The 144,179-nt window shown below is 49.6% G+C and overlaps 1 protein-coding gene across 3 annotated transcripts; it reads right to left on the bottom strand.

Moving 5' to 3' along the window:
• Positions 1–54,746: 54,746 nt before the first annotated feature.
• lrrc3ca (leucine rich repeat containing 3Ca) lies at positions 54,747–119,823 on the bottom strand. 3 transcript variants are annotated; one of them, XM_072487393.1, is made up of 4 exons: positions 119,246–119,823; positions 72,234–72,365; positions 70,734–70,776; positions 54,747–58,596 (listed from the first exon to the last, which is right to left on the bottom strand). In XM_072487393.1, the coding sequence occupies exon 4, from the start codon at positions 58,506–58,508 to the stop codon at positions 57,732–57,734; it is 777 nt and encodes a 258-aa protein (XP_072343494.1). In that variant the 5' UTR covers positions 58,509–58,596; positions 70,734–70,776; positions 72,234–72,365; positions 119,246–119,823; the 3' UTR covers positions 54,747–57,731. The 3 variants fall into 3 exon arrangements, with proteins under 3 accessions (XP_072343494.1, XP_072343496.1, XP_072343497.1); XM_072487395.1 differs by lacking the exon at positions 70,734–70,776; XM_072487396.1 differs by lacking the exons at positions 70,734–70,776; positions 72,234–72,365.
• Positions 119,824–144,179: the final 24,356 nt, after the last annotated feature.

Here is a 144,179-nt window from a genome sequence, read left to right as displayed (position 1 = left end):
GTCCGTGCAGACTCGATGGGCCGAATGGCCTCCTTCTGCACTGTAGAGATTCTACGATTCTATCAAGGTTTGCTATTTCTTGAATGGGTTGTGTTTCATAAATATTTTCTTGTCTTCTATTTCCATCATAGGTGTTAGGTTTGCAGAAACACCTGGAATGCCCAGCCTGGAGGCATTCCACACCCCCTGCTGGAAGGCCCACGTGTCTGTATTGGATTTTCACGCCACAACACAAGCATCCCAAAATGGCTACCAGCCTGGAGTTCTGCGCCCTTTTGCTCGATCTGGCAGGCTTTTGTGTGGGTGGAGCCGCTGCCATGGGCCTACGCAGCAAATGGAGGCATGTCAAGCCTCGGAGTTGTGCGAAATTATACCCTGGTTTCTTTCCCTGAGTCTGGCCTGCCTGCCAGTCTCAAAGTCTGCGGTGAACTCCTCCACACCCTATCTTAGGAGAACATCAACTGGTACGGGACCTACTGTTTATTTTTTAAATTTATTTGTTTATTGTCACATGTGCCAAGGTACAGTGAAAAATATCTTTCTGCGAGCAGCTCAACAGATCATTAAATGCATGGAAAGAAAAGGGAATAAAAGAAAATACACAATAGGGCAACACAAGGTATACAATGTAATTAGATAACACAGACATCGGGTGAAGCATACAGGGGTGATGTGTTGATCAGGTCTGTCCATAAGAGGGCTGTTTAGGAGTCTGGTAACAGTGGGGAAGAAGCTGTTTTTGAGTCTGTTTGTGCGTGTTCTCAGACTTCTGTATCTCCTGCCCGATGGAAGAAGTTGGAAGAGTGAGTAAGCTGGGTGGGAGGGGTCTTTGATTATGCTGCCCGCTTTCCCCAGGCAGCGGGAGGTGTAGATGGAGTCAATGGATGGGAGGCAGGTTCATGTGATGGACTGGGCTGTGTTCACGACTCTCTGAACTTTCTTGCGGTCTTGGGCCGAGCAGTTGCCATACCAGGCTGTGAGGCAGCCCGATAGGGTGCTTTCTATGGTGCATCTGTAAAAGTTGGTAAGAGTACTGCATCAAGAACTGACTTGGTGCTCATGCTCTTTAGAGTGAAGACCTGATACTGTTCAGTACTGGAGAAAATGGTGTTTCCGTAACTCACACTGGCCTCTCTGTGATACCTCAAGGCAGCCAAATGGCTGGGGACTGCTCACCAGGTATGGTCATCATTACCTCTCTCCAGTGTGCCTCCGCCTTCTGTTGATTCTTTAATTAGCTACTATCAAGGTTTTCTTCACTCTGTAGTTCCTTCAATCGCACTAACATATTTTCACATCAATGCCTCCACTCCTGCAACCACATTCTGAGATGCTCCTTCTGTCTGTCGACTCTAAACATGGCCGAGTGGACAGATTTTTCTGGTATCTGCCCAATGGCTACAGTGCAGGCATGTTGCTCCTAGACACGTGTTTCAATGCTTGTTACACATTAATAACAAATCATTTTAGGGATGTGGCGTCACTGGTTAGGCCAGCATTTGTTGCTCATCCCTAATCACGCTTGAGGAGGTGGGGGTGAGCTGCCTTCATGAACCGTTGGAGTTCCTAAGGTTCCGTGCATCCAGAGTGCTGCTAGGGAGGGAAGTTGACCCAGCAACAGTGAAGCAACGTCGATATATTTCCAAGTAAGGATAGTGAGTAACCTGGCAAACATCCAGGTAGTGGTGTTCCCATGTATTTGCTGACCTTGTCATGGAATGTTTGTGTAAGGGATGCTAATCAAACGGGCTACTTTATCCTGGAAGCTGTCAAGTTTCTTGAGTGATACAGGAGGTACACTCATCCAGGCAAGTGCAGAGTATTCCGTCACGCTCCTGACTTGTGCCTTGTAGATGGTGGACAGGCTTTGGGGAGTCAGGAGGTGAGTTACTCGCCGCAGGATTCCTAGCCTCTGACCAATCATGCAGCCACAGTGCTAATATGGCTAGTCCAGTTCAGCTTCTTGCCAAAGGTAACCCCCAGATGTAGATCATGAGGTATCTAGCAATGGGAAAGCCATTGAATGTCAAGATGAATGAAAAATGAAAATGACTTATTGTCACAAGTAGGCTTCAAATGAAGTTACTGTGAAAAGCCCCTAGTCGCCACATTCCGGCACCTGTTCCGGGAGGCTGGTATGGGAATTGAACCATGCTGCTGGCCTGCCTTGGTCTGCTTTCAAAGCCAGCGATTTAGCCCTGTGCTAAACCAGTCCCTAGATGTGGAGATGTCAGTATTGGACTGGGGTGGGCACACTAAGGAGTCTTACAACACCAGGTTAAAGTCCAACAGGGTTGTTTGGAATCACTAGCTTTCGGAGCGTAGCTCCTTCATCGGGTGAGACTCACTGAATGTCAAGGAACGATGGTTAGAGCCTCTCTTTTTGGAAATAGTCATTGCCTGGCACTTGTGTGGTGTGAATGTTACTTGCCACTTGTCGGCCCAAGCCTGGATATTGTCCAGGCTTGCTGCATTTGGACATAGAGTGTTTCAATGTCTAAGGAGATACAAATGGTGCTGAACATTGTGCAGTCATCCGCAAACATCCCCACTTCTGACCTTATGATGGAGGGAAGGTCATTGATGAAGCAGCTGAAGATGGCAGGACCGAGCACACATGACTGACAAATGTCAGTCCATCTGTTAACCCTTTATACTCCGGATGCGTCTGGTGAAAACTATGTGAACGTGCTCCATTGTATCAATGCCACAGATATTTGCGATGAGACAGTGTGGTAGTCACCACTAAGTAGTATTACATGTTTACGGTAAGGCCCGTATAGTAGAGGTACATGGGTAAATCCCTGCCTGCTGGCTCCGCCCAGTAGGCGGTGTATAAATGTGTGTGCTCGCCGGTGCTGCAGCCATTCTGGTTCCAGCTACAGGAGGCACAACATCTTTGCTCAGTAAAGCCTCGATTGTTCCACTACTCTCGTCTTTGTGGTAATTGACAGTGCATCACCCAGACAGGGTTGTAAGTTGAATACTTGCAAATCGACCATTAAGAAATTGAACAGAAAGTAAACTGCCATTGTTGAAAGATAGCAGCTCTGTCAACACCTACAAGGAGAAGAGAGAATTGGGCGAGAGATTTGATGGCGCCATGATGGATTCCCAGGTGAATAAAGAGCACTTAACTTCCAGGTATGTGATCATTGTGAGCTGAAAGTGTGCCTCCCACTGTATTGGATTGGGCTGCTCCACGGGGAAAGCCAAAATTATTTAACTGGCTAGATGAAATAGTTGTTATTGGGTCCCTTTCTGAGGTTACGTTGCCTCAGTGACTGGTTCACGATGGAATAATATGACCTGCAATTAGTGGCACGAATGGGCAAAGGATCTAGAGGGTTAGCTGAATGGCCCGTCCACTACTTGGAGGTCAGTTGCCCATTTCTGCTTTGAGGCCCCGAGCTAACTTCCGGGTGTATCATTTTCTGGATCCATTTCCAGGCGCATAGACGTTTATTCTTGCTGCTGACAGGAAGATTTTGCTGACACTGCGTGGGTTTCGACTGCCTTCACAGGAGTTCAACTCCAATCATGGGTAGGGCTGCCATTGGGATGGACGATGGACGATGAGGAGGAGTAGCACGGAAGTGATGATCGACAAAGGGCCTTTGGGCAGGGAAGCCTCTTGCTGGTGCATCTTACCTAGCATGAGAAGTTAGGAAGAACGGATTAATCACTTTATGTAAACTGATTAGGGTAAATTTGACGTGATAAACTACAGCGGGGAACCAGAGCGAAACTGAATCTTAATCAAAGAATATTATATTTAAGATTAGCTATATGCCTCAGTGCACCTTTCTGAAACAACAAATCTGCAAATTCTGGGTTAATATATTCATTTTGGCAGATTAGATAGATGTTTCTATTTGCACACACGAATATTGGATAAACAGCACACAAATGGAAATTAAAATATATTGATCTGCTATCTCACGAAATGCTTTCATTCATTATTGCGCTCAACATAATAGAACGCAATGACAAATTCAATGAGTTGCTCATGCACACGGACAAAAGCAAATATATCTGGTGTGGAATTGCTTCACACAGCACTGCCTGTACAGGCACTGCGGAGATCTTGTGCAGCTTCACTTGTGTGGCCTTCACTGCGAACCACATCCTGCACAGTTCCCGCGGCACTGCTGGAGGAGAAAGCCATCTATTGTGCTTCATCGGAAAGATGGCACTTCTGAACTGGAGTTTCAGCTTTGATTTTTGGAGTGGAACTTGAATCTTGGGCATAATTTAACACCCCCCGACTCCCGAGTGGGTTTGAAGCTGGTGGGTGTTATTTGATCAGCGGGGTGGGTGCGGGTGCACCGTCACCCTCTGACTCCCCTACCCCAGCCTCGCGCACACCCCCAGTCAAGCTCTGAGCAGAAATAACAGAGAGCGGCCTTCCCACATAGAGGCCAATATTTTATCAGTGGCCAGGGGGATAATGAGGTTCCCAACAGCCTACCAGGTTGGGGATCCTTCGTCTGATCAAGGGACCCAACATCGGGCAGGGGAATCCCACTGCAAGCCTTGCTTCCGCCTTTATTTCTGACTCCCTCCCTGTAGTCCCCCCCACCCTCACCAACGATCCCTTCCTCATGATCCCCATCCCACCCATGCTCATCTCTATCCAGAGATCCGTGGCCTAACCCTCCTCTGGGTCCAAGTATAGTACCGGAAGTAGGCACCATTCCCAGTGATAATACTAATGGGCTGGTTTAGCTTAGTGGGCTAGACAGCTGGTTTGTGATGCAGAAAAGGTCAGCAGCGCGGGTTCAACTCCTGTACCAGCTGAGAATTCTGAATTCTCCCTCCGTGTACTCGAACAGGCGCCGGAATGTGGCGACTAGGGGCTTTTCACATTAGCTTCATTGCAGTGTTAATGTAAGCCTATTTGTGACAATAAAGGTTATTTATTATTATCTATTAATAATAATCATTATTAGTATCACAGGTAGGCTTACATCACACTGCAATGGAATTACTGTGAAACTCCTGCTAATGGAGAGCTGACAGCCTCTCATTGACCTCCGACAGCCCTCGGGGGAGGGATTTACGCTCTACCGGTGCATTAATGAGTGGGAGGCCCAATGCCTGCCCGGCACCTGGTACCTGCGTCGGGGTCCCACAGATAGAAGTGATGTGGGGTTTCCACCAATTTGCCAACCAGTGGACGAGACCCCAAACCATGCACTCTTCAAACCTGCCATGTGTATCTGGGAGCTGACCATGCTACCACCTGAGCACCTGGCAGATAGAGAACCTAGTGGAGTGGTGCAGCGACAACAATCTCTCCCTCAATGCCAGCAAAACTGTAGAGCTGGTCATTGACTTCAGGAAGGAAAGTACTGTTCACACCCCTGTCAGCATCAACGGGGCCGAGGTGGAGATGGTTAGCAGCTTCAAATTCCTAGGGGTGCACATCACCAAAATTCTGTCCTGGTCCACCCACGCTGGCACTACCATCAAGAAAGCACAACAGCGCCTATACTTCTGACACTATCAAATCCATCAATGCAAAACTTACATTCGGTTTACATACATTTCTCTTGCATTGGTGTAACAACCAGTTTCCTCTTTCTACAACTGGTACAGCTGTCAGTAATTGTAAGGATGTTTCAAACCCACCCACACGTGCATTGGTACTTTCATGCTTCCAGCTTACAGTGCCCCGTGACAACAACGGGGGCGATTCTCCGAGCCCCGCGCCGGAGAATCACCGCAACCGCGCCACGACGCCCCGATGCCGGCGCGCGATTCTCTGAGGTGCAGGGCCGCCGATTCCCCGGCCCGGATGGGCCGAGCGGGCGCGCCGATACGACAGAGTCCCGCCAGTGCCGTTCATCCCGGGTCGCTGCCGGCGGGAACTCTGCGGGAACGGTCGGGGGTCGGCCTGCGGGGAGGGGGAGGGGGGGCTCCTTCACCGGGGTGGGGGGGGGGGTCCTCCGATGGGGTCTGGCCCACGATCGTGGCCCACCGATTGGCAAGCCGACCTCTCCCCCCCCCCCCCCCCCCCCCCCCCAGGCCTACTTTCTGGCGCAGCCGGCCCCTGAGCACCGACGCCATGTTGAGTCGGGGCCCGCATGCTAAATATGTCCCCCACGCGCATGCGCAGGTTGGCCCATTTGGCGCCGCAAAAGGAGGCTGGAGTGGCGTGAACCGCGCCAGCGCCGTGCTGGACCCCTGTGGGGGACAGAATCGGTCCTACCCGGGCCCATTTTCGCGCCACCGTGAAACGCGACGGCGTTCACGACGACGCGAACACTTGGGCTCCATATTGGAGAATCGCCCCCAACATTCCTCTATCTCCCAAGACCATTTTGTGTGACCTATCACTTTAACTGTTTGCAGGCAGAGTGAAGCCTTGAGGTAGCTGTTAAACATCCTCATTTTGCTGCTGCCCCTTCCTTCCTTTGCTCTTCTGTCTGTTTGTGATTAATTTGATTCAAGTCTGAGTGCATTTGATTCTTCCAAATTCTGTATTTTGTTTTGTCTTTCGTGGGATTTGGGCATTTGTGGCTAGGCCAGCACTTCTTGACCATCCCTAATTGGCTTTGAGAGGCCAGTAGTGAGCCTCTATCTTGAGCTGCCGCAGTCTACCTCGTCTGCGCACCCCAACAGTGTCTGATGGAAAGGGAATTGTAGGACTTTGATCCAGTAACAATGAAGGAATGGTGATACAGCACAAATCAGGATGATGTGTGGCTTGGAGGGGACTTGGCAGGTGGTGATATTCCCATTCATCTGCTGCCCTCCTAGATGGTAGAGGTGGCGGGTTTGGAAGGTACTGTTTAAAGAGTCTTGGCGAGTTCCTGCATTGCATCTTGATGCACACCTCCGCCACCGCATGTCGGTGGTGGAGGGAGTGAATGTTTGAGGTGGCCATTGGGTGCTGATCAAGTGGATTGCTTTGTCCTGGATGGTGTTGCTCCTTGAGTGTTGTTGGAGCAGCATTCATTCGGGCAGGTGGAGGGTATTCCACCACATTCCTGACTTGTTCCTTGCAGATGGTTGACAAGCTTTGGTGAGTCAAGAGGTGTGTTACTTGCCACAGAATTCACAACCTCTGACTTCTCGTGTAGCCACAGCGCTACAAGTTCAGTTACTAATCAGTGGTAACCCCCAGGATTTTGATAGTGGGGCATTCAGCGATAGTTAAGCCATTGACTGTCCAGGGGCAATTGGTAAATTATCTCTTGTTGGAGATGGTCATTGACTGGCAATCATGTGGCTCTTGTCACTTATTTGCCACTTATCAGCCCAAGTCTGAATCTTGTTGCTGCATATGGACTGCTTCAGTATCTGAGGATTTGCATATGCTATTAAACATTGTGTAATCATTAGCGAACATCTCCACTCTTACCTCATGTCATTGACGAAGTAGCTGAAGATAGTCAGGCCCAGGACACTACCCAGAAGAACTACTGTAGCAATGTCCTGGGACTAAGTTGACTGGCCTCCAACAAACACAACCCTTTTCCTTTATTCTAGGTATGAATCCAACCTGGAGACTTCCTCCAGATTCCCATTGACTTCAATTTTGCCAGGGCTCCTTGATGCCACTCTCAGTCAAATGCTGTGGTGGTGACTTTCTCATCCTCTTATTACTGCAACATGTGTCGTGTGCAGCTGACTGAAGCGTGGGCTCAGAAAGAGTCAAAGATAAAAGAGTCCGTAGTTATTTTCCCAATAACCCTGAGGGAGCAAAGGGAAATCACGTGTAAAATGATTGGTCACGTCTGGGATCACTCGCCTTTCTTGCTGGCAGCTTTAGGGCTCAATGTGGGACTCACAGCACAGGGCGTCGATTCGTCTGTGCCTACCAGGTGGTGAACTTGGCAGAATTCCCAAAGTAGCTCAGTACCCACTGCCCCCAAGTCTCTGCCAAAAGTGAATAGAGGGAAACTGCCTTATTCACCCTTCTCCTCTTGACCCCTGAGGTAGTCACCACTAGCAGTATTATATGTATTACGGTAAGACACGTATAATAGAGGTACATGGGTAAATCACTGCCTGCTGGCTCCGCCCAGTAGGCGGCGTATAACTGTGCGTGTTCGCCGGTGCTGCAGCCATTCTGGTGGCAGCTACAGGAGGCACAACATCTTTGCTCAATAAAGCCTCGATTATTCCACTACTCTCGTCTTTGTGGTAATTGAAAGTGCATCAACCCCATTGGAATTGAGGATGTGGTCAATGTGATGCACAAACCTAATGACAAAGGGTTTGCCCCAGTTCAGAGGCAGCTCCAGCCAGAGACTGGTCAACTTGAGATGTGCCCTCTCCTGCCTGCAGGACTTTGGGAGTTAGCCCAACAGTTATCACCATGACACATTGAACCATTTCTGTGTCAAATCCCTGGTCTGCTTCTTGCTTCATGAAGAATTGTTACTGGGAGTCCCCTTGGCCTGAGCTTGACTGACCTGGGCTAACATCCTGCCCACCAAGAGGCATTACTAGGAGACTGAGGCTACAGTCCAAAGAAAAATGCAGCAGAACAGCCGACAGGGAGCCATTGAAAGTAGTTCTTCTGCAACAGGGCCACAGGAGGATGAGCCAAGTTCCCTTTACTCATGCGGTCCAACGTGATGGAGCAATTGTGACTGAGCTTCAGCTTTTTTTACATTAGGCATATAACCGCCCATTGCTTCTGTCATTAAAGTATATCCTCAGTGACCCGCGTAAAAGGTTCCTCGTCTTTTGCACCAGTAAACTCTGTAAAGAAACCAATTACATTTTATTGCTTAATTGTAAGCAGTTTAATTTTCACTTCACGAGCAAATCCTGCAAACTGTCCTTTCAGCCTTGCAATGAAGCTGTTGAATATTTGGCAGCTAAAATAAGGACAGATTGTCACATCACAACAGGGAAAAATACCTTAAGTAAGTCATTTAAAGCAGCAATGCTCCCTTAGTAATCTAATAGCCGTGAATTCCCCAAATATGGACAAGGTAGATGCTGAAAGGTTGCTTTTTTCTGGTTGGACCATCAAGAGCTAGTCTCAAGATAATGGGTCAATCATTTTGGACTGAATTTGGGAGACGTTTTTATCATTGTGAAACTATGGAATTCTTTCCCCCATTGGGCCATGAATTCTCTGTCGTTGAGTACATACAAGATTGAGACTGATCGATTTTTGACCAAAGGAATCAAGGGGTACAGGAATAGGGCAGGAAATTAAGGTTACCAACCCTCCGGGATTGGCCTGGCATCTCCAGGAATTGAAGATCGATCTCCAGGCCATTGCTATGGGCAACCCTGGAGAATGAAATCATTAGGACATTAAAAAAAGATTGTTTTTCTTGGTCATGTGACGAGAACTTCAGGAATACATTTAATCACAGTTGGCAACCCTCCAGGAAAGTAGAGTTGATGTAGAAAATCGGCCATGATCGTATTGAAGAGCAGAATGAAATCTGCAATCCTGGTCTTGGTTTTAAAGCATTGTATCAGACCAGAAGCTGAACTGGATTGGCCACATAAATGCTCTGGCTACAAGAGCAACACAGAGGTTGCAATTTCTGCAGCGAGTAACTCACCTCCTGTCTTCCCAAAACCTTTCCACGAGCCACAATGCACAAGTCAGGAATGTGATTGAATGACCTTCGCTTGCCTGGATGAGCGCGGCTCCAACAACAGTTAAGAAGCTCGATATCACCCAGGACAAAGCAGCCTGCTTAATTGGCATCCAATCCACCACCTTCAACATCCACTTCCACCACCACCAAAGCACAGTGGCAGCCGTGTGTACCATCTTCCCCTCTAGTGGGCAGAGGTCCACCCATCTGGGGCTCGTTATTAGACTATATAAAAGTCGTCCCGGCAACCAGCATTCTGGTTGGTAGTCCCGATGGAGATTTATTGTGTGTGTGCGCAAGCTGTAGCGGCCGTTTCCTTTGACATAAACAAACTACCATTTACTTACCTACTTGGGCCTCGTGGGTCTTCGTACTGGCAGCAATTGCGATTCTGGACGTCTCTGTCACATCGGGATAAACCGTGCAGACACGTGTTCAGTAATGTTTATGTTCCTGGTCCACGTAGACGGCCACTCCAAGTGGCTGGGCGTGCACCGGATGCCCACCACCGCCTCGAGAAGTACTGTGGAAAAATTACAGGGGCACAACCCACCGTGGACCAGCATCCGGACCGACTGGATGATGGCAATTTGGCCTCGGACATGGATACAGGAGCACCGGCACTTACGGACGATGCCACAGCTGGGGCAGAGGCCAGTAGTGTCCCCTGTCTTTTGTTGCAAAAAAGATGGTCAACGAGTTAATATGTAACCCCTGATTCGGCTCTGCCACTGATAGAGGTGCAATCATGAGCAAAGCGGAGAAGAGGTCCCCTCAGCAGGCCAATGGAGGGGAACTTGCAGACTTGGTGGTGGTGGTGGTAGTGGTGGTGGGGGGGGGGGGGGGGGGGGTGGGGGGGGGGCGCTAGGGGCCCACCTTCATTATATATAAAATGCGGCCCGGACAGGGACCGGCATTCTGGTAGTCCCGACGGGGACCTATTGTGTGTGTATCCTGCCGTAGCGGCCGTTTCCTTTGACCTAAATAAACTACCCTTAAATACCTACTTGGGCCTCCTGCATCTTGGCTCGGCCATTTCAGCTGGTGATTAGAAGTCAACCACCTTGCTGTGGGTCTGGAGTCACATGAAGGCCAGGCCCCATTTTGTTTTTGCGAAGATATTCTTTATTCATAAAATACTTAAAGGAAACATCACAAAGCATTTCAAACTGGCCATCGCAGAAAGTGCGACAATGTTAAAATTATCTACGTAATATTGTGTTGCGCTCTGAGGGGCTTCAATACAATAGCGGAGGACATGAAATATAAGCTGGTCGCATTTTTCAGAAAGGAGCAAAATCTGACAGATGAAGACTGTTCGTCTGAGACAGAAAACACACAGCTGGTCGTTCAAGCGAATATATTTGTTTGACAGTCTTGCTGTACGCCACCGCCGCTTAATTTTCATTTCTGCAGAAGGGTCCACTCTCAGATCAACCACTGCTTTCTCAGGAGGTGCTGAGCACCCAGCTGTGTGATTCCAGGTCTTCGCTCTTGTTCGCCAGTCACAGCATTTTCCCTTTTATTTTATTTCTGTTCTTTTGGGCCTTCGGCTTAAGTTATGATGTAGGAGAGTGGAAGGAATTTGACTCTGGAGGTAGCTGTGCTCTGCCTGAGCACTTGGTGACTAATATGGAGGCAGTGTACCTTATCAACTGAACCAAAAATGCATCAGAAATACCCACAGGCAATGCATCAAATTTATTCACTCATAAAGTTGCAAAGCATCAGCTTGCCTTTCATCCAGGAATAATGTTGTGGATTTGAGTCGAGAACCGGGACTGGCATTTCAGTGCAGTATAAAGGGAGTGCTGTGTTATTGGAGGTGTATGCTTGTTCCTGACGGCAAGCAACAAACCATATAGAAACTTGCGGGAAGGTTCGTCCTTGTGACCTGACCAACATTCATCCCTCAACCAACGCCGTCAAAAGTCAGATTATCTGGGCGTTTCGCTGACCTGGTTGCATGTGGAATGTCTGCTGCAGCAATTGATAGCACTATGTAATTCGTGTGACGCACCTCGGGGCTGGGATTCTCCCGCCGTCGGTAATCTCTCTTTCCGCCTGCAGCGTACCCCCGCCCGTGGGTTTCCCGGCGGCGTGAGGTGGCTTCAATGGGAAATCCCATTGACAAGCGGCGGGAGTAGAGAATGCCGCCTCCAGTGAACGGCACGCCGCCAAGAAACACGCAGCGGGGAGACTGGAGAATCCAGCCTATGTCTTTCAGAGAGTTGCTATTTAAATGCAAGTTCTTTTCTTTGCCTGACAGGAAGTCTTCCCATGGTGCTACATTGCTTGCAAACAACTTGTCACTAATGACGGTGTTGGTTGAAGGATGAATGTTGGTCAGAGCACAAGGACGAACCTTCCCGTAAGTTTTTGTTTACACAGAGGGTAGTGGGTGCCTGGAACTCGCTACCGGGGGAGGTGGTGGAAGCAGTGACGTTTAAGGGGCATCATGACAAATATATGAATAGGATTGGAATAGAGGGATACGGACCCAGGAAGTGCAGAAGATTTTAGTTTAGACGGACAGCATGGTTGGCACAGGCTTGGAGGGCCGAAGGGCCTGTTCCTGTGCTGTACTTTTCTTTTGTTCTTTGTTCCAAATGAATGTAACCTCCCTAAACACACTCCACTCCAGAACGGAAAGAAAACAGAAACAAAAGTTTTTAAAAAAGAAACTAAGGAAAAAAAGAAAGAAAAAATAATAACTACACTCCAGTTAACACAATATATTTCATTTAAATGAATAACTATTTTTTTTCCTGCACATATTCTCAAGGTCATGGAAATTGCTTCACCACGAAACATTCAGGTGGTGTGGCGGTTTGAGTGGATGGTGCATTGTGAATCAACCTTCGCTTGATGCCCTAATGCCTATGATTACCGTTTCCGCAATTGTTCAGTTCGAAAGGTCGCTTGTGAATCAGTAGTTAAGCTTCTGCTTATCATTTGTAGTTCCTATAATGTTTAGAAGAGAATCATTGAAAAACGGAGCCAGCTAAAAGCCAACCAATTCACCCTGGAGAATGGGGCTGAGCACCGACCTGTGGTCATAGACGGTAACTCTCAGAAATCAAAAGGTTCCAGGTCAAAGGTGAGGGGTCCATTCATGTGGGTTTGTGCAGTAAAAGCTGGCAATATTACACTGACTTTGTTGTGGAATTATGCTGTGTGGAAAGTCATTCCCGTGGAACCCAGGGCCTGAAATTGGATGACTTATTTGTGGGGTTGAGAAGCAAAAACTTTGGAAGTGATAGTGGGATCCTGAATCCTGCAGGGAAAATCCTGCCCATAATAATTCTCTGCCTAAAAAAAAAAAATCTCTGGTTACTTTACCTTAAATCTGTGTGCGTTGGTTACTGACCCTTCAGCATTTAAGTGGGGTGCTCTTTCCGAGGGCCGGGGCACTCTCGATGGGCTGAATGGCCTCCTTCTGCACTGTAACTTCTATGTTTAAAAAATTTCCTCCTTGTTTACTCTACCATCATTGTGAACACCTCTATCAAATGTCCGCTTAAGCTTCTCTGCTCCAAGGAGAGAAGCCCACACCTCTCTAGTAATGAAATTCCTTGACGTTTGATTGGGAAATTTAAAAAAAGACTTGTATTGTATAGGACTTTTCATAACCAACAGACGTGCCAAATCGCTTTTCTGTCAAAGGAGTCCTTTTAAAACGTTGGGCGTGATTTAACCACCGCCTTGCTCTGGGGGGGGGGGGGGGGGGGGGCGCGGTAAGGGGCTTTTCATCTGTGAGACCTTCAAGCCATCTTTATGGATAGCCATAACAGGGACAACTACAGCTGCTGCCTTTCTGTCCTACCAAACACTTCCAGGACAGAGCCCTGCCCTTGGTTCTATGCTGAAAGTCACTTTAACTCCCTTTGACTGTGAGCAGCCTCTAGCTTCACAGCTGAAGGCTTTTGCAAATGAGGAATTGGTCTTATTAATTCTGAGAGCACTTCACACCCCTCATCTCTCAAGAGGCTTCTCGAGGGGCACGCATGCCATGTCTGAGAGGATGATTAGCGCATAGCATTTCAATGCAACTTTGATGCCTGAACTGTGTGCCTGAACTCCAGGAGCGTCAGCACTATAAAAACAGCTGTCAACAAGCAAACACTAAAGAGTAGGCCTTCAGCACCGGGGATCTTCTCTCAACCAAGGAGTAAATGTGTGGATCAGGGGAGGGCACCTGAGTACGGTCTCCCTAATGTTCCCAGCAGAGGTCTGGGGTCTGGGTCTAGGGGCTCCTGATGTGACTGGGAGTGTGTGTGCCAAGCAAGGTTAGCCAGCAAAACGGACTCACTGAATGGCACTCTGAGAGAAGGCAGGAGGCATAAGGGTGGGAAAGGCTTGGGGGATTTGAAGGTCCCGGGATGGAAGCCCTAACTGATTGTCGGTCTCCCTCCTTCTCCAATTCCTTGCAGACACCAAAATGGATGGTGGTGTCGGTCCCGCAAGGCTACCATCGCATTGCTGGCGGGAGCCCAACAAAGGCACAGAGCAGCACCTGTGCCGCATCCTAGTGGACTTGGCACCTGTGGAGGAGGAGGACACCTGCTCCCGGTGGCCATGAAGGTAACTGCAGTCCTCAACCTCTATGCAACCGGCTCATTGCAGGGCTTAAGAGGGGCCTGTGCAGCAAGCTACAGCACACAGGTGAATCCGGGATACCCTGTATGCCCAGGTATCCAAATACATCACCTTCAATCTGGACCAGGCCTACTACGATGCCCAGGCAGCAGTTTTCTCCATCGCTGGGATGCCCCAGGTCCAGGGGGCAATAGATGGCACATATGTCACCTTGCGCGCACTGGGTCATCTGGGAGTGCCCTTCGTTAACAAGAAGGTGTTCCATTCCCTGAATGTTCAGATTCTATGCGTATTTTACACGTGTGTGCCTGCTACCCAGGGAGTGTGCATGACAGCTACATCCTGGGGCGCTCAGCTGCTAATGCCGGTGCGGAAGCCTGAGACCGAGGCAGAGACCTGATATAACAAGGCCCATGCTGTCACCTGTGCTGTCATCGAGCAGTGTATCAAAATGCGGCTCTGATGCATGGCCGTTGTGGTGGTGCACTGCAGTACTCCCCGCAAAGGATCTCCCACTTTGTGATGGTCTGCTGTGTCCTCCACAATTTGGCACAGCAGCAGGACGACATGCTGGAGGAGGAAGAGGAAGAGGGACATGCGGCCTTGTCTGAGGACGAGCTGGAGGCAGGCCAGGAGTGGCTGGAGGTCGAACCCTGGGAGAAGCTGTAGGAGCCGGAGGAAGGAGGACAGGTAATGCAAAGAGTCGGACACACCCGGGGGACCAGAGAGCTCTTCATCCTCATCAGATTCTCATAGCATGAGGCTGTGTCCATCAGCTCACCCCCCCCACACACAATTTCCCGCCCCCCCCAATCCCTCCTCCCCCTCCATCCCAGCCACATCGCCTTCTTCCCCATTTCCCTCCTTCCAACTCCTCCCCCGCCCCCCCATTTCCCTTCTTCACCCCCACCTCCTCAAGGACAACTAGGGATGGGCAGTAAATGTTGGACTTACTGGTGCCACGCATATCAATGAATGAGTACAAAAAGAAATAAGCTTTCTGAGCAGTCAAGAAGAAATACACGCAGATCAATAGTAAATGGAAAGAGTTTTTTCAGAAAAGCATTGAACGTTCAGTCGACAACACAGGAAGGAAAAGCAGATATTGAGGGACTCAATGGAATTGGAGCTGACAGGCAGGTGTTGAGGCTTATATTAGGTGGGATTGAATGGCGGAGCAGATTTGGGGGGTTGCATGGCTTAATTCTGTTCCTGTGGTCCTATATTCGATTGAAGAGGGTCTTTTTTCTGTGGTCTGTCTTTGAGTGTTTTCTCAGCATCAGCCTGGATTAATGAGACACGAACTGCAACTAAAATTATTTAAGTTAATATTTAGGTATCAACGCACCCATCTAAAGGCCATTCAATTCGGTGCAGGCATTTTACTCCAAGAAATTTCAACGGGTTTAACAGGAATAAGGAATAATAACAGAGGCAGATATTTCATTCACCCAAGCGTGCCTGCAATCTTCACGAGTGGCAATTTGTCTGAAGGTCCACCGAGCATATCACTTTCAGAAAATTGGCTATCATCTGCAAAGATGCTGGGGCTCATTTCGGGTGATGAATTCTGAGGGTTTTCTACGCTTGATGGCCACATCGGACTGCTGATAATGAAGGACCTGTACTAAAGTGGAATTACAGCGAAGAAATGAATGCCTAATTCTCCATGACTGCTTGATATGTTTTTCTGCATTCAATTCTGTGTGATAATTAGATGCCATTATTCCGCTAAATTTGAAGTTGTATTTGAAGGCACAATACTGACTAACCCTGCCAACCTCTCTTAAATCTTTTCTCAGCCTTCTCCGCCCCAGTGGAAATGATTCCATTACCTCAAAGCTTTCTGTACAACCAACTCGGTCCTGGCATCATTTTGATGGCTTCCGCCTCCTTTTAAAATGGGGAGCCCAAATTGTGCACGGCGCTTTACCTGCAGCCTGACCAATGATAAGTAGTTGAGGCCTCAAAATAAGAAAATTATGGATGAGGAATCTTTAGCTAGATCAGCACCATCCATGAAGTACATGTGTCGGCATCTTTTCTTCCTGTAGATCAGGCATTTTCAAAGTGGTCGGCCGCCGTGGGTCGTGAAGGTCGGCCGCCGTGGGTCGCGAAGGTCGGCCAGCGTGGGTCGCGAAGGTCGGCCGCCGTGGGTCGTGAAGGTCGGCCGCCGTGGGTCATGAAGGTCGGCCGCCTTGGGTCGCGAAGGTCGGCCAGCGTGGGTCGCGAAGGTTGGCCGCCTTGGGTCGCGAAGGTCGGCCAGCGTGGGTCGTGAAGGTCGGCCGCCTTGGGTCGCGAAGGTCGGCCAGCGTGGGTCGCGAAGGTCGGCCAGCGTGGGTCGTGAAGGTCGGCCGCCGTGGGTCGCGAAGGTCGGCCAGCGTGTGTCGCGAAGGTCGGCCAGCGTGGGTCGCAACGGTCGGCCAGCGTGGGTCGTGAAGGTCGGCCGCCGTGGGTCGCGAAGGTCGGCCAGCGTGGGTCGTGAAGGTCGGCTGCCGTGGGTCGTGAAGGTCGGCCAGCGTGGATCGTGAAGGTCGGCCAGCGTGGGTCGTGAAGGTCGGCCAGCATGGATCGTGAAGGTCGGCCAGCGTGGGTCGTGAAGGTCGGCCAGCGTGGATCGTGAAGGTCGGCCAGCGTGGGTCGTGAAGGTCGGCCGCCGTGGGTCGTGAAGGTCGGCCAGCGTGGGTCGTGAAGGTCGGCCGCCGTGGGTCGTGAAGGTCGGCCAGCGTGGATCGTGAAGGTCGGCCGCCGTGGGTCGTGAAGGTCGGCCAGCGTGGGTCGTGAAGGTCGGCCAGCGTGGGTCGTGAAGGTCGGCCAGCGTGGGTCGTGAAGGTCGGCCGCCGTGGGTCGTGAAGGTCGGCCGCCGTGGGTCGTGAAGGTCGGCCAGCGTGGGTCGTGAAGGTCGGCCAGCGTGGGTCGTGAAGGTCGGCCGCCGTGAGTCGTGAAGGTCAGCCGCCGTGGGTCGTGAAGGTTGGCCGCCGTGGGTCGTGAAGGTCGGCCGCCATGGGTCGCGAAGGTCGGCCGGTTGGTAAAAATGAGTCCCCGGAAAAAAAAGTTTGAAAAATACTGCTGTGGATAATACTTTACACTTGCCTGCACTAAATATTATCTGTCATTGTTCAGCCCACTCACCGCTTTTATTTAGTTCATTATTGCTCCCTTCTTCTACTTCACTGCTGCCTGAGTTGGGTCAGAAAAGATTGGTCCCAATATTGAGCTATGATGTACTTCTTTCACCTGCTATCTCCTAGCAACACCCCATCACCCACACTCCCCTGCACCAACATTATTCGTCGAACCAACACACATTGTTACCTACCCTTTAATCAACTTCTGATCCATACCAAAATTTTAATCCATCCTATATTGTTCATTATTGTTAATTTGTGCAGATATATATTTGCACCTTTTCTGTTCGCTGATGATTGCATTAATGTTAATGTTAATGCTAATGTTCCGCATTATTCACAACTCCTCAGCGACTGCAGCAGTCGCTGTTGATGGGCAGCAAGGTGTGGACAATATTCAGGCTTGGGCTGATAAGTGACAAGTGACATTCACGCTGCACAAGACCCAGGCAATGACCATCACCAACAAGAGAGGATCTAACCATTTCCACTTGCTATTCAATGTCAATGTGGTGAACCACTGTTATTGTAGTTCCTCTGTAGTTCCACCATTACTTACAGCGCTGTATATATTCTCTGTTACTGTTTGTTCCAGTGTTACTCACTGTGTTATATATTGTTGTTCTTCCGTGGCTCCACCCCACTGGGTGGTGTATATGGTTTACTGATCTGTAGCCCTGTCTCCAGTCTGGGTTCAGCAGCAGACAGGCTACATCTTAGAGTATTAAAACCATTACTTTGTTTTCTACATCTTGCCTCGTGTGTAATTGATGGTGCATCAGTCATTACCATCGATGATTCCCACACTATGAACATCCTGGAGGTTAGCATTGATCAGAAACTGAACGAGACGTATAAATATTGTGGCTACTTGAGTAGCACGAAGACTGGGAATTCTGCCATTAGTAACTCACTTCCTGGCTCTCTAAAGCTTGCCCGTCATCTACAAGGCACAAATCAGGAGTGTGATGGAATTCTTTCTGCTTGCCTGGATGAGAGCAGCTCCACCAACAATCAAGAAGCCCAACGCCATGCACGTCAAAGCAACCCATTTGATTGGTACTCCATCCACCACCTTCAACACTTTCTTCCTCCACCACCAATGCACAGTGAACGCAGTGTGCACCATCTACAAAATGCACCGCAGCAACTCACCGAGCTTCCTTTGACAGCAGCTTCCAAACTCATGACGTCCCTCATCTAGAAGGTCGAGGGCAGCAGATGCATGAGAACATCATCACGTTCCCCTCCGAGACACAAACCATCCTGACTAATTGGAATGTTCCAACAATACGCCTTCACTGTCACTGGGTCAAAATCTTTGCACTCCCTCCCTAAAAGCACTGTGGGTGTACCTACCCCACATGGACTGCAACGGTCCAAGACAGCGGCTCCCCACCATCTTCTCCGGGGCAATTAGGGGCGGGCAATAAGAAATGCTGGACCAGCCAGCGATGCCCACACTCCATGAAATAATAAAATAATAGAAAAACAATGTAAGAAAAGTAAGCATTCTATTATGAACAGTACTTCCGTTACCATGGTAACAATTGGTCTCGTGGAATGCAAACACTCGATTCCCAATCTCTGAGCTCTGAAGTTTGGTGGAATTGACATGAATGACCAGGAGGAATTTGCTCCCAATCATTCACAAAATGGCGACAACTTGCCCATCAAACTGCATCACACTTTGTCTTAGGTTTGAATGATGAGGCAGAGGGGTAGCAGCGAAGGCCAGGAAAACGAGCAAGCCCTGCACTCCGAATTCGCAAACCTCATGGGGGCATCTTGTCACAAGTGCCCAAAGATGTGTGGATCGGAAATCGTCCTGTTCCAGTCACATGAAGGCCCATGGTGGAAGCACGACCTTTTATAGACATCATCCTCGAACTGAGGGAGCACTGCGAACGGCCTGAGCATGTATGCTTGACACCTCCAGGTGCAAAGGAGAGGATGAAGCGCTGATCCTCGAGAATATTGTGCCCCAGAGTGTTTAGTAATGTCACACATCTGGTTTTGAACAGATGGCCTGTTTTACCAGCAAGTTCCTGGAAATTTCCAAAATGTAAATAAGACCAACGTGTGAACAGAACATAACATAGAACATATTCAGCCCATCGAGTCTGCACCGACCCACTTAAGCCCTCACTTCCACCCTATCCCCGTAACCCAATAACCCCTCCTAAACTTTTTGGTCGATCCTGGGAGGATGCCTGTTTGTCTCTGTCATTAATGGTGGGCTATGAAGATTTTGGAAGTTGTTTGAAATTGTGAGATTTCAAAGAGTGGGCCACCTATCTGGGGCTGGTTTAGCACAGGGCTAAATCGCTGGCATTGAAAGCAGACCAAGGCAGGCCAGCAGCACGGTTCAATTCCCGTACCAGCCTCCCCGAACAGGCGCCGGTATGTGGCCACTAGGGGCTTTTCACAGTAACTTCATTTGAAGCCGACTTGTGACAATAAGCGATTTTCATTTCATTTTTATTTCATCTCTTGTTTGCTAAGAAGATCTTTTAAAATACTGGAAAACACTTTCTGTGTTGCGAGGATGGATGTTATTTTTTAAAATATTATTTGGGGAATATTGTGTTATTCTGTAAAGAAGGCCGTGTTCCCGTGTGAGTGAATGTTTTAAATAAGCTGGAGAAAGATTAATAGAGATGTTGTCTTGGAGGTTTGAGAGATAAATGCATACATCTGTGATAAGAAGCCATGGTGAAGTGGATTTATAAGTAAGCAGGTCGGGTTTAGAAATTTGATTTAGGAGATAGATAGGGACTTGCCTTTTCAGCTGATGAATTTCAGAGGAGCAAGGAACTGCGACAATTTACAAAGGTTTCATAAGTAAACAAGGGAAGGTTATTAAATTTTATTTGACCCGAAAGAGCAATAGGAAAACATGAAAGATTTTTATGTTTTGGAAATGTTGAGTTCAAAGAGGCGCTGATGAAAATAGATTTGAAGATGAAAGGATAAAAAGGATATTTAAGGAAAGATGTTGGGCTAAATTGTGTTGGTTGTGCAGGGCGGACATCCTGGGAACAGCTCTATGCTGAGAGAAGGTGTGAAACCTGCAGCAGCCATCTGGGAATCATCGTGGTGGCCTGCTGCATCCTCCACAACATCACGCAGCAGAGGGGCGACGTGCTGGAGGAGGAGGAGGAATGGCAGGCCTCGCCCGATGAGGAGGATGCGGGGAAGGGAGAGGATGGGCAGGACGTGAATCCCAGGCAGGCACGGGAGGCCGCACGACATCTGCACCAGGGCCAACATGCACGGGATGCTCTGATCGCTTCCAGGCTCACTAACTCACGGACGGGACTGGCCAGGGGCATGGACACCGCATCCCGCCCTCACCCCCCCCCCCCCCCCCCCCCAACCCCCTGCAACCCTCTCCATGATACAAACCCGCCCTGGGTGGGGGCCCTGGGGTGGCAGTAACACCGAGTCTGGTCCGTGGGATGGAGGATGATGACAATCCGCTATGCGAAGCTCCGCTTCGTATGACAATGTCTGACTCCTGCCCACGGGGTGCACTTTCCACTGACCACCTGGATGATCCCTACATGCGATCTGGCCATTCCATCACACAGTCGCATCGAATCCCTGGGGTGATGGTGGTGGGGACAGTCGGTGGGGTGGGGGGAGAGGGGGGGGGGTGCCCAGGCCACCCACTACGTCTGGCCATTCCCTCCCTCCCCTCTCTGGCCAACACAGGCAAGTCCACCCCTCACACCAATCTGACAGAGCACCGAATCAAGTTGTAACAGTGTGAACGGGTGTTCAATATGGCAACGTATATGCAAACTGTGCCCGGCACCCCTGCCAGCTTAACTAGTGTCTAACGTTCTGACCTTAGGGGCCCTAACGCTACATCTTGGTGCAACCCCAGACGGTACAGCAGGAGTAGAGGTGGTCTGCTGTGATTCCCACCCTATGTCCTGGGTCCCCTTTGGCGGGTGTCTTCTGGGGCGACCGGGCCAGGATGGGCCCGACTGCTGCTCAGGTGTCCCAGGTAGCGCGGTGCTGCCCAGTTATGCCTGCTGCCCACCAGATGCATCAGGGTCTGGAGGGGGGAGTTCGAGGTGCTGCGGTTCCGGCGCCTCCCGCACGGGCCCCATCACTTACTCCTCCCTCGGGGTGCCCAATGGCTCCTGGGCTACTCCATGAGACAGGGGTGCGAGCGGAGATATCCCCTGAGTCTCCCCCGCCACCTGGTGTTGCCAGTCCAGGAGGCCCGCTCTGGTCCCGCGGCCATGGAGCACAGGGAGTGGACCATCTCCACCTGGGACTGCGCCACATCACACATTGTCTGTGCCACCAACTTCTGGGCATGTGTCACATCAGCCAGTGACTGTGCCATCTTTCTCTGGGTCAGGGCCACGTCTCCCTGTGTCTGCACCACGTTGGCCAGCGCCTAGGCAATGCCTCGCCGACGTTCCCAGCCATGGCCTGCTGCGACTGAACCACGGTAAGAAGCGCCGCTGCAGTTTCCAGGTGGCTCTGGCACATGGTCGCCTGTGAGGTGGTAGCCCTGCCCTGGGCCTCAGCCAGGGCCTGCACAAAATGCCCCAGGCATTGGATATGCTGATCCATAGCCGAAAGCATCACCCCCAATGCCTCCACTGTGGACGCCACCCGTGCGGCGTTGGCCTGGGTGGCACGCATGGTCGGCACCACCTCCTGCTTGCGGTTGGACTCCTCCAACTGCACCTGCAGGTGCTGGATGCTCGCCGACAGCCCTCATGTAGTCCCTGGCTCGGCGACTGCATCTCCACAATCGTTGGGACTGCCTATTCCTGAAGTCCGAAACCCATCCAAATGGCAGCTAGTTCCTGGGGTCGGCCCACCCTCCAATTGCCCGCCCCCTCAGGTATTCCTACCTCCGCCTGCTGTGCCGGATCAGCTGTGTGTTGCGTGCCAGGTAGTGCCCCAGGAGCCTCTTCACTGAAGTGCCTGACCGAGGTGCGTGTCTCTGGGATGGTGGAGGGTGCTGGAGAAGCTGTGACGGGAAGTCAGTGTCATCGCCAGACTCGAGCTCTGGGCTCCGGGGTGTCCCACCCTCGGGTGGAGGGCTGGTGTCCGAGCTGCTCTCAGCGTCGCTGCTCGGCTCATGGGGGAGGGGAGGGGGCTCTGGTTGTGGCACTGGCTGGGACACCAGATGGGCCCAAACCCCTACCTCCAGCAGGTCCTGAAAGATGCAAAAAAAGAATATAATTAGACCATGGGCTGGGGGGGGCGAGTGAGGATGGTGGGGGTGAACGTGTGGGTGGGGGTGAAGAGGTTGTGAGTGTGGGGGTAATGTAGAGTGAAGGTGGGGGTGAAGAGGTTGTGAGTGTGGGGGTAGTGTAGGGTGATGGTGGAGGTGAGTGTGGTGTGGGGGTGAGGGTGGTGTGAGGATGGTGTTGCGGGGTGGGTGGGGGGGAGGGTGGCTGTCACAGGTGTCACGGGGAACCGCACCTCAGCAGGGTCTCACTTCCTCACCCACGGCCAAACTCCACCCCGGCAACCCCTCTTTCCTCCAGGCCGCCCACCACGTCCAGGACCCTCTGCTCTGCCATGGTTCAGGGCCACAAGGCTGGTGATCCCCCTCCAGTCTTCTCCTGCTCCCGGTGGTAATGAACGGCCGTCTCCTGTTGGGCGTTGGGGGGGAGCAAACAGGAAGGGGCAGTGTTAGACAGTCCGACTCATGCAGCCCAGGGGATTGGTAGCTGGTGGCCTCAGTGGGCAGGGCACCCGGCCATGCCATGTGGTGCAGTGTAGGGGTTCGGCCGCCCTCCGGGTTGCAGGGGTAGGGTTACGGGTGTGTGGGACAGGGTTTGGCACCAGGGGCACAACGCTTCCTATTCACCCTGGCCACCCTGAGGACATGGTGCAGTTTCTTCCGACACTGCTGGCCGGTCCAGACGGTGTTACCCACGGCGCTGACCGCGTCTGCCACCTGCGCCCAGGCACATTGAGCAGCGGCAGAGGGCAACCTCCTTCCCGGGCCGGGGTACAGGGTCATCCGCCTCTCCTCCACCCCGTCCAGGAGGGTCTCCAGCACAGCATTGGTGAAGTGTGGAGCTGCTCCCCTTGCTGCCATCTTGTTGGCTGGGATGGTGTGTGTGGGGAGTGCAGTGTGTATAGGCTGGGATGGTGTGCGTGGGGAGTGCAGTGTGTATAGGCTGGGATGGTGTGCGTGGGGAGTGCAGTGTGTATAGGCTGGGATGGTGTGCGTGGGGAGTGCAGTGTGTATAGGCTGGGATGGTGTGCGTGGGGAGTGCAGTGTGTATAGGCTGGGATGGTGTGCGTAGGGAGTGCAGTGTGTATAGGCTGGGATGGTGTGTGTGGGGAGTGCAGTGTGTATAGGCTGGGATGGTGTGCGTGGGGAGTGCAGTGTGTATAGGCTGGGATGGTGTGCGTGGGGAGTGCAGTGTGTATAGGCAGGGATGGTGTGTGTGGGGAGTGCAGTGCGTATAGGCTGGGATGGTGTGCGTGGGGAGTGCAGTGTGTATAGGCTGGGATGGTGTGTGTGGGGAGTGCAGTGTGTATAGGCTGGGATGGTGTGTGTGGGGAGTGCAGTGTGTATAGGCTGGGATGGTGTGCGTGGGGAGTGCAGTGTGTATAGGCTGGGATGGTGTGCGTGGGGAGTGCAGTGTGTATAGGCTGGGATGGTGTGCGTGGGGAGTGCAGTGTGTATAGGCTGGGATGGTGTGTGTGGGGAGTGCAGTGTGTATAGGCTGGGATGGTGTGCGTGGGGAGTGCAGTGTGTATAGGCTGGGATGGTGTGCGTGGGGAGTGCAGTGTGTATAGGCTGGGATGGTGTGCGTGGGGAGTGCAGTGTGTATAGGCTGGGATGGTGTGCGTGGGGAGTGCAGTGTGTATAGGCTGGGATGGTGTGCGTGGGGAGTGCAGTGTGTATAGGCTGGGATGGTGTGCGTGGGGAGTGCAGTGTGTATAGGCTGGGATGGTGTGTGTGGGGAGTGCAGTGTGTATAGGCTGGGATGGTGTGCGTGAGAAGTGCAGTGTGTATAGGCTGGGATGGTGTGTGTGGGGAGTGCAGTGTGTATAGGCTGGGATGGTGTGCGTGGGGAGTGCAGTGTGTATAGGCTGGGATGGTGTGCGTGGGGAGTGCAGTGTGTCTAGGCTGGGATGGTGTGTGTGGGGAGTGCAGTGTGTATAGGCTGGGATGGTGTGCGTGGGGAGTGCAGTGTGTATAGGCTGGGATGGTGTGTGTGGGGAGTGCAGTGTGTATAGGCTGGGATGGTGTGCGTGGGGAGTGCAGTGTGTATAGGCTGGGATGGTGTGCGTGGGGAGTGCAGTGTGTATAGGCTGGGATGGTGTGCGTGGGGAGTGCAGTGTGTATAGGCTGGGATGGTGTGCGTGGGGAGTGCAGTGTGTATATGCTGGGATGGTGTGTGTGGGGAGTGCAGTGTGTATAGGCTGGGATGGTGTGCGTGGGGAGTGCAGTGTGTATAGGCTGGGATGGTGTGCGTGGGGAGTGCAGTGTGTATAGGCTGTGATGGTGTGCGTGGGGAGTGCAGTGTGTATAGGCTGGGATGGTGTGCGTGGGGAGTGCAGTGTGTATAGGCTGGGATGGTGTGCGTGGGGAGTGCAGTGTGTATATGCTTTGATGGTGTGTGTGGGGAGTGCAGTGTGTATAGGCTGGGATGGTGTGTGTGGGGAGTGCAGTGTGTATCGGCTGGGATGGTGTGTGTGGGGAGTGCAGTGTGTATAGGCTGGGATGGTGTGCGTGGGGAGTGCAGTGTGTATAGGCTGGGATGGTGTGCGTGGGGAGTGCAGTGTGTATAGGCTGGGATGGTGTGCGTGGGGAGTGCAGTGTGTATAGGCTGGGATGGTGTGCGTGGGGAGTGCAGTGTGTATAGGCTGGGATGGTGTGTGTGGGGAGTGCAGTGTGTATAGGCTGGGATGGTGTGCGTGGGGAGTGCAGTGTGTATAGGCTGGGATGGTGTGCGTAGGGAGTGCAGTGTGTATAGACTGGGATGGTGTGCGTGGGGAGTGCAGTGTGTATAGGCTGGGATGGTGTGCGTGGGGAGTGCAGTGTGTATAGGCTGGGATGGTGTGCGTGGGGAGTGCAGTGTGTATAGGCTGGGATGGTGTGCGTGGGGAGTGCAGTGTGTCTAGGCTAGGATGGTGTGTGTGGGGAGTGCAGTGTGTATAGGCAGGGATGGTGTGCGTGGGGAGTGCAGTGTGTATAGGCTGGTATGGTGTGCGTGAGAAGTGCAGTGTGTATAGGCTGGGATGGTGTGTGTGGGGAGTGCAGTGTGTATAGGCTGGGATGGTGTGCGTGGGGAGTGCAGTGTGTATAGGCTGGGATGGTGTGCGTGGGGAGTGCAGTGTGTATAGGCTGGGATGGTGTGCGTGGGGAGTGCAGTGTGTATAGGCTGGGATGGTGTGCGTGGGGAGTGCAGTGTGTATAGGCTGGGATGGTGTGCGTGGGGAGTGCAGTGTGTATAGGCTGGGATGGTGTGTGTGGGGAGTGCAGTGTGTATAGGCTGGGATGGTGTGCGTGGGGAGTGCAGTGTGTATAGGCTGGGATGGTGTGCGTAGGGAGTGCAGTGTGTATAGGCTGGGATGGTGTGCGTGGGGAGTGCAGTGTGTATAGGCTGGGATGGTGTGCGTGGGGAGTGCAGTGTGTATAGGCTGGGATGGTGTGCGTGGGGAGTGCAGTGTGTATAGGCTGGGATGGTGTGCGTGGGGAGTGCAGTGTGTCTAGGCTAGGATGGTGTGTGTGGGGAGTGCAGTGTGTATAGGCAGGGATGGTGTGCGTGGGGAGTGCAGTGTGTATAGGCTGGTATGGTGTGCGTGAGAAGTGCAGTGTGTATAGGCTGGGATGGTGTGTGTGGGGAGTGCAGTGTGTATAGGCTGGGATGGTGTGCGTGGGGAGTGCAGTGTGTATAGGCTGGGATGGTGTGCGTGGGGAGTGCAGTGTGTCTAGGCTGGGATGGTGTGTGTGGGGAGTGCAGTGTGTATAGGCTGGGATGGTGTGCGTGGGGAGTGCAGTGTGTATAGGCTGGGATGGTGTGCATGGGGAGTGCAGTGTGTATAGGCTGGGATGGTGTGTGTGGGGAGTGCAGTGTGTATAGGCTGGGATGGTGTGTGTGGGGAGTGCAGTGTGTATAGGCTGGGATGGTGTGCATGGGGAGTGCAGTGTGTATAGGCTGGGATGGTGTGCGTGGGGAGTGCAGTGTGTGTCGGCTGGGATGGTGTGCGTGGGGAGTGCAGTGTGTATAGGCTGGGATGGTGTGCGTGGGGAGTGCAGTGTGTATAGGCTGTGATGGTGTGCGTGGGGAGTGCAGTGTGTATAGGCTGGGATGGTGTGCGTGGGGAGTGCAGTGTGTATAGGCTGGGATGTGTGCGTGGGGAGTGCAGTGTGTATATGCTGGGATGGTGTGTGTGGGGAGTGCAGTGTGTATAGGCTGGGATGGTGTGCGTGGGGAGTGCAGTGTGTATAGGCTGGGATGGTGTGCGTGGGGAGTGCAGTGTGTATAGGCTGTGATGGTGTGCGTGGGTAGTGCAGTGTGTATAGGCTGGGATGGTGTGCGTGGGGAGTGCAGTGTGTATAGGCTGGGATGGTGTGCGTGGGGAGTGCAGTGTGTATATGCTTTGATGGTGTGTGTGGGGAGTGCAGTGTGTATAGGCTGGGATGGTGTGTGTGGGGAGTGCAGTGTGTATCGGCTGGGATGGTGTGTGTGGGGAGTGCAGTGTGTATAGGCTGGGATGGTGTGCGTGGGGAGTGCAGTGTGTATAGGCTGGGATGGTGTGCGTGGGGAGTGCAGTGTGTATAGGCTGGGATGGTGTGCGTGGGGAGTGCAGTGTGTATATGCTGGGATGGTGTGTGTGGGGAGTGCAGTGTGTATAGGCTGGGATGGTGTGTGTGGGGAGTGCAGTGTGTATCGGCTGGGATGGTGTGTGTGGGGAGTGCAGTGTGTATAGGCTGGGATGGTGTGCGTGGGGAGTGCAGTGTGTATAGGCTGGGATGGTGTGCGTGGGGAGTGCAGTGTGTATAGGCTGGGATGGTGTGTGTGGGGAGTGCAGTGTGTATATGCTGGGATGGTGTGCGTGGGGAGTGCAGTGTGTATAGGCTGGGATGGTGTGCGTGGGGAGTGCAGTGTGTATAGGCTGGGATGGTGTGCGTGGGGAGTGCAGTGTGTATAGGCTGGGATGGTGTGCGTGGGGAGTGCAGTGTGTCTAGGCTGGGATGGTGTGTGTGGGGAGTGCAGTGTGTATCGGCTGGGATGGTGTGTGTGGAGAGTGCAGTGTGTATAGGCTGGGATGGTGTGTGTGGGGAGTGCAGTGTGTATCGGCTGGGATGGTGTGTGTGGGGAGTGCAGTGTGTATAGGCTGGGATGGTGTGCGTGGGGAGTGCAGTGTGTATAGGCTGGGATGGTGTGCGTGGGGAGTGCAGTGTGTATAGGCTGGGATGGTGTGTGTGGGGAGTGCAGTGTGTATATGCTGGGATGGTGTGCGTGGGGAGTGCAGTGTGTATAGGCTGGGATGGTGTGCGTGGGGAGTGCAGTGTGTATAGGCTGGGATGGTGTGCGTGGGGAGTGCAGTGTGTATAGGCTGGGATGGTGTGCGTGGGAAGTGCAGTGTGTATAGCCTGGGATGGTGTGCGTGGGGAGTGCAGTGTGTATAGGCTGGGATGGTGTGCGTGGGGAGTGCAGTGTGTATAGGCTGGGATGGTGTGTGTGGGGAGTGCAGTGTGTATAGGCTGGGATGGTGTGTGTGGGGAGTGCAGTGTGTATATGCTGGTATGGTGTGTGTGGGGAGTGCAGTGTGTATAGGCTGGGATGGTGTGCGTGGGGAGTGCAGTGTGTATAGGCTGGGATGGTGTGCGTGGGGAGTGCAGTGTGTATAGGCTGGGATGGTGTGCGCGGGGAGTGCAGTGTGTATAGACTGTGATGGTGTGCGTGGGGAGTGCAGTGTGTATTGGCTGGGATGGTGTGTGTGGGGAGTGCAGTGTGTATTGGCTGGGATGGTGTGTGTGGGGAGTGCAGTGTGTATCGGCTGGGATGGTGTGTGTGGGGAGTGCAGTGTGTATAGGCTGGGATGGTGTGTGTGGGGAGTGCAGTGTGTATATGCTGGGATGGTGTGTTTGGGGAGTGCAGTGTGTATAGGCTGGGATGGTGTGTGTGGGGAGTGCAGTGTGTATATGCTGGGATGGTGTGTGTGGGGAGTGCAGTGTGTATAGGCTGGGATGGTGTGCGTGGGGAGTGCAGTGTGTATAGGCTGGGATGGTGTGCGTGGGGAGTGCAGTGTGTATAGGCTGTGATGGTGTGCGTGGGTAGTGCAGTGTGTATAGGCTGGGATGGTGTGCGTGGGGAGTGCAGTGTGTATAGGCTGGGATGGTGTGCGTGGGGAGTGCAGTGTGTATATGCTTTGATGGTGTGTGTGGGGAGTGCAGTGTGTATAGGCTGGGATGGTGTGTGTGGGGAGTGCAGTGTGTATCGGCTGGGATGGTGTGTGTGGGGAGTGCAGTGTGTATAGGCTGGGATGGTGTGCGTGGGGAGTGCAGTGTGTATAGGCTGGGATGGTGTGCGTGGGGAGTGCAGTGTGTATAGGCTGGGATGGTGTGCGTGGGGAGTGCAGTGTGTATATGCTGGGATGGTGTGTGTGGGGAGTGCAGTGTGTATAGGCTGGGATGGTGTGTGTGGGGAGTGCAGTGTGTATCGGCTGGGATGGTGTGTGTGGGGAGTGCAGTGTGTATAGGCTGGGATGGTGTGCGTGGGGAGTGCAGTGTGTATAGGCTGGGATGGTGTGCGTGGGGAGTGCAGTGTGTATAGGCTGGGATGGTGTGTGTGGGGAGTGCAGTGTGTATATGCTGGGATGGTGTGCGTGGGGAGTGCAGTGTGTATAGGCTGGGATGGTGTGCGTGGGGAGTGCAGTGTGTATAGGCTGGGATGGTGTGCGTGGGGAGTGCAGTGTGTATAGGCTGGGATGGTGTGCGTGGGGAGTGCAGTGTGTCTAGGCTGGGATGGTGTGTGTGGGGAGTGCAGTGTGTATCGGCTGGGATGGTGTGTGTGGAGAGTGCAGTGTGTATAGGCTGGGATGGTGTGTGTGGGGAGTGCAGTGTGTATCGGCTGGGATGGTGTGTGTGGGGAGTGCAGTGTGTATAGGCTGGGATGGTGTGCGTGGGGAGTGCAGTGTGTATAGGCTGGGATGGTGTGCGTGGGGAGTGCAGTGTGTATAGGCTGGGATGGTGTGTGTGGGGAGTGCAGTGTGTATATGCTGGGATGGTGTGCGTGGGGAGTGCAGTGTGTATAGGCTGGGATGGTGTGCGTGGGGAGTGCAGTGTGTATAGGCTGGGATGGTGTGCGTGGGGAGTGCAGTGTGTATAGGCTGGGATGGTGTGCGTGGGAAGTGCAGTGTGTATAGCCTGGGATGGTGTGCGTGGGGAGTGCAGTGTGTATAGGCTGGGATGGTGTGCGTGGGGAGTGCAGTGTGTATAGGCTGGGATGGTGTGCGTGGGGAGTGCAGTGTGTATAGGCTGGGATGGTGTGCGCGGGGAGTGCAGTGTGTATAGACTGTGATGGTGTGCGTGGGGAGTGCAGTGTGTATTGGCTGGGATGGTGTGTGTGGGGAGTGCAGTGTGTATTGGCTGGGATGGTGTGTGTGGGGAGTGCAGTGTGTATCGGCTGGGATGGTGTGTGTGGGGAGTGCAGTGTGTATAGGCTGGGATGGTGTGTGTGGGGAGTGCAGTGTGTATATGCTGGGATGGTGTGTTTGGGGAGTGCAGTGTGTATAGGCTGGGATGGTGTGTGTGGGGAGTGCAGTGTGTATAGGCTGGGATGGTGTGCGTGGGGAGTGCAGTGTGTCTAGGCTAGGATGGTGTGTGTGGGGAGTGCAGTGTGTATAGGCAGGGATGGTGTGTGTGGGGAGTGCAGTGTGTATAGGCTGGGATGGTGTGCGTGGGGAGTGCAGTGTGTATAGGCTGGGTTGGTGTGCGTGGGGAGTGCAGTGTGTATAGGCTGGGATGGTGTGCGTGGGGAGTGCAGTGTGTATAGGCTGGGATGGTGTGTGTGGGGAGTGCAGTGTGTATATGCTGGGATGGTGTGTGTGAGGGGTGCAGTGTGTATAGGCTGGGATGGTGTGCGTGGGGGGTGCAGTGTGTATAGGCTGGGATGGTGTGCGTGGGGAGTGCAGTGTGTCTAGGCTGGGATGGTGTGTGTGGGGAGTGCAGTGTGTATAGGTGGGATGGTGTGCGTGGGGAGTGCAGTGTGTATAGGCTGGGATGGTGTGTGTGGCGAGTGCAGTGTGTATAGGCTGGGATGGTGTGTGTGGCGAGTGCAGTGTGTATCGGCTGGGATGGTGTGCGTGGGGAGAGCAGTGTGTATAGGCTGGGATGGTGTGCGTGGGGGGTGTAGTGTGTATAGGCTGGGATGGTGTGCGTGAGGGGTGCAGTGTGTATATGCTGGGATGGTGTGCGTGGGGAGTGCAGTGTGTATAGGCTGGGATGGTGTGCGTGGGGAGTGCAGTGTGTATAGGCTGGGATGGTGTGCGTGGGGAGTGCAGTGTGTATAGGCTGGGATGGTGTGCGTGGGAAGTGCAGTGTGTATAGCCTGGGATGGTGTGCGTGGGGAGTGCAGTGTGTATAGGCTGGGATGGTGTGCGTGGGGAGTGCAGTGTGTATAGGCTGGGATGGTGTGTGTGGGGAGTGCAGTGTGTATAGGCTGGGATGGTGTGTGTGGGGAGTGCAGTGTGTATATGCTGGTATGGTGTGTGTGGGGAGTGCAGTGTGTATAGGCTGGGATGGTGTGCGTGGGGAGTGCAGTGTGTATAGGCTGAGATGGTGTGCGTGGGGAGTGCAGTGTGTATAGGCTGGGATGGTGTGCGCGGGGAGTGCAGTGTGTATAGACTGTGATGGTGTGCGTGGGGAGTGCAGTGTGTATTGGCTGGGATGGTGTGTGTGGGGAGTGCAGTGTGTATTGGCTGGGATGGTGTGTGTGGGGAGTGCAGTGTGTATCGGCTGGGATGGTGTGTGTGGGGAGTGCAGTGTGTATAGGCTGGGATGGTGTGTGTGGGGAGTGCAGTGTGTATATGCTGGGATGGTGTGTTTGGGGAGTGCAGTGTGTATAGGCTGGGATGGTGTGTGTGGGGAGTGCAGTGTGTATAGGCTGGGATGGTGTGCGTGGGGAGTGCAGTGTGTCTAGGCTAGGATGGTGTGTGTGGGGAGTGCAGTGTGTATAGGCAGGGATGGTGTGTGTGGGGAGTGCAGTGTGTATAGGCTGGGATGGTGTGCGTGGGGAGTGCAGTGTGTATAGGCTGGGATGGTGTGCGTGGGGAGTGCAGTGTGTATAGGCTGGGATGGTGTGCGTGGGGAGTGCAGTGTGTATAGGCTGGGATGGTGTGTGTGGGGAGTGCAGTGTGTATATGCTGGGATGGTGTGTGTGAGGGGTGCAGTGTGTATAGGCTGGGATGGTGTGCGTGGGGGGTGCAGTGTGTATAGGCTGGGATGGTGTGCGTGGGGAGTGCAGTGTGTCTAGGCTGGGATGGTGTGTGTGGGGAGTGCAGTGTGTATAGGCTGGGATGGTGTGCGTGGGGAGTGCAGTGTGTATAGGCTGGGATGGTGTGTGTGGCGAGTGCAGTGTGTATGGGCTGGGATGGTGTGTGTGGCGAGTGCAGTGTGTATCGGCTGGGATGGTGTGCGTGGGGAGAGCAGTGTGTATAGGCTGGGATGGTGTGCGTGGGGGGTGTAGTGTGTATAGGCTGGGATGGTGTGCGTGAGGGGTGCAGTGTGTATATGCTGGGATGGTGTGCGTGGGGAGTGCAGTGTGTATAGGCTGGGATGGTGTGCGTGGGGAGTGCAGTGTGTATAGGCTGGGATGGTGTGCGTGGGGCGTGCAGTGTGTATAGGCTGGGATGGTGTGCGTGGGGAGTGCAGTGTGTATAGGCTGGGATGGTGTGCGTGGGGAGTGCAGTGTGTATAGGCTGGGATGGTGTGCGTGGGGAGTGCAGTGTGTATGGGCTGGGATGGTGTGTGTGGCGAGTGCAGTGTGTATAGGCTGGGATGGTGTGTGTGGCGAGTGCAGTGTGTATAGGCTGGGATGGTGTGTGTGGGGAGTGCAGTGTGTATAGGCTGGGATGGTGTGTGTGGCGAGTGCAGTGTGTATAGGCTGGGATGGTGTGTGTGGCGAGTGCAGTGTGTATAGGCTGGGATGGTGTGTGTGGCGAGTGCAGTGTGTATAGGCTGGGATGGTGTGTGTGGCGAGTGCAGTGTGTATAGGCTGGGATGGTGTGCGTGGGGAGTGCAGTGTGTATAGGCTGGGATGGTGTGCGTGGGGAGTGCAGTGTGTATAGGCTGGGATGGTGTGTGTGGGGAGTGCAGTGTGTATAGGCTGGGATGGTGTGTGTGGCGAGTGCAGTGTGTATAGGCTGGGATGGTGTGCGTGGGGAGAGCAGTGTGTATAGGCTGGGATGGTGTGCGTGGGGGGTGTAGTGTGTATAGGCTGGGATGGTGTGCGTGAGGGGTGCAGTGTGTATATGCTGGGATGGTGTGCGTGGGGAGTGCAGTGTGTATAGGCTGGGATGGTGTGCGTGGGGAGTGCAGTGTGTATAGGCTGGGATGGTGTGCGTGGGGCGTGCAGTGTGTATAGGCTGGGATGGTGTGCGTGGGGAGTGCAGTGTGTATAGGCTGGGATGGTGTGCGTGGGGAGTGCAGTGTGTATAGGCTGGGATGGTGTGCGTGGGGAGTGCAGTGTGTATGGGCTGGGATGGTGTGTGTGGCGAGTGCAGTGTGTATAGGCTGGGATGGTGTGTGTGGGGAGAGCAGTGTGTATATGCTGGGATGGTGTGTGTGAGGGGTGCAGTGTGTATAGGCTGGGATGGTGTGCGTGGGGAGTGCAGTGTGTATAGGCTGGGATGGTGTGCGTGGGGAGAGCAGTGTGTATATGCTGGGATGGTGTGTGTGAGGGGTGCAGTGTGTATAGGCTGGGATGGTGTGTGTGGCGAGTGCAGTGTGTATAGGCTGGGATGGTGTGTGTGGGGAGTGCAGTGTGTATAGGCTGGGATGGTGTGTGTGGCGAGTGCAGTGTGTATAGGCTGGGATGGTGTGTGTGGCGAGTGCAGTGTGTATAGGCTGGGATGGTGTGTGTGGCGAGTGCAGTGTGTATAGGCTGGGATGGTGTGTGTGGCGAGTGCAGTGTGTATAGGCTGGGATGGTGTGCGTGGGGAGTGCAGTGTGTATAGGCTGGGATGGTGTGCGTGGGGAGTGCAGTGTGTATAGGCTGGGATGGTGTGTGTGGGGAGTGCAGTGTGTATAGGCTGGGATGGTGTGTGTGGCGAGTGCAGTGTGTATATGCTGGGATGGTGTGCGTGGGGAGTGCAGTGTGTATAGGCTGGGATGGTGTGCGTGTGGAGTGCAGTGTGTATAGGCTGGGATGGTGTGCGTGGGGAGTGCAGTGTGTATAGGCTGGGATGGTGTGCGTGGGAAGTGCAGTGTGTATAGCCTGGGATGGTGTGCGTGGGGAGTGCAGTGTGTATAGGCTGGGATGGTGTGCGTGGGGAGTGCAGTGTGTATAGGCTGGGATGGTGTGTGTGGGGAGTGCAGTGTGTATAGGCTGGGATGGTGTGTGTGGGGAGTGCAGTGTGTATATGCTGGTATGGTGTGTGTGGGGAGTGCAGTGTGTATAGGCTGGGATGGTGTGCGTGGGGAGTGCAGTGTGTATAGGCTGGGATGGTGTGCGTGGGGAGTGCAGTGTGTATAGGCTGGGATGGTGTGCGCGGGGAGTGCAGTGTGTATAGACTGTGATGGTGTGCGTGGGGAGTGCAGTGTGTATTGGCTGGGATGGTGTGTGTGGGGAGTGCAGTGTGTATTGGCTGGGATGGTGTGTGTGGGGAGTGCAGTGTGTATCGGCTGGGATGGTGTGTGTGGGGAGTGCAGTGTGTATAGGCTGGGATGGTGTGTGTGGGGAGTGCAGTGTGTATATGCTGGGATGGTGTGTTTGGGGAGTGCAGTGTGTATAGGCTGGGATGGTGTGTGTGGGGAGTGCAGTGTGTATAGGCTGGGATGGTGTGCGTGGGGAGTGCAGTGTGTCTAGGCTAGGATGGTGTGTGTGGGGAGTGCAGTGTGTATAGGCAGGGATGGTGTGTGTGGGGAGTGCAGTGTGTATAGGCTGGGATGGTGTGCGTGGGGAGTGCAGTGTGTATAGGCTGGGATTGTGTGCGTGGGGAGTGCAGTGTGTATAGGCTGGGATGGTGTGCGTGGGGAGTGCAGTGTGTATAGGCTGGGATGGTGTGTGTGGGGAGTGCAGTGTGTATATGCTGGGATGGTGTGTGTGAGGGGTGCAGTGTGTATAGGCTGGGATGGTGTGCGTGGGGGGTGCAGTGTGTATAGGCTGGGATGGTGTGCGTGGGGAGTGCAGTGTGTCTAGGCTGGGATGGTGTGTGTGGGGAGTGCAGTGTGTATAGGTGGGATGGTGTGCGTGGGGAGTGCAGTGTGTATAGGCTGGGATGGTGTGTGTGGCGAGTGCAGTGTGTATAGGCTGGGATGGTGTGTGTGGCGAGTGCAGTGTGTATCGGCTGGGATGGTGTGCGTGGGGAGAGCAGTGTGTATAGGCTGGGATGGTGTGCGTGGGGGGTGTAGTGTGTATAGGCTGGGATGGTGTGCGTGAGGGGTGCAGTGTGTATATGCTGGGATGGTGTGCGTGGGGAGTGCAGTGTGTATAGGCTGGGATGGTGTGCGTGGGGAGTGCAGTGTGTATAGGCTGGGATGGTGTGCGTGGGGAGTGCAGTGTGTATAGGCTGGGATGGTGTGCGTGGGAAGTGCAGTGTGTATAGCCTGGGATGGTGTGCGTGGGGAGTGCAGTGTGTATAGGCTGGGATGGTGTGCGTGGGGAGTGCAGTGTGTATAGGCTGGGATGGTGTGTGTGGGGAGTGCAGTGTGTATAGGCTGGGATGGTGTGTGTGGGGAGTGCAGTGTGTATATGCTGGTATGGTGTGTGTGGGGAGTGCAGTGTGTATAGGCTGGGATGGTGTGCGTGGGGAGTGCAGTGTGTATAGGCTGAGATGGTGTGCGTGGGGAGTGCAGTGTGTATAGGCTGGGATGGTGTGCGCGGGGAGTGCAGTGTGTATAGACTGTGATGGTGTGCGTGGGGAGTGCAGTGTGTATTGGCTGGGATGGTGTGTGTGGGGAGTGCAGTGTGTATTGGCTGGGATGGTGTGTGTGGGGAGTGCAGTGTGTATCGGCTGGGATGGTGTGTGTGGGGAGTGCAGTGTGTATAGGCTGGGATGGTGTGTGTGGGGAGTGCAGTGTGTATATGCTGGGATGGTGTGTTTGGGGAGTGCAGTGTGTATAGGCTGGGATGGTGTGTGTGGGGAGTGCAGTGTGTATAGGCTGGGATGGTGTGCGTGGGGAGTGCAGTGTGTCTAGGCTAGGATGGTGTGTGTGGGGAGTGCAGTGTGTATAGGCAGGGATGGTGTGTGTGGGGAGTGCAGTGTGTATAGGCTGGGATGGTGTGCGTGGGGAGTGCAGTGTGTATAGGCTGGGATGGTGTGCGTGGGGAGTGCAGTGTGTATAGGCTGGGATGGTGTGCGTGGGGAGTGCAGTGTGTATAGGCTGGGATGGTGTGTGTGGGGAGTGCAGTGTGTATATGCTGGGATGGTGTGTGTGAGGGGTGCAGTGTGTATAGGCTGGGATGGTGTGCGTGGGGGGTGCAGTGTGTATAGGCTGGGATGGTGTGCGTGGGGAGTGCAGTGTGTCTAGGCTGGGATGGTGTGTGTGGGGAGTGCAGTGTGTATAGGCTGGGATGGTGTGCGTGGGGAGTGCAGTGTGTATAGGCTGGGATGGTGTGTGTGGCGAGTGCAGTGTGTATGGGCTGGGATGGTGTGTGTGGCGAGTGCAGTGTGTATCGGCTGGGATGGTGTGCGTGGGGAGAGCAGTGTGTATAGGCTGGGATGGTGTGCGTGGGGGGTGTAGTGTGTATAGGCTGGGATGGTGTGCGTGAGGGGTGCAGTGTGTATATGCTGGGATGGTGTGCGTGGGGAGTGCAGTGTGTATAGGCTGGGATGGTGTGCGTGGGGAGTGCAGTGTGTATAGGCTGGGATGGTGTGCGTGGGGCGTGCAGTGTGTATAGGCTGGGATGGTGTGCGTGGGGCGTGCAGTGTGTATAGGCTGGGATGGTGTGCGTGGGGAGTGCAGTGTGTATAGGCTGGGATGGTGTGCGTGGGGAGTGCAGTGTGTATGGGCTGGGATGGTGTGTGTGGCGAGTGCAGTGTGTATAGGCTGGGATGGTGTGTGTGGCGAGTGCAGTGTGTATAGGCTGGGATGGTGTGTGTGGGGAGTGCAGTGTGTATAGGCTGGGATGGTGTGTGTGGCGAGTGCAGTGTGTATAGGCTGGGATGGTGTGTGTGGCGAGTGCAGTGTGTATAGGCTGGGATGGTGTGTGTGGCGAGTGCAGTGTGTATAGGCTGGGATGGTGTGTGTGGCGAGTGCAGTGTGTATAGGCTGGGATGGTGTGCGTGGGGAGTGCAGTGTGTATAGGCTGGGATGGTGTGCGTGGGGAGTGCAGTGTTTATAGGCTGGGATGGTGTGTGTGGGGAGTGCAGTGTGTATAGGCTGGGATGGTGTGTGTGGCGAGTGCAGTGTGTATAGGCTGGGATGGTGTGCGTGGGGAGAGCAGTGTGTATAGGCTGGGATGGTGTGCGTGGGGGGTGTAGTGTGTATAGGCTGGGATGGTGTGCGTGAGGGGTGCAGTGTGTATATGCTGGGATGGTGTGCGTGGGGAGTGCAGTGTGTATAGGCTGGGATGGTGTGCGTGGGGAGTGCAGTGTGTATAGGCTGGGATGGTGTGCGTGGGGCGTGCAGTGTGTATAGGCTGGGATGGTGTGCGTGGGGAGTGCAGTGTGTATAGGCTGGGATGGTGTGCGTGGGGAGTGCAGTGTGTATAGGCTGGGATGGTGTGCGTGGGGAGTGCAGTGTGTATGGGCTGGGATGGTGTGTGTGGCGAGTGCAGTGTGTATAGGCTGGGATGGTGTGTGTGGGGAGAGCAGTGTGTATATGCTGGGATGGTGTGTGTGAGGGGTGCAGTGTGTATAGGCTGGGATGGTGTGCGTGGGGAGTGCAGTGTGTATAGGCTGGGATGGTGTGCGTGGGGAGAGCAGTGTGTATATGCTGGGATGGTGTGTGTGAGGGGTGCAGTGTGTATAGGCTGGGATGGTGTGTGTGGCGAGTGCAGTGTGTATAGGCTGGGATGGTGTGTGTGGGGAGTGCAGTGTGTATAGGCTGGGATGGTGTGTGTGGCGAGTGCAGTGTGTATAGGCTGGGATGGTGTGTGTGGCGAGTGCAGTGTGTATAGGCTGGGATGGTGTGTGTGGCGAGTGCAGTGTGTATAGGCTGGGATGGTGTGCGTGGGGAGTGCAGTGTGTATAGGCTGGGATGGTGTGCGTGGGGAGTGCAGTGTGTATAGGCTGGGATGGTGTGTGTGGGGAGTGCAGTGTGTATAGACTGTGATGGTGTGCGTGGGGAGTGCAGTGTGTATAGGCTGGGATGGTGTGTGTGGGGAGTGCAGTGTGTATAGGCTGGGATGGTGTGTGTGGGGAGTGCAGTGTGTATAGGCTGGGATGGTGTGTGTGGCGAGTGCAGTGTGTATAGGCTGGGATGGTGTGTGTGGCGAGTGCAGTGTGTATAGACTGTGATGGTGTGCGTGGGGAGTGCAGTGTGTATGGGCTGGGATGGTGTGTGTGGCGAGTGCAGTGTGTATAGGCTGGGATGGTGTGCGTGGCGAGTGCAGTGTGTATAGGCTGGGATGGTGTGCGTGGGGAGTGCAGTGTGTATAGGCTGGGATGGTGTGTGTGGCGAGTGCAGTGTGTATAGGCTGGGATGGTGTGTGTGGCGAGTGCAGTGTGTCTATGCTGGGATGGTGTGTGTGGGGAGTGCAGTGTGTAGAGGCTGGGATGGCGTGTGTGGGGAGCGCAGTGTGTATAGGCTGGGATGGTGTGTGTGGCGAGTGCAGTGTGTCTATGCTGGGATGGTGTGTGTGGGGAGTGCAGTGTGTAGAGGCTGGGATGGCGTGTGTGGGGAGCGCAGTGTGTATAGGCTGGGATGGTGTGTGTGGGGAGCGCAGTGTGTATAGGCTGGGATGGTGTGTGTGGGGAGTGCAGTGTGTAGAGGCTGGGATGGCGTGTGTGGGGAGCGCAGTGTGTATAGGCTGGGATGGTGTGTGTGGCGAGTGCAGTGTGTATAGGCTGGGATGGTGTGTGTGGCGAGTGCAGTGTGTATAGGCTGGGATGGTGTGTGTGGGGAGTGCAGTGTGTAGAGGCTGGGATGGTGTGTGTGGCGAGTGCAGTGTGTATAGGCTGGGATGGTGTGTGTGGCGAGTGCAGTGTGTATAGGCGGCTGCAGCTTGTCAGCCTCCTGAGTGTCAATCGCAAAACTGGTGTATCTCGCACCATTTCTCATTGGAATCGATTGTGTTCCATGTGCCGCTGGTGCTAATCCCGCCACGGTGCTGAATCTGTCCATGTGCGGCGCCAGTTCTGCTGTCATGAACTTTACGAATTCTGTGCCGGCGTCAACACTTCAGCCTCAGAAACGGAGAATCCAGCTCCACATGTTTAAAGAGAGTACTTTACATATTAGCAAGCACACTATCACAACAACACTGAGGAAATATTAGAAGCTAAGCCACTTTCTGGCCAATTTCCTCCCTCCTTTTGTTCTGTTTTCAACTCGGCGAAAGGTGCCAATTCTACAAGAAATGTTATACCTTCCCTCTCCCGCTATTCCGTGCAAGCTCTGGAAATCCAGGAGGCAGGAAGCCGGAAGCAGCGTTGTGTGGAAGAATTCACAGGCCACACAAAACCTGACAGGCGGCGCGATGTGAATGCTCCTTCGTCGTCCCCCTAGATTTGCAGATCTGACAATCTTATTTAGACCGTGACAAAAATGGCAATTCAGCGGCGACACTTTCAGCTTCTTGGTTCAGTGAAGTCCTTTCATCTTCTGGCTTCGAAGGAAAGGCTGATCAATCTGGCCCAACATAGAGATGGGTTAATGAGAAGGACAAGGCCCCGGAGCAATTGTTGTTCAAGAAACTGGAAAACAATTCTTGGAAAGACAGTGTGTGGTATTAATCAGCGTCATGGTGTGCTTTCTTTTAAGACAGGCTCGCTCAGCTAAATGTATTGCACAAGACAATGTGTGGGCTCAGTAATAAAGTATTGAATTTTAACTTTAATACTTGTGATGCACGATCAATCACTACTGAAGCGAGATTGTAGTCCAATTGAAGGCTTTAATGAACAAATAGTTACCCCAGCAGCTCCGGTACAGAATGACTGCTGCGGGTGAAACACAGACTCTTATGCTCCGCCTGCTGGGCGGATCCAGCAGGCAGGTTCCACCACTCATACTACAGTATAAGGTACATCCCACCGAGGTACCGCGATACCCCTAATAGAGCCTACCACATTCACCCCCTATTTAAAAAAGAGTCCGGCAGGGGTGGTGGCCTTACTTTTACAGTGGTAGAGGTTATAGCGATACCCTTCGGTGCCTTTACATGAAATACACATATTTACAGACAATTATTTACAAGTTCATTTTACAATGAAACTATCAGCCGGTTGGGGGCCCTGGTCGTCCTCTGCGATCGTCGCAGTCCCGGCGGTGATGCTGGCGTCGGCTTGGGCATCCGTGGCTCTGGGAGCGTGTCGCCTTCAGCTTCATCACAACCGGATGGGGCCAGTGGGAGGACAGATCCTCCTGGGAAGGGGGCTGCGGTGGTGTGCGCCGGTGAAAAAAATGGTTGGGGTTGGTGGGGGGGGGGTTGAGGGTGGGGGGCCAGCGGGGGCCAGATCCCGGACGGAGGCCGTGTCTTGTCGGCCGTCGGGATGTGCCACATAGGCGTACTGGGGGTTAGCATGGAGGAGATGTACCCTCTCGACCAGTGGGTCAGACTTGTGGGCCCGTACGTGTTTGCGGAGTAGGATGGGTCCGGGGGCTGCCAGCCATGTGGGAGCGAGGTCCCCGAGGAGGACTTCCTGGGGAAGGCAAGGAGACGTACATGAGGTGTTTCGTTGGTAGTAGTGCACAGTAGTGATCGGATGGAGTGAAGTGCATCGGGGAGGACCTCCTGCCATCTGGACACTGGGAGATTCTTGGACCGTAGGGCCAGTAGGACGGCCTTCCAGACTGTCCCGTTCTCCCTCTCTACCTGCCCATCTCCCCGGGGGTTGTAACTGGTCGTCCTGCTGGAGGCAATGCCCTTGCTGAGCAGGAATTGACACAGCTCGTCACTCATGAAAGAGGACCCCCTATCGCTATGGATGTAGGCGGGGAAACCAAACAGGGTAAAGATGCTGTGGAGGGCTTTAATGATGGTGGCAGCCGTCCTGTCGGGACAGGGGATGGCAAAAAGGAACCGGGAGTACTCATCAATCACATTTAAGAAATACGTGTTGCGGTCGGTGGAGGGAAGGGGCCCTTTGAAATCCACGCTGAGGCGTTCAAAGGGGCGGGAAGCCTTCACCAGGTGCGCTTCTCTGCCTATAGAAGTGCGGTTTGCACTCCACGCAGATGTGGCAGTTACTGGCTACGGCCCTGTCATGTGAGAGTACCTTTAAGACATGGATGTTTAAGCAATGTACCTTTAAGAAAACAGTGATGTCAGAGAGTGGGTGGAGCTGAGGTCAGGTCAGCCATTTTGCAGTTACAGTTACAGTTTCAACATAACACTAACAATGCGCGGTAAAAATTGTCCAGTGATTCCCTTGGGATCTGCCGTCTGGTAGCTAAAAGATGCCGGGCGTATACCTGATTCACAGTGCGGACGTAGTGCTCTTTTAACAAAGTCATTGCGTCCTTGAAACCGTCCATGTCTTCGATAAGCGTGGAGATTTCTGGGCTCACCCTTGTGTGGAGGGTTTGCATTTTCTGTTCCTCCGTGGGGGTAGTCGGGGGCCGTCCTGATGTACCCGTTGAAACATGCCAGCCAATGTTTAAAAGTTGCTGCTGCATTTGCCGCGTGGGGGTTGATTTGTAGACACTTTGGCTTGATGCAGAGAGCAGCCATTCTTCAATTTTGTTCATTAAATTGATGCACGATCAGTCACTACTGAAGCGAGATTGTAGTCCAATTGAAGGCTTTAATGAACAAGTAGTTACCCCAGCAGCTCCGATACAGAATGACTGCTGTGGGTGAAACACAGACTCTTATACTCCGCCTGCTGGGCGGATCCAGCAGGCAGGTTCCACCACTCATACTACAGTATAAGGTACATCCCACCTAGGTACTGCGATACCCCTAATATAGCCTACCACAACTTGTTCTTTGTATAACTGTAACAACCAGCTTTGACTTTTTGATGCTTGCATTTCAGTAAATGGTGTTTGGAAGGCGGATTTAAATTGTTAACAAGTTTTGAATTAAAACAAGAATTAATTCTTGGTAGCTAATTACCTATCTCTGCGATCCCAAAATGCCCGCACTTTATAACTGGCATTCTCTGTCCCCTAGTGCTAAGATTGGGACTCCTGGTGGCGAATGGAGCGTCATGCGAAAAACGTGGGTTGGATTCTCCGGTCGCTGATGCCGAAATTGCGTTCGGCGATCGGCCAGAGAATACCCGTTTCCGACGAAATCAGGGGCGGCGCCGCTTTCGCGAGTAAACCGCACACCGTATCGACGGCTTCAAAACGTTGCCTGAGTCCCACTCCCCGATGCTCCGCCCCCGACCGGCCGAGTTCCCAATGGCACCGGTCGTGTGTGCAGTACCCCTCTGGTTACAGCCTCCCATTTGGAAAAAGGTTTGTTAATTCCTGCTCTTTGTTTCCTGTCTGCCAACCAGTTTTCAATCCATCTCAATACTCTACCCCTAGTCCCATCGCTTTAATTCTACACATTAATCTCTTATGTGGAACTTTGTCAAAAGCCTTCTGAAAGTCCAAATACACCACAAACTATGGCTCCCCCTCATCAACCCTACTAGTTACATCCTTGAAGAATTCCAGTACATTTGTGAGATGAACGGTTATTGTATTACTGTACCCTTATCATCATGTAAGGTGATGTCCCCTTTAAGACCGGGCTTGGAACTCTGGGGGACTCCGCCTCCGCCCACCTGGGAGCCGTATGTAAGGGGCCGCCTTGCAGGCGGCACCCAGTAAGCACCCGTCTCGGCACCAGGCTAGTTCTTAGCTTATTAAAGCCTTCTTTACCGTTTTACTCTCTAGTGTCGTTATTGAGGGTAGAAAAATTTGCCAAGCATGATTTCCCCTTCATAAATCCATGCTGACTCTGTCCGATCCTGCCATTGTTTTCTAGGTGTTCTGCTATAAATTCTTTGATAATAGATTGTAGAAATTTCCCCACTACTGCAGGCTTACTGACTATAATTCTGTTTTCTCTTTACCTCCCTTTTTAAATAGTGGGGCTACATTAGCTACCCTCCAATCTGAAGGAACTATCTGTAGTCTGATCAATTGAATATATTTTACCACATTTTCAAAGTTTCATTGAAATTTATAGAAGGTGACCACCGATGCATCCACTATTTCTGACAATGTCTGACTCCAGTCTTTAAGATAACAAGCCACTGTCCGCCCTAGTGATCCCTGCTTGTGCGATGGGGACCCCCTCTCAGGGGCTCCAAGATGTTGTGGGGATGGGGTGGGGTGGGGGTGGGTGGGTGCTGTGTGGTGGGAGATGGTGAATGGATTTGGCTCAGTCATTGGGGATGATGTCACACTCGGTAGTATCGCACAGTGGCTCTCATGGCTGCCACTTTTCGGTGAGGGTCGATGGGGCGTCATTCTCCGACCCCCCAGCGGGTCGGAGAATGGCCGTTGGCCGCCGTGAATCCCGCCCCCACCGGTTGCCGAAGTCTCGGGTACCGGATTATCGGCGGGGGTGGGAATCGGGCCGCGCCGGTTGGCGGGCCCCCCCCCCCCCCGCTGGATTCTCCGGCCCGGATGGGCCGAAGTCCCGCCGATAAATTGCCTGTCCCGCCGGCGTAAATTAGAGTACCTATTTACCGGCGGGACAAGGTGGCGTGGGCGGGCTCCGGGGTCCTGGGGGGGGCGCGGGGCGATCTGACCCCGGGGGGTGCCCCCACGGTGGCCTGACCCACGATCGGGGCCCACCGATCCGCGGGCGGGCCTGTGCCGTGGGGGCACTCTTTCCCTTCCGCCTCTGCCACGGTCTCCACCATGGCGGAGGCGGAAGAGACTCTCCCCACTGCGCATGCGCGGGAAACTGTCAGCGGCCGCTGACGCTCCCGCGCTTGCGCCGCCCCGGCATGTCATTTCCGCGCCAGCTGGCGGGTCAACAAAGGCCGTTTCCGCCAGCTGGCGGGGCGGAAATCCCTCCGCCGCCAGCCTAGCCCCTCAATGTTGGGGCTCAGCCCCCAAAGATGCGGAGCATTCCGCACCTTTGGGGCGGCGCAATGCCCATCTGATTGGCGCCGTTCTGGGCGCCAGTCGGTGGACATCGCACCGTTTGGGGAGAATTTTGCCCTATATGTGTGGGACATTAATGTGCCCAAGCTGCCCTGAGAGGCCACCTGTGGGATAGAGGTTAGAGGTATAGGGGACTGGGGGAAGAGAAGAGGGAGGAAAGCACGGTAGCATGGTGGTTAGCACAATTGCTTCACAGCTCCAGGTCCCAGGTTCGATTCCCGGCTTGGGTCACTGTCTGTGCGGAGTCTGCACATCCACCCCGTGTGTGCGTGGGTTTCCTCCGGGTGCTCCGGCTTCCTCCCACAGTCCAAAGATGTGCAGGTTAGGTGGATTGGCCATGCTAAATTGCCCTTAGTGTCCAAAATTGCCCTTAGTGTTGGGTGGGGTTACTGGGTTATGGGGATAGGGTGGAGGTGTTGACCTTGGGTAGGGTGCTCTTTCAAAGAGCCGGTGCAGACTCGATGGGCCGAATGGCCTCCTTCTGCACTGTAAATTCTATGATTCTAAGTGTTTATGGGTGCGTGATAACAACATGTGTCCCTTTCCCTCTGACTACCTAAGATCGACTACAACTTAAGTGTTTTCTCTCTTTCATGCTCTATAGCTCCTTTGAAGTATTGCCCCAGACAACACATCAGGAGTGGAGTTGGCCTGCTGTTTGTCCTGCCGTTTGTCCTGTGATGCCCTTGGCAGGCGTCTTCTGGAGGGCCTGGGCCTGGATGGGCCTGGCTGACTTTCGGGTGTCACCCAGTTCTGCCCACTGCCCAGCATTTGCACCAGTGTCAGGTGGGGTGAGATTTAGAAGGAGTGAAGTGTCCCGGCAGGGGAGACGCCGCATGGGCCCCATCCCTTCCCCTCCCTCGGGGTGCTCGCTGGGCCCTGGGCTACTCCATGGGATGGAGGGGAAGTCAGGGTGACCTCCAGACTCCTCACTGTCACCTGGCCCTGCCAGTCCTGGAGATCCTCCCTCTTCCGAACCATGGTGTTGATGCCCTCAGCCATGGAGTTCTGTGACTGGAACATGTCCCTCAGCGAAGGAGCCATGTCCCTCATTGCCTCAGGCATGTCCCTCTGTGACTGTGACATGCTCTGTGACTGGCTATGGTCAGTCAGCGCCTGGCCAATGCTCTCAATGCCATCAGCCATGATCCGTTGTGAATGGTCCAAGTTCTGGAGTGCTGCTGCAATATCCTCCTGAGCCCGGGACATATCCGCCTGTGGCTGAGCCCTCCTGACCTGTGTCTCAGCCATGCACAGCACAGTGTGCTCCAAGCCTCGGATGTTCTGACACATGACCCTGATGTCTTGCCCCAGGCCTTCCACTGGTACCCTTTCCGTGTTGGCCTGGATGCCAGGCATTGTCGACAATATCTCCTGCGCCTGATGGTGTGTGGATGCCTCCAGATGTACTTACAGTCTCTGGAATGTTGCTGACTCCGCTTCCTCTAGGTTCTGAATCTGTATCTGCGCCAGTCATGGAATCAGCTTTTCCAGAAGTGCAACATCTTAGAATAGAATCATAGAACTTACAGTGCAGAATGAGGCCATTTGGCCCACCGAGTCTGAACCAGCCCTTGGAAAGAGCACCCTACTTAAGCCCACGCCTCCACCCTATCCCCGTAACCCAGTAACCCCACCTAACCTATTTGGACACTAAGGGGCGATTTAGTGTGGCCAATCCACCTAAGCTGCACATCTTTGGGCTGTGGGAGGAAACCGGAGCATTCCTCGACCTGTCTTCCGACACTGTCATCTATTGTGGCCAGCTTTATCCTTGGAGACACATAAAGGATATGGTGAGGTGCAGGCACGCCAGTTTGTAGCTGCTGGCATGTGTGGGATATGCTCCTCGCCGAAGAGGGCAGGACATGTGTTGGGAGATCCTGCAGGGTGGGTTCTGAGGGACAGGCAGGCATGTGGGTGTTACTGGCGTTTAGGGGATTGGGTAAGATATGAGGGGTCAAGGTCAGGAGTGATGGCATCAATTGCCAATCAATTAATGTGTACTTTGTGCAAGGAATCTATTGTAATATGCCTTTAAGGGGTATTGGCATGACATCACAAGAATGTAGGCAGCACGGTAGCACAGTGGTCAGCACAGTTGCTTCACAGCGCCAAGTTCCCAGATTTGATTCCCGCTTGGGTCACTGTCTGTGCGGAGTCTGCACGTTCTCCCCGTGTCTACGTGGGTTTCCTCCGGGTGCTCCAGTTTCCTCCAACAACTCCCGAAAGATGTGCTTGTTGGGTGAATTGGACATTCTGAATTCTCCCTCAGTGTACCCAAACAGGCGCCGGAATGTGGCGACTAGAGGCTTTTCACAGTAACGTCTGTCATGTGAGAGCACTTTTAAGAAACGGGTGTTTGTTACTGCAGTGGTGTCAGAGAGTGGGTGGAGCTGGGCTGTCTGTCAGCTTTTTACTTTCGTTTTCGGCTGTTGCTGCAGGGTGTGTTTTAGTTTCGTTTTTAGAGTTGGATAGCTGCAGTCACAGCCAGAAGGTCTATTAGAGTCTCTCTCTGTAATCTAAAGACTGTAAATCGATCCTTTGGTGATTTAAAACTAATAACAGCAGTGACTTTAACCTGATGTGCTTCTGGTCAAAGGTGCTTTAAGTCTTATGGATGTTAAAAGGAAAGCTTAAAGGATTACTTAGTGTTGTATTCTTTGGAGGTTGTATTTGAATTAATGGTTGCCAAGATGTTCACTGTATGTTTTAAAAAGGTGAACTTAAGTTCATAGAATAAACATTGTTTTGCTTTAAAAAATACTTTTCCCTTTCTGCTCTGCCACACCTGTAGAGTGGGCCGTGTGCTCCCCATACCACAATCTATTAAACGTTGTGGGTCAGGTGAACTCCATGATACACTTTGGAGTTCTCTAAACCCTGGCCCATATCGCTTCATTGCAGTGTTAATGTAAACCTACTTGTGACACTAATAAAGATTATTATAGAAGAGAAATGTGTGATGTGATTTAGTCTTGTTTTCATTTTTGCCTTGGGCACAGCACACACACACAGCTCTGATGCCTTTCTTCCCATTCTCTGATGTTGCGGCTCAGGCCAGGATTTTCTGGCCCCCATCGTGGCAGGACCTGCTGCAATGGCGGCAATGGCTCAGTGTATTGTCATTGGATTAATAATCCCGAAACCCAGGGGAATGCTTTGGGGACCCGGGTTCAAATGTCACCACGGCAGATGGTGTAACCTGGGTATGACTGAAAGCATTGTCATCAAATAATATGGATTTTATTATGCTTGAATTAAACATAAACAAACCAATTTGCTCTGAATTCATCTCAATATTTGTGGTTCCAAACTCAAACTTGGGAAACAAGGTAAGTAGCCTGACCATGATTCCCAAAAGGACCATTAAGCCTCCTTGGGAATACTGGAAAGTAGTGTGCAAACAGGAGTTGTTGAGCATTGTTTTTTGTAGGTTCACAGGTCACAGCGAAATTACATCAGCGAGTTCAACATGGTGACCACATAGGCCCCCACGTCCGGCCCCTCCAGCCCCTCCGGGAGGCCCAGAATCCGCAGATTCTTCCACCTCGACCGATTCTCCATCTCCTTGAACCGCTCCTGCCATTTCTTGTGGAGCGCCTCGTGCGCCTCCACCTTTACCGCCAGGCCTAAGATCTCGTCCTCATTGTCAGAGATCTTTTGTCGAGCCTCTCGGATCGCCAGCCCCTGGGCCGTCTGTCTCTCCAGCAGCTTATCAATAGAAGCCTTCATCGGCTCCAGCAGGTCCGTTTTAATCTCTCTGAGGCAGCGCTGGATACCCTCCTGTTGCTCCTCCGCCCACTGCCTCCACGCTGCCTGGTCTCCGGCCGCCGCCATTTTGTCCTTCTTCCCTCCCTTCTTCTGGTCCACCACCACCTTTTTTTGTCGCCCCGCTCCTAGTTAAAGCCATATACTGACAGGGAGCTATTATTAACTCCTTCCCACACCGGGAAAAGTCGAAAAAGTGCCCTTGGGGGCCCTGAAAAGAGCCCAAAAGTCCGTTTTTGCGGGAGCCGCCGAATGTGCGACTTAGCTCCGCATAGCCGCAACCGGAAGTCTCGAGAGGGAATCCTTTTGGCAGTGTTCGCCTCACCAATCTGCCCCCAAAAGTCTGTGGAAACTCCTGAAAAAGGTCTGAGAGTCCGTTCCAGACGGGAGCTGCTGAATGTGCGACCTACTCCTCCATGGCCGCCACCGGAAGCCTCGTCCCCGCTTCTTCAGTGGCCTTGGTAGATCTTTTCACAGTTGTTCCCTCTGCTGCTAGAATTCACCTTTAATGAAGGCCCTCAAGTCAGCTTGCAGGTTTAAGCTTGCCCTTCCCCCGCCTGCATGCTGGAAGAGGCTCTGTTTATCCTGCAGTTACAGCCAAATCTTTTACTGTTTCTGCCGGGTCTGGTAACCAAGAGACATACCATTCCTGGGGGACACTGTCGGGGGAATGTTGCAGCCTTCTTCCCACATAGGGAAATGTCAAACAAATGCCGTGGAGGCCCTGTAAAGAGCCCAAAAGTCCGTTCCAAGCGGGAGCTACCGAACATGCGACCTAGCTCTGCATAGCCGCACCCGGAAGTCGTCCACAACGGAGATACATGATCTATAATGCAGTAGCATAGTGGTTAGCACTGTTGCTTCACAGCGCCACGGTCCCAGGTTTGATTCGCAGCTTGACTAACTGTCCATGCGGAGTCTGCACGCTCTCTCCGTGTCTGCGTGGGTTTTCTCCGGGTGCTCCGGTTTCCTTCCACAAGTCCCGAAAGACGTGCGTGCTGTTAGGTGAATTGGACATTCTGAATTCTATCTCAGTGCACCCGAACAGGCGCCGGAATGTGGAGACTAGGAGCTTTTCACAGTAACTTCATTGCAGTGTTAATAAAGATTATTATTATTATAATAATGGGAATGCTTCAGGATCCATGAAGTAGCAGATGAATCCTGGGAAAATAGTTATGTATTGCACTAAGACTAACTCTACTGCAGGCAATCATTATTGAACTCAATTTATTTACATCTCCCCTAAAGAGGGCGGCTCTACAGTTTATCACAACCTGCGCGGTTTAGCAAATGTTACGATTTTTAGCTTGAAATCAGCTTTGCACTCCATTCAGATCCATTTCTGTTTGTCATTCACGGTCTGTTCTGTGTGAGTGTGTCTGAAACTCCCATGGTTCTTCGGTCCATATCACCTGCTTGATCCCATGCGCCAACTCAGAAGTTAAAGTACAACACGGGCAAGAACTTTACGCTTAAACTTAGTTTGGGCACGTGTCGGACCCGGAAGCATGTGAAGTTGCACGAGAGGCCATCGGGTGGGTGTCCCGACATCATAAAGTCTACAGGCAAGCCAATTGGCAACTCGGCTTTTACACTTAAGCTGCAACCCCGATCCAGGACGGGATGAAAGGTCAGGGCTCAAATAAAATTAACAATTGTGCCTGGGGACTGAGGTTTGAAATGAAAATTGCTTATTGTCACAAGTAGGCTTCAAATGAAGTTACTGTGAAAAGCCCCTAGTCGCCACATTCCGGCGCCTGTTCGGGGAGGCTGGTACGGGAATCGAACCGTGCTGCTGGCCTGCCTTGATCTGCTTTAAAAGCCAGCGATTTAGCCCTGTGCTAAACCAGCCCCAGAATTTGTGAAACAGGTTTGTGTATGACGCTGCCGCCAAGACACTTGTGAGATACCTTTTCCCGTCGATATGTATTTTTCACGGGTCAGCAGCTTCCTGGGACAGCTGCCCCCCTGAGGGAGCACATTCGATGGGCCGGCCCACATCTTCCCTTCTCTCGTCGCCCGCCCTCCCTGGCAGTGCTCGGCCTTTCACTGCCTGCGTTTCACACTGGCTGCCTGTTGATTGGCCAGGCAGCGTGGAATCACGCTCCGAGAAAGATGGCGGGCGGGAGGGTGCTTTGCGCCTGCCACTGGGCCTGCCGAGTGAGTGCGCTATTTGTGCGAAAGGTTCAGGCCCTGCTTTCCCCATTGAGGTCCCGGATTGTAACAGAGTCCCGTTCAGTAGCGTGGTCTTTCTCGGTACAGCAAGTGCTGGGAAACACCCGACTAAATGCGCTCCACACAGGACTCTGTTGCAATTTGGTTAGATGGCTCTCAAAGTGCTTCCTTCTAACTGACACTGACTGCTCTGTTGTAACTTGCTACATTTTCTTTCCCCCCCCCCCCCTACCCAAGTTTATGACATTTATTTTAAAATCTCCTCAGGAATGAGGCCATCTTTTCCAAAACAACATTTTGTTGCCTTAAAGTTTAAACATGTCACTGAGGGAAAGCCATGCCTCCGGCGACCATGTATTTAATCATGTTGGTACGGCAACCGGCTGCAAAATATAATTGATATTTTTTTGTTGATGGTGGCATTTTCAAACACCTCCTCAGATCGATCATTGCCACAAAGTGCTGAGGGTGCAAACACGATCGGTACTTTGAAAATCTCTTGGCTGAGTGATGAGTCATTCAGACGTGTGTTCCACCCAGAATTTAGCAGTGACGGGCCAATCTGATGCCTAACCCAGTCATGCTACTGTGGTGATATGCATCACTGTAAATACACAAGAGGTTAATGTAGGTACACTACACTAAATAAACACTAGAGGGAGCACCAGAGACATCATGACACAGACATTCAACCAATAGGTCAGTAAGATAGGACACGACCAATGGGCAGTCAAGACACACCCAGAGGTGACACTACCACAAGGGGGCTACCCATATAAAAGGACAGGGCACACATGCCCTTATCTCTTTTCCACAGGCGACACTCAAAGAGACAGGGGCAGATCAGGAAGCATCACACCCACCGCATGGATTAGAGCAGACTGGTTAGTTAGACTGAGTTACTATAGTAAGATCAGCAGGAGAGTCAAACTCAAGTAGGTGAATTGTTAACTGTTCAATAAATGTGTTAAACATACCTCTAAGTCTGAACCTTCCTTTGTCAGCGTATACATCAAGGAAGCAGCTTATGCTACATGAAGAAGCAGAACACAACAGCTGCCTTTCCTGGCATCTTTACCGCACACTTTTACCCCCTGCATTGGGATTATGTCCTCCTTCTCCTGACGGCAGTGACGCGGTGAAATCAGTTGGGATATCGTTCCAACAGATGCCGAAAGCCCTCGAGTCGTTCACACAAGGTGGCCATGCGTTCGAACAGGAGATCATATGAAATGGAGCAAAGTGTCTCGGATTGGCATAGCGGATATGCGAACAGGGGAGATGGCTTAATTGAATATTCTTTGCAAAGAAATTCAATAAGCAAAGAAGCTGGCATGTAGCAGCACCGTCTAAATAATTATCAAGAAATTATTTCAGAGGTTAACAGCTTGGCTAAGAAATGGTGTTTAAGTGTAAGATGGGGTGGATTTTTGAAAGGTGAAATGAAATGAAAATCGCTTATTGTCACAAGTAGGCTTCAAATGAAGTTACTGTGAAAAGCCCCTAGTCGCCACATTCCGGCGCCTGTTCGGGGAGGCTGGTACGGGAATTGAACCGCGCTGCTGGATGCCTTGGTCTGCTTTAAAAGCCAGCGATTTAGCCCTGTGCTAAACCAGCCCCTAATCAGGTATCAAGAAGATGGGGAAACAAATGAATCAATAATAGCTTACATGAGGGGTTAGAAACTTCCAGATACAATTTTCAATGAATGTAAAATCTCCAATCTGGATACTCTGTCATGGAGGTTGGAAAGAATGCTCAGAGCTCATATCATATATTCTCAATTCAATATGCTATTTTGGCTGTCCTTGAGAAAAATCAGAGTTTCTAAAAATTTGTTTTGTGATGATTCTCTACCATTGCACGATCCATAAGAAATCTGCCCTACTTTGGAGTTATAGTATAATATGTCTGATATGATGGAGGTTCATAGATCATTGAATTTACAGTGCAGAAAGAGGCCATTCGGCCCATCAAGTCTACACCGGCCCCTGAAAGAGCACCCTACCTACGCCCACACCCCCACCCTATTCCCGTAACCCAGCAAACCCCACCTAACTTTTGGACACTAGGGGCAATTTAGTGTCACCAATCCACCTAACCTGCACATCTTTGGACTGTGGGAGGAAACCGGAGCAGCCGGAGGAAACCCACGCAGACCCGGGGAGAACGTGCAGACTCCGCACAGACAGTGACCCAAGATGGAGAATTGAACCCGGGTCCCTGGTGCTGTGAAGCAACAGTGCTAAGCACTGTGCTAACGTGCGCCCACCTTTATCCCAGTTGCCAATTGATTAAATACTTTGAACCTTTGCTCTCAGAACGTCAATTCCTGATCTATTTGTCCTGGAAGATGCAGTGTTGCATTTTCTGATGGTTTTCTATCCAATTATAGGTGAACAGCATATTGTTAAAACTCAGTGATTTAGCCCAATGCTTTGAACTCAGTCTGATTTCAAAGCATTGCCAAAACCAACATTGTGAATTATTGCAGGATTATAGAATGAAATAATTCCAGAACTTCAAAGTGGAGGAGACAATCATTGTTTTATTCTCTTATAGGTGAATGACCTCACGAAAAATACCAACACTGCAAATTAAACTCCATATCATTTTCATTTAGACCCTGTTATGGACAGAACTCCAAGCCTGCAAGTCAGAAATTGAACTTTACAAAAATCCATTTTTGCTACTGAGAAAGTGGCCAATTTTGGAATATCAATGATGGATGAAGGCCAACAAGGTCTGCCTCCATTGTTCTGGTTGAGACATTCATAACCACAGGCTCGTCAGATAAAAATGCATAATACAAAGAGGCCACGTGAGACCTCTTTTAAACTAGTTACCCTTATCTCTACATTAGCATGTTTGTTCGAATTTACCGCACAACATGTACATGTAGATCAAACAACAAAAAAAATTACAAGTGTAACATGCAGCCAAGACAGACAATACTGCTTTGAAAAGACAATGGTATTTGAATGCAGGAATTAGAGCTCAGAAATCAATTTAAGAAACAGATTTATTTTTCTCAGGCACTTGAAAAGATGCTAGCAATTCCTGTATTACATTGTGCTTTTTTTTTTGGCTGAAGAGAGTAACTTAATGTTGCACAAAAACAGACACCGCCCAAAGCCCCTTTGCTACTGCCCTGTGGCATTCGAATGCAATCTGCAAGCAAATGGCATCGAGGGACTGGTGAACAATACCTTCTGAAGCTGTTGACAGCAGGGCGACCTGACCGATTACTCAGGTTCCATCGAGCAGCGTTGGCTTCCCAGCATACAATGAGATCTGTAGGTTTGCAGCTCATATCTGATCCATTAGCTTTTACCAGTAATTACACAAACATCACTGAATGCGCCCTTGTGGAGTGTGGGCAGCAATAACGACACATCCAGCACAAAATTCCAAATTTCGTTTCAACCTCGTGTCATTCAACTCCAAAAACCCAGCAACATCAGGATCCTCTTGCAGGAAAATTGTCACCTTTTGCTTACTTAATGTTTATCATAAGAGGAGAAATATTTTGTCGAACATTCCTCCTTATGGAGACAGTTGCAAACATAGGTCAACACTAATAAATGAGAAGGTGTGGGATTAGTTTCATCAATACCCATTTGTGGTTGGAGCTGACACTGGGCTGGATTCTTCGCTCCCCCAGTCACGTTCTTCTTGGCGGTGCCCCATTCGCTCACGGCGGGATTCTATATTCCCGCCACGTGTCGATGAGATTTCCCATTGAAGCCCCCCATACGCAGCTGGGGACCCCAGGGGCAGGGGGTGCACTGCCGTTGGGAAAAGTGAATTGCAAGGGCTGGAGAATTCCGGCCTGCATTTGGTATTCTTTAACTTGTGCAAGCCCATAATAATAGTAATCGCTTATTGTGACAAGTCGGCTTCAATGAAGTTACGGTGAAAAGCCCCTGGTCGCCACATTCCGGCGCCTGTTCGGGGAGGCCGGTACGGGAATTGAACCCGCGCTGCTGGCATTGTTCTGCATTACAAGCCAGCTGTTTAGCCCACTGTGCTAAACTGGCCCCTATTCCCCTATGTCTTGGCATTCATCATTACAATTAAGCTGTTTCTGTGTGCATAGCTTCATTTTAAATTGTGTCTGTTATTTGAAATTCGTGAATGAAATAATTACCGTTTCCTTAGTTTCCAATCCTTGGCTGTATCCGTGATTTTTTTTAAAAAATTTGCCATGTTTCCTGGAGCTGCGAGATAAAAGAATAGCCTGGGCTGGGCAGATACCCAACACTGTGAATATCCGATAGCCAAAGATGCACCATCCAGATTCACAACAAACATCGGGTCAATAATTTGGAATGTGGGCGGAATTTAATGAAAAAAAAAGCGGAGCCCCGTTGTGGGCCGGTTTAGTGGGGTGTTTCCCAACCTTTGTAGCACCGGAAAAGACTCTGCTATTGAACAGGCCTCGGTGGGGAAGACACCGCCAAGGCCACACTTACCTTCTGATCTCCCAATGCCCCACACCCCCTGTACCCCACCTGATAAGGGCAGGGCACCCCTGGTTCTGATCCCGAGCATGGGCAAAATACCATTGAGATACCCTCAATTACGACTCAGGACAGAAGGTTGACAATTCAAAGGCTTTAATTCCCAGAGAACCAGACAGCTGCCGAGAAGTGTGCTCACTGCACGCTGCCCACTGAACGTAACCTTATACACAGTTTCCTGGGGGTGGAGGTGGAGTCCCCCAGGGTTCCAAACCCGGTCTTAAAGGGGCCTACGCATTAAAGGTACATGTGTATACAGATATCATTCATCACAACCATGTTGGTCAGAATGTGAGATTTGGGGTCGAAGGCAAGGCAGCCATGCAGCTGCGCAAGCCGCTGATTGTCCACTGTAAAGTTAGGGCCACAGGTCATAGAATTTACAGTGCAGAAGGAGGCCATTCGGCGCATCGAGTCTTCACTGGCCCTTGGAAAGAGCACCTTACCCAAGCCCACATCCCCACCCTATCTCCGTAACCCAGAACTGTGTTCAGCGCCACCACAGTCGGGCTGGAGCCGTGCTGCTGGCCGGGGGGGGGGGGGGGCTTTGGCGAGGGCTGGGGGGACTGGTGGTGGTGGTGGGGGGAGGGGGGGGGGAGTGGCCCGGGGGTGTCCAGGGGGGCACTATCTGGCAGATCGGATCCGTGCACGACCGCTGCCATACTGCACGATGCAACCGCTGTAGGCCATCGCCCTGCGCATGCACAGCCACGGACCCAGCAATTCTCCAGACGTTTATATGGGGAAGGCCGTGCATTTTACGTGGCACGGCTGCTAGCCCCTCACCGGTCGGACGATCAGTGCTGGGGCCTGCGGACATAGCCCTAAAATCGGAGGATCCAGCCCTTAGTCTCAGGAATGGAGAATCCAAGTTTGCACATTCTCCCCGTGTTTGTGTGGGTTTCGCCCCCACAACCCAAAGATGTGCAGGGTAAGGTGGATTGGCCAAGCTAAAAAATTACCCCTTAATTGGAAAATATGAATTGTGTACTCTAAATTTATTTAAAAAGGAAACGGAGAATCTAGCCACAGTACTTTCCAATGTAAACATCCTTGACATTGAAAATTTCCATTTAACCACCAGGGTAGGTAAAACACTTCAATATTATTGATTAGGGAGGGCAGCGCGGTGACACAGTGGGTTAGCACTGCAGCCTCACGGCGCTGAGGTCCCAGGTTCGATCCCGGCTCTGCGTCACTGTCCGTGTGGAATTTGCACATTCTCTGCGTGGGTTGTGCCCCCACAACCCAGGGTAGGTGGATTGAACACGCCAAATTGCCCCTTAATTGGAAAAAAAATGAATTGGGTACTCTAAATTTATGGGGAAAAAAAAGTGGGCAAGGAATTCAATTCTACCTCTTTTATCGTGACCAATGAAATGTTTTTGTCAATTATAAGTGGCCCCTTGTTAAAGGGTCATCATTGATAAAATGTCGGAAAAATTACCTCCAGTCCTGCCGGTGCCCATGGTGACAGAGGCCTGACTTTGCCAGTAGACACCAGGGCGTGGACATTACTGGGGAAGACAGACAGGCAGTCGGGCCCAACGGGCAGCTCACCCCTAACCAGCGCTCGGCTCTCACAGCTCATTAACCGAACGATCCGCAACATTCATTGCAGAGCAATTAGCAGAGCAAATGACACCAATTGCAAACAAACACTGGTCCCATGGCTGCACTTTCCCTGAGCATGTCTAAGATGGATGGCTGGTTCCAAGACTCCTCTCCCCTGAATCCCCCCTACCATCATGACAGAATTTCAGTTTTCACCAGGTTGCTGGTACAGGCTTTACTCACAAACCACACCATTTAGAAAAAAATTTACAACACCCAATTATTTTTGTTTTCCAATTAAGAGGCAATTTAGCGTGGCCAATCCACCTAACCAGCACATCTTTGGGTTGTGGGGGTGAAACCCCACGCAGACATGGGGAGAATGTGCAAACTCCACACGGACAGTGACCAGGGGCCGGGATTCGAACCCTGGTCCACAGCGCCGCAGTCCCAGTGCTAACCACTGCACCACATGCCGCTGTCACAAACCACACCAGGGGCGAAATTCTCCGTAATCGGCGCGATGTCCGCCGACCGGCGCCAAAAACGGCGCAAATCAGTCCGGCATCGCACCGCCCCAAAGGTGCAGAATCCTTCGCATCTTGAGCGGCCGAGCCCTAACCTTGAGGGGCTAGGCCCACGCCGGACTGAATTCTGCCCCGCCAGCTGGCGGGAAAGGCCTTTGGTGCCCCGCCAACTGGCGCGGAAATGACATTGCCGGGCGGCGCATGCGCGGGAGCGTCAGCGGCCGCTCACGGCATCCCCGTGCATGCGCAGTGGAGGGGGTCTCTTCCGCCTCCGCCATGGTGGAGACCGTGGCGAAGGCGGAAGGAAAAGAGTGCGGCCACGGCACAGGCCCGCCCGCGGATCGGTGGGCCCCGATCGCGGGCCAGGCCACTGTGGGGGCACCCCCCGGGGCCAGATCGCCCCGCGCCCCCCCGAGGACCCCGGAGCCCACCCGCGCCGCCTTGTCCCGCCGGTAAGAGAGGTGGTTTAATCCACGCCGGCGGGACAGGCATTCCAGCAGCGGGACTTTGACCCATCCGTGCCGGAGAATCGCCGGGGGGGCCCGCCAACCGGCGCGGCGCGATTCCCGCCCCCGCCGGATATCCGGTGCCAGAGAATTCGGCAACCGGCGGGGGCAGGATTCACGCCAGCCCCCGGCGATTCTCCGACCCGGCGGGGGGGGTCGGAGAATCTCGCCCCGGATCACCACCGTCACATTCGATCTCCTACATTTCTGGCTAGTGGGCCTCAGTATTCAAGCAACTGTGTGTGCTGTAACAGGGGGCATCTTTAGAATCCCATTTGACATGGCACCATTGTGAACACCTCTTAACCATTTTAGACTGCTGTAACGCGAGGCTTCCGGAGAATAAGCCACCAGCAACCTCCAACCTCAAATCAGTGCCTCTGATTCTGCCAGAAAAACACATTCACTCTCTCATTTATTTGGTTTGCGACTGTCAAAGATATTGTGGATTTGTGTGAGCTGAACACAAACCTTCAAAACCTAGGATGCTGCATAACAGGGAGAAAGAAAGAAAGACAGATGACTAAGAGCTAAACCTTGGTCGAGTTCAATAGAAGAATGGTCCTTCAGAACACACTGAATAATAGGCTGATTGTCGTCCTTAGTTCATCCCTTATTCATTCCTTAATTTTCAAGATTATAAGGCAACAGTATTTTTCATATAGTGGGTACACTAGCCTGTGACCTCTTAATCTCAATACAATACCGAGCAGAATATCAGTGTACTCAATGTTCTTTACTTTTGGCAATCCCTTTTTAAGCATGACAGTATGGTGTGTGAAGACGGGGATCGGGGAGATGGGGCAACGATGCGGCGGGTGCAGGGAGCAGAGTTGTGGTCCACTGTGTAACAAATCCGACTGTCCCCAGTTGGATCTTGACAGCATCGCCGATCTTGAACCAATAGATTTATCCATCTTTCTTTATTCACCCCATCCCCAAGAATTCTCCTTCCGATGCGTTGTGTTAGACCACCGTGCTAATGGTGGAAGAGGCCTCGGACTTCCCCTGCTTGCTGGGCAGCGACTTCAAGTACTCAAGGTGTCGACGTGCATCTTCCTGATTCTGCCGCACGTAGTACACCAGGTAGGAGATGACCATGGTGAACCAGCCAAACATGGTGATCAGCATGGCCACGTCGGTTGTCTTTTTGTGAACGTTGCACAAGTTCACGTGGTGCGCGACCTCCAGGAAAGATTTCTTTGCGTGCTCCTCGGGGTAAGCAGTCGCGCAAATGATGTCGTTGGACAACCCAATGTTCACCGACTTAATCATTTCCTGCAGCCTGCAATCGCAGTACCAGGGATTGCCCGAAAGTTTTATACCTGCTTTCAATTTGCTGAACACTTCCTCGTTCACGGTCTTGAGTTTATTGTGGGAGAGGTTCAGAAACTTCAAACTTTCGTTCAGGCCTCGAAATGCTCCAGTGTCCAAGTTCTGAATGGTATTATTGGACAAATCTAGTTCCTCCAACTTATGCAGATCCTTGAAAACATCGCGCGGAATGGAAGTTATTTGATTGGAATCGAGGTACAGCTTCCAAGTATTATTTGGAAGGTTCCTGGGGACTTCTTTTAGGTGCATGTCGCTGCAGCGGACAATTAATTTCTTGTGGACTTCCGCACAGTAACAGCCTTTCGGGCATGTCGTCACCAAGTTAAAGCAGAAGGTCATGAGGACAAAGCTTTGTAAAAGCAGCCACATAGCGACCGAGTGCCGCAGAAGCAGGTTCCTCAGCTCCATTCTGGGGCATCGGCATATTCCTGGAAATCTTCCAATCCACAAACAAAGCCCAGGCACTGAAGGACCTTCCGGCAACGTTCACTTCAATCTGGAAGGAAGGAAACAAGCAAGTTTAGTAACATGCTCCAGGGTCCGGGTAAATACTTGCCTGACTACACTCCTGAGAAGCACCTTGGACATTTCCCTATATTAAGGGTGCTATATAAATGCAATCAATAAATTAAAAAAGACACTTTGTGACTGGTGGCCTTGGATTTTAGCTCTATTAAAGGAACTACTATCTAGGGATTAGTTCAATGTACTTTCCCAATACTCATGTTACATAGAAATAGAATATAAAATCATTTGTTACTTTTTAAACACTGGACATGATATCTATTCCCCAGAGTAACTCCATCCATTTTTAAGAGTATTGCCATTCTGTTTGGTATGGAAGCCAATCCTGAATCACCTGACACTAGGGGCAATATCCTTTCAGTGGTCAAAGAGATAAGTTTAAGGAACAGATGGGTAGGGGTGCAAATGTTCATGGAAGTGACCAACCACCTTAAACATTCACTCCCTGCACTATCGACAGCAGAGTGCACAATCTGTAAGTCACATCACTTCAGCAGCTCACCAAGGCTCCTTTGACAGTAGCTTCAAACTCCCCACCCCCACCCCGCCCATTGACGCACAGTGGCAGCAATGTGTACCATCTGTTAGATGCCCTGCAGTAAATCCCTTCAACAACATCCTCCAAACCCACATCCTCTGCCACCAAGAACAACGAAGGTAGCTGGGGCATGGGAACACCACCACCTGCAAATTCCCCCTCCCAGCCACACAACCTCCTGACTTGAAAATACATTGGCCGTTCCTTCACTGTCGCTGTGTCAAAATCTCGGAACTCCCTTCCTAACAGCATTGTTGATGTACCTACACTACATGGACTGTGGTGATATGCATCACTGGATATACACAATGGGTTAATGTAAATACACTACAACTAAGTAAACGCTAGAGGGAGCACCAGCGACGTCATGACATGCAAACATACAGCTAATGAACACACAGAATAGAACATGACCAATGGGCAGTCAGGACACCCAGAGGTGACAATACCACAAGGGGGCATTACACAACCCATATATAAGGACAGGGCACACATTCTCTGTCTCTTTCCACAGGCGACACTTAGAGAGTAGGACAGGGGCAGATCAGAAGCATCACACCCACCACGTGGCTTAGAGCAGACTGGTTAGTTAGACTGAGTTACTATAGCAAGATCAGCAGGAGAGTCGAACTCATAGAGAACTGTGAACATAAGAACATAAGAACTAGGAGCAGGAGTAGGCCATCTGGCCCCTCGAGCCTGCTCCGCCATTCAATGAGATCATGGCTGATCTTTTGTGGACTCAGCTCCACTTTCCGGCCCGAACACCATAACCCTTAATCCCTTTATTCCTCAAAAAACTACCTATCTTTATCTTAAAAACATTTAATGAAGGAGCCTCTACTGCTTCACTGGGCAAGGAATTCCATAGATTCACAACCCTTTGGGTGAAGAGGTTCCTCCTAAACTCAGTCCTAAAACTGTGCTAATGATTCAATAAATCACATTGAACTTACTTCAAAGTCTGGAGTATCTTTTGGTCAACGCTGCATCGAGTTGCAGCCTGTGTTATCCCAGAGTACATAACACAACAATGGACTGCGGCCAATCAAGAAGGTGGTTCCACTATTACTTTACAAGGACTACTAGAGATGGACAATAAACATTGGCCTTGCCAGCAACACCTACATCCTGTGAAAGAGTAATTTTGTTTTAATATAGGGAGAGTCACACCACTTCTCCATTCGTTGGCAGTGTCAGCCCCTGGACACTCTGCTCTAACACCATCAGGGCATGCTCCGGTCACAGTGTATGGAGGGCCTCCTGCAATGTGAGATTCCATGATTCATCTTTACCGCTAACAATGACATTTATTTCATGTATTATTAGTTGCATTTTCTACTTCCAGCTGTAACCTAGTAATTCAATTTACTCAAGGAGTGCGTTGACGGTTGTAATACTTCGACGAAACAATTCTCACAACCTCCCTGGCAATCACATACTGGGGAAGCAGGATAAAGGTTAGTGCACAGTTGACATGGACAGTCTGAGCCACTGGTGTTGACAAGTGAGGCTGCTACGTGGCTAGGGAGACTCGTACATCAACATTAGCTTTTATTAAAACGTTATCTGGTCTGGGGAGGCAGCTTTGCAAAAGGACAGGGAATTTGAAACTGCCAATTTAACTGCAAATTTAAACAAGCAGGCTGCTGCCAGCAACTCCCAGTGATAGGCCTGTGTGAAGTGGAGCGCTGCTGAATGTCTCAGATTGGTGGTGCATTGCATCTCCAACATTAACGCTGAGAGAGCAACTGCTTCCCCTGAGTCGCCACTAGAACAGCAGAGAAACGCTCCTGTTCAGTCAACCTGTTGAGAAGCGCAGGTTCTCAGAATAAATAAAAGGTTGAATGCTCATGACGGTTCTTCCCTTCCCCAACTGCAATGGTTGGAAGAACCATGGGCCCAGAGGAAGGAGCTTTTTAGAAGGCATACGGCATGCGTGCCTTCATTGGCCGGGGCATTCAGTATAAAAGTTGGCAAGTCATGTTGCAGCTGTATAGAACCTTTGTTAGGCCACACTTGGAGTATAGTGTTCAATTCTGGCCGCCACACTACCAGAAGGATGTGGGGGCTATAGAGAGGGTGCAGAAGAGATTTACCAGGATGTTGCCTGGTATGGAGAGCATTAGCTATGAGGAGCAGTTGAATAAACTTGGTTTGTTCTCACTGAAGCGAAGGAGGTTGAGGGGCGACCCGATAGAGGTCCACAAAATTATGAGGTGCATAGACAGAGTGGATAGTCAGAGGCTTTTTCCCAGGGTAGAGCGGTCAATTACTAGGGGGCATAGTGTAGCACCGTCAATATGACGCGAGGCAGGTTGAGGTAATGTCAATTGAAGGCTTTATTAAGCAGAACTTTATCCCCAGCAGCGTGGTTACAGAATGCAACTGCTGAGGGAAATGGAGGGAAAAACTGGGTTCTTATACCGGCATTTCTGGGTGGAGTCCAGTAGGTGGCAGATCCTATCAGGACCTGGCATCCCTCCACCAATAGCCTGTCGACACGTGGTGTACCGTATTACCCCTAATACATACCACCACACATAGGTTTAAGGTGCGAGGGGCAAGGTTTAGAGGATATATACGAGGCACGTATATATTTTACACTGAGGGTAGTGGGTGCCTGGAACTCGCTGCTGGAGGAGGTGGTGGAAGCAGGGACGATAGTAACATTTAAGGGGCATCTTGACAAATACATGAATAGGATGGGAATAGGGACATACGGACCTGGGATGTGTAGAAGATTTTACTTTAGACGAGCAGCATGGTTGGCACAGGCTTGGAGGGCCGAAGGGCCTGTTCCTGTGCTGTACTTTTCTTTGTTCTTTGTTCTATGCCAGTTCCCACCAGGGTTTCTGCTGCTGATTGGTGGGTAAGGCCCCTAACAGATTTCCCCACTGGAAAACTGTTATATTTTCAATGCCTGAGAGGAGCTGTGCTTTATTTTCAAATCTGGTGAGCTTGTGTAAACAGGAAGCTGAGGGATGGGGGCATCCAGGTGGAGGGTGGCTGCCATGATTTCTCAATCTTCTGCTGTAAATTGGGCAGGCGTTTCGGAGAAGTGGCATGAGTCAATGTTTACACAGTCCCTCTGGAGAGATACCATCGGAAACACCAAGGTCGGCATCAAATGCTTCCAGGTCAACTGGCATTAGCCAGAACCCACCGAAAGCTCCCTGCACTTTGCCACCACAAAATATCTTTTCCTGAATCCCAGAAGGTCCCCACCCCTATTCCATTCCTCAAATCTGCTACCCCTTTTGAGCTAGATTGCCATTTGGGAACCGACAAAGTTATGGACAATTCAGTACATGCAGATTTTTTCAATGAGAATTGAATTGTAATTGCCCCCATAGTTGGAGGTCTTCATCACACCATCCAGGTTGTGGAATTAAGAACAAAAGCACCTAGATGCGAAAACTCAAAGAGTTACATTTTTCAAAACATTTTGTAAATTTGAAATATTCTATGAGGCAATGCTGAGTGGCTCCCAGCTGCCTGCCACTGTAATTTTGCAAACCGATCTTTATGACTGTGATTATTACACTGATAACTCTGTTGCTTTGTGCCTGTGGAGGGAATCAATTAAAATAAGCGCCAATCAAATATTGAAGTGTAATTTCTGAGAAGAATTTAAGCAAACATTTCGCCTGAGTTTGAGGCCTGTAAAATAACAAGTTTTAAGTTGAATTAGAGGCGAAATAAGGAGTCATTATTACATAGAACATAGAACATAGAACAATACAGCGCAGTACAGGCCCTTCGGCCCACGATGTTGCACCGAAACAAAAGCCATCTAACCTACACTATGCCATTATCATCCATATGTTTATCCAATAAACTTTTAAATGCCCTCAATGTTGACGAGTTCACTACTGTAGCAGGTAGGGCATTCCACGGCCTCACTACTCTTTGCGTAAAGAACCTACCTCTGACCTCTGTCCTATATCTATTACCCCTCAGTTTAAAGTTATGTCCCCTCGTGCCAGCCATATCCATCCACGGGAGAAGGCTCTCACTGTCCACCCTATCCAACCCCCTGATTATTAGTTCTGTTCCTGCACCTTGACACTTCCAAGGTCTTAATTCCAGCAGAAACCACAAGGCCATTTGACGGGTCCTGCTGACAGCCCCATGGAACAACAGTAAAGAATGGAAGATCGCACTTGTTTAGCACCTTTCACAGCCGCCATGCATCTCAACGGACTTTACAGTGAACAGGGTATTTTTTGAAGTGTAGTCACTTACAATTTAGTAAAAGTGCCAGCCAAAATGCACACGCCAAACACAAGCAGCACTGTGATAATGGCCAAATAATCTGTGTTTATGATGTTGAGTTGGAGACAAATATCAGAAAGGACACCTGGGATTACTCCCAGACTCTTCTTCAACAAAGTGCCATCGGCTCTTTTATATCCACCCGAATAGGCAGGTGGAGCCTCGGTATTACATCTCGTCCAAAAGGTGGCACCTCCAACAGTATCGCCTTCCCTCAATCTTCACCACAATGGCAGCTTTGCTCAAGCCCTGCCGTGAGATTGAACTTGGAACTGGGGACTCAGATAAAGTGCTTTGAATTGAGCCATGCGTTACACAAGGGTGGATAGTAGGAATGCCTGTCAGGAGCCTGCACGAGCCTTCGCTCCCCAATGCTTGCAGCAATCAGGAAAGCGGTGTTCCCAGTGAGAACAAAGGGAAAGGAAACTTTGGTTAGGACTAAGTCATGGTTTGGTTTCACGGTCCACTTTTGCAATTTAAGGCAGGATAATGGAGGAGAAATCCAGGCCATAATATTTAACCCCATCTTCCCATGAACTTGCAAATACCTGAAACCCTCTTCTCATCCGCTTTCGGTGATTTAGGATTCAATGACCTGAGGCAAGTGTGCTGAAAGTGACCTTTTCCAAAATCTCCAAACTCACGAAGGTTGCCGGGAAAACTGCGGAATTAAAGAGTTCTGGACACAAGCCAGTGTACACCTTGTGGATAAGGTCGCCAGGACTTGAGGATTTCAGGAAGCCCAGAGACACTCTTTTGGCTGCCTCAATTTTAAAACGTGTTTTCCAGGATTTTAACTGAATTTTCCGAAGGATTTCATATCCCGGGTTATGGGTTTCTTTTTGACAATGGGAATAAAGAGCTTGGGCCAGATTCTCCGATTTTGGGGCTATGTCCGGACGATCCGTGGCGTCTTACTTGGGAAAAATCAGATCCTCCGACCGGTGAGGGGCGAGCAGCTGCGCCACGTAAAACGCCCGGCCACCACGAAATAAACGGCCAGAGAATTGCCGGGTCCGTGGCCGAGGACCTGCAGCAGTCACGCTGTACAACATGGAGCCGGCCGTCCGCGGACCCAACCTGCCAGATAGTGCCCCCCGTCCACCCACTGGCCATCCCCCACACCTGTCCCCCCAGCCCTCGCCGCGGCATCCCCCCTCACCGAGGCCCCCCCCCCCCCCCCACCCCGGCCAGCAGCATGGCTCCCGCCCGACTGTTGGCAGCGCTGGACACAGTCCGCAGCCGCCACGCCGGGTTCCCGCATGGCTGCAACCGCGAGTCCCCCGCATCGTCGCGCACCCAGCCCATCCAGGGCAGAGCATCGGGGGCCGGCATTCAGGTGAGGCGCTGCAATGATGCCATTTCAGAGGGGGCGGAGCATGCACAACCAGCGGAAAACAGGCACCGCCCCCGATTCCGATATAAAAATGGATTCTCCGCCCGATCACCGATTCCGAAATCGGCGTCAGGAAACGGTTAATCTCCCCCTTATGTATGAAAATTCAATGTCCCCGCTACCATCCTCCCCACTACCCTCCATTGGTATTTAAATCTTGTCTAACTTCCTCCAAGACAAACTGACATGAAACTTCCCCCATGGTCAGTCCCTGGTCTGTGCTGAAGGTAGCCAGTGTTAAATGTGACAAGCAAGATGGTTGGCGGCCATTGTGTGAGGTACGAATGCTGGCACAGAATCTGGGGCGAAACTCTCCAACCCCCCACCGGGTCGGAGAATCGCCGGGGGCTGGCGGGAATCCTGCCCCCGCCGGTTGCTGAAGTCTCCGGCACCGGAGATTCGGCGGGGGCGGGAATCGCGCCGCGCCGGTTGGCGGGCCCCCCCGCTCGATTCTCCGGCCCGGATGGGCCGAAGTCCCGCCGATAAATTGCCTGTCCCGCCAGCGTAAATTGAACCACCTACCTTATCGGCGGGACAAGGCGGCGTGAGCGGGCTCCGGGGTCCTGGGCGGGTGCCCCCACGGTGGCCTGGCCCGCGATCGGGGCCCACCGATCCGCGGGCGGGCCTGGGCCGTGGGGGCACTCTTTCCCTTCCGCCTCCGCCACATTCTCCACCATGGCGGATGTGGAAGAGACTCCCTCCACTGCGCATGCGTGGGAAACTGTCAGCGGCCGCTAACGCTCCCGCGCATGCGCCGCCCAGGGATGTCATTTCCGCGCCAGCTGGCGGGGCAACAAAGGCCTTTTCTGCCAGCTGGCGGGGCGGAAATTCCTCCGGCGTCGGCCTAGCCCCTCAATGTTGGGGCTCGGCCAACAAAGATGCGGAGCATTCCGCACCTTTGGGGCGGCGCGATGCCCGTCTGTTTGGCGCTGTTTTGGGCGCCAGTCGGCGGACATCGCGCCGTTTCCGGTGAATTTCACCCCTGGTCTTTTCCTCAACACAGATTGACCTCTGAAGCCCGACAATGTTTACACTGACTGGAGCGCCACACTCCGACAAACTAAATCCACTTATTTATATCTCAAATGTGCTAAATTCAATCTATTTATACCACCAAAGAGGAAGTGCGTCAAACAGTGATCCTGACCATGTGATTGTGAAAGTATTTGAGACTCAATTTCTGTTCCCCAATTTCTTACAGAATTAGGAAGGGGTAACAAAGTACAACAAGTAAAATGGTTACCTCTAAATAATATGTTAGAATAATAACAGAAAAGGATAAAAATGAAGCACCTAATTTTGAGTGTACATAGGACCATGTTTGAACATCCTGGGCGGGATTCTCCGAAATGGAGGCAGAGTGTTTGTGCCGTCGTGAACGCCGTCGAGGTTCACGACGGCGCGAAACAGCCCCTATCCCAACCGATTCAGGGCTCGATAATGGGCTAGGAGCGGCGCCACGTCATTTACGCGCGCCAGGCCTTGGCACCGCGTAAAGGCGGTGCCGCATACATGACGCGGCCGGCGCCGCATAACTGGCGAAACCCGCACATGCGCGGGTTGGCCGGCGCCAACCGGCGCATGCATGGTTGCCGTGCTCTCCGAGTCCGCCCCGCAAGAAGATGTCAGACGGATCTTGCAGGGTTGCGGAAGAAAGGAGGCCCTCCTTCAGAGAGGACGGCCCGACGATCGGTGGGCACTGATCGTGGGCCACACCCCATTTGAGGCCCCCCCCCCCCCCCCCCCCCCCAGTGCAGGACACCCCTCCCCAACGTTCCCGGGCTGTTCCCGCTGGCAGCGACCAGGTGTGGACGGCGATCGATGGGATGCACATCGCCGTGCGGCCAGCTGCAGATAACAGGGCCGTGTTCACCAATAGGAAGGGGACCTATTCCATGAACATCCAGGTGGCCTGCGATCAGCGCATGATTATCCTGCACATCTGTGCCTGGTACCCAGGAAATGTACATGACTCATACGTGTTGTCGCGGTCTTACGTCCCCGGCATGTACGAGGGACGCCACCCCCGGCTGAGGGGCTGGTTGCTGGGCGACTGGGGTTACCCGTTGCGGTCGTGGCTAATGACGCCTATACGGAGGCCACAGAATGACACGGAGAACAGCTACAATGATGCCCATGCAGCGACAAGGGGTGTGATAGAGAGGTGCTTTGGCGTGCTCAAAATGCGTTTCAGGTGCCTGGACCTCTGTGGGGGCACCCTCCAGTATCCGTCAGATAGGGTCGGCCGCATCATTGTGGTGTGCTGCGTCCTGCACAACATAGCCCAGCAGAGGGGCGATGTTCCGCAGGCAGAGGAGGGCGGAGTGGAGGAGCAACAGGAAGAGGCGCAGTTCTCCCCAGATGAGGGGGATGGGGGCAATGGTCAGGGCAGACGGGCTAGACATGGGCGGGTGGCTGTCCACCGTTACCGGCTGGGCCAGCGGGCACGGGACAGGCTGATAGCCGCCCGCTTCACTGACTAGGGGGCATGGGAATCGGCGATTATGGCCACATACCGCACACCATGGCAACACCCGAATACCCTCACCTCCCCCACCCATCCACCCACCCAGCACGTTAACCCCACCCACCCCACCCACATGCACAGCCACCCCTCCATTGCAGATCCACCTGCGGCAAAACTCCGAAAAAAGGTATGCGGCGGAATTCTCCGTCAGCGGGATCCCCCTCTCCACCGGCAGCGCACCCTTGCCCATGGGGTGGCCACAATGAGTAATCCCATTGGCCGGCTGCCGGAAAGGAGGATCCTGCTGCCGGCGTTGTGGCAGCGTCCCATGCAGGAAAACGCGGCCATACAATCAAGCCCATGGAATCTGGCCCAGCCTCTTAGCCACTGTTGAGAGCTGACTAGGCTTCTGTAACAACTGCGGGCGGATGGTGAGGGAGCGTTTAAAAGCAGCTTCCACTTGATAGCGGCGAGAAGCTGAGGCGCGGGTCTGATGAATTAGCCGGCGAGATAGCCAGTAATGAGCGCCGTCAAATATGGGACATGATCTCGCCAATACAGGCCTTGATAAACACCCCGCCTATTGCCCCAAAATGATACTTATGTTTCTGTTAAATCGCACCCATAGTCACTGTTATGATGTTAGACTGTTGGCTGCCAGGTATGTTCAAGATCCCACCAATGGTAATGGATCATAACTCAGGGATAAATATTAGGTAGGACACTGGGGGAACTGCAGTGCGGCTCTTTCTTGAAAGGTGCCATGTGATCATTTTATGTTCACCTGCAGACAGGACCTCAATTTGACATCTCATCGAACGAGCCTCCTCAGTGAGGCACTGGAGTATTAGCCTAGATTTTGTCCCCTGGTCTCTGGAGTGGGACTTTGAGTCCGCCCTCCTGACTCAGATGCAAGTGCTATAAACAGAGCTACAAACAGAAATGCTTCAGAGCAACTTTTTGGAATCGATCCGCAATAATGAAAGGAAGTATCTCCGTAATCGTACCACGTGTGATTGCTAAGACGCTTCATGTTTTAATGGTGAAAGAAACATTGGCAGAGTGTCTAAAAACACGGGCAGCGATGTTGGTATGATCCCTCAATGTGTCAGTGAATATATCTTTCAAATTGCTGTTGAACTTCTGATCCAAGCCCTCAAAAGAGTGGAATTTAATTGTTCCGTCTATAACATGGTGGCATCAATTAAGGTTTGATAACCAGGTGCAGGCAATAGCCTCTCATAGGACCTCTGTTCTTTATTCTTCTGAACTCCCTGTCGTTACAAGACATATTCCAAGTAGGTGGTTGCAGTGATTTGAATAACGTTCACATATAAGTAGGTGACCTAATTGTTCCAGTTTACCTATTATCCAAACGTTTGACTTTTAACATCATTAATTTTATTGAGTTGTATCGCTCTGCCCCTCCTGGAGATGTTGGCTCATGCTGCAGTACTCTATAAACGGATCCCAGCAGCCCTGAATCGCTTGTCCATGGGTAAGCCTAGAAGGAAGGGATTAAATTCATCTTGGGCGATGGCGCAGAACGGGTGACACTTGATGAGCCACCCATTATCCACACTTGTTTGATATTCAGTTCCATTTCAGTAAATATTTAGAAGTGCTCTACCTGAAAGCTGGTCGATGCAAATTACATAATGAGTTCAAAAGGGAATTGGATACATACTTGTTGAGAAAAAAAAATTGCAAAGGTGTGGAGTAAAAAGGAAGGTGCGGGACTAACTGGCTAAAATAAAAGCTGGCATAAGAATGATAGGCCAAACTGCTTTTGTGTGTGCTGCAAGGTTCTATGATATCCATCGGTTACAAGGTTTAACGCTTTTACATATAAAACCAGTCACTTAGCATTCAGAACTTGAATATTGCTGAAAAGGGAGACATGTTACTGAAGCTTTTCAATTTTCAGCGATCAGGACAAACACAAGAATACCAAATTTCAAAGAATCACGACAATTTATACTACAGAAAGGATAAATTGTTGTGACCATTTGAAATTTGACACTCTTGCATTTGTCCTAATGAATGCAAGATAAAAAGCTTTGGTAACATGTCTTTCTTTTCAACAATATATATATTCCAATTTTTGCATTTCAAACTTTTTTAAATAAGCAGTTGGTTTTGCATATCCTTTTAAATACTCATTGCTAGTTTGTTTTTCTGTGCAAATTGCTCCCGATAAATTGTTATTAATTGGTTCTCTATTTAAAGCAGACATGCTAAGGCCTCGGCCCGAAGCAGCCTTTTGCAACTTGGGACACAGAGTCAGATTCCACTCACTCTGCTGCCTATTTTGCTTCTATTATTCATCAACACAATCTATACAACAGATGTAAGTGGCTCTTTTATTTTATCAGATTTAAATAATTTATGAATGGACCTGCTAACAAGGCAATGAGAGATGAGGTAACCAATACACTTGTGTTTTGAATTGCATTTTTAATTGTATGAATTGCTTCTGCCACATTAGTCTGGATTTCAATATTATTTAAGAATTTGGAATTGGTGCTTCTTTGATCTGAGCTGATTCAGCGTTCACTGGAATATAGAGCAGATCATTCAGTCCTGCAACGTAGTTCTACGATTCATTTAGTGGAGGCGACTAACACCACTTACCTGTCTCTGTTTCATCCTTTCCTGATACCCTTGGCCAAAGACCTCAATCTTGAAAGTTTAATTGACTTGGTATCCAAAACATTTACGGGAGGGAGTGATGCGGGGGGGGGGGGGGGGGGGGGGCACAGTTGCCAGAAACTGGGGAATTATCAGGGTTTTATTTCAAGCGGGTAGAAACCAGTTCACACTGGGTGTTGAGGGAAGAGAGGAACCTGTGCCTTTACTCTGTAGTCTAGGAAGTAAACGTGGATTAAGGAAAAGACTGGCTCCAGATTCCTTCCTCAATGTGCGGACAGCGACTTTTAACATTAGAAAGTGGTGCCGCAGTGGTTAACACTGCTGCCTCACGGTGCCGAGGACCCGGGTTTGATCCCAGTCCCGGGACACTGTCCGTGTGGAGTTTGCACATTCTCCCCATGTCTGCGTGGGTCTCAGCCCCACAACCCAAAGGTGTGCAGGGTAGGTGGATTGGCCACGCTAAATTGCCCCTCAATTGGAAAAAAAAAGAATTGGGTACTCAAAATTTATTTTTTAAAAACTAGAAAGTGGCCGAAATCTCCGGTTGTTGTGATTCTCTTTTCCCGCCGGCAGAACACTCCCGCGCTGTGGGGCTCCCACCGGCGTGGGGCTGGTTTCACTAGGAAATCCCATTAACAAGCAGCAGGAAGATAGAATCCCACCGCCAGTGAACGGTATGCCACCGAGAAATACGCGGCTGGGGAAGCGGAGAATTCCGGCCAGTGTTTCCCAATTTCACCAGGGAGTGAGTAGAGACCCAATGTTTGCTCCTTTTACCTCCTCGCTGTACCTCAGGAACACGGATTCCTCCAGAAAGCATCTGGAAAACATGAAACAAAATTGGAGTTGAGGGTACAGATCACCCATCCACTAACTGAACAGTGGGGCAGTCTCGAGGCGTGAATGGCCTGCAAGACATTTCCGTTAACGCTGAATTAACCCAGGTCAAATTCTTAAACAATATCGCAGAGTTAGACTGACGTGAGAGAAGCAATTCACACATTTAAAGTAATCCAAAATAGAAGCGTATGGATGACCTCATCTCTCATTGCCTTGTTAGCAGCTCCATGAAGATGCCTTTCCCATTAATTGTTTCTTTCAACATTTTTACAGCTTACACGTAACGGGAACTGAGCAGCCCGCTGTATACACGTCCTTGGTGAGATAATACCCCATTTCCCCTTGCTCAAGCAGGTTTAATGCTGCTTTGCTTATAACACGGCCACCTCCCACCCAACCTATTGCCCACCTTGAAGATAATGAGGTGGAGTTCTTGGTGCACTGAGCCCTTGTGTCACATAGCCATAATCCCTGAGGCTGGCTCAGAAAGTGTTAGGTTGCTGTTTGACCTACGGAAGGCCCTATTTACGCCTCATCTCTTTCTCCTCCCTTCTCCCCCCCCCCCTCCCCCCCCCCCCAAATCGCAATAAATGGCATCTTAAAAAAAGTCAGTGGGCTGAAGAGAAGTAATTACACAATCAGTCTGGTTGGTCACGGTTAATCAGATCCTTAGCGGGGCAGAAAAAAGTCAATTCATTATTTCAATCACGAGTCAAGCACTAACGTTTTAATATTAGTTGATTGCTGTCAAGATTCGAAATGGTCCACAGAATGTGTCTGCCGAAGAAAGTTTGTTGCAATGCCATCAGAAACCAAACATTGGCAACACAATCTTTTGTTCGCTATCTTTTGCAAACGTTTTGGTGATGCAGGGAGGGCGTATGATATCTGAGTTTGTGAGGCCGAATTTTCAAAGGGCTGTGAGCAGGGGGCAAGGCCCCCCCAGTCTGCCACCAGCCAGAATATCCGCTGCACACGCGCTGGGTTGATCAAGCAGCAGGTGGAGCTAATCAGGCATCCCGAGGGGCTCATTAATGCCACTGTACCAATGCTAACTGGAGTTTTCCAGTTGGCATACAGGCCCCCTGCTAAAGGGGGGGGGGGACTATCCAATCGCGAGATAAAATAAGCAGACTGGGGGCCATCACTGTGTCATTAAAGTTAATTCAAGAGTGTCATGAGCATGGTTCCAGTCATGGGCTGTCCTACGGGGGGAGGGGTTGGCGGGGGATTGGGGGGGGGGGGGGGGGGGGGGATTTCATCTTGAGGTGGCCGCTCTTTAAAGTGTCTACACCATCTGACAGTGGGCCTGTAGGTCGTTCAGTGCTAAAGTACCTCCAGGCACAGGGGCCCGCCCCACTTTCCTTATTGGGTCAGGGCTCCCGAAGGCAGGATATTGAAGAAGCAGCTAAGGATGGTTGAGCTGCAAACACTTACCTGAGGAAAACCTGCAGTCGTGTCCTGGGACTGTGATGATTGTCAAGCAAAAGCTTCCTTCCTTTGTCTCCTTATTTCGTTTTGCCATGGATCTGCGCTGTTGTCTTGTAAACTGAAGGCAAACGGCGGATCCTGAGGTTAAAGTAATAATTGGAAATGTGCAATGACATACAGAGCATAAGGCATTGGGCATTACTACAAACTGCAGGCCACTGGAGGATCCTTAATTTATCTTGTACTCGTAAAAATGCAGCACAGTCTGTATGTTTATCAAGTTAGAATAATATGAGACAGCACAAGCTATTCAGAAACTTCACTGAAGCTAACTAACTTCTGATTTGCGTCGTTCGCTACAAACATAAGTTTTCCACAGTATTGTTCCACTGTGTGTATATTTCAGGAAAAACATTGTTAATTCTGTGGGTGGCAATTTAGACGATGACATATTGGCCTCCAGTGAATGCCATTGCCATTGTTCTTATTTTTCATCGATGAGTCAACACCAAGTGAACAAACTGAGGAACAAGAGGGTTTCAAACAACCCACGACAAGTGCTCCAAGACCGGTCCCCCCCCCCCCAGCCCAACAAAACCCAACCAACCAAGATGTGGCTCTGTTTCCTCCCAATTTCTTCCCCCACGCCCGATATTCCATTCCTGGGCCGGGATTCTCCGAAACGGCGGCTAAGCGTTGACGCCGGCGTAAACACCGGAGCATTTCACGCCGGCGTCAACGGGCCCCTTGGCCCAGCGATTCACTGAAGGGGGCCAGCAGGGTGCCGGAGTGCTCCGCACTGCTCCGTCTGCCGATACGGGGCCCTTCACTTCCGGTCGCGGGTCCGCGCGTGCGTGCGGCCGCCATCTGCAGCGGCGGCCCCGCACAACATGGTGGACCCCACACAGCCAGCCGACCCCACAAAATAGGCCCCCCCCCCCCAGATCGCGCGCACCCGCCGATTGGTGGTCCCCAATCGGAACCCTGGCCGTCCTGGAGGACCCCCCCCGGTGACGGATCCCCCCCCCCTGCCCCCCCACCAGTGCGGCCACAGCAGCCGCCACTCAGAGTGCCCGCCGGGTGGAACCATGTTAGAACCATGCCGGCGGGAACTCGGCCAGCTCCCGGCTGAGAATCGCCGCGGGGGCCTCTTTCAATGGCCCCCGACCGGCGCCGTGTCGACCGCGCGCGCGCGACTGCCGGCGATTCTCCGGTCTGTGGAGAATCGCAGGCAGGTGTCGGATCCAATCGTGGGTCTGATGCCCCATTCTCCGCCCCTGCGCCGAGCTCAATTTCGGCGTGGAGGCTCGGAGAATCCCGGCCCCATTTATGGCTGGTAGGTTGGATGGCGGGAATGGAAATTCCTGCAGGAGGCCTAAGACACAATTTTACTGGGGCTGGTTTAGCACACTGGGCTAAATTGCTGGCTTTGAAAGCAGACCAAGGCAGGCCAGCAGCACGGTTCAATTCCCATACCAGCCTTCCCAAACAGGCGCTGGAATGTGGCGACTAGGGGCTTTTCACAGTAACTTAATTTGAAGCCTACTTGTGACAATGAGCAATTTTCATTTCATTCATTTCATTCATTATGCCAGCGTGATTTCCTATAGCGATTGTCGCCGTCCTTCCGCCAATGATGTAACGGGAATCATGACACATAACGTCGGGATCGCCATTGGAATAAAATTGAAATGTAATTGTCGGGCCTGCACACTAACATGAATTACAATAGGTCCCCATCACTCACTGCCCCCAAGTAGTTGCGTGGTTGGGTGTTCCATTAGGGAGAGGGTCCAGTGGTGTTCGGTGGGGCGGTTCTGTTTTTAACATTTTTGTATTAGGGCCGCCTGTTCCACACTCTGCAAAGACAATGGGAAGATTTCACCCAATACCTGCAGGGGGAAAATGGAAGTGGTGGTGATGATGGTGTGTTACAGTTCACTCGGGTAGTCTGGGTTGTTGTGGCAACATGCATGTACATAAGGCAGCACGGTAGCACAGTGGTTAGCACAATTGCTTCACAGCTCCAGGGTCCCAGGTTCGATTCCCGGCTGGGTTCACTGTCTGTGCGGAGTCTGCACGTTCTCCCCTTGTGTGCGTGGGTTTCCTCCGGGTGCTCCGGTTTCCTCCCACAGTCCAAAGATGTGCAGGTTAGGTGGATTGGCCATGCTAAATTGCCCTTAGTGTCGGGTGGGGTTGCTGGGTTATGGGGATAGGGTGGAGGTGTGGGTTTGGGTAGGGTGCTCTTTCCAAGAGCTGGTGCAGACTCGATGGGCCGAATGGCCTCCTTCTGCACTGTAAATTCTATGATCTATGATGATGTATGTCGTGGTCTGGAGCTTTGGGTGTTGTGATATCATGGTTATGTTGTAATTCACAAACTGACCACTAGGAGTCTCACTTGTAAATAAGTGAATGTAAAGTCAGCTGACCAGACACTGGCTGGAGGAAGTAAAAGAGGGAGATTGCATGTGCATTATTTGCCATTGTTCCCCTGTTGCCTTGTTATATAGTTTACCCCCAGTTAATGTTCATAAATCATTTATGACTTTAACTACAAGTGTTCTTGTAATAAATCAGGCCATCCGACAAGAACATTACATTGGGTAGTGAAGGTTGAAGCATCCCAAGATTCTCTCCCACTTTTACCACATGTGTTGGAAGGATTTACAGGCTGTCACTCAACCTGTTTGGCTGCATTGTGAACGCACCTCCCTGGAAAGGATGTAGGCTGGGTCTAGTTGTGATTTTCCAAGCATCAAGACTTTGGGCCAGACTTGATGGAACAGCAGAGTCCTTTAGGTTCACCCGTGCCACATTAAATGCCATGGGCCCTCATGGGCCATCATAGTCTTGCTACTTTCTCTGAGCGATCCATTACTCATTGTGGGGGAACCGAGATCCACCATAATCTAGTTATATCATGTGACTCCACCATGACTCCTCAACAGTTTCACTTAGCTCACGAGCAGCATTCTTTATTCATGGGATGTGGGCATCGCTGGCTGGCCCAGCATTCGTTGCCCATCCCGGAGGGCACCTAAAGTGGGCCTGGAGTCACGTGTAGGCCAGGCCAGGTGAGGACGGCAGATTTCCTTCGCTAAAGGACATTAGTGAACCGGATGGGTTTTTACGACAATTGACAATGGTCACCATTAGACTATAAATTCCAGATTTTTTTATTGACTTCAATTCCACCATCTGCCATGGTGGGATTCGAACCCAGGTCCCCAGAGCATTACCCTGGGTCTCCGGATTACTGGTCCAGCGACAATACCGCTCCGCCACTTCCACCTCCATACACAATTCTGCTGGGGGTGAGGGGTGGGGGGGGGAGGGGGGGGGGGCAAGACTAATCCCTCATCAGAAGGAAAGGATGAAGGATCAACCATGTAGGTCTTGAGCCTCAAAACAGTGACAAGTAATGGCCGGAATTCTCCAGCCTTTGGGATTCTCTTTTCCCACTGGCAGCGCGCCTCCGCCCGTGGGTTCCCCAGCGGTGTGGGGGGGGGGGGGGCTTCAATGCGAAATCAAATTGACAAGCGGCATGAGTAGAGAATTCCGTCGCCAGGGAAGGGCGCGCCGCTGGAAACGCGCAGCTGGGGGACCGGAGAATCCAGTCCACTTCGTCGCGAATACAAACTGAAAATGCTGGAAATATTCAGCAGGTCGGGCACCAGCCTTGGAGAGAAAAATAGAGTTAACAAAAGTTAACGGCAAGTGGAACTATTATTCTTCAGTCAATTTCATTCACATATTTTTAAAATAAATTTACAGTACCCGATTAATTTTTTCCAATTAAGGGGCAATTTAGCGTGGCCAATCCACCTAGCCTGCACATCTTTGGGTTGTGGGGGCGAAACCCACGCAAACACGGGGAGAATGTGCAAACTCCACACAGACAGTGACCCAGAACCGGGATCGAACCTGGGACCTCGGCGCCGTGAGACAGCAGTGCTAACCACTGTGCCACTGTGCTGCCCCTATTTCAGTCACATATACTGCCAGACCTGCTGAATTCTTTCCAGTCCTATTGGTTTTCATTTCAGATTTCCGGCATCTGCAATATTTTGCTTTTTTGCCCCTCTCTCGTTCATATGGGACAGGTCTGCGTGTAAAAAGGCTGCTTGTGCTTGCCTGTACAACAGTTCATTGTTGTACACCGCATGCTTTCAGATGTTTCGGAGAGGCCAGGAAGAAGTTAGTAAACAGCCAGTATTTTTTTTTTCAATTCTTCATTCATTGCAACTTGGGACTGAAGTTGAAAATATTTAGCAAGCAAACACCTCCAAATTAATTTCAACACAGACTGATTACTCTGAAGAATGTAAGAAAACACAGAATCAAAAGGTGCCACTTGATTCATCAACAAGCGCAGATGCAGGCAAATCATTGCTTACTGCAAGGAGGTGGAATAGTCAGGGGAATTAAGGAACAGAACATTCAGCTCCTCAAGTCTGTTCTACTGTTCAATTTGATCTTGGTGGATCGGTGCTTTAGCGCCATTCACACGTTCTTTGCTCCATATCCCATGATGCCCTTGGCTAACAGAACATTATTGACCTCAGTCTTGAACATTTCAATTGACCCAATCTCACAAGTTTTACAAATTGGGAATAAGAAGGGTAGAACTTCTTTCCAAAAATATAAAGGCCCACATTTTCGCTTATGGTCAGGAACATAGGCCGAGATTTTCCGTCCCTGCGCCGGGTCGGAGAATCCACAGGGGGAGGCGCAAATCCCACCCCGCTGCCCCTGCCCTATTCTCCGGCGCCATTTTTCGGGGGCCGGCGGGATTCCTGCCACGCCGGTCGGGGGCCGTTGACAGTGCACCCCCCCCGGCGATTCTCCGAGCCCCGATAGGCCGAGTGGCTGTCCAGTTTTGCCCAGTCCCGCCGCCGTGAATTACTCACCTCACGCACGGCGAGACCTGGCAGGTAAGTATGCGGGGGCGGTCCTCGGGGGTGGTGCGGGGGGATCCGACCCTGGGCGGGGCCCCATGGTGGCCTGGCCTGCGATCGGGGCCTACCGATCCTGCGGCAGGCTGGTTCCGTGAGGGCCTTCTTTCCTCCGCGCCGGGCCCCTTTAGGGCTCCGCCACATTGTCCGAGGGCCGGCGCGGAGAAGAGAACCCGCGCGCATTTGCGGAAATACGCCGGTCGGTCCATGCATGCGTGAGTTTACGCCGGCCATTCCGCGCATGCGCAAACTCGTGCCGGCCCTTCGGCACTGGCTGGAGCAGCGGGGACGACTCCGGCGGCAACCTAGCCCCCTAGAAAGGTGAGAATTCCTCACTTTGGGGGGCCGTTGATGCCGGAGTCGTTGACGCCGGTTTTCCCGCCAGCGTGGGGACATAGCCCCATTTTCAGAGAATCCCGTCCATAGAGTCAGGACAATTCCTAGCTCTGCACACCCAGTCTGGGAAAAATGCCTGATAAATTCTGATTTTCTGGCTGGGGCAGGGGAGTGGGGCGGGGGCAGGCTAAAACGGAAGCCATTGCAGGCAATCCTGGAAAGTGTTTGGAGGCGGCTGGGTGAGAAGGCGGGCTGGGCCGATAGCTGACACCAGGGCTCCAGCACTTTGTCGAAGAAATGAGAAGTTGAATTTTTTCAAATAAGCTCTCCGGCCCTCACACTTCATTGATTCTCAATGCCTTATCCATGACAGCTCCTGGCCCTTGACCCACCCTCCATGGCCTCTCAAACCCTACACGCCTACCTACATTCCTCTACCCATCCACCATGCCCTTTTATAGCTCCTATTACAACTTATTCCCAACCCATGGTCCTACACCCCCCCCCCCCCCACCCTTTACCCTTACCCCTACCACGCCAACTCATCCCAGATCCACCATGAGAAGACTTCAGGACCCATGCTGGGATTCAATAAGGTTCTTAACTGTCCGCTGATTAATTCACTATTACAAAATAAATCATTTGTTGATTCAAAAAAACTTTCACTCCATTTACCTTTCTTTAATCGCTAATGTAAACAAGAATTTGTATTCTTAGTCCCACTTCAAAGAATTTATCACCACTTGAAGCTGTTAATCAAACTGACAAGGACCCCACTGGGCTAGGTTATTAAATCAGTCTTGCAGCACTAATCCTGTTATGATAGCCCTCAGGCTTATGTCCACACAGAGTGAACTAGCAAGTGCTGACTTTTAACATAGCAGACATATTTTTCTAATATTTAAAGGGTCGGACATTTAAATGCCCTGACGGTTCTCTTAACAGTTTTAATGAACTTGACATTTCCAATGAGTTTATGCACATTTTACGCAGAATCATGTCTACTTTTAACAAACCGAAAGGATATCTGAGCTCTTCCAAAGATGTCCTGCGACCATATCCAAAAGGGTACTCAATCTGTTCAAAGAATTCTAACAATCTTAGATCTTCTCCTACCTGGTCTAAAGTGTACAAGTCATTTTTTGTACATCCCACCGGTCAAATTCAGAACTTCGAAAATGGTGGAGGCCGGGTTCTGGGGCAGGACTTCCAGATTTGTAACTGTGCCACCATTTTGGCAAAGACGGAGATGAACTCTCTGTCTGAGTGGAAATTCTGGCCAAAGATTTACTCAAGAAGTTTCCTAGAATGGCCACTGAAACAAAGAGTACAGAAAGGTTTAAGAGGCAAAGCTACATTTTTTTGACGTGTGGAGGAATTGGGGGTTTGTATTGACGAGGTATATGAGTGAGGTTTGATTTCAGTGAAAATCAATGGGTTTGCAGAGCTAAATGGCCCTTTATGCTTTTAGCCCATTCTCTCATAGCGGGAAGGCCCCGCCTTCTCAATCTTGCCCCTTGCCTGAGTTGTGGTGATCCTCAGGTTAAACCCACCACCAGTCAGCTCTCCCCCTCAAAAGGGAAAAGCAGCCTATGGTCATCTGGGACTATGGCAACTTTACCTTTTACATAGAGGGATTCTCCAAGATCAGTTCTACTCTCTGTGCTTTAACTTATTGAAGGACAACTGTACTGTACAAACCATTCCTGATTATCTCGCCCGTGCTCAAATTGCAAAAGATGAATCCACCAAAACATTTTTTGCAAAGGAATTTGTACAGTCCTATTGGCTTGGCACCTTCCTAGTCATGTTTCTGTTGTCCCAGGGACCATTATTTCTGAGCACTGTGGTGATATACATCACTGTAAATACACAAAGGGTTAATGTACATACACTACACCTAGCTAGACACTAGAGGGAACACCAGAGACATGACACACAGACAGTCAATCAATAGGTCAGTAAGATAGGACATGGCCAATGGGCAGTCACGATACACACAGAGGTGACACTACCACAGGAGGGCATTACACCAACCCATATATAAGGACACTGCACAGATGATCCTCCTCTTTCCAGTGGAGACTCTCAGTGAGTACAGACACAGGGTTGATTGGACATCACTCCCACCATGTGGATTGTAGCAGACTGGTTCATCAGTCTGAGTAGCTATAGCAGGATTAATAGTAGCGTCAAATCCAAGTAAGAGAATTGTTAATAGTTTAATAAACGTGTTAAAGCTATCTCCAAGTCTGAACCTTCCTTTTTCAAAGTGCACATCAAGGAAGCAGCTTATGCTACGACAAGAGCATAATAAAACAAGCACAATGTTCTGATGATGTGCAAAAGGCTTTTGCTCTGCTCTCTGGCTTATGCCATTTAAACACACCACTCGAGAGATCTTCCTGCCATCAATAGTGGCCTTAAGGTACCAGTCAAATGTCTACTTTTTAAAATAAATTGATGCATTACTGAATTGATGCAAGCCCCGTCAGATGTGCAGAAGATGGATGCGTTACAGTCAAATCATATTCTCGCAGAATTGCCATCTCCATTACCTAGCATCTGTAAATACAAAATTGTTCCACACAAACAGCCCGTTTGTCAATCTGTAAAAAGCAAAGCACTCATCCAATTGCTACAAGGAAATAAGCTAGCCATGGTCACACCAGACAGTAGTAACTCTCTCCGCCTCCTTTCTAATGTCCTATCGATCATGGGCTGGTGTCTTTGCTGACAGCCGTTTGTCTGCTATTGCTGACTGCCTCCTTCAGACAGTCCTTGAATGCTTTGCTCGACCCACAAATAATAGGTGCTGGCGTTTGGCACAAATTCCCACAAAATAACAGTATTTTACCCACTTCAATCCACATGTTCATACACATGCTTTCATAGAATTTACAGTGCAGAAGGAGGCCATTCGGCCCATCGAGTCTGCACCGGCTCTTGGAAAGAGCACTCTACCCAAGGTCAACACCTCCACCCTATCCCCATAACCCAGTAACCCCACACAACACTAAGTGCAATTTTGGACACTAAGGGCAATCCACCTGCACATCGTTGGACTGTGGGAGGAAACCGGAGCACCCGGAGGAAACCCACGCACACACGGGGAGGATGTGCAGACTCCGCACAGACAGTGACCCAAGCCGGAATCGAACCTGGGACCCTGGAGCTGTGAAGCAATTGTGCTATCCACAATGCTACCGTGCTGCCCCGTGCTTTGCTCAAATTGTTTTCTTGTCCAGTGCATTATGAGAGAAACCACACCTGCTTCTAAAGCAATCACTTCTGCTGACGAACTAAGTGAAGCCTATTGTTGTAAAATTACTCTTGGCCTCAAAAGAAAACATCATGGTCTTGCAACATTAGAGGAACTAAAATCTGCTTTCACACGAGAAAACTGCCAGTGTGAGAAGGCTGTATCTCAGTTTCAGATCGCTTCGATTAGGATAGATTTAATATCAATTGGAATAGGTTAGTTACACGCCCACCAAGACAGGCTTTTCACAATTTTCTTTTCTTCTATTCAGCTGGTAGTTTCAATTTCGTGACAAGCACTGCCCGGGCACATTTCAGTTCATAGACTGAATTCCCACTGTACATACATTTTTGCTTTTGGATCATTTATTTCATAAATGTGGGAGGGTGGGATGCAGGGGGGGGGGGGGATGTTCAGGAAAGGGTGGGGGGGGGGGGGAGGGGGTGTTCAGGAAAGGGTAGGTACAAAAACAGTTAGAGAAATGTCGAAGCTGTAGAACAAAGTAGCTATTTAGAAAAAAATCAAGTTTCAGGATATGAGCGTCGCTGGCTAGGCGAGTATTTATTTCCCACCTACAGGACTACACCCCTTCGCACCCTACACCCTGTAAGGACTCCATCCCTTTCTCTCAGCTCCTTAGCCTCCCTCGCATTTGTTCCGATGATGCCACTTTCCAAAATGGTGCTTCGAAAATGTGTTCCTTCTTTCTCAACTGTGATTTCCCACCTACAGTTGTGGAAAGGGCCCTCAACAGTGTGCGGTCCATCTCCCTCGTCACTACCCTCGCCCCCTCCCCTCCCTCCCAGAACAAGGATAGAGCCCCCCTCGTTCTCACATTTCACCCCACCAGCCTCCGTATGCAAAGCATAATCCTCCGCCATTTTCGCCAACTCCAGATAATTAGTCCACTCCTCCACCATACTTAACACCTCTCCCATCACCCATGCCACCTTCCCATGCAATCGCAGAAGGTGTAACACCTGCCCCTTTACCTCTTCCATGCTAAACATCCCTGGCCCCAAACACTAATTCCAGGTTAAGCAGCGTTTCACTTGCACCTCTTTCAATCTGGTCTATTGCATTCGCTGCTCCCAATGTGGGCTCCTCTATATCGGAGAGACCAAACGCAGACTGGGTGATCGCTTTGCTGAGCACCTTCGGTCTGTGCGCATTCAGGACCCTGACCTTCCCGTTGCTTGCCATTTTAACACAAGACCCTGCTCCCATGCCCACATGTCTGTTCTTGGCCTGCTGCAATGTTCCAGTGAAGCTCAACGCAAACTGGAGGAACAACATCTCATCTTCCGGTTAGGCACGCAACAGCCTTCTGGTCTCAACATTGAATTCAACAACTTCAGATAGAACATAGACATAGAACATACAGTGCAGAAGGAGGCCATTCGGCCCATCGAATCTGCACCGACCCACATTAAGCTCTCACTTCCACCCTATCCCCATACTCCAGTAACCCCTGCTAAACTTTTTGGTCACTAAGGGCAATTTATCATGACCAATCCACCGAATCTGCACATCTTTGGACTGTGGGAGGAAACCGGAGCACCCGGAGGAAACCCACGCAGATACGGGGAGAAAGTGCAGACTCCGCACAGACAGTGACCCAGCAGGGAATTGAACCTGGGACCCTGGCGCTGTAAAGCCACAGTGCTATCCACTTGTGCTACCGTGCTGCCCAGATGATTATTTCTACCCCACCCCGACCCATTTGTTTTCATCCCATTTTGTTTTAATTGTCTTTTACCATTTATTTATTTCTTGTCTTTCTTTATATATATTTAACCCCCCCCCCCCCCCATCTTATCAACCTTTCCTTACCATGTCTCCCCTTTGCTTCCCCCATACCCTCCCCCCACATCTACATCTGTCACAGTTTACCCTCTGATGTTAGTTTCTCTGCTGTTTGACCTTTCACATCTTTTATCCTCTCTGGGGACTGCCATTAGCACTCTTTCCCCCTGGTTTCTGTGGCCATTAGCACCCGGTTTCCCTAGGTTTCTGTGGCTATGACTCATCTTTCATTCTCACTCCACAGTATAAATATTTCCCACTTTCTCTGTCTTATAGCTTTGACAAACGGTCATCTGGACTCAAAACATTCGCTCTTTTCTCTCCCTACAGATGCTGCCAGATCTGCTGAGATTTTCCAGCATTTTCTCTTTGGTTTATTTCCCATCCCTAGTTGCCTTTGAGAAGGTGGTAGTTACCTGCCTTCTTGAAACACTCCAGTCCCTACAATGCAGGTACATCCACAGTGCCTTTCAGGGTGGAGTTGCAGGATTATAACCCAGCAAGAGTGGAGGAAGGCCAATATATTTCCAAGTCAGGATGGTGAGGGACTTGGAGGGTAACTTCAAGGTGGTGGTGTTCCCTGGAATCTGCTGTCCTGGTCCTTCTAGATAGTAGCAGTCATGGGTTAAGAAGATGCTGCCTAAAATGCCTTGGTCAGTTCCTGCAGTGCATCTTGCAGACGGTACACACTGTTGCTACTGTGCGCTGGTGGTGGAAGGAAGGAATGTTTGAGGATGGGTTCCCAAACAATTGGACTGCTTTGTCCAGTATGGTGTCAAACCTCTTTCATATTGTTGGAGCTGCAGTTATCAATGCAAGTAAAGAGTATTCCAAGGCATTTCGTACTCGTGCCTTGTAGATGGTGGACAGGGTTTGGGTCATTAGAGACCAAGGTGGCATCAGGTAAAAACAGACTAAAGTTTACGACACTGTCACTGAACGGGGTTCACCTAGATTAATGGAGCATTTTTTCTGTAGACATATCGGATACCTCCAGGAACTAATACTCCCTGAACATAGATGATGAGGAGATGGCTGATACGATACCATAGAGAGAGAGAGAAACTGCCTTTCAGTTTTAATCTTTCCCACGTTTCATTTGGTTATAGATCTCAGTTCATTCATTTATTTTGAAGCAAGCTTAAAAAAATAATGTTTAGCCTTATTGGACAGTAAAATTATCGGAAAGGCTCAAATCAAAGACTTAAGATTGTTAACTCTACTTGGATATTTCCAAGAGATGTCATCACGTAGAACGTCTTCCTTCATCTGCCCCCACAAACGCCCCTCATTGGTCAATCGGCAGCACGGTAGCACAGTGGTTAACACTGTTGCTTCACAGAGCCAGGGTCCCGGGTTTGATTCCCGGCTAGGGTCACTGCCTGTGTGGAGTCTGCACGTTCTCCCCGTGTCTGCGTGGGTTTCCTCCGGATGCTCCAGTTTCCTCCCACAAAGTCCCGAAAGACGTGCTTGTTAGGTGAATTGGACATTCTGAATTCTCCGTCAGTGTACCCAAACAGGCGCCGGAGTGTGGAGGCAGTGGATTTTCACAGTAACTTCATTGCAGTGTTAATGTAACCCTACTTGTGAAACTAATAAAGATTATTATTATTACCCAGCCCAGCCATATACGTGACATTTAGCCTTTCCACACCAATTGTAAAGTGAATGCAGTCTTTATAATCCAACTGATCGTCAGTTAAATTTCCTTTTCTGTCATTCATATTTTTATAACTGGTAACAATTTTCTTTGAATGCTTTCGTTTACAAGCAGAGTTTTTTTAAATTGCTCCATGATTTTATTTTCTTGGCTTCCTTACTGCAGTGTCTGGGAGATTAATCTTACATTCGGGCAGAATCCAGGGCAATCCTGGTTTACTGGCAACCTTACAAAGACCATCTTGCTGAATACATACAATTGGTTGACTCTACGAAAGAATCTGATGTAATGGGAAATCACATTTACATTAGCAAGTGAAAGTACACATTGCAGAGTGGCAGGCAAGTGGAATTTAGCTTTGAAATGGTGGTATTGAAGGGTGAACAGCTGTTCCAATCTGATACTATAAACACAATGACTCCCCCTGGGCAGAACTGTTAAGAATGTAAATATTAGCTTTGCCTCTCTCGGTGTGACAGGAATCACCTGTAAAAATTTCAAAGAGAGCTTCAGCTAGGTTCCAACAGTTTTAAACAGGAGCCTGCAAGACAAACAGTGGCACAGTGGTTCGCACTGCTGCCTCACAGCGGCAGGGACATAGGTTTGATTCCGGCCTTGGGTGACTGGCTGTGTGGAGTTTGCATGTTCACTCAGTGTCTGCGTGGGTTTCCTCCGGGTGCTCGGGTTTCCTCCCACAGCCCAAAGATGTGCAGGTTAGGTTATGGGGTGCTCTTTCAGAGGGTTGGTGCAGACTTGATGGGCTGAATGGCCTCCTTCTACACTGTAGTGATTCTATGGGGTCTAAGGTAATTTCTGACAACCTGAGGCAGTTAGCTTTGGACTGGATTGCAGATATGTGGAGCTGGGGAGGCTGGGAGTTGAGAGGATACAAACTGTTCATTGATTGAATTCTCTCCAAGCCATAGGATTATGGGTCTAAGTCCCGCTCCACCGACATGAACACAGAGTGCGTCATTCACCAATCACATCACATCCGGAATAGAGCTGGGCGCAATGGGTAAAACGTGGGAGGTGCACAAATTGGTGATGACACCTTAGAGCCATTAGAGCCCCATGGGTGGTCGTGGACAGGGCACGAGTTTACCCAGGCACTCCCCTTGGCACCACTAGCCTGGCACCCTGGCAGTGTCACCTGTTTACCTTGGCAGTGCCAACCTGAAACTGGCAGATTTCCCAGTTGGCAGTACCAGGGTGTCAGGTTGTCAGGTGCCCAGATGCGAGGTTGACAGAGCCAAGAGCCGGGGCCTGGGGGGGCCATGCCCATGAAGGGGGTGGTGAGGGGGTATGAAGGGGTCACAGAAAGATTCAGGGAGGTGAAGGGGGGGTCCGGAAAAGGGTGGGGTGTGCAGATCGGGGCAGCCTTTCAAAATGGCGCCCCGATCTGTGAGGAGCTGGTCTTGTTGGCAAGTTCAGCTCCCCAGCGTTGGAAACATTTGGAAGTGTGGCCTCGACGGGGAGAAACTCCCAAGGCCCAAAAATCGGCTCAGTGTTGTTGAATAGCATTCTCCATCTCGGCATCGCAGCCATCACGAACCATCCTGCCAAACGCGCCAGGGACCACACTTAAACTTTCCAGGTGAATCTCACCCAAGAAGTAGGCTGGCATTTCCAGTGCAGTACTGTTAGAGGTACGTTTTTTCAAATGAAATAGTAAACCAAGGCTCTGCCTGCTCCTTCAGGGAGGTGTACAAGGTCCCTTGGCAATATTCCAAGGAACACAGGGATTTCTTCCTCTTGTTTTGGTCAATATTCATGCCCAAATGATTAGCCACCATTACTATATTCCAACATTAACTACACTTCAAAAGGACTTAATTGGCTGTGAAGGGCTTTTCGGATGTCCTGAGGTCATTTAAAAAAATTAATTTATAGAATGTGGGAGTCGCTGGCTAGGCCAGCAACATTTCCAATCCCTACTTTCCCTTGAGAAGTTGGTGGTGAGCCGCTTTCTTGAACCACTGCAGTCCCTGGGGCATGGGTTTAATAATAATCTTTACTGTCACAAGTGGGCTTACATTAACACTGCAATGAAGTTACTGTGAAAAGCCCTTAGTCGCCACATTCCGGCGCCTGTTCGGGTACACGGAGGGAGAATTCAGAATGTCCAATTCACCCAGCACGCACGTCTTTCGGGACTTGTGGGAGGAAACCGGAGCACCCGGAGGAAACCCACGCAGACACGGGGAGAACGTGCAGACTCCGCACAGACAGTGACCCAAGTCGGGAACCCATAGGGCAGCACGGTAGCATTGTGGATAGCACAATTGCTTCACAGCTCCAGGGTCCCAGGTTCGATTCCGGCTTGGGTCACTGTCTGTGCAGAGTCTGCACATCCTCCCCGTGTGTGCGTGGGTTTCCTCCGGGTGCTCCGGTTTCCTCCCACAGTCCAAAGATGTGCAGGTTAGGTGGACTGGCCATGATAAATTGCTCTTAGTGTCCAAAATTGCCCTTAGTGTTGGGTGGGGTTATTGGGTTATGGGGATAAGTGGGGGTGTTGACCTTGGGTAGGGTGCTCTTTCCAAGTCTCGATGGGCCAAATGGCCTCCTTCTGCACTGTAAATTCTATGATAATAATAGTGTTGTTAGGGAGGCACTTCCAGCATTTAGACCCAGAGACAGTGAAGGAAAGCGATATATTTCCAAGTCTGGATGGTGAGTGACATGGAGGGGATCCACTGGGTGATGGTGTCCAAGTTTCTGCTGCCCTTGTCCTCCTAGATGGTCGTGTCGTGAGTTTGGAAGATGCTGCCTGAGGAATATTGATCAGTTGCTGCAGTGCATCTTGTAGATGGTACACACGGCTGCTACTGTTTGTCAATGGTGGAGGGAGTGAATATTTGTGGAATGGGTGTGTCATGATATTCAGGTACACATCATAACACATACATACATACATACTGATGGACAGATCAACGGACCAATCAACACACACAACACGACAGCCATTCACAGGCAAGAGCATACACAGTACAAAACAGGGAACACGGCACTTCCTGGGCACTCGAGCAGGAGATGGCTCAGGGCACAGAGTTCATTGCAGGCCACTCAGACACCCACCATGTGCTGAGTGCCACCACAAGATAGAATTAGGAATAGGTCCACAGAATCAAGGGTCATGATCGAACCTCAGTAAACAGTTTACCAATGTGAATAGATGTTTGAAATAAAACTGCGTTGTACCATTCACAACCATGTTGGTTCATCTGTGTGGCAGAGCACCCAACACTTCAGGGTGCCAATCAAGTTGGTTGCTTTGCCCAAGACGATGTCAAACGTCGTGAGTGTTGTTGGAGCTGCAGGCAAGTGGAGAGTATACCATTACACCCCTGACTTGCGCCTTGACATGAAAGGTGTAATAGAAATGCAATTCCAACTCAATTTTAAAGTTCCAAAGTGAGATTGGATAGTCTCAATAATGCTTTCAGCAGATAGTAATCAACAGCATATCGGTGTCAATAATTCGGCACTCGCAAGGCAAGCTAATCAAAGACCAGGTGCATGGCTGGCGTGGAGAACGGAAATGCTAATACAGATCCTCTTTTGAGGTTCAAGTTAAGGCGCGTACATGTAAACACAGAGTTCTTATCATCTCCAGCACATGTTAAATGGTTCAATGTGACTATGTACACAATGGTGCAATATGGTACTTACTGACTGACTGCTGATGTGTGATTACAGTGTTTGGCAGCGCCAATGCAGGATGGAACCATTCCCCTTACTTTCAAAAGCTGCACTTCCCTCACTCATTGTCGAATAATCATTTCTCTTCTTTCAATTTAGGGGCTTCCATTCCTGCACCGTGGGACTTGGTTTTCACCTTCTCGAACTCTGGCAATAACCGGAAGACAGCAGGGTACGGCTGCCCTGAGCATCTCAATGGTGATTTTTGATATTCCCTCTTACTCTGCTCCTGGTAAGGAAATAGTTCCCCCCCCCCCCCCCCCCCCCCCCCCAAACCAGATTTATGGGACATTTCTTTGGAGGGGAGAACCATAAAAGACTGTGCACCAGAATGGAATTCAGAATGCATTTCCAGGCCACTTCTTTTTCTTAGTTGAGCTTGTTGCTGCATATCACGTCTGCACTGTACAAAACATTGCCTTTAGAGTATACTCTGGGAACCAAGGTTGCAATTCTTCTGAAAACAGGAAAAAAGATCAATGGATTCTCCCAACCATCAACATCAAAGTTCCATATCAAGCAGTACAGAAAGGGTCTTACCAACATCATTCTTTCCAGAAGTCAGGGGCAATAAAGTGACACAGTGGTTAGCGCTGATACCTCACAGCGCCAGGGATCCGGGTTTGATTCCGACCTTGAGGAGCTGTTTGTGTGGAGTTTGCACTTTCTCCCCATATCTATATCCATTCCCTCCGGGAGCTCCGGATTCCGCCCACAGTCCAAAGATGTGCAGATTAGGTGAATTGGCCACGCTAAATTGCCCCTTCGTGTCCAAAGGTTAGGTGAGGTTCCGGTGATACGGCGAGGATGTGTTGCTCTTTTGGAAGCTTGGTGCAGACTCGATGGGCTGAATGGTCTCCTTCTGCACTGTAGGGATTCTATGCTTCTATGAAATCAAGGGTTGGATTATAACCCCAGCCAGTGATGCACACAGGCCAAACCATGTGGAGACTGCTCTTTTTGATGTTTTAATAATGAAACGTTACCACTGTCTATTATGTTACATCCAAACTTTACACCCCACACCCAAATTATCCCCTAGCACTATCCTCAAACTCACCTGTGTGTTATAGAAGCCATCACAATGGCCTACTGATTCACAACTGCCCTTGATAACTACAATTACCTACATAATGGCCACCAAATTTCTATAATATGCATTAGCCACTCATATGGTAATTTTATCTGGCTTAATTTCAAAGCATAATAATGCTTTGTGATGCTGATCGCAGTTCTTCATTGGATGTCAATCTGAATTTTTATTGCAACACTCCTTAGGCCTCCTGTCCTCATTTCATTCTGCAGAAACCTTTGAGTGTCAGCCACAGGTCAGTTAATGGCATTCTCGTCTCTGTGGGTGAAGGTTGTCATAGAATCATAGAATCCCTACAGTGCAGAAGGAGGCCATTCGGCCCATCGAGTCTGCACAGACCCTCTGAAAGAGCACTCTGCCTAGCCCCGCCCCAACCCAGAAACCCCCACCTTTGGACACTAAGGGGCAATTTAGCGTGGCCAATCCACCTAACCGGCACATCTTTGGATTGTGGGAGGAAACTGGAAAAAATCATTCAGACCCAGGGAGAATGTGCAAACTCCGCAGTCACCTGAGGCTGGAATTGAATCCAGGTCCCTGGCACTGCGAGGCAGCAGTGCTAACCACTGTGCCACCATGCTGCCCTTGTGAGAGCCCAAAACATCAATGCTTTTTCTCTAGTGCAATGCTGAGGGAATCGTTCAAAGGCGATGTTAAACTTAGGTCTGAGGCCCCATCTGCCTTCTTTGGTCGGCATAAAAGATGCTATTGCACTATTCTGAAGATGGTGAGTGGAATTATTCCAATATCCTGGCCAATGTTTACCCCTCAATCAACATCACAAAAACAGATTATGTGGTCATTGTCACACTGTTGTTCGTGGGAGCGTGTGTGCAAATTGGCGTTTTCCCTACATTATACCAGTAACTATACACTTCAAAATTACTTCATCGGCTCTAAAACACTTTGAGATGGTGGTAATGAAAGATTTCTCTCTTTTCCTTCTTTCCTTAACAAGCCAACAAAATTCCATCAATTTTGAGTACGTTTGACAGCAGAAGTGTGAGTACTTGTACAAAGGAACAACATGTTTGCTGCAGCTTCCTATCAATCTTCTGCCCATTAATCTCGTGTTTCAAATTCAACATGGCGAGGGAAACACAGTTATTAAGCTGCGAGAGGAAGATAGAGTATTAACACGGCAGCGGCCAACTTTCAGAATAAGATCACAGCATGAATGGTTAATTTACAGAATCGCTAATTACTCTGCAACTTAATGTTAGTTGTTATGTGCCAGGGTTTTGAGAACCCCAAAGTGTATCATGGAGTTCACCTGATCCACAACTTTTACTAGATTGTGGTATGGGGAGCACACGGCCCACTCTACAGGTGTGGTAGAGCAGAAATGGAAAAGTATTTTTTTAAAGCAAAACAATGTTTATTCTATGAACTCAAGTTCACCTTTTTAAAACATACAGTGAGCATCTTAGCAACCATTAATTCAAATACAACCCCCAAAGAATACAACACTAAGTAATCCTTAATAACTTCCCAAACATCATCCAGAAGACAAAAGAAACACCTTTTAATAGAAGCACATCAGGTTTACATTCACTACTGAAAACATTTATAATTCCGAATTCACCAAATGATCAAGAGATAGTCTTTTCATGGCAGAGAGATCAACAGTACATCTGCTCTGTCTGGCTTCAGCTCCAACACTGAAAATGAAATCAAAAACTCACTCTGTAACAGCCTGCTAAAAAACAACAGTAAAAAGCTGACAGACAGCCCAGCTCCACCCACACTCTGACATCACTGATAAACACCCATTTCTTAAAGGTACATTTCTTAAACACCCAATTTCTAAAGGTACTCTCACATGACATAATTATGACTTGGAATCTCCATTAAAGACTCAGTTTAACCCTGGTACCCTCAAGTTGTTTGTTGAATGCAACTGGTTTTATTTGCCTTGCCTTGTTCTGCTTACCCACAGGCTGACAAATTAATTTTTCTGCTGTGAGCAGACCAATCTCTCCTGAATGCACGACCAAACCCTTTGTTGCACCTCTTTGCAAATCAGCACTGGCATTTTGTGTTCCAATCAACAACAAAAAAAATCCAATTTAAATATCTCGGATAGCAAAGATGCTAAACTACATCCTGCAGACTGAGAAACAGAAATATAAAGGAACATCGGCAGACATCTCATTTGTCAGACAAGTCGAGGACAAAATCTTGTGTTGCTGTATGTGGAATTGGATAACACAACCGTGGCAGCTACAGGTGACATGTACCATAACGTGGTCCATTACATTTGGAACTAACCACGAATAATAGGGGCAGCACGGTGGCGCAGTGGGTTAGCCCTGCAGCCCAGGTTCGATCCCGGCTCTGGGTCACTGTCCGTGTGGAGTTTGCACATTCTCCCCGTGTCTGCGTGGGTTTCACCCCCACAACCCAAAGATGTGCAGGTTAGGTGGATTGGCCAGGCTAAATTGCCCCTTAATTGGAAAAAATGAATTGGGTACTCTAAATTTTAATTTAAAAAATTTTTTAAATAAAAAAATAAAATAAAGATTAAAAAACTACGAATAAAAAGCGATGCAGATGCACCTGAGGGAACCAATCATTGAGAGGTGCTTGTACCAATTACAGAGGAAAAGTGGGCACAAAGGCTGAGAATTTGAGACCCTCTTGGCGCCACGGGTGGAAACCACAAATTCAAAACATTTTGGATGGAAGGGTTTCGGCCATTAAGGGTTTCAGCCTGTGCGGAGTGCTTTAACTGACAGGTGCAGTCCCTGCGTCAAGGCATACAGAATGGATGGATCATGACATCAAGCCGCCTCTAACACTTCCATTTTGGTCCACGCAGGTCAAGTTAATATTGCCCCAATCTTTCAATCCCCCTGAGCCACACCGGAACCCCCACCCCGGCTACACCCAACATACCTCTTAGGGCATCCTCGAGCCCCCCCGCACCCTACTTATTAAGGGCAAGGCACCCCCTGGGCCCGATCCCTGGCTTGGGCAACTTGGCACTGCCAATCTGGTAGCGGCACTGCCAGGGTGCCAGGCTAGCAGTGCCACCCAGGAACCCGGGCAGTGCTCAGCTGGCAGTGCCAGGATGCCTGGGTGGCATTGCAAGGGTGCCTGACTGGCAGTGCCTAGATGCCTGGGTGCCAAGGTACTACCCAAGGGTCGCTAATAGTCTGGGAGACCCCACCCCCCGCACCCCCCCCCCCCCCCCAAGTGCCAGTTTAGCCTGGTCTGGAGTGCTGATGGTGGGTGTGTTGGGTGAAGCAGTGTAAGAGATTGATGGTACGATGAGTAGCAGATGTCATGTGAAATTGTTTCGCTGACCTTGCTGATCCATGAGAAGTCACTGAACCGTAATCCTGCCAACCAGTTCCTCAGGGTCAAACCCCAGGAATTGACCTCCCAAACACGCCTTACGGCCTCCTGATGGAATGTGGCCACCTCCATCACTAACATCTCGCCAATCCCATCAGAAAACCCGGCAGCGTTTTCTCTTGTCCTTTGCTTCACATTTTGCGGTTTGCATTCCAGCCAAGCATTTCAAGGAGAGTTGCAGCTCCTGTTCCACAAGTGCATCCTCTCTTTAAGGCCATGTTAAGAGGTCCAGATTAGCTGCCGGTCACGTTAACCATGCATGGGCCTCGTGTTGAGTGTGCAACCAGTCAGCTATGTGTTTTGTGCTGGGCTGCACACTGTAATCATTTAGATAGGGAGGCAAGATGAGCTTTGTGTGCTGCCTGCCTCAAAAGGACCAGGCACATCACGATACCTTAATGGACCTTAACCAACTTCACCCCGAAAGAATTCAAGAACAAATACAATATAAGTAGTATTTTTTAAAGTCAGGGGTCCTAGTCTATTGGAAAGATGTCAAAAGACTCAACAGATTTTGAGGCGATTGCCAGTTTTGTCAAATGGGCATGTGAAGGCTGGAAATACAAGTTTAGTTGCGTTGTTCATTTAATATATGTACTCGTGATTCATTAAGGTTAATGAAAGATGGTGCATGCTGCCTTTCTGATCTTACACAAACACCCAGTGTTGGAGGTGTTAAAGTCATAAATAATTCCTACAGTTCTTTGTCTGTCATCTGCTTTTGAAATGATTCCGAAAAGGAAGAGGGTTTTTTCTCACACTCGTCCGTTTAAACACACAGAACAACATTTTGGCTGCTGAAGTGGTGAAGTCAGGATATTTCCCAATCTAACAGAGCTGTCTCGGAAAGAAAGTACCCTGAATCATACATTTTCAGTCAGCGGTGGGAAGGGTGGGAATGTGGGAAGAGGGCCTATGCAAAAGATAGAGTCAACCCCATCCACTCTGGAAGCAGATCACAGGTGGTCACAGCGACAGGCTGGTAAGAAGGCCCAACTCAGTCCTCTCAGACTTTTCCCAGGTCTTTTCAGCTGCTTTTGGGCCCTCTAGCCCTCACTCCTCACAACCTCCATGGCCCCTCATACCCTCCATGCAAGCTCAATGCCAACTCATGCCCACATCCAGCCTCCATTCCCCCTCATACCCTCCATACCACATCCATAGCTATTCACCCAATATCCACCATGGGCAGACCTCGGGAACCTCGTGGAGTTAACAGAGATTAAACTTCTAACAATCTGTGCAGCTCTCACTCCTGCACACTTGATTATGAAACCCCCCCACTTTAAAATCCATTCAAAGCTGTTAGACATTGAGCAGTTCGTCTCCAAAAGAATCAAATTTGCATTCAGCCCCCACATCAAGAGCAACTACTCCTTTAATAACCTCCTTAAACTGTGAACTCAGAACCGCCTGCTGAGATAATTTAAGCTTTTGAAACCCAGGCAAGCATTCATTTTTAAAAATAAATTTAGAGCAACCAATTATTTTTTCCAATTAAGGGGCAATTTAGCGGGGCCAATCCACCTAACCTGCACATCTTTTGGGTTGGGGGGGTGAAACCCACACAGACACGGGAAGAATGTGTAAACTCCACACAGATAGTGACCTGGGGTCAGGATCGAACCCGGGTCCTCAGCACAGTAGGCAGCAATGCTAACCACTACACCACATTCTCCCCGTGTTTGCGTGGGTTTCGCCCCCACAACCCAAAGATGTGCAGGGTAGGTGAATTGAACGTGCTAAATTGCCCCTTAATTGGAAAAAATGAATTGGGTACTCTGAATTTTTTTTTTAAATGATAGCTTCTTGGTCACTATTACTGACACTAGTTTTATATCCCAGATTTGAATTTTAGCAGCTGCCATGGTGGGATTTGAACCCATGTCCCCAGGGCATTAGCCTGGGGCTCTGGATTACCAGTCCAGTGACATTAAGACTATGCCACCATGGTGCCCAATTGTGGCGCAGTGAGTATCAGCGACGTGCAAGAGGCCAGGATTGGAGGAGCACAGGTAGCTTGAAGGGTTGTCTGGCCAGAGGAGGTGGCACAGATAGAGACGCGTGAGGCCGTAGAGAAATTTGAAAACAAAGACGAGAATTTTGCAACCATGGTGTTGCCAGGGTGGGAGCGAATAACAATCGGTAAGCACAGAGCTAACAGGCGAACAGAACTCGGTGGGAGTGACAGCATCAGGGATTTGCATGAGCTCCCGTTGACTGGGGGGGGGGGGGGGTGGGGGGGGGGTGAAAGGCTGGTCAGGAAGGGAGTAGAATAGCAGAGTCCAGAGGTAACAAATGTCTGGATGAGCAGCAGACTAACTGAGACAGGACAGAGTCCGGTGAAGTTAAGAGGTGGTGATCCTTGTGATGGAAAAGATGCAGGACCAAGGATATAGGGGAGAGATTGTCATGAAGAGGATGTGGTTGCTACGTTGACAATGTCACTTGCTGTTGCTAAGCCACCACTGATCCAACAGTGTATTGTTGTTAATAATATCATAAATAATCTCTTTAAACCCACAATGGATTTGTTATTTGTGGACCCACTTCGGAAAACCCCATAAACAAACTAGTATTAAATCAATAGTTTCACCCAATAATGGCTGGTGTGGGGAAGTTGCTATGGAGATTGGTGTAGTAGGGGCTTTCTTTAACAGATTGTAACTAAGTAGATGGCAATTTTATTTTCTTATATATGTCATAATTGACTTTGAAATGCTCAGTGTGATACTTGTTGCAGAAAATAGAAAATTATTCCATTCTTCAGCAACTGATAGTCCCACACTATTCATGTAAAATAGCACTGTAAGCCATATTTTGTATGTGATGTTAATCTGAGGCCCAAAAGACCCATGGCCCTATTTTGAAGTACGGGGGAGTTATCCCCAGTCTCCTGGCCAATATTTACCCCTCAACCAACATCACACAAAACAGTTTATCTAATCATTATCGTATTGCTATCTGTGGGAGTTTACTGTGTGCAAATTGGCTGCCATGTTTCTTACTCTGCAACAAGGCCCACACTCTTAAGTACTGCATTGGCTGTAAAGTGCTTTGAAACATCCAGTGGTTGTGAGAAGCACTATATGAATGCAAATCTTTCTTTCTTTCAAATGCCCCAGGATGTTTTTATTTGAATCAAATGATTTAGCCTCTCACAGCTGCGGTGACAAACCAGTTAAGGGCCGGAATTCTCCGGCCGTTGGCATTGCCTTGTTCCTGTTCCGCCGGCAGTGCCCCCCCCCCCCCCCCCCCCCGGGAGTTTCCCGGCAGCGTGAGGCCACTTGAATGGGCATGCCCATTGACAAGGGGCAGGAGCAGAGAATCCTGCCACCAGCGCACGGCACGCTGGCACGAAACACGCGGCTGGGGAAATGGAGAATTCTGCCCAAGATCTCTAGACCATGTATCAAGGTCAGGTAGAATACCATTCTGGTCAGCGAGCTGATTTTAACTGCCGTGCACTGAAAGCCAGTACGCAGGTTTCCCTCATTGGCAGGGAGGCTAAGGGGAGATTTCGATAGAGGTGTTTAAGATCATGAATTGTTCAATGGAGTAACATAGGCGGCACGGCAACACAGTGATTAGTACTGTTGCTTCACCGCGCCAGGGTCCCAGGTTCGATTCCCGGCTTGGGTCACTGTCTGTGCGGAGTCTGCACTTTCTCCCCGTGTCTGCGCGGGTTTCCTCCGGGTGCTCCGGTTTCCTCCCACAAGTCCCGAACGACGTGCTGTTAAGTAATTTGGACATTCTGAATTCTCCCTCCGTTTACCCGAACAGGTGCCGGAGTGTGGTGACTAGAGGATTTTCACGGTAACTGCATTGCGGTGTTAATGTAAGCCTACTTGTGACAATAAAGATTATTTTTTAAAAAATTATTAATAAGAGGAAGGAACTGTTTGCACTGACAGGAGGATGGTAATCACCAAACAGAGATCTAAGGTGATTGTGATTTAACACGTTGTGATTGGGAATGCACTGCCTGGCAGGGAGGGTAGCACCAGTCAAATAAAATTTGAATAAATATAGGAGCAGAATTGTAGAAAGCAAGAAGGCTGTGTAGAAAGGGGGTGGGATTATAAGCATATCTCTGCTAAAGATTTGTCACTGATTCAGTAGGTCAAATGGTCTTCTCCACTGCATCATTTTAGGCGAAGATCCTTCAACATATCTTTGAAAGAGTTCAATAGATTTCGGAGACATGACCACACTCCTGTAGGACCACAATGATTTTGTCTTTTATTGGATTGTAGTTCTCACCGAGGGCTTCATTGCTTCCTCCTTCAGGATGCCGCTAATCTTTTACCCATTACACATGTTGGGTTCAAAAGTTATCTTCATGCCACTTATTAAAAAAAAAGATAAAATGACGCCTTACTCACCTTTCCCCAGTGCTTGGGAATTATCCTTATTTATTACTGATTTGTAAAATTAGCCACCAGATGTGATTCGCCTCTTGCGGAAGTATCCCGACATGTAGGCCATGTCGGCAGGGATCCTTGACAATTTCTTCTGGTGCTCTCAACCTGTTCCTGATTTGTAATTTCCAACATTTCTCATCCCCGTATTAGAAGGCAGCCTGTGGCTTTCTGCCTGAAACCCGACACAAAGTAATTTATAATCTCTGTCCATTTCAGTCACTTGATATTTTTCAGTGCTCCCAGCATTTCCCTGATCACTTGTTTGCCAAAAATACATTAATGAAAACCTTTCTGATCGCACTTTATATTCCCCACAATCTCCATCCAATTTTCTAAATATAGCTCTCCTGACTAATTTAACCTCCTTCACCTTCTATTCATCTCTGTCCTCTACTGTGCCTGAACTTAGGCTTCAGCAGAAGTCCCCCTTCCCCCTCCTTCACTGTCTCACTTTTCAGTCTCCTCCTGCCTTCACTACACTTGGCTGGTGGAATGTGTTTTATATTTTACATCTCAGACCTGTGCACAGATTACTTTAGTTTTATTAACAGTGCTCTAAAATCCCTACTCCATTTCTTCAACCCTGGCTTCCAGCTCTTTCTAAAATGTGTTTACTTTTACGCTAAATTCACAGCCAGACTTAACTAATCGAGTGCAGCGACCATTAATTGTAAACAGACTCGCATAACTGAAGCAGAGCAACTGAACAATCCAGAGTATGGACTGTAAAAATCACCATAGTCCCAAATGACCATAGTCTGTTTCCCCTTTGGTGGTGGTGGGTTGGGGGGGGGGGCTGACTGGTGGTGATTTACGCTGAGGATCACCACACCTCAGGCGAGGGGAAGGTTTTTGTAGTATCATAGAATTTACAGTGCAGAAGGAGGCCATTCGGCCCATCGAGTCTGCACCGGCCCTTGGAAAGAGCTCCCTACCCATACCCATCCCCATCCCCGTAACCCAGCAACCCCACCTAGCATTTTAGGACACTAAGGGCAATTTAATATGGCCGATCCCCCTAACCTGCGCATCTTTGGACTTTGGGAGGAAACCGGAGCACCCGGAGGAAACCCACGCAGACACGGGGAGAACGTGCCGACTCTGCACAGACAGTCACCCAAGCCGGGAATCGAACCTGGGGCCCTGGTGCTGCGAAGCAACTGTGCTAACCACTGTGCTACCATGCATAACGTCAGCCGGTGTGGGAATTGAACCCTCTTTCTGCATCATGAACCAGCTGCCCAGCCAACTGTGCTAAACCTCCCCCCACTCTGTAATGCATTCTTACAAGGCTTGCATTTCACAATGGTTACTTCTCCGATCTAACGGTTTGGCCCATCGTGGCTCTCTGGATCTTCTCATGCGCTCATGTGACGCTGGATATTTTAACTTAGATTATCGGGGAGTGCACCTTTAATTTTAGCGGTAAGATCCACCTTCCCTGGAATTGTAACCCATAAAATTAACTCTGCAGTGGAGATAATGGGGTTTGATTTGAGGGTGTTAATGATGGGCACCAGCTCGTGAGCAGGCCAGACAAAACTAAACAAGTGCAAGTATAAGAGCTGTAGCCCACAGCTTGGGAATTATCCCTTTTTTCAACAAATTTGTAAAAACATTCACCAATTGCGATTCGCCTCTCACAGAGGTGTCCTAACAAGTACTCCATAGTTTGGGCTATATTCCTCCCTTTCTCCACTTAAACCTCTCGGCTACACTTTGACCTGACAAAATCTCTCCTGTTTGGAAGGGAGAGAGAGGAAAGTCCTTCAGTTTCCAAATACTTTCCGCAAAGTACTGGCTCCTGATCAAAGGCTCCATGATTCTATTTATTTAATCTCAAAGCAGTGAACTCTAAAATGAATTAAATGTTCAGCCTCCAATATAATTTGATTACCAAGCTTTTAAATCTGTCAGGCTCGCAGCCAGTACTCCGAGCTGCACCCACTGACTGACACTTCTAATACCACATTCATATCAGTAGTGTTATGAAATGCAGCATTGTAATAAAAACACCTGAAAAGCACAGAAGATAACTCAGAAGTTCATTTTGTTCCCTGTCAACGAAGACAAAGGGCTGGTCCTGGCCAAGCTGAGATGATCGGCAGGCTTTTTGTTGGGATCGGTATTTTATTCCGACCGCAGAATTGTAACCTGACATGAAAGTCCCAGTGGCCTCTGAACCCACCCTTCACCAGTCTCCACATCCTCTATCTAGAACAGGAGAAGCTTCATCTCCTTGACACAATGGGTGGGGTTTTCTCATCCCCCCCCCACCCAACCTCCTCGCGGCGTATTTTCCGTCAAGAGTTGGTTTTTAAAAAGAAATTTAGAGTACCCAATTCATTGTTTCCAATTGAGGGGCAATTTAGCGTGACCAATCCACCTACCCTGCACATCTTTGGGTTGTGGGGGCGAAACCCACGCAAACACGGGGGGAATGTGCAAACTCCACACGGACAGTGACCCAGAGCCGGGATCGAACCTGGGACCTCGGCGCCGTGAGACTGCAGTGCTAACCACTGCGCCGCTGTGCTGCCCTTTTTCCGTCAGAGTTGTCCGCCAGCGGGATGTCTATGGGGTTTTCCACGCCCCGCACATTTCACTGCTGGGAAACGTGCTGGGCCGGGCGGCGGCAGAACAAAAATAGACCTCGACGGTGGGTAAGGCTGGAAAATTCCGGCATATGTCTTCTGCAATGCTTCAACAGCACAAGCAGGAAGGGGAGCAGAGCAGGGCCTGAATTCTCTGGGCGTCGGGATTCATTCTTCTCACTGGCACCCCTGTCAGTGGGTTTCCCGGTGGCTTGGGGTGGCTTAAATAGGAAATCCTTTTGACAAACGGTGGGAGGATAGAATCCCGCCAACAGCAAACAGCGCGCGGCCGAGAGACAGGCGGCTGGGGGTTCGGAGAATCCTGCTCCAGGACTACATTTCTGAACCCTGGCTTAAATTCAGTACCGGGTACTTTTGTAAAAAAAAATGAAAATGAAAATCGCTTATTGTCACAAGTAGGCTTCAAATGAAGTTACTGTGAAAAGCCCCTAGTTGCCACATTCCGGCGCCTGTTCGGGGAGGCTGGTACAGGAATTGAACCGTGCTGCTGGCCTGCCTTGGTCTGCTTTCAAAGCCAGCGATTTAGCCCTGTGCTAAACAGCTCCTGCATTTTGGGCCTGGAAGTTCACTTGAGCCAGATTTCTCGGGCTAAAACAGGCACCGGAGAAAACCCCTGTGCTGGGGGCCTTCCAAGTAAGCCCTCGAACCCCCGACAAAATAATTGCGGCAAGCTGCCGACACCTGCCACATTGCCACAACCAGCTCAGCCGATCGGAGAAGCACATTTTGATCATATTCCCTGCCCGGCCAATTTTCCTGAGGGGCCCAAAAACATTCTGTTCTGAAATTGGGTCCTTCTGCCTTGGACTCTAAGCTTGGGACTTGATTCTTAGACAGGCTGTGGTATCTGGAATCATAAAATCCCTACAGTGCCGAAAGCGGCCATTCAGCCAATCGAGTGTGCGCCAACCCTCTGAAAGAGCACTTTACCCCCCCCCCAACAAAGGGCAGCATGCTGGTGCAGTGGTTAGCACAGCTGCCTCACGGCGCCGAGGTCCCAGGTTCGATCCTGGCTCCAGGTCACTGTCCGTGTGGAGTTTGCACATTCTCCCCGTGTTTGCGTGGGTTTCGTCCTCACAACTCAAAGGTGTGCAGGGTAGGTGGATTGGCCACGCTAAATTGCCCCTTCGTTGGAAAATATGAATTGGGTACTCCAAATTTATAAAACAAAAAGAGCATTCTACCCAGGCCCATCTCCCGCCCAATTCCCGTAAGGCCACCTAACGTACACATCCTTGGACACTGAGGGACAATTTAGCACGGCCAATCCACCTAACCTGCACGTATTTGGACTGTGGGAGGAAACCGGAGCACCCGGAGAAAACCCACGCACACACGGGGAGAAACTGCAAACTCCTCACAGACAGTCACCTGAGGCCGGAATTGAACCAGGGTCCCTGGCGCTGTGATACAACAGTGCTAGCCATTGTGCTACAGTGCCGCCCAATTAACAATTGTTTATTAATCCTACTTTGAAACAGGTTACAGAGGCATGCTAACAGGCTAATCCATGACAGACTAGTATCAATGGTATGTCATCATCTATGTCATACATTAGCATGTCCCATCTGTTATCCCTTTATACTACACATTCATTAGCATGTGCAAGAGGCTTGTTTTACAAAACCACCCTGGACACCGGAAATATAGCCTGGCCCAATTTTACATTGAATATCTATCAGGCATCCTTGGGTGCAGGATGTTGGTCCCTCACACTGGATATATTGTGTCTATTTATGCCCAAAGGGGTGAAATTTGGTCCAATTTCGATGTCATGGTTTGCAGCAACTTTATGAAACACATTCTGAAAGTCCACATCGGAAAATTAATTCACCCTGTTACAGCACGTTTCCTATTTTGTAAGTGCACACCAACCATCCAAAATGATCATTTATGATTTGCGTAGCTTTCATTTTTCCAATACAAGCTTAGCTCAGCAGTTGTAACAAAGCCTCGGCTCTCGTTTCACTTTAGATATCAATATTGCATTCAGAAACATAAGAGAAGTCCTAAGAAGTTCTGCCATTAACCCTTAACCATGTGGACTATACTCCCTTGGCTAATAGATATGTAATGGTATCAGATATGGTTGTCCCAATTTTGTCTCCTTCTCCGCAAAGCTATGGACATGCATTATGGGTCCCAGAGTCCTCCTTGTACATTGCCCAACTAGACATTTTTCATTCATGATCCTCGACATTGTGTCAAATTCAACTGCAAAAGGCTTATTATATCTAAGTCATGGTACAGGAGTGACTGCTCAATCTCCCTAGTTCAACTCAGCAAGGTTAGAGACAACCAGCTACCGAATTCAGGCACGATGAACAAGATATTAATTGGTATTGTATAATCATCAATATCATCACAACTTGTACATGTCATCATTCATCTACCTGTTTTGTACAATTTTCTTTAACAAAGTACAGAAAATATGTAACACGAAAAAAGGGGGGATGTAGTGATATACATCACTGTATATACACAAGGGGTTAATGTAAAATACACTACAACTAATTAACCACTAGAGGGAGCACCAGAGATGTCATGACATGCAGACACGCAACCAATGGGTCATTAGAACAGGACACAACCAATGGGTAATCAGGGACCCAGAGGTGGCATTACCACAAGGGGGCACTACACGACCCATATAAAAAGGACAAGACACACAGGCTCTGCCTTTTCCACCGGCAGAAACCAAGAGAGCAGGACAGGGTTGATTATCAGCAACATCACACCCTAGCACATGGTTGAGAGCAAGCTTGTATAGTTAGCAGAATAGACTGAGTTACTGGAGGCAGATTAGTAGAGTGTCAAACTCATTTAAGAGCATTGTTAATCGTTCAATAAATACGTTAAACTTATCTCCGAGTCTGGAGCATCTTTCAGCAGAGCCTACATCAAGTGGCATCATATGTTACTAGCAATAACATAACACAAGTCACAGGTATACATTTTCAGCAGCCCTTACCGGAGAACAATAAGTTGGTGATTATTGTAGCAATCATTAGCAGGGAGGTTGGTGATATTTATTGTGTCATTGCTCACATACTCAATAAACATTTGCCCAGTTGAGCGTACCCTGATCTATGTAGTTTGATGCCCCATCAGGAGGAGTATTTTATCCACCTGGCAGAATTTAAAACGGTTCTTTTTTTAAAATCAGCTATTTTTAAACAAGTCAGTATTTCAAACAGTATCCTTTTTGCATTATTTATTTAAATCACTTGCCGTCAGTGAGCTGACTATCTCTACTAAAGATCAAACCTTGGTGATTTCTGTAGTCATGGTCGATGTTAGAACACATTACAAGCACGTTGTTTAAGGCAGAGTACCACAGGGCACAGAGAGAGGATGAGGGAGAGAGAGAGAGAGAGATTTACAAAGATAAAAGCAAATTACTGCGGATGCTGGAAAATCTCAGCAAGTCTGGCAGCATCTGTAGGGAGAGAAAAGAGCTAGCGTTTCGAGTCCGATGGCTCTTTGTCAAAGCTGGGATTTACAAAGAGATGGAAATGGAGTGAAAGAGGCAGACACAGTAAAAAAGAAAAAAGGATGAAAATGAGAGATGCATGGATTGTGTTAACCTAGCTGTTGTAAATTTGTATCAACTTTTCTTGGAAAAGATTTGCTGAGCATTAAGTCTGCACTGACAGGCTAACTGATCTATGCAGATATTTAATATCCATTACATGAAGGTTCTTCTTGAAGCCCAATTAGTCGATTTTCAAAAACAAGCGGTACATTACAACCAGGGCCAATAGTTTATGGTGTGTTCTTTGTGATATTTTAGTGCCACTTTGGGTTTATATTGTGCACTTTGCGAATTAGGGCCATTGGTTTAGGGTGACTGAATAAGGTGAAAATTACTGCCTTTTAAAAAACTTTACAGGATCCTGGGATTGGTGTGATTTTGTGATTACATCCTGCAACTCTGTCCCTGAAAATTGCAGATCGGTGGCTACGCATCCAGCTGCGATTGCAAGGCACCAAATTCAGAAATGTAAACCGCTTCTGATGTTTACGGGTATACATTATAACCCGCACCATACACAGCGAGAGACAGGGGTGGTCTAGAGAGGGTATTGAGCAAGTACTGTGTTAGAGAACACAATTCTAGTCCTCGCCTTGTGAAAAGCGCATGGAGGCAATGGCAAAGATGCAAAAATGATTGACTGGAACAGTACCAGGACTGAGAGACTGTACCAGTCAGGAAAGATTGAAGAGGCTGCAACAGGAAAGAGAAGATTAAAACCCGATATAAATCCTCAGGTGTCAGGAAAAATAGTGATGACATGAAAATATCAGGGAAACCAACCTTGGAATGTTTTCTATGTTTTAAAACTATTAGAAAATGTAAGCTGTTTAAGGAAGGATTGGATTGGATTTGTTTATTGTCACGTGTACCGAGGTACAGTGAAAAGTATTTTTCTGCGAGCAGCTCAACAGATTATTAAATACATGGGAAGAAAAGGGAAGAAAAGAACATACATAATAGGGCAACACAAGGTATACAATGTACCTACATAAGCACCGGCATCGGATAAAGCATACAGGGTGTAGTGTTAATGAGGTCAGTCCATAAGAAGATCATTTAGGAGTCTGGTAACAGTGGGGAAGAAGCTGTTTTTGAGTCTGTTCGTGCGTGTTCTCAGACTTCTGGATCTCCTGCCCGATGGAAGAAGTTGGAAGAGAGAATAAGCCGGGTTGGGGGGGTGGGAGGTCTTTGATTATGCTGCACGCTTTCCCCAGGCAGCGGGAGGTGTAGATAAAGTCAATGGATGGGAGGCAGGTTTGTGTGATGGACTGGGCTGTGTTCACGACTCTCTGAACTTTCTTGCAGTCCTGGGCCAAGCAGTTGCCATACCAGGCTGTGATGCAGCCAGATAGGATGCTTTCTAGGGGCACGTTGGTTATGCTAATGAAATGAGTGCTTTTGTGATGTTGATGAGTCTAGCTATACTGAAACAGATGTTTACCTAAGGCAAGCTAGTAACAATGTGGAACTGAATACAAAAGGTTTGAATAAGCTTTTAAAGGGTCACAGGTTGAGACAAGGTGTGAACTTTGATTTTACACTATAATAATAATAACTTATTGTCACAAGTAGGCTTCAATGAAGTTACTGTGAAAAGCCCCTAGTCGCCATATTCCGGCGTCTGTTCGGGGAGGCCGGTACGGGAATTGTACCCGCGCTGCTGGCCTTGTTCTGCATTACAAGCCAGCTGTTTAGCCCACAGTGCTAAACCAGCCCCAGTTAAGGGTAGACTCACAAATTGAAGTTAATTACGTTTAACTTCTGAAGAGGTGAGTTCGGTTAAGATCAAAAGGGGGAAACGGGGGCAGCACGGCAGCGCACAGATTAACACTGCTGCCTCACGGCACCGAAGACCCCGGTTCGATTCCATTTCCGAGTCACTCTCCGTGCGGAGTTTGCACATTACACCCCGTGTCTGCGTGGGTTTCACCCCCACAACCCAAAGTTGTGTAGGGTAGGTGGATTGACCACGCTAAATTGCCCCTTAATTGAACAAAAAAGAATTGGGTACTTTAAATCTATAAAAATAAATATAAAGGGTAAAACTGTATATCAGGAGATGAGTAAACCTATGCAAGGTTAGCTGCTTTAGACCTCAGCCAAGGTCGTGTCCGTGAAGAAAGTCTGTCCTGAGAAGCTATTTGTTTTACCTCAGAAGCAAATCCCAAAGAGACATAACTGCCAGGTGTGGTAACTGTTACTGGATTGCTATAATAGTTTTTTTTTAAAATAATAATATGTTGTGGAGCACTCAGGGAGAATTAGCTCTGAAGATAGTGAAAGGGAGACATTTAGAACTGAATAAAGTTAGAGATAATGGGCACGATTCTCCATTTGTGAGAATATGTTCCCCTGTCAGAGTAGTATTTCTCCTCATCCACGCTGGTGCTAGGAGTGGCATCCAGGAGCGATTCACTCTCCCTTGCAACGTAAATTTATGCATGATGGGGAACATCGAGGGATTCTGTTCTAAACCCCGCTATCAGGTCGCCATTTTGTGTGGATGGCCTGATACCAAGGTCCGGTGGTTGCCCCCCCCTCACAATCGATCCTTCCCACGCTGACAAGTAGGGGAATCCTCCCCTTAACCATAAAAATTGCTGGGTCACCCATCGCCACCCCCACAGCACGTTATCATGAGGGTGATCCAACCTCCCCCCCCTTGACCCTCCCACCAGACCCCTATCAGAGACACCCTATCAGATCCCCATATATCAGAGCTGCCCCCACCCCCCACCCCAATCTGCCACCTATGCTTAGAAGCTAAAGAGCAGTCCAGGTAGAAACAGTATAAAATCACTGATTTTTCACTTACCTGTCCCTTACACCTGCAATTGACAAAGTCTAGCTTCCAGACAGTCAGGTGTCTGGATTGTTTATGTTCATTTCCCTTCATGCTTGAATACATCTCAAGTACCCTGCTGTAAACATCTAGCCATGATGGACAGCTCCTGATCACTCAAAAGAAGTTAAGTGCTTTTTGCTGGTAAAAAGAGGAAATGAAAGCGCTCAAATCCGACATGTTTATAAATATTGTGGTTAGGTTCAATTATAGCGTACTAAAAGCTTTTCCTCTGACAGTGAATAAAGCCTCGAGATCAAAAGATCCAAGGGGTTTAAAGCCTTGGGATGTGTTCTTGGCTTTCTACTAACAGCTGTTGCTTTCTACACTTCTGCCTGAGTCAGCAGGTGCGAGGGACAGGTATTTAAGTGGAGCTGGATATATAAGCAAATGAAGGTGAAAGGAATAGAAGGGTCAGATGAAGAGGAGGAAGGGCATGTGGAATGTAAACACCAGCATGGACCAGTTGGACGAACCGTCCTGCTTTTGTGCCCGAAATACTTTCTAGAACTTTGCAACGTGAATGGTGAAAAGTGAATGATTGACTTACCACCTCCCAAAAACAAAACACGATCACAATGTAATCTTACTTTTTGTTCATTCGGGGGGGGGGGGGGGGGGGGGGGGGCACAACTTTCCGGCAATGCCCAAGAGACGTCTTGGATTAGTCACGAAAATCCATGGGAACAGACTGCTCGGTGTGGCATTAACTATTTCCCACAGGGACTCAAACTCCTTGAGCTGAGCGAGGGGGGCCCCACCTATTTCCGTGTTCAAGCACCAGAAACAAAGAGAAATTAAATCTTAATGAGTTTGGCTTTGTCCCAGCAGCCAGATTTTGAATTTGTAAATACATATTTATCACGCCTTACATGAAAGCCATCAAAGGTGTCGAAGGATAATTTGAGTGATTTATTAGGTGCTCTCTGGAGTCGGGGGGTTGACCTTTCAAGTAAAGGTTAACGAACACACAGGAACGCTTTGCAGGAATAATTGCCCTTTGCTGAGAAAGTGCAAAACATTTCAGTCAGTGCATTCAACTGGCCCTACATTTATCACAAATTAAAAATACTTATTTGTTTAAAAGGCCAGTCAATAGAGTTACATTGATTATCCATTCCCCAGCCATGTGCTTTCCACAAAGGTTATCACAGGAGAAAGTCATGCATGAGACATCAGGGCCGGAATTGCTCGGCCGTCGGGATTCTTTGTTCCCGCTGTCAACGCACGCCTGTCCCCGGCAGCGTGGGGTGGCTTCAATCGGAAATCCCATTGACAAGCGGCGGGAGTAGAGACATCCGCCATCAGCAAACGGTGTACCAGAGAAACACGCAACTGGGGCAATGGAGAATCCAGGCCCAGAGCCACATATTGAAATAGATCTTCATGACACACACACACACTCACACTTACAGACACAATTCATTTCAACTTTTTAGTCGATACATTTGAAAAAATAGGCAATAACAAAACGGCTTGCTACAACTGTGCTAAGCAGCAAACCCAATGCTTTTGGTTTTCTCTTCCACCACTGGTCAGGAACAGGCCAAGAACCTATCAGCAGAGGTGAAAATAGGCTAACAGCCAGTGTAACAATCTTTATTAGTGTCACAAGTAGGCTTCCATTAATGCTGCAATGAATTTACTGTGAAGGTACACTAGTCGCCCACTCCGGCACCTGTTCGGGTACACTGAGGGAGAATTCAGAATGTCCAATTCACCTAACTAGCACGTCTTCCGGGACTTGTGTGAGGAAACCGGAGCACCCGGAGGAAACCCACGCAGACACGGGAAGAACGGGCAGACTCCGCACAGACAGTGATCCAAACTGGGAATCGAACCTGGGTCCCTGGTGCTGTGAAGCAACAGTGCTGACCACTGTGCTACCGTGCCGTCCTGATCATATTGCCCCTATTTTGATTATCCTTCAGGCTGCTACACAAAAACACAACTCTCCTGAGGAGAGATTGAGGAAGCCGGGCCTGTATTTTCTAGAGTTTCAAGGAATGAGAGATGATTTCATTGAAACGTAGAAAAATCCTATGGGGGTCGCAGTACGTAGGACGTTTCCCCTGGCTGGTGAGTCAGAGAACACATTTTCAGAACAAGGCCATTTGAGGTTGAGGTGAGGAGGAATTTCTTCAATCGGAGGGTGGTTAATCTTCGCACATCTCTACCCCAGAGGGCTGAGGAAGCTCAATCACTGAATCACAGAATCTTTAAAGTGCAGAAGGAGGCCATTCAGTCCACCAAGTCCGCTCTGGCTCACTGAATGAGCATTCTACCCAATCCCACTCCCCTGCCTTATCCTCATAATCTTACTCATTCTTCCTTTCTTTTCAGATTGCGATCCAATTCCTTTTTGAATACCTCGATCGAACCAATGCCGCCCTTTCAGGAAGTTTGTTCCTGAGTCCAACCAATCTATCAATCTCTGTGGCACAGTGGATAACACTGCTTCCTCACAGCGCCAGGGACCTGGGTTCAATTCCGGCCTTGGGTGACTGTCTGTGTGGAGTTTACACGTGCTCCCCGTGCCTGCGTGGGTTTCCTCCAGCTCCCACAGCCCAAAGATGTGCAGGTAAGGTACATTGGCCATGCTAAATTGCCGCTTAGTGTCCAAATACGTGCAGGTTAGATGGAGTTGCGGGGAATAATGCAGGGGAGTGGGCCTAGAAAGGGGGCTATTTCGGAGGGTTGATGCAGACTCAATGGGCCGAATGGCCTCCTTCTGCACTGTAGGAATTTTATGTTCTGTTCTAATGGTGAAGCAGGCTTGACGGGCTGAATGGCCTACTCCTGACCCTATGTTCCTTTCAATGTCAACATTTCAAAGAGATCCAAGCTGCTCTTGAGAAAGACATTCTCTCCTCAACTAATGCCATCTTCCTCTCTAACCTCAAGTCACCGCTCTTCCCACAATTTAGTTTTCATATGTTTACCAATTTCAAAATCACATGTTTGGCTTTGACATTATTGTGGACTCTGAAAAACAGGGCCACTCGCTTTAGGTGACCTTCTAGGTGATTTGTTGACAACTTGACTGAACTGGTGTGGTAGACCATTAAATGCATCCTGTTATGAACACATTCTCACTGCATCTTTCAACCATAATAAAGTTAGCTCTCTTTTTACACTAACATACCCAGCTATGAGCTGGGTATAAAAGTGCACAAACCCATTGATTATTCAGACTATTATTTTGACTCATTGATCAGCCTTAATTTTGTGGCATTCGCCACTGTCACTGGATGTTCACTTCAGCCATTATCACAGCGGTCTACATCCCACCCCAGGCAGAAACGAGGAAGGCGCTGGACGAACTATACACAGTTATTAACAACTACGAAACAGAACACCCGGAGGCCTTGTTCATCGTGGCCGGAGACTTCAACAAGGCCAACCTCAAGAGTGTACTGCCAAAATTCCACCAGCGCATCTCCTGTCCCACCAGGGGCGACAACTCTCTTGACCACTGCTACTCAAAAATCAAGGGCGCCTACCGTTCCATCCCCCGACCGCACTTTGGGAAATCAGACCATAAGACGGTGCTCCTTCTCCCGGCATACAAGCAGGAACTTAAGCGGGAGAATCCAGCTAAGGAGGTTGTGCAGTGCTGGTCCGAGGAGACAGAAGAGCTCTTACGTGACTGCTTAGAGACAGTGGACTGGTCTATATTTAAGAACTCAGTGACCAACTTAAATTAGTATGCCACCACCGTCACAGACTTCATCAGCAAATGTGTGGACGACTGCGTGCCAAAGAAAGCGGTACGTACGTTCCCCAACCGGAAACCATGGCTCAATCGCGAGATTGACTCCCTGAAGCACAGATCTGAGGCGTTCAAGGCAGACGATCCTGACCTATACAAGAAATCCAGGTACGACCTCCGCAAAGCCATCCGAGATGCCAAGAGAGAATATCAAACCAAGCTAGAGTCACAGACTCTTGGCGGTTGTGGCAAGGACTAAACAACATAACGGGCTACAAAGCGAAGTCGAACAGTATCTCTGGCACCAGTGCACCCCTCCCCGATGAACTCAATGCATTCTATGCTCGGTTCGAGCAGGTAACCAACAATCTACTGGCGAGTGCCACAGCAGCCCATAATTCACCCATACCCACCATCACAGCTTCCGAAGTCAGATTGGCCTTCCTGAAAGTGAACCCCCGGAAGGCGACGGGCCCGGATGGGATCCCTGGTCGTGCATTCAGAGCCTGCGCGGACCAGCTGGCAGAGGTATTTGCGGACATCTTTAACCTGTCCCTACTCCACTCCGAGGTCCCCACCTGCTTTAAGAAGACCACCATCATACCGGCACCAAAGAAGAACCAGGCAACGTGCCTCAATGACTACCGTCCAGTGGCCCTGACTTCAGTCGTAATGAAGTGCTTCGAGAGGTTGATCATGAAGCGCATCACCTCCATACTCCCAGAACGCCTAGATCGACTGCAATTCGCATACCGCTGCAACCGGTCCACATCAGACGCCATTTCCCTGGCTCTACACTCAACCCTAGAGCATCTTGAAAACAAGGACTCCTACATCAGACTCCTATTTATTGACTCCAGCTCCGCCTTCAACACCATAATCCCAGCCAAGCTCATATCAAAGCTCCAAAACCTAGGACTTGACTCCCCACTCTGCAACTGGATCCTCGATTTTCTGACCAACAGACCATAATCAGTAAGAATGAACAACAACACCTCCTCCACAATAGTCCTCAACACCGGGGCCCCGCAAGGCTGCGTACTTAGCCCCCCTACTCTACTCCCTGTACACACACGACTGCATGGCAAAACTTGGTCCCAACTCTATCTACAAGTTTGCTGGCGATACGACCATAGTGGGCCGGGTCTCGAATAACAACGAGTCAGAATACAGGCGGGAGATAGAGAACCTAGTGGAGTGGTGTAGCGACAACAATCTCTCCCTCAAGGCCAGCAAAACTAAAGAGCTGGTCATTGACTTCAGGAAGCAAAGTACTGTACACACACCTGTCAGCATCCAACAGGGCCGAGGTGGAGATGATTATCAGTTTCAAATTCCTAGGGGTGCACATCTCCAAAACTAAGGAAATTCGGCATGTCCACATTAACCCTTACCAGCTTTTACAGATGCACCATAAAAAGCATCCTATCAGGGCTGCATCACAGCCTGGTATGGCAACTGCTCGGCCCAGGACCGCAAGAAACTTCAGAGAGTCGTGAACACCGCCCAGTCCATCACACGAACCTGCCTCCCATCCATTGACTCCATCTACACCTCCCGCTGCCTGGGGAAAGCGGACAGCATAATCAAAGATCCCTCCCACCCGGCTTACTCACTCTTCCAACTTCTTCCATCGGGCAGGAGATCCAGAAGTCTGAGAACACGCACGAACAGACTCAAAAACAGCTTCTTCCCCATTGTCACCAGACTCCTAAATGACCCTCTTATGGACTGACTTCATTAACACTACACCCTGTATGCTTCATCCGATGCCAGTGCTTATGTAATTACATTGTATATGTTGTGTTGCCCTATTATGTATTTTCTTTTCTTCCCTTTTCTTCCCATGTATTTAATGATCTGTTGAGTTGCTCGCAGAAAAATACTTTTCACTGTACCCCGGTACACGTGACAATACACAAATCCAATCCAATCCAATGTTTAAGAGTATCATTTTTTTTCAACCTCAGCAATATCCATGCATGGTTAAGACCCAATAAGTTTGAATCTCCTGCCGTCCTGCTTCTGAGTACGCCAGAGGGTGGCAATTTATTTCTGTCGTCCCAGTTCCACTCAGGCGTTTACTGGTGCTTGCGGAATCTATGCCGAGAATATAACCTGGAGAGAGTCCAGCCAGACTGCCTTTGCAATTGAAGGTTTGATCAGGTTTTCAGCTTTGGGACGTTATAATGGACAAGGAAGGTGTTGACAAAGCAGTCAGACACCTCGACCTCTTGGCAACACATCATCAATTGAAGGATTATTGTCAACTTCGCTCCTCACCAATGACCATTTCTTCAAGGTGATCCTTAACTGACGTCCTTGGTATATTATCATTGTTTTTGTGTGGGCTTGTGGGGGTGGTACAGTAGCATATTAGTTCTGTCATTGGACTAGTAATCCAGATGCCCACATTAATGCCAATATGGGCCAGCTTTTCACCGCCTGGGGGAAGCAGGAATTGGAGTGTGGAAAGCAGCATGTCATTATTTTTCATCTGTGAGGAAAAACCTTCCGCTACGTTTCCAATTCCACGTCATTTCCATGTGGCCTTTTCGCAGGCTGGGAAGGGCCGGTATGCAGCACGCGCACACGCACGCACGCACACCTCGTCCGAGCTGGAGTCCCCTTCGTGGGGACCACAAGAAAATTGGCTTCTCAGAAGCAGAATCTTTACATTGCAGCAGGCCATTCGGCCCATCGAGTCTGCACTGCCTCTCTGAAAGAGTATTCTACCTAGACCCACTTCCCTGACCCATCCCCGCAATCATGTACATTATTTTTTAGATAGCAATCCAGCTCGATCAAACCACCCGCTCAGGAAGTTCGTTCCCAGACTCCAACTACTCTCTAGATGAAAACATTTTTACTCACATTACTTTTACTTTGTTTGCCATTTTGAATATGCGCCCTCTCGTTCTTGATGCTCTTGAGCGGGAACGGATCCTCTTGAAAGCCTCTATCCCTTGTTTTTTCGGCCTTCCTTTCTCCAAGGGAAACACTCCTAACCTCTGCAATCTATCCTCATAACTCGGTTTTTTACTGATTTATACAATGCATCTCGATCCGCAAACTGTCTGGCATTGTTCTTCTGCCAAAGCACTTATTCCCCAGTTTATAAAAGCCCATCCTAGATCCTTCAGTTCACTCTAATGGCTGCCTCATCTGGCAAGTGTGTCATTGCCTTGACATTTTCCATCCCAACCTCCAATCATTCCTGGTTAGACTCTCCTCACTGTGTCTTCTACCCCACCCACAATACAGGGAACAGTAAAGTCCAAGGAGTCAAATGCATCCCTGTCATGATCGTGACAGTGGATTTTAAACCCTCAACCGTCCACAGTTTTCTGTAGCGATGAATCATTCCCCCTTCACCACCATCTAGCTCCAGCATTGTGTCAGTAAACAAGAGCATATTCTGTTAGCTGGTTCACTAAGTGCCTTCTCCAACAGGATGCCCTGTCAAGGATCTATTTCCACCTGTCCAAACAGCGATCAAACCCGCTGCAAAGGCCCCACACAATTTTCATGTGGTGGTGCGAGTTTTTAGAAGCCCTAAAAAAAAAAAGAGGTTCTGACCACAGGGTACACCTCTGCAGAGGTATTTAATGGAGGTGATGCGAGTCTTGCCCACATGGACACTTAACTGGACACTGGTGGGGCTTTCCCCGGGATCATAGACCCCCACGGGCCGAGGTCATGCCCACCAGGAGCTGTCGGGCAATCAAAGGCCTGCAGCTCAATTGAACGACAGTGCCAGCGGGCAGCTGGTGGCTGCTCCCAAGACTGAGGGTTGTCGCTGAATCCCAAGCCACGAGTAAGCGAATGCAGGAGGGGTTCGCATGGTGATGGTCACAGGGGAGTAGGGAGGGCAGTCAACAGCAAGGGCAGGAAGAGGTTCTCAACAACATCCCCACTTGCTGATGATGGGTCCGTCAATCAGGCACTGAGTGTCTTTGAATGAGGACAGCCTACCGGGAACCCGCAAGCAAACCCACATCAAAAGCCACTCACCCGCTACTGAGTTAATACCAGTGGCATCAGGATGGGCCCTTAAGTCAGTATTAATTGCTTAATTAAGTGCCTCTGTGGACAGCGGGACAGGAAGGCGTTCTCAGGCCATTCCAGCACAAACTTAATCGGGGTGGAGGCTGGAAGTCAGCAGGGCCCCACTTGCCACCTTCCCGCCTGATTAAATGCCCCCTGCTGCCAAACTTGCCATGGGGGAGGGCATTCAATTCTGCCCAAGAAGTTTGGAACATTTCAAAAATTAAGGTGTAAAATATTTTGAAATGTGTTTTTTTAAGTGACATATCAGCCCATGCTATCATGTTTTGTACTGTGATTTTAATCAACTGATGGCTCTGGCTGGAAAAAAGATGTCTGCTTTTTAAAGGGGGAAAATAATCTGCACCTGCTCCCCTCCATTGACTGACAGTCACCCTGCTTTGACATGGAATTAGGACACCATTCTGTTCTGTCAGATTGAGGCAATGTAGTTGGATGCTTTTAGTATGGCAGCCATTTTGTTATGTAGCCATTATGCTTGAAAGCTGGGCTGGGTTTCAAAACCTAATAATGATTGCAACTCAGCAGGTGGTCTATTGATCCAAGAATGCTTAACATTTTTAACCGAATATGTCTTTGATGTGGTTTCTTGCTTGTTTGCAAACCTAATAGACATTTAAAGGATTCCGATTTTTTTTTACACTGGAATACATTATTCTTTCCAGCATCAGTGATAGTGTGCTTGAATAATTGGTTTTATTAGGTTGTTAGAAGTTTATTTTTTTTGTGATTTTTTTTTCTTCAATAAATTTAGAGTACCCAATTTTTTGCAATTAAGGGGGCAATTTAGCGTGGCCAATTCACCTACCCTGCACATCTTTGGGTTGTGGGGGTGAGACCCACGCAGACACGGGGAGAATGAGCAAACTCCACACAGATAGTGACCCGGGGTCAGGATTAAACCTGGGCCCTCGGCGCCGTGAGTCAGCAGTGCTAACCACTGTGTCACAGTGCTGCCCATTTTGTTTCATGATTTTAAAATAATTCCCAATGCTTTTGCATAGCTCATGAAGAGTGTGCATAGTGGATACCGGGGAAATAATGATGGAGAATTTGTAATAATAATAGTAATAATCTCTTATTGTCACAAGTAGGCTTCAATGAAGTTACTGTGAAAAGCCCCTAGTCGCCACATTCGGGCGCCTGTTCGGGGAGGCCGGTACGGGAAGCATGGGGGCAGCATGGATGTAGCCTGAGGTAGAACAGGGGCTCTGAGGGGGCGTACAGTGGTATGGGCAATATTGGGTGGCAAGGGGGATGTGGGGTGGCAAGCAAGGTTGTGAGGGTGTAAGAGGTGGCATGGGGTGGTGCAGACAATCGAGGGGCCGTGGAGTGAAAAGGGGTGGGTTAGCTTTAGTGGGCCTATAAATTATGTTGAGAGCTGGGATGCTGTGTTGGAAAACCGAAGTAGGCCTTCTAACTGGTCTGCATCCACCCGCACATCCCTCACACACACCAACGTGGATGACAAAATGTACTGCGAACCGGACTCCTGTGCGAAACAAGTCACTCAGCTGTAGGTGGCTCATGACCACCTATTCAAAATCAATTCGGGATTGGCAATAAATGCTGCCAATAACTATCACACCCCAAGAATGAATAAAAACAAGGTATTGATAAATCTACTAATAGAACTATTCACTAACCTTCTATTCATGTGTTTCCCTAAGAAACATTCTTAATAATATTTTTTTTTAAATTTTAATCTTTATTATTGTCACAGGTAGGCTTACATTAACACTGCAGTGAAGTTACTGTGAAAATCCCCTAGTTGCCACACACCGGCACCTGTTCGGGTACACAGAGGGAGAATTCAGAATGTCCAATTCACCCAACAGCACGTCTTTCAGGGCTTGTGGGAGGAAACCGGAGCACCCGGAGAAAACCCAGACAGACACGGGGAGAACGTGCAAACTCCGCACAGACAGTGACCCAAGCCATAAATCGAACCTGGGACCCTAGCGCTGTGAAGCAACAATGCTAACCACTGTGCTATTGTGCCGCCCATAAGCCAAGAACCTTTTTAAAAAAATGCATGTTCATTTCTATAAACCCTGAGTTCCTGTTTTGCGTGTGAGAATCCAGTCTCTATCTCTTCTCCAGGAATATCCCCATCTTCCCCTCTCTCTTTTTCTTTATCTCCCTATATCCCTCATCTCTTTCCTGCTAGCAGCAGCATCCCACATCCAGCAAGAGGTACAGGAGGTCCATTAGGGACCCGGGGTGAAGGTCTGCAATGCAGGCTGGCAATGACTCATGGGCTGTAGCATGAGTAACACTTACACTTCAGGTCCAGATAATAAAATGTCAAAATAGTTCTTTTGCTCTTTTACAATCATTTTACATTGATTGGAGTGTTATTTTAATTGCAGAGAGTGCACCAATGATTTTGTTACCAATTGTTCAATTTTTAAAAAAACATAGTGACCCATTATTTAGGATTGTCACTCAAAATGCCTGAATTAGAAGTTCAGTCGGTTCATATCTGATGCTGCTTTTGATGGAGAAAGTCAGTTTTTTAAAAAATACTCCTCTAATTTGTTTTTCAATCCAACTTGTCAAAGGAATGATTCTAATGGATACCCTTCCTTTCTATATGGGCACAAAGAAGACTGTGTTGATTCTATAATGGGTCAAGTCTTATACTGGCCAAGGCAAGACAGAGCTTAATCTCAGCCCTGCTTCATCAGACCAATTCTTTCAAGATTTTGGCAAATTTCTGTCCAGCCATTTCTGATCAGATAGTCTTCAGTAAAACACGGGCTTCTGTGATTAATCAGGTTGCACAGTGCTGGCTGTCAGCCAAAATCAAACACTTCCTTTTCCCACTTGGGTTTGCTTTTTGTGAGCAAATATTTTAAGACCATGATTATCGAGCACGGCTGGAAATTATTGCAGGATACATTGCCAGCTTTCCCCAGTTGCTCTAAATAACTCCAGGAGTAGTTGTTGGGAATGACTAGCATAAAATCAATGATCATCTGTAAATAGGGGTGTCAGGTTACATTATGTAGTGAGTAAATCATTCATGGTACAGCTTTTAAAGTGAGCTAATTTCGTCTGAGAATTTTCTTCCACCTCGTTCCCAGTTAAAGGTTGTGACTAGGTATATCTAGTTGAGTTTGACTTGTACAGTTTTATATTAATTAGGCTCCCCTCTTCCCCATGGATGAGGGTGTCTCTCCTTGTCTTGGTGGTGAATAAAACATCCCATGGCACCACCTGAAGGGCATAGGGAGCTCCCCCTATGCCCTCCAAACCTCAATCAACATCCCTCCCTAACAGCATTGTGGGGGCACCTACACCACATGGACTGCGGTGGTTCAGGACTGGAGTCTCACCGCCACTTGCTCAAGAGTAACCAAGGATGAAGAAATACCAGCCTCACCAGTGACACCCACATCCCAGGAACGAACAAAGACAAAGAAATAACCAGAATTGTTGTCATCTCAGGGATCATACAATTGAACCCTCTGGTTTATGCTGGTTACATTTCCAGTGTGTGTTGTAAGCAGAGTTTAGCAAATCTGACCATCAGAGTCATGCAGGAATGACCTAATCTCAGGTCAGTACAGCGTAAGGATTGAGGGGGAGGGGGTGGAGGAGGGGGTGCATGTCCGTCCCGTCCCCCTTGTATCTCACATCACAAATGGCCAGAATAGTTCAAACATGCTAAGGGCGAACAAAGATTTTATTTTGTCCGCCCCCCATGAGCAAAACGTTCCTTTTCAAAAGTGGGGGTGGTTGGGATTCCGTCGCCTTTCAAGGTAAAACAAACGTTGGGAATTGGGTAAGTACTTTGAAGTGGGAAAGAATTGGGGGAAAGAGCAAGGGGGAGTGGGACTGATTGGGTCTTTCCTGGGGCCATTGCGGCCACGATGGGCTGAATGGCCTCTTTTAAGTCGCACCAGTCAGTCTGCCAGTCGGTTGATGGGGAGAGGAGCGGAGGAGGGGATGGGGTGGGAGGGGAGAGGAGGGGAGGGGATGGGGGTTGGAGGGGAGTAGGGGATGGGGGTTGGAGGGGAGTAGGGGATGGGGGTAGGAGGGGAGGGGAGAGGAGGGGATGGGGTGGGAGGGGAGAGGAGGGGAGGGGATGGGGTGGGAGGGGAGGAAGGGATGGGGTGGGAGGGGATGGGGTGGGAGGGGAGAGGAGGGGATGGGGTGGGAGGGGAGGGGATGGGGTGGGAGGGGAGATGGGGATGGGGTGAGAGGGGAGTAGGGGATGTGGTGAGAGGGGATGGGGTGGGAGGGGAGGAGGGGATGGGGTGAGAGGGGATGGGGTGGGAGGGGAGGAGGGGATGGGGTGAGAGGGGATGGGGTGGGAGAGGAGGGGAGGGGATGGGGGTGGGAGGGGAGAGGGGGTGGGAGGGGAGGAGGGGATGGGGTGAGAGGGGATGGGAGAGGAGGGGAGGGGATGGGGGTGGGAGGGGAGAGGAAGGGATGGGGGTGGGAGGGGAGGAGGGGATGGGATGAGAGGGGATGGGGTGGGAGAGGAGGGGAGGGGATGGGGGTGGGAGGGGAGAGGAAGGGATGGGGGTGGGAGGGGAGGAGGGGATGAGAGAGGATGGGAGGGGAGAGGAGGGGATGAGGGTGGGAGGGGAGAGGAGGGGTAGGGATGAGGGTGTGAGGGGAGAGGGGATGGGGGTGGGAGTGTAGAGGGGATGGGGTGGGAGAGGAGGGGATGGGGTGGGAGAGGAGGGGATGGGGTGGGAGGGGTGGAGGGGGATGGGGTGGGAGGGGAGAGGATGGGAGGGGAGGGGATGAGGGTGGGAGGGGAGAGGGGATGGGGGTGGGAGTGTAGAGGGGATGGGGTGGGAGGGGTGGAGGGGGATGGGGATGGGAGGGGAGGAGATGAGGGTGGGAGGGGAGCGGATGGGGTGGGAGGGGAGAGGAGGGGAAGGGATGAGGGTGGGAGGGGACAGGGGATGGGGTGAGAGGGAATGGTGTGGGAGAGGAGGGGATGGGGTGGGAGGGGTGGAGGGGGATGGGGGTGGGAGAGGAGGGGAGGGGAGGAGGGGGGAGGAGATTGGGAGGGCGTCAGGTTCCGATTGACCCTCCTACAGAGCAATTGCTCCATGTAAGAAAGCAATCCTTTGCCTGCAATTTTGAGACGTGACCACGATGTGAGAAAGAGCGAGGGCTGGCGCCAGGATCAAAACATAAACGCACAATCTTCAGAAGGAGTTGAAAAAAATATAAAACAATGAAAAGGTCCCGACTCTCGCACAGCTGGCGTTCTCCTCTAGAGGTCGCGCGTTTCTCAGTCATTTCTGTTAAGTTGTGGATTTGGGTCCATGGAAAAAAATCTCAATGAAGGAGCAGAACAATTGAGGAGCATTTGCTCCGGCAGCAGCCACTGCTTTTAGGCGAAGCAGAGGGGGGGGGGGGGGCGGTGAAACCCCATCTCACTAAAGTATCATTCTCACCTCCCCGGGGGCGGGGGGGGGGGTGAATGAATGAATGGCCCATTCATTGCGATTGAGACGAGACAGCAACACCGTCCATCTGCCTGAAAAGTACAGCAGCAAAGCCAGGGGTACAGGAGCAGACAGTCCGAAAATGCTGTCTGTAACCCCCCCCCCCACACACACACACACACAATAAAGGAGAGAGGAAAATAAAACGAGATGCTAATCACTTACCTGCACAGTGCACAACTCTCAACCCCCCCTTTGGAAACAGCGAAGCAGCTTTAGGTCTGAAAAGGCGGTCGAATTAACATGGAAAGCAACAGGCTTTCTGCCCCCCTTTCTTTTAATTAATATGCATAATCTTGCTTATTGCTAATCTGTTTTGCCTTTCTCCTGAGTCCTTCGATTTGCAGACAGGAGGGTCTCTCCTTCCCCCAGGTGCCACTGGTTATCCGTCTCACTTCAACATCTTTTTCCTTCCTTCAAGTGCCTTCCTTCACTTTTTCCCCCTCCGCCAATGCCAGGAGAGAGACTACGTGTTGTTTTCTGCAGACTTGCCCCAGTCCAACGCTTCCTTCACTCGCTGTAGTGGGAGTCTTGGTGCATTTTGTCTCCTGTTGTTTTCGCTCTCCTCTCTCTCTCTCTCTGACTACCCTTGGCTGATTTTTGACTCCTGTAGACTGTGACTGCTCGTGTGTGTGTGTGTGTGTCTGAATTCGATCCCAAAACAAAAACTGCTACACAGGCTGCAGGGGGATCTCCACCTAGCTCCTGCTTGCACAGAGAGCATCAGCAGGGAATCACCGACATCTGGGGCAGTCCAGGAATATACACTCGCCCTGTCAAAAGGGTTCTTTAAACTCACTGGGGCGTGCAATTTATCTTTTGACTGGGAGGAGGGAAAGTCTATTTATTCCACCATCCATCCCCAATGCTTAACTGCTGTTTTAAAATATGCAAATGGTTGGCAGTTTCAACATTTACAAAGGAAAAATTATTAAGTATCCTCCCATTTATAGATTTTTTTTTAAACAAAGCTTGTGTTTATAACAGGATATTATAGCGTCTCCAGGAAACATCTTAAACTGTTTCACACCCAAGCTATCCGTCTTTCAATGAACCATTGAATCTTTCCGTGCAGGAGTCAATTTATCATTCGTTCTCAGTTCGAGAGAGACTGGGGAGCCTTTTTAAAAGATGTCTCTAATAGGCAGCACAGCGGCTCAATGGTTAGCACTGCTGCCTCACAGCACCAGGGACCCGGGTTCAATTCTGGTTTTGGGTGACTGTGTGGAGTTTGCACGTTCTCCCCGTGTCTGCGTGGGTTTCCTCCGGGTGCTCCAGGTTTCCCCCCACAGTCCAAAGATGTGCAGATTGGGGGGGGGGGGGGGGGGGCTGCTCTTTCAGAGGGTCCGTGCAGACTCAATGGGCTGAACGGCCTCCTTCAGCTTTGTAGGAATTCTAGTCCAAATTCTTGGTAAAACAGGGGCGAGATAACTCTATACGTGATGGGAAATTGGATTAGCACAGAAAGAGCCCTTCCGCCCTAATCCAATGACTCTAAAATATTGATCATTATCGACAACAATTTTGAAGTTCGCAAGGGGAGAGACATAGGAACAGGGATAGGCCAGTAAGGCCACCAAGCCTGGCCCACTAGTCAATGTGATCACAGCTGATCTGTATCTCAACTACACTCACACATTTTTATCCTTCAATATGCTTACCCAACAAAAACCTTTCAGCGCCAGCCTTGAAAATTTCAATTGACCCATCTTTTTGGGTGATAGAATTCCAGATATCTACGGCGCAGTGTGTGGAATAAATGCTTTCTGATTCCATTCCCGAAATAGCGTCGCTCTAATTTTCAAACTTTGTCCCCCTTAGAGTAGAAGGATCTAGGACAAGCATTGCCACCCTTTGCCTTGCGCAGGTGTGCATCAAAAAAACCCGCATATTTAGAATTAGGGGTGGGGTGTGTGTGTGTGTGTGTGTGTGTAAGGGGGGGGGGAGGGGATCTAGATTCAGGTTAGCCATGATCTTGTGGAATGGTGGAACAGACCCAAAGGGGTGAATAGTCACATTAGGTGTTCATGAATACATGCGACATCTCTGTTCTGCCGTAGACAGCAAGAATACTTATTGCTGGGTATTTTGCTGCTTTTATTTTAGATAATTTGGTAAAGGGTCACAGGTCAGAGTTCAGGACAACACTAAGGTTATGAATAATAGGAGAGAAAACAACGTTAATAGGATATGAGGAGACCGGTGAAAGGGATGCATTGACTGGTGTTGACTTCTTTATTTCTATGTGAACCACAAGCTGTTTCTTATATTGACCGAATGACCACACAACCAGTATATTAGTTCAATCGACAGTTTATTAACAAACACACTTGTTTCTATGAGCAATGATTCACGCTGCTATGCACTAAATTAGACCTAATAACTAAGATGATCTGTACTAAACTTTGGGGTGACCGGTTCTGTGAGGGAGATAAGGGGCGGGATTCCCCGACACCCCGCTGGGTCGGAGAATCGCCGGGGGCTGGCGTGAATCCCGCCCCCGCCAATTGCCGAATTCTCCGGCGCCGGATATTCGGCGGGGGCGGGAATCGCGCCACGCCGGTCGGCGAGGCCCTCCACGGCGATTCTCTGGCCCGCGATGGGCCGAAGTCCCGCTGCTGGAATGCCTGTCCCGCCGGCGAGAATCAAACCACCTCTCTTCCCGGCGGGACTAGGCAGCGCGGGCGGGCTCCGGGGTCCTGGGGGGGGGGGGGGGGCACGGGGCAATCTGGCCCCGGAGGTGCCCCCAGGGGGGCCTGGCCCGTGATCGGGGCCCACCGATCCGTGGGCGGGCCTGTGCCATGGGGGCACTCCTTTCCCTCTGCCTCGGCCACAGTCTTCACCAGGGGCGAGGCGGAAGAGACACCCCCCATGCGCATGCACGGGGATGATGTCAGCAGCCGCTGACGCTCCCGCGCATGCGCGGACTACCGCCGCCCGGCTTGATTCCGACTGGAAGAGGCAGCATTTATAACAGGAGTCTTTTTCGTTGCCGCTATGGGGAATGCTGTCAAATAAAAGTGGACATGATATAACATCAAAGCGCCTCTGCTGATTTTAGACTAGGCTAATGTTGTGGGGACACAGGCTCAAATCCTACCACGGCAGCTGAGGGAAGGAAATCTACCATCCTTACCTGGTCTGGCCGACATGTGACTTCAGACACTCAGCTATGTGGTTGACTCTTAAATGGCCACTGAAATGGCCGAGCAAGCCACTCAGTTGTATCAAACTGCTATGAAGCCTAAAAGGAGTGAAACCAGATGGATCACCAGAAACAACAACCTTGTCAACCTTGCAAAGTCCACCTTTCTAACATCTGGGGCGACCTGTCCCACAGGCTAGTCAAACCTAAAGCGGACTTAGTGACACCCACGGAATTATACTTTACAGACCATGTCCCAAACACTACCATCAGCATCCCTGGGTATATCCTGTGCCAATGCAGAACTAGATCCATGCCCCGAACCAAGCTGTTTCTGTAAAGCTACAACGCTGGCATCTACCTGGCAATGAGGGAAATTGCCCAGGGACATCCTGTTCACAAAAAGCCAATCAACAAAAGTGATGGAAAGTGTTGTCAACAGTGTTATCAAATGACACTCACAAAGCAATAGCCTGCTCATTGACGGTCATCAAGGCAGCATCTGAACAGATGTGGCATCAGGGAGCCCGAGCAAAACTGGTGTCAATGGGAATCAGGGGGGGAAATGGTTGGAGTCATACCTGGCACAAAGGAAGATGGTTGTGGTTGTGGGAGGTCAGTCATCTCAGTTCCAGGAACACTGCTGGAGTTCCTCAGGGTAGTGAACAAGGCCCAACTGTCTTCAGCTGCTTTATCAATCACCTTCCATCCATCATAGGTCAGAAGTGAGCATGTTCTCTGATAATTACACGATGTTCAGCACCATTCACGTCTCCTCAGATACTGAAGCAGTTTGTGCCCATATGCAGCAAGACCTGGACAATACCCAGTAGGGTTGATAAGTGGCAAGTTACATTCGTGCAACACTAGTGCCAGGCAGTGACCATGTTGAACAAGAGAGAATTTAACCATAACCCCTTGACATTCAATGGCATTACTTTCCCTAAATTCCCCGGGCTGGATTCTCCATTTGGGCCGCTGAGGGCGGGATTCTCCGATTGCCGACGCCGGAATCGGATTGGGCGATTGGGCGGAGAATCTCTTTTGATGCCGAAATCGGGGGAGGGGGGGCAGTGCCTGTTTTTGGATGCTCCGCCCCCTCCAAAACGCCGCTATCGATGGATACGCTGCACACCATTGGGACGGCCTTGGGACATCACCTGAAGGTCCTCCCCCGAAGCTCCGCCCCCGATGGCCGACTTCCCGACGGCGTGGATCGCTTGTGGTCTGAGGTTTCGCCAACCTCGCGCGGCGGCTGTGTCCAGCGCCATCTATCTGGCAGGCCGTGTCCACGCGCGGCCGATGCCATGTTGTTCGGCGCGACTGCTGCATCTCGCCGCCGTGCTCATGCCTGGCCATGGACCCAGCAATTCTCCGTCCCATTCTGCAGGTAAGGCTTTACGTGGCGTGGCTGCTAGCCCCCTACCAGCGGACCGTCGGTGTGGGGGCGGCACTGACTTTTTGGTCGTAAGATTAGACACAGCCTCAAAATCAGAGCATCCAGCCCTAATTTTTCCCGCTAGAACTAAATAGCGTTTGATTCGTATTCTCATTGGGGGCGCTATTCGCTCCGCAAATCAGAACATGCAAATGGGCCAGCGCTCAGCCGGCAAGAAATGGAAGCAATTCTCAGCCCAGCGGGAGCTGTAATCGCCTGGACCAGAATTAGCGCTAAAGAGTCTGACAAGCTGGGGCTGCTTGTAAGCTCTCCACTGACCACACACTCATTCCAGCCATGAAGACGGCTCAGAGAAGGCCTGCCCCCAATTTCAGGAGTCTGAAGTGGACCCACTGCTCGATGCCAATGAGGAGAGGAGGGACACCCATTCCCTAGGGTGGGCTGAAGACTCGAGCCCCCCCCCCCTCCTGAACAGCCACCTGGAAGGAGGTGGCAGAGCCAGTCAGTGCTGCCAGCCTCACCAAGAGGAGACAGCGTGTGATCCTGAGGGGTGGGGTGTCACTGGTGATGCCTGTGCCCGGAGAGAGGCAGTGTGCAGGGGTCCTTTGATTGGGGTGCGCTCCGCTAATCCCCTGCTTACCCTGAATTGGGGCAGCACATCTGAGTGCACTGAGGAATGCCAATACCTGTTGGGACAGTGATTGAGCATGGCCACACCTGTCCTATTGCTGATACCGCTGGGGTACGAGGGCCTCCCGCATCACCAGAGGCTCTCTGAGCATTTACAGGACATTGTGAGTGGTCAGCAGCGTGAACAGCCAGGAGCCTGTAAGTAGCACCAGAGGGTGCATTTAAATCACATCCTACAGCAATGGCGGTCTGAGCCAGGCCACTCCGATCCTGAGGGGGACATCCTGAAAACGTGACAGCTACAATGTTTCCTGACATCCAAACATTCTTACAGAACAGGCGCCGGAATGTGGCGACTAGGGGCTTTTCACAGTAACTTCATTTGGAGCCTACTTGTGACAATAAGCCATTTTCATTTCATTTTCATTTTCAGAACCAAATGGGAGTTAAAGTATGGAGGCAGATCATGGGGCAATGACACCAGCCATAAGTGCTCAACTCTTAAACTCACCGATCCATTTCTGACTGTTGGTTTTGATCCAATAATGAGATGCAAACCATGCCACTTGTCTATTCTCACCAAGGTTCTTGCATGGCAATAGGTTGAGATTATGCAAAATCCTGCTCAAGCAATCAGGGTGTTCGTGACACTTGTTTGTGAGAAATGAAATTAACACAGCACTTCTCAAATTACAAATTAAGCTATTCCATTTGTTTAAAGTACTTAAACCTGAAAATCAAATAATAAGTCAATTAAAACACTCACTTACAATCCTGCATGAGGCAGTAGCTTTACAATCGTAACTGACTGTTGCAGCAAAGCAGCCAGTGTTGCATTCGAATGTAAAGCGCCCCAAAATGGTACTGCTATGTTGTCTTGACTTATTGGGGGGAGTAGCATTGGTGGCACGGTAGCATTGTGGATAGCACAATTGTTTCACAGCTCCAGGGTCCCAGGTTCGATTCCGGCTTGGGTCACTGTCTGTGCGGAGTCTGCACATCCTCCCCGAGTGTGCGTGGGTTTCCTCCGGGTGCTCCGGTTTCCTTCCACAGTCCAAAGATGTGGAGGTTAGGTGGATTGGACATGATAAATTGCCGTAGGTTAGATGGGGTTACGAGGATAGGGTAGAGGTATGGGGTTAAGTAGGGTGCTCTTTCCAAAAGCCGGTGCAGACTTGATGGGCCGAATGGCCTCCTAATGCACTGTCAATTCTCTGATCTACCCATATGCCAGTTGCGTTTTTACCAGCAGTGGGGATGCTGTCGGGAGGCTTGCATCCCTATGGGCTAATTGAGACCCTTAAATCACCAATTAATGGGCACTCAAGGACCTCCTCTCGCCATTGGTGGAATTTTATCCATGGGCAAGAATCTGGTGCCAACCGTCCAGCCTGGCAATTTTCACCAGGCAAGAGGTGGCTAGTCAAAGGTGGAAGGGCGCCACCCTTTATGGAGAGGCATCAGTGCCCTCCCTCTGCAAGCATCCCTTACCCACTCCGCCCCACCCCCCCCTCACGTCAGCCCGGTGCGACCCTGAACTTACCCTGACACCACCTCCCCCGCCTCGTCCTTCCCTATAAAACTCAGCCCAATGACTTTGAGCTCATCCAAATCTCTGCAGCTTGTGGCTTTTCTGTCCTCACAAATCACCCATGCCCTCACTGACCGACGCCAGCTCAAGCTCAAGCAACGCCTCCGTTTCAAAATTCCCCTCTTTATTTTCAAATCTCTCTGTTGCATCACATCCTCTACCCCAACCTCCCTCCCCCATTTCTGTAATCTCCTCCAGCTCCAAAACCCCTTGAAGATATCTGCATTCGTAAAAGTCGAGCTTCTCGAGTTTCCCCAATTTTAATTGCTGCCCGTCCTTGCAGCTGCCAAGGCCGTAATCTGTGGAATTCTTTTGCTGAACCTCCTTGCCCCTCCACCTCTATCTCCTTGGCCAATCGTTTGGCCATCTGTGCTGGGACATTGCCTTCTGTGGCTCAATGTCAAATTTTCTGACACTCATGTGAAGCAATTTGGGACATTTTATTCTGTTAGAGACCATGTTATGTAAATTGCAATCGCAGGAGTGGAAGAAATTTGGAAATGGAAAGCCAAACTGCATCATTCAAAGTCTTCCCTCCCAGCTAATTATAGAGCAGAAAGTTGGATTGCTTGAAGTGTTGGCGAGGTGTTGTCAAGAACATATTGGGCAGAAGTTACTTGGAAATATTGAGCGCATCAAGTACAGGTAATTAATCAGTGCTTCTGAAATCTTTCCTTTATTCAAATCTTGTAAAATATCATCCTCCCTCACACTGTTAAGTATAGTTCTATTTAGGTGCTATTGGAACTGATGGGTTGCTTTTAATGCTGTTACTAACCATGTCAACAACACCAATTTGCAACTGTGCAATATAGCATCACATGGCACAGCAATGACATTATCGTGGAAAGAAAGACTTACATTTCCATAGTGCCTTTCACAACCTCAGGATGTCGCCAAGCCGTTTTACGCCAATTAGGTACTTCGGAAGTGTCGTCACTGTTGTAATTTAGGAAATAAGTGATACCCATGAAGAAATGGTTACTGGTTTCTGCTGATGTGTTGGGCTGACAGCAGAGGGCAACCAGTTGATTAACTGCAATGGGGCTTGATAGTAGTAGATTCAGAAACAAGGATAAAGTCACTTATGCTTCATCAACATGGTCAATAAACTCTGCCGTGGTATCTGATCATCTACCATCGTACATTAGCCGTGTGTACATGGCCATCTCTCCAGATATTTCCACTGTGGCGGTTTTATGTTGTAAAAAAGCGTCTCGTGGTAGCCATTTTATGTGTGGCAACTTGCACAGACATTGGGCGCCATTTAACGGCCTCCTAGCACCCGATTCGGTGTTGGGTCAAGGCCATTGAATCTCACGAGAGGCCTCTGGCGAGATTTGCGATGCTCAAAACGCCTCGTGAGGTTTTTAAATATGTGTTTGCGAGATTTCCCGGGGCCTGACAGCCGCACCTGGGAGATCCCGCTAGGGTGACGTTTAGTACTGGTTTCCACAAACATGGACAGGGAACCTGGGGGGGGGTCTCAGGCCATAAGAGACCCCCCGGGTGATCAGGGGCACCGCTGGGTGGCACCCTAGCATTCCCTCTGATACCCGGGCACTGTGGCTCTGCCAGGGTGCCAGGTTGGCACTGCCAGGGATTGGGCCTTCAGGGCCTCATTAGGTGGAGGTGAGGGGGCCACCCCGAGGTTGGGGGAGGGGAGCTCGAAATCAGGCGGGGTGCTGAAAGGCCGGGGTCTGGGTGGAGATAGGTGCAGCCAGACAAAATGGCGTCCCGATCTGTGAGGAGCCTTTCCAGCTGGTGACCTCAACCGCAGGAAATCACTCTAAGTGCGGCCTTGACGGAACAAAACTCCCCCAGGCCAAAAAAACAGCAAAGTGTCATTAAATAGCGTGGTGTTTCTCGGTGCTGCAGCTGGAAGAGCCCCGCTAAGCGTGCCCAAAACCGGATTGGATTGGATTGGATCTGTTTATTGTCACGTGTACCGAGGTACAGTGAAAAGTATTTTTCTGCGAGCAGCTCAACAGATCATTAAATACATGGGAAGAAAAGGGAAGAAAAGAAAATACATAATAGGGCAACACAACATATACAATGTAACTACATAAGCACTGGAACCGATTGAAGCATACAGGGTGTAGTGTTAATGAAGTCAGTCCATAAGAGGGTCATTTAGGAGTCTGGTGACAGTGGGGAAGAAGCTGTTTTTGAGTCTGTTCGTGCGTGTTCTCAGACTTTTGTATCTCCTGCCCGATGGAAGAAGTTGGAAGAGTGAGTAAGCCGGGTGGGAGGGATCTTTGATTATACTGCCCGCTTTCCCCAGGCAGCGGGAGGTGTAGATGGAGTCAATGGATGGGAGGCAGGTTCGTGTGATGGACTGGGCGGTGTTCACGACTCTCTGAAGTTTCTTGCGGTCCTGGGCCGAACAGTTGCCATACCAGGCTGTGATGCAGCCCGATAGGATGCTTTCTATGGTGCATCTGCAAAAGTTGGTAAGGGTTAATGTGGACATGCCGAATTTCCTTAGTTTCCTGAGGAAGTATAGACGCTGTTGTGCTTTCTTGGTGGTAGCGTCGACGTGGGTGGACCAGGACAGATTTTTGGAGATGTGCACCCCGAGGAATTTGAAACTGCTAACCATCTCCACCTCGGCCCCGTTGATGCTGACAGGGGTGTGTATAGTACTTTGCTTCCTGAAGTTTATTTCTATTTCCGGTTAAATCGTGCCCATTGTATACCAGGACTCACTGACAAGCTGGACTCCAACCAGAATCCTCTACACATCAGATCCAGTAGAATGACAGCGTGAAGGATAGGAATCATCTGCAGTCTGAACCCTTTGGTCTGTTGTTCAATAAAGAGACAAAGGGGGATCACAGCTCTACACATTAGGGTGAAATTGTATGACTGGAGTACGTGTGCTCCACTGATGGATGACCACCTCAGAGATATCCAATGGGGTCTTGACAATCCCGGTTTCTAAGTCCATTCACTGAATACCTTGGGAAACTCAGCACGTCAGAATAAATCATTTTCAGCCTGGGGAACTAGTCACAACATATCTCAAACAAAGAACAAAGAAAAGTACAGCACAGGACCAGGCCCTTCGGCCCTCCAAGCCTGGGCTGACCATGTTGCCCGTCTAAACTAAAATCTTCTACACTTCCGGGGTCCGTATCCCTCTATTCCCATCCTATTCATGGATTTGTCAAGGTGCCCCTTAAACGGGCAGCACGGTGGCGCAGTGGGTTAGCCCTGCAGTCTCACGGCGCCGATGTCCCAGGTTCGATCCCGGCTCTGGGTCACTGTCCTTGTGGAGTTTGCACATTCTCCCCGTGTTTGTGTGGGTTTCACCCCCATAACCCAAACGATGTGCAGGGTAGGTGGATTGGCCATGCTAAATTGCCCATTAATTGGAGAAAAGAAATGAATTGGGTGCTCTAAATTTTTTTTTTAAATAAATAAAACGATGCCCCTTAAACGTCACTAACGTCCCTGCTTCCACCACCTCCTCCGGCAGCGAGTTCCAGGCACCCACTACCCTCTGTGTAAAAAACTTACCTCGTACATCTCTTCTTAACCTTGCCCCTCGCACCTTAAACCTATGCCCCCCGAGTAATTGACCCATCTACCCTGGGAAAAAGTCTCTGACTATCCACTCTGTCAATGCCCTTCATAATGCTGTCGACCAAAACACTTTGAGTCCCTTCCTGCCTATGGGACTGCTGCTTTGGGGCTCATTCAACTTTCTCACTCAAGACTTTTCAGGCCTCCTCAAATCACTGTCCAGGGGGGCAGCGCGGTGGCGCAGTGAGTAGCACTGCAGTCTCACGGCGCCGAGGTCCCAGGTTCGATCCCGGCACTGGGTCACTGTCCGTGTGGAGTTTGCACATTCTCCCCGTGTTTGCGTGGGTTTCGCCCCCACAACCCAAAGATGTGCAGGGTAGGTGGATTGGCCATGCTAAATTGCCCGCTTAATTGGGAAAAATGAATTGGGTACTCTAAATTTATTTATTTTTAAAATAAAAAAATAAAAATCACTGTCCAGGGGAGCCATGATATCCCGACTTCTTTGAGAATATAATCATTAGCCTTGATAACTAAGTAAGCTTTTGATAATGTACTCAGGATAATGAACTGAACAACCTCTCTGCTAATTGTTTTCAGCTAATAGTAGTTCTTATCCCTTCAAAAGACTCTCTGCAATTCTCAATGAACAGTAGAGCATCACAACACCTTGTTTAGTGAATTAACTGGACCATACTAAACACACAGTTATGAACACTACACAGTTATGAATCTTTTTTATAGTTGTTATAATACATCTATTTCTTCGAAATGACAACATTATTACATCACAAACAAATCTAAGCTACTCTTTGGTAATTTTTGGGGGTGATATTTTCTTCTTATAGTTCTTACCACGATGGGAGCTTAATATTAGTTTGTCGACAATACCAAAGCTGCTATCCCACTTTCACAAAAGAAAAATGTTTCAGATGCTGGTAATCTGAAATAAAGCGAATAAATTCTGGAAATAGGCAAGTTGGGTGATCATTTTGCGTTAGACCACTATATTCAGTCCGCAACTGTGACCCCGAGCTTCCAGAGGCCTGGCATTTTAATTCTCTGCCCGCATCACACCCCCCCCCCCCCCCACACCCCCACCCCCCCAAACTCTGAGCTCTCTATCCTTAGCCTTCTATATTGTTCCAGCAAAATTCAATGTCAGCTTGAGAAAACCCATCTTATGACTGGTCACTTTACAGCCTTCCAGTATCAACATTAAGTTCAACAACCTGGGGTCATACCCCTGCCCCCATGTGTTTCAGACAGCAGCTGTCTGTTCTACTATTCCCATTTTAGAACAGTATGCTGAGGAACCAAATAGGGAGCATGCGATTCTAGATTTTGTATTATAATGGGAAGGGGTTAATTAATAACCTTGTTGGGTGGGGTCCTTTAGGTAACAGTGATCATAACATGATAGAATTATTCATTAGGATGGAAAGTGAGGAAGTCAGATCTGAAACTAGAGTTCTAAATCTAAACAAAGGATATTCTGAATGTGTTAGGCATGATTTGGCTTGGATAGATTGGGGAACATCATTAAAAGGCATGATAGTGGATAGGCAATGGCTAGTATTTAAGGAATAAATATATGCATCCGAACAATTATTCATTCCTAGCTGGTGCAAAAACACAAGTAAAATGGCCCAACTATGGCCTACAAAATAAACTAAGGATAGCATTAGATCCAAAGAGGACTCATATAAAGTTACTAGAAAGATGGCAAGCTTGAGGATTGGGAGTCATTCAGTATTTAGCAAAGGAGGACAAAGGGGTTGATTAAGAAGGGAAAAATAAAGTATGAGAGTAACCTTGCAAGTAACATATGTGAGGAAAACAGTTAGTTTTAGGGGCTTTATGTATTTATTATGAGAAAAAAGGTACATATTTAAGTGGGTTTAATTTAGTATTTCTGTGTAAGAGAAGTAAAACGCTAGTTAGATTCATGTTAGACAACGGTGTTCACCAGACTGATTCCTGGGATGACAGGATTGTTGCATGAGGGGAGATTGGGTCTGTATTCATTTGAATGTAGAGGAATGAGAGGGCATCAAATTTAAACGTAGAACGATCTGACAGGGCTGAGCAGATTGGGTGCAGGATATTGATTCCTCTGGCTGGGGGAGGGGGGTGCAGGGTCTAGAAAAGGGAGTCAGTCTCAGGATGTAAATCATATAGGACTGACATGAGGAGAACCTTCCTCCTCTGTGGAATTCTTTACCACAGAAAGCTGTGGAGGCCACATCACTGAATATATTTAAGAAGGAAATGATAGATTCCGAGACTCTAAAGGTGCCAAGCTGTATTGGGAGAGGGCAGGGGAATATGGAGACGATCAGCCATGATTATGTTGAATGTTGGAACAGGCTTAAAGGGCTGAATGGCCTGCTCTTGCTCCTTTCCCCTATGTTTCTATGGCCTTCCCTTTGTCCTTTCTTCCCTTTCCATGTTCTTTCTTCTTCTATTTTCTTAAAACCTCAATCAACCTACATCAATAAATCTTTCCAGCTCAAATAAAAAGTCATCGACCTGAGATGTTGGGCGGTATTCCCCATCTGGGACTAAGTCGCATGGCGGGGATGAGAACGGGGAGTGTTTCCCAGTGCAGAGGCCAACCCAAAACCATGTCATATCTTCTGGCCCCAACCTCATTAACTATGCAGCTGGGGTATTAGCACCATGTTCTGTGGCGGGGCAGGCAGGTTAGTATGCACCCCACCACCGTATCTAATGCCCAGGATCACTGACCCACAGTTGCAGAAAGAAGATGGTGGTCCTGAAGAAAGAAGATGGACCTCTTGGAAAAGAAGATGGATCTCCAGGAACACTCTGAGGATGGGAGATGGGCCCCCTCGATGACACTGGATCTGGAATATCCACCTGTCAGTGCTTCCCCCCACCTACTGCTGCAATGTTCCCCGTTCCAGGGTTGCTGGCGGCCGCCATTCCGAACTCCAGAGGCACCCCCAGGTATTGTTCATGTGAGTCCCGGCTTCTGCCTGCCACATTGTTCCAGGTGTGTTCTGCATTAGCGTGTTTTCCCATTGGCGTCGTGGAGGATGGGCGGAGAATTGAGTTCATTAACGGAATGCAAATCAGTTTCACACCAGCCTCCAGGGCATTTCCCATTTCTCCATGAGGAAAACCCTTGGGAAATTCATGTAAAACCGTCTTTTGGACACCTACTGAATTCTCCCCCCCCCCCCCCCCCCCCCACCCCACCTTTAAACCCGCCAGCGGGGCCTTAGGAGAATTGCACACCTTCTCTCCCTTTTACACAGACCAACTCTGCTCAATGAACAAACCTGATTATTGGTATTTTTTCCTCAGCCAATATTATAGAAACAGATGATCCCATTGTGTATTTTATTGCTGTTTATCTTGCTTTGTACTCAGGATGTGGGAAAACACTGATATCTATTTTCCATCCCCAGTTGTCCTGACAATACACACTGGAACCAACGAAGGAACAGGTTATTATATACTTGATAATGTGTAATGCAACATAAATAATGAGTAATCTCATAGTAAGGAGTACTCAAGAAAAAAGTGATCATAACATGATAGAATTTCACATTCAGTTTGAGGGTGAGTAATTTGGCTCTGAAACTAGTGTCTTCAACTTAAATAAGGGCAATTACAGGAGTGTGAAAACAGAATAGGCTAAAGTGGAATGGGAAATAGGGTCAAAGGTAAGATGGTAAAAAAAGCAGAGGCAGACATTTAAGGAGATATTTCATAACTCCCCCCTAAAAAAAATATTGCATTGAGAAAGAAAAACTCAATGAGAAGGATGCATGGGGCAGCACGGTAGCATTGTGGATAGCACAATTGCTTCACAGCTCCAGGGTCCCAGGTTCGATTCCGGCTTGGGTCTCTGTCTGTGCGGAGTCTGTACATCCTCCCCGTGTGTGTGTGGGTTTCCTCCGAGTGCTCCAGTTTCCTCCCACAGTCCAAAGATGTGCAGGTTAGGTGGATTGGCCGTGATAAATTGCCCTTAGTGTCCAAAATTGCCCTTAGTGTTGGGTGGGGTTACTGGGTTGTGGGGATAGGGTGGAGGTGTTGACATTGGGTAGGGTTCTCTTTCCAAGAGCCGGTGCAGACTCCATGGGCCGAATGGCCTCCTTCTGCACTGTAAATTCTATGATAATCTATGATAAGAAAGTTCAGCATGGTATCAAACTAAAAGGAAATTTGGCAGGAAAAATAAAAAATAAATATGTTATCTAAATGGTGGGAGATTGCAGAGCTCCGAGATGCAGAGGGATCTGGGTATCTTAGTGCACAGATCGCAAATGGTTAGTGCTGGCACAGCAAGTAATTAGGAAAGCTAATAGAATGTTATCATTTATTGAGAGGGGAATTTACAAAAGTAAGGACGTTATGCTTCCGTTATACAGAGCACTAGTGGGAGGAAAGGTTGGACAGGCTAGGCTTGCAATCTCAGAAGTTTAGAAGAGTAAGAGGTTATTTGATTGAGGGGATTTGACAGGGTGGATGTGGAGAGGTTGTCTCCTATCGTGGGAGAATGTAGAACCAGAAGTGACTGTATAAAAATAAAATGGAGAAGAGGTGACATTTTTCTTCTGATGGCCGTGTGTCCTTGGAACTCTCTGCCTGCAAAGACGATGGAAGCAGAGTCTTTGAGTACTTTTAAGGCCGAGTTTGATAGATTCTTGGTAAGCAAGGAAGTGATAGGGGTTAGGAGGGATGCAGATTTGAGGCTCTAATCAGATCCGGCATGATCTTATTAAATGGCAGAGCAAACTCGAGATGCTGTAATTGTCTACTCCTGCTCCTTGTTTGTATGGACAATTCTGCAAAGGTTAGTTGTAGGTCAGAGTATTGGGAAACGATTAGCAACCAGCAAAGGATGACTACAAAACAGGGGACAAAATGGAGTATGGGAGAAAAATAGCAAGAAATAGAAACGGAAACAGTAAAAGCTTCTACAGTACACAAAAGGGAAATGATTAGTGAGAGTGAGCATTGATTGCTTAGAACGGAAATTAATAATGGGAAACAAAGAAATGGCAGAGAGGTTGTGATGAATGGTTACTGCACCTTTAATGTAATGATCCCTTTAAGACCGGGTTTGGAACCCTGGGGGACTCTGCCTCCGGCTCCCCCCCCCCAGGGAGCCATATATAAGGTAATGTCCAGTGGGCAGCGTGCAGTGAGCACACTTCTCGGTAGCTGACTGGTTCTCTGCTAACTAAAGCCTTTGTATTACCAATCATCTCTCTTGAGTTGTAGTTGAGGGTATCTCAGAGGTTGAACAAGTGTTTTGCATCTGTCTTCACGGCAAATGATACATCCCAAGAATAATAGAAAAGAAGGGGTGGGTGGGGGGGGGGGGGTGGGGTGGGGGTGGGGAGAGTCAAGGTTTATGGGGATGCAGGCAGGGAAGTGGACACAATCATATCGGCCAGGATCTTATTGAATGTTCGAACAGACTCAATGAGCTGAATGGTGTAATCTTGCTCCTATTTCTTATCTCAGCATTTCGGGCACTCAGAAGCAACTATATAATGTGAGGATAGGGCTATTACTTGACCATACCAGATAGAGCTGACAAGTCTCTTTTCCTGATAAGCATTAATGAACCCCTGTACGATTTTCTACCAATCCGATCATTTTCAGGATTCTTCTCATGGCCGCACTGAAACTACCAAATGGATGAAGTCAATTTCATAACTAGCTATGCTGGGATTTGAGTTCACGACTTCTGGACTGTTAGTCCAGTATCAGAAGCACTAGGCTCTGTGATGAATCCAGGATTTTAGATATATTGGATTCTAAACATTTGGCAATTTAAGGGTTAAAAGTCTGGATTCGAGTGTGTTTGACTGCAGTAGTTACGTTTTTAAAAGAATCTTGTTTTTGCAAGACCAGAAAGCTTTTAGGAGCCAGAGGTGAAATTGACCATTGTAAAAAAGCCTGGGCTAATGCACTGTTGTTGGACTAAGGGAAGTCCCTGGGGAGGCCCTGTGTTTTTGGGGAGTCCCAGAGGAGTTATTGTGTTTTCGGCCTGGGGAGTTAATTTGTTTTCAACTTAGGGAGATGATGTCATTGCTGGGTGGAGTTAAGGTATTCAGACATTTTGAGAAAGATCTGATCTGGCTACCTTTAGACCAAAGTATTTCCTGTCTCAGTAGGATAGTTTAAATTTTTTTAATAGTTTTTAAAGCAGTGCAGACTTGTCTGATGACACGGGGGGAAGCTGAAACAAATCAATTGAAACAGCTTTTTGAAGACACCCAGCCAGAGACTGTAGGGGTTCTAATAGGGGTCAAATCTGTCCTGGTATTACTCTGTGCCATTGGGATGGATTGAGTGCTGTATGTTTTTTTTTCTTGCTTTTTAATTGGGAATAGAGATAGTGTTTAAGGGTATTGCATTTACTGTATGTACTGAGTGGGATTGTTTAAGGGGTAATTGAAAGCTATTTTGGGGTGTGACGTTAAAGAGTTTAATATTGTGTTAAGAATAAAGTTTTGTTTTAAAAATACCAAATCCCTATTTCTTTGTGCAATCATTCCTGGAGCGAAGTATTCTTTCCGCATGGTCTAACAAAATAAAGTAAAATATTGGGATTTTAGTCCAGTATCCTAGCCACTATTGGAGACTGGTCTGGGATCGTAATAGCTCCCATATTGTGGATGACTTACGCCATCTCTCAAATTCAGGGCTTCTGTGATGCGCATGGCTGTATGATGACTCATCACTTCTTAAATGACAAACTATAGGAATAAGATTCAGCTCCTGAGTGTGGGACTTATCCACAATAAGGCTGCAGCAATGCACTGGCACGAGAAATCTGGCACCAACTGTGCAATTTGTTTTGCGCTGTGGACAGCACCATCTCTCAGAAAGTATATGATGTGAAAACATTGATAGATCTTGTAATGTGTGACAGAAAGCTCCGTATAAAGCTGAGAAGTGCAAAAATCATTCATCTTATATTACCAATATAGAGCTAATCTGTGCAGAGACTGCTGTCCTTACTTGAAAAATTATTTTCTGTCCCGTGGTCTTCAGCATGATTCTTTCGCACTGTTGCATGATTTTGTTCTGCATGAAGGAGGGAGAGAGACAGAGGGCGGGATTTTACACACACCTCCTTCCCCGCTGTGAGTTTCACAGCAGGCAGAGGTGGCCCACTATTGGCCGGCGGTAGTTTTCTGAGGGCCACGAAGAGCCCAGCTCAAGTTTGTTGAGTCACACTGAAAGCAACTTTGATTTGCAACAAGATTTACACAGCAGCAGTAGCTCACTACCGGTTCTCTCTCTAGCCAGTACCACAGTGGCCAGATCTATTTATACAGCTGAAAGGTTAAAGATTGCCCCGCCCCCTTATCAGGGGCGCTTATATTCCCCAAGATCCAAGGCGCACCCAAATGCCCCTACCCAATAGGATCCGGGCAGATTACAACAGGCGGGATCTTCTGTTCCCGTTTTATGCAACCCTGCCGCCGGGAAGCCCAGGGCGAGATTCACCGCTGGCAGGACCAGAACATCCCACTGGTGAGGACTGTTGGAAAACTCCTGCTAGGGCTGAAGAATAAAAAAGATTTCTTGCATCCAGTAGCATGATTGTGAACATCAACGGAAAATATTAATCCTTCTTGCTGCGTACCCCAGAAGTCCCCTTAAGGTACCGCACCTACCATCATGTTATGTTGGTGTTTGCTTGTCGGGGGTTCAACTCTAATGGCGTTCAGGAGCAGAGGGACCTGGGTGTATTTGTGCATAAGTCACTGAAGGCGGCAGTACAGGTTGAGAAAGTGGTCAATAAAGCATACAGCAGTCTGGGTTTTAATAGGGGAATAGATTACAAGAGTAAAGAGGTGATGTTAAACTTGTGTAAGTCATTAGTTCAACCTCAGCTGGAGCATTGTGTCCAGTTGCGGGCACCACACCTTTGGAAGGATGTGGAGCCATTGGAGAGAGTCCATTGGAGGATGGATGCAGGGATGATAATTTCAGTTACGAAGATAGATTGGAGAAGTTAGAATTGTTCTCCTGAGAGAAAAGAAGGCTGAGAGAAGATTTGATGGAGGCATTCAAAAATCACGAGACGTCCGGACAGAGGAGATCAAGATTGAAATTGTTCCCATCGTGAATGGGTCAAGAACAATAGGGCACAGATTTAAAGTCATTAGTAAAAAAAGCAACAGTGACATGTGTCAAAACCTTTCCACACAGCGAATGGTTAGGGCCTGGAATGGGGTGCCTGAGAGTGTGGTGGAGGCATTCAAAAAATAATTAGACTGTGATTCGAAAAGAAAGAATGGTGCTGGGTTATGGCCATAAGGCGGGGGAATGGTACTCGGTGAGTTGCTCATTCTGAAAGCCAGTGCAGACACGATGGGCCAAATAGCCCCTCTCTCTGCTGTAACAATGCTGCAATTCTGAATCCCCTCTTGATCAATGTTGCTGCACTCAAAGGCTCTTCATTAATGAGCTTTAGTTAATGGGAAAAATAACCCTGTCACATAATACCAGACTGCAATGAGGATCACATCAGCTGAGTAGTGTCCTTTGATATTACTTTTTAATATGACAGTATTAGACGCAGTACTTAATAATAATAATAATAATAATCTTTATTGTCGCAAATAGGCTTACATAGCAATTACATAGCAAAGTTACTGTGAAAATCCCCTAGTCGCCACATTCCGGCGCCTGTTCTGGTATACGGAGGGAGAATTCAGAATGTTCAAATTACCTAACAGCACGTCATTCGGGACTAGTGGGAGGAAACCGGAGCACCTGGAGAAAACTCATGCAGACACGGGGAGAACGTGCAGTCTCCGCACGAACAGTGACCCAAGCCGGGAATCGAACCCGGGTCCCTGGCGCTGTGAAGTCACAGCCACTGTGCTACCGTGCCGCCCTCGTGCTCCAAACTGAAGCAGCTATATGGGTGTTGGCGGAGATGAAATCTGTGATGTTTCTTGATGAAGGATGACGTGCAAGCTTGATTCTATTAATCATTCAGCCATGACGAAGAACAAAGAACAAAGAAAAGTACAGCACAGGAACAGGTCCTTTGGCCCTCCAAGCCTGCGCCAACCATGCTGCCCGTCTAAACTAAAATCTTTTGCACTTCCGGGGTCCTTTTCCCTCTATTCCTATCCTATTCTTGGATTTGTCAAGATGCCCCTTAAACGTCACTATCGTCCCTGCTTCCACCACCTCCTCCGGCAGCGAGTTCCAGGCAGTTCCTCTGTGTAAAGAAACTTGCCTCGTACATCTCCTCTAAACCTTGCAGCTTGCACCTTAAACCTATGCCCCCTAGTAATTGATCCCTCTACCCTGGGAAAAAGTCTCTGACTAACCACACTGTCTATGCCCTATGACCTAACTCGACAAGATAGAAAGCCCCTAAATTTGATAGTTATTCAGTCATAATGTAAAAATGGGTAATTTTTTAGTATGAAGAGTTAATCTCCCAGACACAACTTGCCTGCCTCCTTAGCGAAAGTCTAACCCAGTCACTGGCTCGCTAATAGGTAGAAAATCTAATAAATTGTTCTATTTGGTATTCTGTAAGATGTTAACTGTAGATGTTGTTTTTCACGGTGTTGATGAATAACTCAACCTTTCTGCTTTCTGTGCTCGGCTGGCCCATTAAGAACAGTTAAAGGTCCTATGATAAAACTCCACTGCTCCCCTGCGCTCTCATAAATTATTCACCACAATTCCTGTCCTCCTCTACCTTTGCCCCAGGGGCCAATAACACGTATCAGCAATCAACCTCTGATCAACCCTAAGCTCTATCTGCAGCCAAGCTGCTTCTGCTCTCCAATGTTCTCCGTCTCAACTGCAATTAAATTGTCTTTTTTATCTACAAACTACAGTCCCCTCTTTGTGACAAAACTGCTATCTTCACAGAATACCGCCGAACCTGTCAGCTATCCACCTGACCCAGCATTAATATTCAAGCTGCTTTCAGAAATACCAATTAAATTCTCTATGGATATAGAGGCCTCTCATTTCCAGCATTTTATTTCTGATATTCATAGAATCATAGAAACCCTGTAGCACAGAAGGAGGCTGCTCGGCCCATCGAGACTGCACTGGCCCACGGAAATAGCACCCCACCTAAACCCATGCACCCGTTCTATTCACGTAACCTCACCTATCCTTTTGGACGCTAAGGGGCAATTTAGCATGGCTCAGCTCGTCAGTACAGGAATTTTTAAATGCCACCTCGATCTCTCAACCCCCACCATGGTTTCCGCCCCCAACACCCCAACTGCCCCATTATGGGGTCCTGGAAACCCCCTCACCCCACCTCATAAGGGCAAGGCACCCAGGCCCTGACCTCCAGCACAGGAACCTGCCACTCAGGCACCTTGGCACTGCCAGGCTGACACCTTGGCAGTGCCCCTGCCAGCCTGGCAGTGCCACCTGGGCATCAAGCCGGGTGCGATGAGGCCGTACGATCGCGGCCAAGAGCTCTTTAAGGTTAATACTTGCCATGTGCAAAAAAGGCCGGTTGGAACTGGTTCTGTTCCACATCACATGACTCTCTTGCGCAGCCGTGAAATGTGACGCATTGGGACACTTACACATGACAATCAGTTCCTAGCTGTTTACAGACACTTACAGATAATATGACAATATATAACAGTCTTCGGGGCCAACGAAAATGATGATGGGGCAAGAAAATAAACAAAATATGGGCCTAAGGAAGATGTGCTGCTGTTTGAAACGTGTCAAGAGAAGGAAGAATGTGGCCATTGAGATTATGGCCTGAAATTGTTGAACTGGGTGTTGAGTCCGGAAGGCTGTGAAATGCCTAATTGAGAGATAAGGCACTGTTCCTCAAGCTTACTGTAATGACTTAGACCAGGCCTTTGACCTTGGCCAATTAGAGTACGAATTCCCTGATTCCCTGTGGGAAGCACGGGAGCATGGTGGTTAGCACAATTGCTTCACAACTCCAGGGTCCCGGGTTCGATTCCCGGCTTGGGTCACTGTCTGCGCGGAGTCTGCAAGTTCTCCCCGTGGGTGCGTGGGTTTCCTCCGGGTGCTCCGGTTTCCTCCCACAGTCCAAAGGTGTGCAGGTTAGGTGGACTGGCCACGCTAAATTGCCCTTAGTGTCCAAAAGTGCCCTTAGTGTTGGGTCGAGTTACTGGGTTATGGGGATAGGGTGGAGGTGTGGACTTGGGTAGGCTGCTCGTTCCAAGAGCCGGTGCAGACTCGATGGGCCGAATGGCCTCCTTCTGCACTGTAGATTCTATGATTAGTGGCCCAATCAGGGAACCCCTTTCTCTGTATATACCAGGGAGTGTCAGATCCTCTGCACTCCCTGTGTAGACAGCAACCTGAATGCACATGGTCGTACTGCTGTTGGTTTTGTAAATAAAAGAAATTCTGGTGAAGGGACTCTTCTGCCTCCATGGACTTATTACACTTACGTTGAGCTTCGCTGGGAGACTCTAGCAGGCTGAGGATAGAGATGTCAGCGTGAGAATCAAGGTGGAGAATTAAAACGACAGGAAGCTCAGGGTCATACTTGCAGTCAGAATGACAGAGTTTTCTTCTCAACACTTTCAATATTATGCAAGATCTTCACATGTCCCTGTCCATGCCATTCATTTTAAATTTGTTTTTCACTGCCACGTTCTTGGGAAGGATGTTTGTGACATGTACGGACAACTAATAGCAAGTACAATATTACCAGTTATTTGTGGTGTTTTCCTGTCTAATAAAGCATGTCTGCCAACTCAAGTAAAACATGTTTAAAATTCCAAAATGATAACTACATTTGCACTTCGTCCCTGGGTATCTAATTTGAAATCTGGAATTCAAAATGCAATTAGAAGGACAATTACAGTAATTGGTCTCAGAACAGCAGCCAGGTTGCAACTATTCAGCATTGCTCTTCAGAATTCAAAAAAGATTATTTGAACCTTTGCCAAACCCTCTCTTAAATAAAAGTGTAAAAGTCAGACTAGTTTTCAACAACAAGAAGTGAGAATTATTATTTTTTACATCTTGCCAAAGGTTCCAGTTCTTCCTCCACCCCAGTATTATAGTTTAACATCCATCCAGTATCGAGTCTGTTTATCTATCTTAAAGAATGTCGACCAGAATGGTGAGGTTCATAGAATCATCGAATGAGTGGAGAATGAGGCAATTTGGCCCATTGAGTTTGCCCCGGCCCACCTCCACCCTATCCCCATAACCCCACCTAACCCTATTTTGGACACTAAGAGCAATTTTAGCACGGGCAATCCACCTAACCTGCACATCTTTGGACTAGTGGGAGGAAACCGGAGCACCCGGAGGAAACCCACGCAGACACGGGGAGAACGTGCAGACTCCGCACAGACAATGACCCAAGGCGGGAATCGAACCTGGGATCCAGGAGCTGTGAAGCAACAGTGCTAACCACTGTGCTACCGTGCCACAGAGATGAAGAGGTGTTGCGCCTCAGATTCTCTGCTTGGGACCTAATCAATTATGCATGGGTGAGTTCCCCCGCGACTCTCCTGACAGGGCGTCAGCTCATTTGTCCGCCCGCCCTCAGCTGAATTCTTCGAAGTTCCTGGTACCATATTTTAAAACCAGTCCAGCGCATTCATATCACTCTCTCCAGGCCGCCTTCATCATGCCCCACTTGGACCTCTCCCCAACCCCTCTGGAGTCTTCATCCATCCACTTCCAGGAAACAATGCGGTATCTATTTGACCCTCTTGTTTGTGAGCTTTTCATGCAGGCTTGTTGTGTTCCAGCTTCCCTCCCCTTGGTCTTTCTTCCCTCTGCCTGCCATTGTTCGTCTTTTTAATCCACCTCCTTACACTTCTGCCTTCTCATTCTGAGATGCCGCCCTACCGCCCCCTCCCCCTACTCTCCACCCTGCCACCTTGCTCTCCTTCCATAGCATGTCCCTTGTCTTCGCCAGGCCTCTACACACCCTCCTCATCTCGCTCCCCACCCCTCTGCCGAACTTTGGACCTTTGTTGCGTTGGTTGCATGTGTCCCGCAGCGCAGTGCTGTCCAGATAGTCGCACGTGTGTGGCACCAGGTGGGAAACAGACCCCTGTGCTTCCCCATGATTTTACAAGAATGTCACACAAGGATGGCATGAAGTATTTTTTCCCACACCTCTGTGCCCAATTCTGAAGATGTTGAGTCATGCCAGGATACAAGTTCAGGGCTGCCACTAGATTTTGAATAACTTACCTGTGGCTGTTACTCGCTTATTAACTGATTCTAAGAGTGCCGGCAGGTTATGTGGCTGCCGGGGCATCAATCACAGACTAACCTAAACCAGCCCTCATCCAGCATCCACATACACACACTTCAGGCTGACTGGACGAAGGAGGAAGGATGAGGATCGTGGCTGATTTTCCTACTCTCTGCCCAAGGAGTTCGGAAGCAAAATTGCGATGCCTCCCTGGGTGTGCAAGCTGAGGTTGGGTCACTCCATAATGCATGGCATTTGCCTTTTCTTCAGCACCATCAAAAATAACCCCACCAAATATTTGCGATGTGTGAAATAATCCATTTTTGAAAGCAGGCAGCTTAACTGGCGATGTGCTGGTTATGTTATATATTCTCCAGGCAGGCTGCACAGTGATGATCAACCCTAGCTTAACAGTGCTACCTGTGGTGATATGCATCACTGTATATACACAAGGGGTTAATGTAAATACACTACAACTGAGTAACCACTAGAGGGAGCACCAGAGATGTCATGACATGCAGACATACAGCCAATGGGTCATTACAACAGGACACAGCCAATGGGTAATCAGGACACCCAGAGGTGACATTACCACAGGGGGCACTACACAACCCATATAAAAGGACAGGGCACACATACTCTGTCTCTTTCCACAGACAGACATCGAGTGAGTACATCGGGGTTGATCAACAGCATCACACCCAGCACGTGGCTTAGAGCAGACTGGTTTAGTTAGACTGAGTTACTACGGTTAGATTAGCAGGAGAGTCGAACTCATTTAAGAACTGTGTTAATAGTTCAATGAACATATTGAACTCATTACAAAGTCTGGACCTTCCTTTGTCAAAGCTTACATCAATGAAGCAGCTTATGCTACACGAAGAAGCATAACACAACACTACCATGGGCAGGGTCGTTCGAATGAACTCTCCTTGTGTTATACACCTGCTTGCAGGGTACTTTGAGTGCAACCTCCTCTTAGTGGGTCTTAAGAATGGGTAAATCAGCCAGATTACACCCCGTGGCAAAGGCTGGATTCAAAGAATTGCACATCTGCACAATTTCACCCCTGAAGACACAACTATAATCATAACAGTAAATTGTACAGCTGTAAAACAGCTGCCACTTTGGCATCCTCCACAGACGATAACGTCACGCAATAAACATGACCATTTTCCTACTGCTAGAATCTTTTGCAAGCAAAGTTTTAGTCAGCCTGTGCCCCGCAGTTTTTCTTTTTAAAATTTGGAGTACCCAATTCATTTTTTCCAATTAAGGAGCAATTTAGCGTGGCCAATCCACCTACCCTGCACATCGTTTGGGTTGTGGGGGCGAAACCCACGCAAACACGGAGAGAATGTGCAAACTCCACACGGACAGTGACCCGGGGCCGGGATCGAGACTCTGAGGGGGCTTGACAGCGTAGATGCTGAGGATATTTCCCCTTGTGGTGGAATCGAGAAATAAGAACATAAGAACTAGGAGCAGGAGTCAGCCACCTGGCGCCTCGAGCCTGCTCCGCCATTCAGTGAGATCACGGCTGATCTTTTGTGGACTCAGCTCCACTTTCCGGCCCGAACACCATAACCCTTA

The sequence above is a fragment of the Scyliorhinus torazame genome, chromosome 21 (assembly GCF_047496885.1).
Source record: "Scyliorhinus torazame isolate Kashiwa2021f chromosome 21, sScyTor2.1, whole genome shotgun sequence".
In the NCBI taxonomy this organism is placed as follows: Eukaryota; Metazoa; Chordata; class Chondrichthyes; order Carcharhiniformes; family Scyliorhinidae; genus Scyliorhinus; species Scyliorhinus torazame.
This window is presented reverse-complemented; position numbering and strand designations above follow the sequence as displayed.

Coding starts and splice junctions, on each gene's coding strand:
- lrrc3ca (XM_072487393.1), bottom strand. CDS start 58,508: ATGGAGCTGAGGAACCTGCTTCTGCGGCACTCGGTCGCTATGTGGCTG.